The sequence below is a fragment of the Cupressus sempervirens genome, chromosome 11 (genome assembly GCF_028749045.1).
Source record: "Cupressus sempervirens isolate cs-2001-9-10 chromosome 11, ASM2874904v1, whole genome shotgun sequence".
Classification (NCBI taxonomy): Eukaryota; Viridiplantae; Streptophyta; class Pinopsida; order Cupressales; family Cupressaceae; genus Cupressus; species Cupressus sempervirens.
The window spans coordinates 516,434,880-516,579,058 of record NC_143128.1 but is presented as its reverse complement, the minus strand read 5'-3'; the positions used below and the strand labels follow the sequence as shown (position 1 = coordinate 516,579,058).

At 35.3% G+C, this 144,179-nt stretch overlaps 1 protein-coding gene across 1 annotated transcript; it reads right to left on the bottom strand.

Moving 5' to 3' along the window:
• Positions 1–30,053: 30,053 nt before the first annotated feature.
• LOC149530622 (uncharacterized) lies at positions 30,054–132,937 on the bottom strand. The gene is made up of 5 exons (XM_089811620.1): positions 132,629–132,937; positions 83,309–83,609; positions 36,794–36,952; positions 30,793–31,091; positions 30,054–30,606 (listed from the first exon to the last, which is right to left on the bottom strand). Exons 1-5 carry the CDS (start codon positions 132,818–132,820, stop codon positions 30,400–30,402), a joined length of 1,158 nt encoding a protein of 385 aa, XP_089667746.1. The 5' UTR covers positions 132,821–132,937; the 3' UTR covers positions 30,054–30,399.
• Between the last annotated feature and the right edge of the window lie 11,242 nt (positions 132,938–144,179).

The following is a 144,179-nucleotide window of genomic DNA, read 5'->3' as shown; positions in this document are numbered from 1 at the left end:
TGTGTGTGTGTGTGTGTGTGTGTGTGTGAGAGAGAGAGAGAGAGAGATTCTATAAAAGAAGATTGCATAGTGGAGGCAAGAAGACTAAAAAGGTGTGTATTGAAGTCTCACAATTTGTTCACAAAAATCAATTTCCTTAGATATGTTTTATCTTCTGTTCTATTCTAATACATTCAATCATTAAACATGTAAATTTCTATTGAAAATCATACATATCCTATCTTTTTAGTCAAAAGATATAGATTTTTTGCTATTAAATCACACATTGGGATGTAAGATGAATACAAGATCTAATATCACTATAAAGAAAAACAATTTTGGCAAAGATAGGTCACTATCCCTAGTTAAACAAAATAAAATAAATCCTATGTTCTAAGAAAAATATTGCAAGTGCAGAAATAAGCTTTCAAGGAAAACTGAGACTGAAGGAAATTTATGACCAGAATGGTGATTATCCATACAAGTCTGTTACCCTTATCTTTGGTCCCAACTTGATTATAGACATAAGTGCAATGATCAACTTATAAGTGGCATAAGTGTGTGTGAAATTGGCTGACATCCCATACCAAATCCCATTTGTCATTGATCCCCAGATTGTCATTCCAAATTTCTTGATACATTATCACACAAACTGGATCAAATCCTCAACTTCTAAACTCATATTTCATTTGACATGTCCACGCACAGGTTTAGAGCCACACATGCATTTCTAACACCTAAACATAATTTTGCAACAAGTAACATAGCTAAGTACTCTTGTAATTAATACATTTATTTTCCTGCATTTAATTGAGCAGAGAATTTTAATATTTTGAATTTTTGGTCCCTGCTAGTTAATCTAAGTTTATTTCTATTTGGATGCATTTCTTTAATTATCCTTGGATTTAATGAACAATTATAAAAAACATCTAAGTTCCTATTAGATATCTAGAGTAATGAACTAAATTATCAAATTAGTATCAACTAGAGGTCACTGGTAGAAAATAAATTCAATGAAGAAGGCATCTCTCAAACATATAAACATATATTCACACATATCATAGTATAAAGTATGTGTGTGTATAATTTAATTAGTAAATGTTGACATAAAATGTCAAGATTGCAATATACCTGTTTTGTACCAAGTGTCCTTGAAGTATGAGTTGTGCCATGTGCTTTATGAATGATTCTCTGTAAAATTTGAAATTCATATATTGCAAGAATTATTATGATATCAATAGATCTTTGTTATGAATCCACAATTAAAAACTTTACTTCATTCTGAAAGTAAATTAAACTAGAACATGTTGAGCAATTCAACAAACTGCTAGAGTACTTTAACATGTAGAGAAGAATGTAGTAAAGAGGCTCTAGGAAAAATGAACTAATCAATCTTTTCCCTTATGAATTTCTGACTTTAATCTTATCATGCCCTCAAAGAACAAGTTCAAATACTTATTTCTAAAAAAAAAATTAAAAAAATACTTGTGTTGTAGTAACTAAGAGTCAAAACAAAACATGATAAAAATGAGAATAAGCAGCTCCTAGAAAATTGCACAAAAGAATCAAACAAGTAGTCACCATTAAAATGGAGGAAATAATTGTTAGATTTAGTAAGATATTCACTCACAATCTTATGTATAATGGTCTTGTCTCTTGTCTTGTCCCTTTCCTTAGAGTAGACTTTTTGGTGGCGCATTTAGCCTATTATACATCCCAATATGCTAATTTTTGTTCAAAAGGGATGTTGGGTGGTAACACTATGTGTGTTAATGTTTGGAAAAAATATATTAATTTATTCTTGGAAAGTTACTTAATGCCAAGTTCCTAATGTTTTTTATACAAGGTTGTAGCCTCTATATTTAACAAGTCCACTTTATTTCATAACATGGGGCATCTTTTTCTTGTTGCCACCCACCAGTACCCATTTCTAATTCAGCTTATATTCTTGCATTCATAGTGGTTTCAAAAGGCATTGCTTATGAAAGGATATCATTTTGGAAAAATTCTCTGGGAACATGCTCTTATTACATTCCCTATGATTGAATGTTCCTTAAAAGACGCAAACCTTGAAGGGGAAGATATGGCGTAGCTTCAATCTCTTGGTGTGAGTCTGCTTATGGGTTCATCATTGAGCTCACTAGTTGTTAAGAGAATTTGGGATGAATGAAATGGAAAAATTCTAGGTGTTCAAATGTGAGGTTGTGTTTGCAATCTTAGTGACTATTTCTTTTCAAATATATGATCACTTTTTCTTGCCAAGGAACATTTTCTGGGTGAAAGGTTATGTATCTTCTGTGAGCTTAGCCATGTTTTTTTTGGTGAGTTTGAGATTCTTTGAACACTTGCTTCCATTAGGCATCAACTCCTTCACCTTAGCATTGAGTTGGTTCTAATGTATAGTTGGGCCCAAGTTGCATTCATGCACGAGATACTTGCTATGGTAAATCAATGTTGTTGTAGTTGTATCAAAAAAAGGAGATGAAAGCTCTAACTTTAATACTACGGTGTAGCCTAGATGTTGGAGTAAAATATTTTCTTTTAGATTACAATTGCAGTTGGAACCATCAGTTACCTAGCTCCCCAGTGTGTGATGATAGGAAGAACAAGCCCTGAATCAGATGTTTATAGTTGATAAATATAGCTTAGCAACTTTAATAATAATTGTAGAGTTGATATTAATGAAAGATATTGATCCAATACTAGCAATATGCAAATGTGATAACAAGGAAGATACTACCACATACTTTTAATATACAAAGAATAATAGTAGAATGATTGAAGTTAAGATTATTAAACTTATATGACTATTAGAAAAATAATGAAATTCAAAATATTAATATAATATTAAATATAGAATAATTAATAATTATTAAAAAGAAAGATTAATTAAATTACTCTACTATAATAATAATATTTTTAATATTATTAAATTACTAATAGTATTCTAGAAAATGTCATTGTTTGAGATAATATAATCATGAATCGTTATTATCATAAGTAAAAAAATGAATAAGAACCTTGAGAAGCATTAAGAAAATCAAACCTACTATGCTAATAGATATAACAAGAGAAACAGTTTTAAGAATTTGACTATCCTCCCATGAAGTCAAATTCCACTCTAAGAAGAAGATTGTTTTTCGTCTCATCGTTGTGATCTCCACCAACTATCCAAACCCAAAATTGAAATGCAATCTAATAATATCCAAACTTCAAATAATGATATAAAAGATAATAAAACTAAGATAAAACAAAACAAAACAAGATTGTTATTATGAATGTGGCCTGAAACCTGCTCAACATTGAAATGCCTGTAGGAACTCCTAAAATGAAAAATCATATGAGATCCGGCATAAGAAACAAAACAGATAAGAGGCACTAATCTGTAGGTATGAGCTGGTAAATCTGCAGGGTTTTAGTTTTTTTCCCTCAAGCTCTCTTTCTTTTCATTTAATGGCTACAAAGGTTTGGCTCTAGTTCAAAATGAAGGTTTTATGCATTCACTTTCTTTCTACCATTCACTTGAGGGTTTGGCATTCATTTTCTTTCTACATCCTGTAACTTATAACCTCCTTTTGCATTTAATTTCTTTCTACCATTACTAAAAACAAAAATGAGCTCGATTTCTTTGTGATTAGATCACTTGTGTTCAAAATACTGCCTGCTTTTGCACTCACTTGCATTCAAAATGGCATGGGGTCGATGACTTACCAGAGAAATTGGTGATGCACTTGTAGCTCGATCCTTCCTCTCGCACCCACGAGTGAATAGATGTAGTGAAAATCCCTCCTCCCATGCACTTTTCTCTTTTCTTTTTTTGGTTTATAATCCATGTTGGTCGAAATTTCGACCAAACAAACTCATGTTGGTTGAATTTTTTACCAACTCGGGAGCTTAGAAAAAAAAAAGTTAAAATCAAATAGAAAATGACATAAGATCGAAAATTAACACCAAATCTACTAGTGATTTATGTGTAAAATCTATGGTGTATCAAGATTAGGATTACACTTGAACGGTGAGCGACAGGAGAGCTCGGAGGAGACGTTGGCGGTGGGCGTCTGCAGTTGTTTGCAGAGCTAGAGCAGTCGTGCCCTAACTTCTCTCTGCTGGCTCTGGAACGGTGGGAAGGTCGGCGTACGTGCGGGCATTCTTTTTGCTGGTGTGCAGGATGTCTGCTCCTCTCGCCCGCGGGTTTGGGCTTTGTGTTAGGCTTGACTCTCTCCTGTTGTGTGGTGAGTACGAGCTCAAGGCAGTGGGGGATTGAGGGGCATTCGCCCCTTCTTTTGCTTGGCTGGAGTGCTAGGCCCAGGCTCGGGTGAATGGGGGATCTAGGGGTTGCCTTTCCTTAGCCTTCGGGTGTAGATCTGGTGATGGGAGAACTTGGTCCAAGGATGCATGATAGTAGCAAAGATAAGAAGGGTAAATCCAAATTGAACGATGGAGAGTCCTCCTCTAATGGAATGCTTCGACTTCAAAAAATTAATGGGTGTCTACAGAAAGCCGAGGTTCGTCCTATTCTTGTAATTCAACCTGAACAGGTTGCGGAGGATGTTGAGTACTGGAATAATCATGCTCTCATATGCAAATTTTTGGGCCTCCGCCTTTCATTGCCGGTGCTAGATTCTTGGGCCCGTCGAGTGTGGAGTCCAGAAGGAGACATGGAGATCCTGTTAGTAGCTAATAACTACTTTATGGTTATATTCTCTTGCATGTCGGATAGGAATAGGGTATTCGAAGGGGGCCCTTATTTTTTTAATCAGGTGGGGCTATTTATCAAGCCATGGCACTTGGGCTTTAATTCTGCAGAGGAGATCCCTCTCGGGTGCTAGTCTGGGTTCGCCTACCAAGATTTCCATTGAATTCTGGAGGGAGGATATTCTTCACTCAATTTTGATCCTTCTCAAAAAACCTATTGGATCTTCTACACAGACGCAAGATCAAAAGGTAATCTCTTTAATCTCTTTTGCTTGTATTTGTGTTGAAGTTGATTTGAATAATCCATTGCCAGATTCTATAGAGATTTGTATGGGCGCTGTTTCTTGGATCCAACAGTTGGATTACGAAACCCTCCCATTCAGATGCAGAATCTACCATGAGTATGGACACCTACTACGCCGATGCCCCAGATATAAGAATCCTTCCCTGGATGCTCCTGTCCCTCCTAGGGAGGACAAAGGAAAGGCTAAAGCTTCTAATGGACCTGTTGACAGTGAGGGATTTACTCAGGTTAAATCTCGCAACAAGGGAAAAGGAAAGAGGAGAACCTAGACAGAAAGGCGGATCGATGACACTTTTAATAAGTTTGATGCTCTTGAGAACATGGACCAAGAGGAAGGTATCCTAGTTGAGCTCTCCCAGGAAGTCTTTATTCAGCAGGAGAATCTTGAGGGAGATATGCAGAGAGAGGATCAACCTCTTGGTACAGGGGATCTACAAGCTGAGCAGTTAGTTACTGATGGATCTCCTCTTGTTCAGAATATTGGGGATCTTTGTGGAAATCAGGGTCCACAGGGACCAATAGGGGTATCCAATGTACCTCATAAGCCTAAAGGGACATCTGATCTAGCTAAGAAGGCTTCTCTTGATTTAGGAATTCAACAAAAGCCCTTCAAAAAGGGGCCTTTATATAAACCAATAAAAAGTGGTAGGAAGACTCATCAGGAGAAAGTGAAGATAATGGGTGAAAATTTGGTGGAGTCTGGGTCGGTACGTCCCATTGATGCTCATTTCTCCCAGCCCCATAAATGATTTTGTTATCTTGGAATGTAAGGGGGTTGAACAGCATCCCCAGACAAAAGGTTGTTCGCAGATTAATTGAGTCTCAGTCTCTTGATATGGTTTTCATTTAGGAAACTAAGCTTTCTTTGGATGCTTTGGCTAAGTGTGCTGCGTATATTTGGCCCTGTGGCTCTTGGCAGGGGGTGGGTGCCTTGAATAGTTCTGGAGGGGTGGCTTGCTTTTGGGACCCTAGGAAAGTTTCCCCTCTTTGGTGGTTCTCCAGTAGGTCATCCATTTCGTTGATAGCCACTAGTTGTGAGAACGGTGAAAGATGCTCCATATCCAACATTTATGTTCTTACAGACTTTGTAGGTAAAGTTCAGGTATGGGCCCATATTAGATTCATCCGGTCCTTGGAACCCTTTCTTCCATGGATAATAGCAGGAGACTTCAATGCTATCTTTTGCCTGGAGGAAAAAAGGGGTGGGTTAGCAAAGCTGGATCAATCATCTAATCTGCTCAGAGATATTATTAGCTTATTACATCTCATTGATGTGAAGCCAAATAATGGAGTTTTTACTTGGAATAATCAGAGATACGGTGGCAAGGCTATCTCGGAAAGGCTTGATAGATTTCTGGTTTTAGGTTACTAGATGGACAACAGGTGGGTTACCAGTTCTGAAATTCTAGATTGGAGGGGATCGGATCACTGGCCTGTTAAGCTTTCCATCACTTCACACAGGATCATCAGGAATCCCTCTTTCAAATTCCAATTGATGTGGTTACGTGACTCATCTTTACCTGATCTAATGGCCACTTGGTGGTATGAGGGTATGCCTGATCATGGTACGACTATGTATACTTTTAGTAAGAGGCTTTAGCATGTGAAGTTTAGGCTTAAGAGATGGAATAAACATTGCTTCGGCTACCTACAGGATCAAAAGACTGCTGCTCAAACCAAGCTTGATAATATTACCCAATAGATTCGAGACCATGGGTTGAGCTCTGAGCTGAGTGGAGCTGAGACTGTAGCCCTTAAGGAGCTGGAAGAATGGGAGCTTCGGGAGGAGATTTTTTGGAAACAGAAATCTCGCATCAATTGGCTTCAGGAAGGGGATAGGAACATTGCTTTCTTCCACAACTCTGTCAAGGCACGACGTCATGGGAATTCTCTTTCCTCTCTTGTTTTACCAGATGGAACTCAGATCTATTCTTGTGAAGCTATCTCTAGGGAAGCAGTTAATTATTTCTCTGATCTCTTTTCTAGAGAGGACTCTGGAGTTGGGCATGAGGAGTGTGACATTTTGGATTGCATCCCTCATCTTGTCTCTACAGAAATGAATGAAGCCCTATTAGACCCTATCTCGCTTCTAGAACTGGAGAAGATTGTGTTTAATATGAAGAAGGGTCAGGCCCCTGGTCTAGATGGGTTCCCAATTGAATTTTTCCAAGAATTCTGGGAGATAATAAAGTTTGATCTTCTAGATGTGATCTGAGAATCACACAGTATTAAATAGATGTTGAAGTCTTTGAACTCAACCTTCTTGGCCCTCATACCTAAGAAGGAAGGGGCTGACAAGTTGGATCAATTCAGGCCCATAGCCTTGTGTAATGTGGTCTTTAAGATCATCACCAAGCTGATTGCAGAGAGGCTCAAACCTTTCCTTAGTTCTTTAATCTCTACGGAACAGGGTGGCTTTGTGGAGGGAAGACAAATTTTGGATGGAGTTGTGATAGCATCTGAGGCTATCCACTCTATGGCCAACTCTAAGGAGAAAGCTATGTTTATAAAACTCGACATGGCCAAGGCCTATGATCGGGTGAGTTGGGATTTCCTTCATAAAATTCTTTTGAAGTTTTGATTTGTTGTGGAATGGGTTGATTGGGTTCTTAGCTGTGTGTCCTCAACCTCCTTCTCTGTTCTCATTAATGGAGAAACTTCTGAGCTCTTTGGTGCCTCTCGAGGACTCCAACAAGGCGACCCTTTATCTCCTTATTTATTATCATGGCAGAAGGACTTGGAAAATTTTTAAAAGTTTAGGTTCGATAGGGGTTTATCCAAGGGTGGAGTTGGAGTAATAACCTTCCTTCTTATTCCCACGTTCAATTTGTGGATGATACTGGATTGTTGGGCAGGGCTAGAATCAGCGAGGCAGTTAATATCAAGAAAGCTCTGGATATCTATTTGAAAGCCTTAGGTCAGAAAATTAATGATAATAAGTCTTCTATCTATTTCTTCAACACTCCTAGGCTCATCTAGAACAAGATTGCTGGAATTCTGAGGTTCCAGATTGGCTCTCTCCCCTTAATGTATCTTGGGGTTCCTCTGTCCTTGGGTGCTCAATGGAGAGATTATTGGCAGGGGATTTTGGATAAATTCAGAAGTAAGGTTAGTCATTGGACTTATAGCTGGTTATCTTCTGCTGGGAGAGTGGTTTTTCTTAAATCCGTGGTGCAGTCTCTTCCCATCTATAGGTGTGGTGTCCAGATTCCCCCTTCTAGTTTTGTTAATGATTTTGATGCTTTATATCGTCAATTCCTTTGGTCCGGAAATCTGCTTTCCTCGAAGTGGAGTCTTGTTAAGTGGGAGACTGTGTAGGCCAAAGCATGCAGGCGGCCTCGAGCTTCGGTCAATGGACCTTGTTGTCACTGCACTGGCTGCCAAATTATACTAGCATTGGTGTAAGAGTCAAGATCAAGAGTGGGCCAAGATTATCACCCACAAGTACTTTCCTAGTGCAGATTGCTCTAAGGTACCTCGTCTTCCTTTGGTGGGTAAAGGCTCCTATATTTGGAATACTCTCAAGAGGGGAGCAAAAATTATAAAGGAGGGGCTCTTCTGGATTTGTAACAAAGGCTCGGAAACTCTTTTTTGGCAGGACTCATGGGATGGCAATCCTCCTATTCTTTCTAGTTATACCCAACTTATCCCCCTCTCCCAATCCTTTTCTAATGCTGGTTGGATTAAGGTGGAGCACTTTAAGATGGTTAAGAGCTTGGGACAGGTTGAGATTACCTGCTGGAAGGATCCCCAGGAGTGGCCGATGGATGGATCTGTTGAAGATCGGGCTCTCCTCTCTAGTGTTCTGGAGGGAAGAGTGTGTAGCTCTCTCAATGGGAGGGACATTTTAGCTTGGGGTCCAAGTCCAAAAGGTAAATTCACAGTGGCTCAAGGCTTTGCGATTCTTGATAGGAACCTTCACGGGCGGGTGGAAGTGCGCTGGTGGAAGAAAGCTTGGAATAGCTTTTCGTGGCCCAAGTGTAACTTCTTTAAATGGGTGTTGGCTCAGAAGAAATGCCTTACTTGGGAGAATCTCTGCAAAAGAGGTTTTCAAGGTCCCTCGATCTGTGTTCTTTGTCAGTATAATGAGAAGTGTGTCTCACACTTGTTTTTTCTCTACCCTTTCTCAAGAGAGATATGGCATAGATGGTGGGAGGCTTGGGGTCATGGTTGCTTTCATGCCAATTCTCTTATCGAATTTTGGGAAAGCTTGGGCAAATCTCCTGTGAGGACCTCTTTCTTACAGGTTGCATGGTTGGTTGGCCCAGTCTTCATTCTCTAGAACCTTTGGCTGGAACACAATCGCAGGATTTTTTGTGATACCAAATCTAGCAGTACCCGTTTGTGGAAGTTGATTCTTGACAGGATTCAGGAGACGTTATATGCTAAGTGTGATATGTCTACTAATATTGATCCTGGGGGTCAACTTATTGTGAAGAATTTGAACCTGCAGGATAGCAAGTAGGGAGGTAGCCCCAGCAACAGACCGAGTCAGCAGAAGCGGTGGGTGTGTAGAGATGGGAGGTGGTCCCCTCCTCCGACTAGGTTCCTGAAGATCAATACGGATGGGTCTTCTCAGGGGAATCCTGGGCATGCTGGTATTGGAGCTATTGGTAGAAGCAATGATGGAGATGTAGTTTTTCTTCTCTCTGTTTACAAGGGTGAGCATTCTAATAACCTGATGGAGGCCCTTGCCATTAAGGTTGCTATTGAGCGTGGATGCTCGTTAGGGTGGTAGAATTTCATCTGTGAGTCTGACTCACAAATTGTGGTGGATATGTTGAACAATCAGAGGCTGGATAATGTTAGTTGGCAACTTGCAATTATATTTATATTATTAATTAATAAAAAGGGCTCTAGTCAAGCTCAAGTACCTATCTTGTGAAGTGGTGAAACTAACAAGAGAAAGGTAAGTATGAAGAGCGGGAAATGTGGATTGAACAAAATATACTATTTACAAGAAAGAAAGCACAAGACTATGCAACAAATTGTTAACATTGAATTAGAGGCATAAACATGAAATCATTAGCATGTTTCATATTATATTCCATCATATTCTATATGCATAAGCACTATTGATTAACAATTGTAGAACAAAAAAAATATGTCAGATAATACATAAAGCTAAACGTTAAGTTGCAAGAAAAGTTTTAAAGTTTCAACTTCAATACTGTAAGAGAGAGAAATGTCACAATCTTAAAAAGATTATGTATGATATTTCTTCTACTACTTTGGGAGGGAATTCTTTATATTAATTTATAGAAAATAGGTATCTAGACCGTCCATAGTCCACTCTATGCAGAATATCATATTTCAAAAATTTTCAATTTGTAAGCTAGACGTAGAGACCAAATTAATTAAATGAATATTCTAATTAGTTAAATAAATTTGATTATTTACATATTGAGATGTAATTTTTTTTTTAACTTATATATTTATATATTCAATTGATGAATAGATTGACTAATTTATTTTATTTTACTAATGTTTTAAGCAACTTCTCAAAATTATATTATTTATGATTATTTATTATTATTAAATCTTAATTTAAATTGGGGATCTCACACTGGGCAAATTGATTGAATTGTTCCCAAGTACAAGATAAGCTCATTGGCTTGTTCCACCCAATTTGGTCCAAAATTAAACCTCGATTCTAGAATGCCAATAAGAAACTATAATTAATATAGAAATAGTTTATGATGTTGGGATTGATGATAAGAGGCCTCTTATGTTTAAAATAAGGGCTAAGTGAGCATTAAGAAATTAATGAAGGGATATTCATCGATCCTAGATTATAACAGGTTAGCCTATTATATCTTTCATTGGCATTCACACTTATGCCCTGTTCTGTTCATTCTGAACAACTTGTCACCTTAGATCTTTTAATCTATCTCATCTTGTTTATCTCTTACTAGTTCATTGTAACTCATCCTTGTTGGCTCAGATTTGGCCATTAAGATGATGGGGTTATGTTTGTTGCCTTCCCTTTGTTGCTTTAATCTTAGTTCTTATCTATTCTCAATCGAATTTGGAGCATTTGAACTGTAGCTTTCTCCTTTTAATTTCATTTTAGCTTAGAACTAATCACATGGGTACTATTTAATAGTCAAGAATCTATTTGATTATGTTCACTCCAATATCTAATAATTCAAAAATAAGATTTTAATGTATAGTGGATTTTGAGAACTAACCTCCAAAGATGAGTTTGATATGGTTTTGGACTACACAAAATCAGAAAGGTATATCTCTCCAAGTTTTTCAAATAAATGTGGGAAGCTTTGGAATGAACACTTTATCTAAGACCCCAATTGCATCGAAGCTCCAAGCATTTGATCACACACAAAAAAGAGGAAAGCATAGAAAAAATGATATGTAGAATTAGAATGAAAAAACTAATAAGTTGAAATTGGGGTATGCCCCTTTTTACATGTGTATTGTATATAGGACCTTGGTCCCAGGCAAGACTAGAGGTTTTATTTCTCTTTTCTTTCCTAAAAGTGCACGTTTGGATGGAGATGTTTGTAATTTTCAATTCCTTTTATTAATAAAATACATAAGGCTCTAGTTGTTTACTGATAAAAAAAATTTGATGAAGGGATGAAATAGTTAAAGGGAACACCTATAATTAAGGGCCCATAAAGAGATTTATTTAATAGGGGACCCATAATATTTATTTAAATAAATAAAGCTCATAAAATGAATAGAAAAATGAGACATGCTAGAAATGAGTGCTAAGCAAGCATGGAATCAAACACATTATTAAGGGTGTACAATTTATGACACTACATCATGTACATGTTCAAGAATGATTTTTTGTATTTTAACTAGAAGATTAAAAAAAAGTAATGAATTCATTAGTATAGTAAAGACGTAACAATCAAACAAGAAATAAACCATAAAATAGAATAAAAATAAGAAGTAAATAAAATGAAAATTCAAGTGATCTTGAGCAAAACTTGTATTTGATAGCTTCATCGTCATATTTATGTAATATAGTAAATAATAACTAGAAACAATTTCATATTAAGTAGAAATTAAGATAGACTATTAAGTGGATCTTCTGAAGTAACTCATACCTTAACATTTGAAGATCAACATCAAATAGATAATTGGCACCCACAATCTGTTTAAAATGAAAGATTAACTATCAATTTAGCCTTTGACATTTTGTTTGGCAAAATTGTTTATTTGAAAAAGTAGAATAAGAAAAAAAATTGCTAATATAAGTGAGATTCTTCAATATCAGATAGGGGTTTGGTTCAAAATTATTTAGTCACATTTCATGAGCAACGAGAACATATATCTAATGAGAATGAATGGTCCACTTAGCACTCATTGCATATGTTCGTAGAGATGAACTTATGAAACTTTCTTAAAGATCACCATTCTATACAAGTTTTCATTAAGAAAAAGTAAAATAATCAATATTTTATTGTTCATATTAATTAAAATAATTAAATCATAAACTTGAAATTTAAAATTAATAATAACTAAAAGATATGCAAAAAAAAATTAATAATAGATCTATTATGAAAGTTAACGATAATATTTTATAATATATTTTAAAATTATATATTTTTAAATCTTAGCATAAAACGTTTTATAACTCTAACTATTTATCAAGAACCAATACCTAACAAATTTTATATATTCATTACAAAACATTGAAGCTAAGCTCTATATCATCCAAATGCACTTATAACCCCTTTAGTAGATGTTATTTTACACTTGGTCATGGTTGACTTACATTAGAATATTATGAATCTTTTTGCAACACATAATGTTGTAAAATTGAAATACGCTATCTAAACAAGAAAAAAATGTACATTGAAGCATTAAACTAGTTTAAAACCAATGCCAAAGTAGATGTTTAGAAATGTTTTTGAATTAAAAAGCAGCCAAAGCAAGGGGGTTGGCCCATAAAACAGAGAAGTTGTGAACCACCGGCAAATTACCTCTAACCAAAATTACCCCTTACCACTTTTAACACAAAAACATTGTTCGGAAGCACTATGAGAAAAGTATCAACAAGCATAACACAACTATTGCCTATACTAGAACTACTAAAACTAAGAAAGCATAAAAACAAAGGCACTACTGCCTTAAACCCAACAAAGTTCAACAACTAGCCAAAAAAAAGTCATATAGAGAATCAGGAGGAAAGGGCCCTGCGGCTTCTTGGCACCCTTCACCCAAAAGGATTTTGGCCCAATCTTCTTCAAAGAAGTAGATGTTTAGAAATGTTATGATAGAAAGATAAAATAAAATTTGACATTATAAAATTTATCCATACTAAAAATTAAACCGGAATCCTAGTTCGTCCCATCAACCCTAAAAACTTAATGTATACCATCCTCACCAAATAAATTTAACAAATTAAAAGACGACCTCAAGTCATGATATATTAAATCAATCAATGAAATTTGAAAATACGTTTTTATAAGTTACAAATTTGTAATTGTCAATGAATTAAATCAATGAATAAAAAATACGTTTTTATAAGTTAAAAAATTGTAATTGACAATGAATATCTTTAGAGATTAATATAATGATAGAGGTTATGTACGGTTCGTTGAAAAAATAAAAGTAAAATATAACGAACGCTGACAGAATCAGATATTTGGATAATACGAGTTGGCGGGGCGGCGCTGCCGAAAACTGGAGGGATTTCCGCGCTTCAAAAAATTTGATTTTGCGGCTCTGTTTCTTCTTTTGGCATTTTAAGTGGTGGCGCAATTTTACAGGAATAAATCCATTTTTATAAAGTTGGATGTCCCATCCTCCACGTCCCAAAGCGTATTCAAAATTATGACTTTTAATAGAATATAGAGAGAGTTCAATGCATCAAAGACTAATCTATCCCATTGTGCATAGCTTGGTGTGGGTTTCAAAGGGCCTAATGATAGGGAGAGCTCTAGGCTACTAATCACAAATTATTAATGGATTCTTCTTGAAACAAGAGATGCGATGCGTCATAGTTCTTGTCTAACACATGATGGTTGTAGAAGTGTAGATGAGAGAATCTAAATTAACATTGTGAATGCATTAATTTTTGCCTAGAAATGCACTTGTGATCTGATAGGATTGCTCATATTTTGTTGTTAAATTCTCATCTTAGAAATGCGCTTGTGATTTAATAGGATGGCTCATATGTTGTTGTTAAGTTCTCGTGCTATATTATTATATCTTTGGGCATTTAAGCCCAAGAATAAGAGGCCAAAGTCCCCAATATAACACTTAAGTACTTAATATCATACTACGATCAATACATATGCTTTAGACAAATTTGCACCTTCTACATTGACAACTTAAATTATGTGCAATGAGGAAAGATATCCATAACAATATTTGAATTATAGAACTTGAATAAGTGATGAAGCATTTGGAGTATCACATTATATGTTTAAGCATACCATGTGTGCTACTAGAGAACCATAAGTAGTTGGAATAACTCCCCCAACTATGTATTATTATCATCTTGATTATCAAATGGAACTCACACTATTTTTAATCATTAGCACTAGACAAAAACTAGGATAGAGATATAGACAGAGATAAATAGTAGTATACAACAATAACAACATAAACATATATGCAGAGGAAAAAAAAGGATATATAATATAAAGGAGGAAGAGAAAGAGAGATAAAATAGTAAGATAGAGTGATAACAACATAAGTTGTGTGTGTGTGTGAGAGAGAATTAAATATAATTATTTTTCTTAATAAAACAAATAGTCAAAATAAAATCATGGTTATAATAAAAAATTAAAATATATTATATTTTAATTAATGAAACTAAGAATTTAATTTTTACATTAAAACTCACATTTCTATAAGAAAAAATGAAATGTATTGAAATATAAAAATATTTTATAAGTAAAACTAATTGTTTAATTTTACACAATTAAAGAAGGTTTACTATTTAATGTTTTGTATTTCCAAAATTTTCATAAAATTAAGTAATTCTTAATTATGAAATAATATCTAAATGTGTACATTTGTAAATAATAAATAGATGTAATAAATATAAATTTGATGTTGATGAATAAATATGATGTAATAAATAAGAAATAAAATATAACTATTTAATTTTAATACATAGTTTATAAAAACATAATAATAATTTATATATCTTTTAGAATTGAATTATTTCTTTTTTGTGATTATTTCTTTACTATATTTTTTTGATATAAAATATAATTATTAATTTAATATTAAAATATATATTTAAGTTTTAAATGTATTTAAACTAAATGATAAATTGTTTAAATAAAAAATATTAATAATAATAAATGATATAATTTATAAATTGTAACACTTCAATTATACATATTACAAACACTATTATAAAATATAATTAAAAAATAATGTTGTTTAATTTATTTTTATAAAAGTAAAATAATAGTAATAATTTAATTACTTTTATTAATAAAAACAAAATTTAAAAAAAAATTAGAAATTCGAATACAAAGATATAACATATTGAAATTATATTTAAAAAAAATATTTACTAGTTATATATATATGATGAAGTTTTAGAAACAAGTTATATCAAATAGTCAAAAATAAACATCAATGTAAAACTAATAATAAATATATTTAAAATAAGAAATTAAAAATATTTAATAGATTGTGATAATTAATATTGATTAGACATGTTGTGTGAGGTGGAAGATAAAATGATTGAAAAAATAAAATCTTATCAATTTGTCACAAATGTGGAAAAGGTAAAGTTGTAATCAATACATTCATTAATGCAAGATGAAGTTGTTAGAAACTATTTGTATTTTTTGTTGAAGAAAATTAATTTTCTCCCCCACCAAAAATAGTATTAACCAATAGAATGGATGAAAAATGTGATTTATAAAATAATGAAAAATTAGAAAAAGATATAAACATTTGAAATCCCATATAATCTTTTAAATTATTTGATTTGATTAGTTAGTATTAATGTCATATTTGCATTGACATGAATGCATAAATATTCCTTGGCAGGAACTAATAAATCTTTTATAGTCAATTTGTCATACATGGTTTATAATGTATCTTTGCCTTACAATATATGGGATATATTATATTCTATTGAAGAGGCACTTAGTTATGCTATAAATAAGGTGTACATATCTTATTCTTTTGAATTTATGATCTTAGTTCATGTAGATACATGATAATGCTTTGGGGACAATTATGATGGAGTATTGGTCGTGGATGACATTAGTTTTGAGGTATTTATATTAGACTTGTTACATAAGATAGATGGTGTCTTACACTCATATCTCGATAACTTCATATTGATATTGTTAAGTTGTCTATATTAGTTCATAGAACTTGGATGAATTTACAAACATGACAAATTAGTAATATATCTTTTCAAATATACATAAAGAGATGTCAAAGGAGCATAAAGGTAAAGAAATATTAAAAAAGAAAATTAGCTCAAATTAAATTCTAAGTTAAAATTTTTTAAAGTTATATTGTACTAGGTCGATAAATATAGCTTAGCAACTTTAATAATAATTGTAGAGTTGATATTAATGAAAGATATTGATCCAATACTAGCAATATGCAAATGTGATAATAACAAGGAAGATAATACCACATACTTTTAATATACAAAGAATAATAGTAGAATGATTGAAGTTAAGATTATTAAACTTATATGACTATTAGAAAAATAATGAAATTTAAAATATTAATATAATATTAAATATAGAATAATTAATAATTATTAAAAAGAAAGATTAATTAAATTACTCTACTATTATAACAATATTTTTAATATTATTAAATTGTACTAATAGTATTCTAGAAAATGTCATTATTTGAGATAATATAATCATGAATTGTTATTATCATAAGTAAAAAAAGGAATAAGAACCTTGAGAAGCATTAAGAAAATCAAACCTACTATGCTAATAGATATAACAAGAGAAACAATTTTAAGAATTTGACTATCCTCCCATGAAGTCAAATTCCACTCTAAGGAGAAGATTGTTTTTCGTCTCATTGTTGTGATCTCCACCAACTATCTTAAAAGTGAAAGAAATAAGTTTTTGAAGGGCAAAGTTGGCATGTACAAGTTGGCTCAAGGTGGTGGAGTGAAAATAATTAAATAAAGTGCAATCTCATTGGCCAAATAATTCCAAGTCAACCTTGCATAATTGGTTGCACTTTTTCAGTTGTAATACCATCTATATAGGGGCAAATCAATTCATTTTAAAATCAAACAAATTGTTACCCTTACTCTCCAAAATAGTCATCAAATTCATTAGGATTAGCAATGAGCTTCATTCTCATATCTATCTTGAACATTGGAAGTGATGAGAATGATTGTTTGAATGTTATAATTCCCAAATGAGTGAATTCTTTCAGATTTTGACTCTTTGTGGTTGTAATTGGAATTTCATTTTTTCAAGGCAAGATGTCAAACTTCAAGTGTGAGAAAGTTAAAAACTATAATCTTTGATTGGATCAAAATAAATTGATCAAAATTAGATGAATCAAACTTAATATTTGGAAGGCAATTAAAATAAAATTAAGCTTAATTCATGAGGAACTTTATTAAAATGAATTAAAAATTTAATTTGGAAGCTCCTTTGATTATAATAATTTGTAATTAAATAAAAAGGAAGACCAATCCAAATAAATGGTATTTCATGAAATTTTTAAGCTTTTTTTTTTTTTTTGTCTCATTTCATCATTTTGTGATCTTGATTCGTCTTCCTCTCTTTGTTTTGTAAGGTTGGTTTCACGAAATGAAGGAGACTTAATGACAGTGGCTTAAATTCAACACTTCAAGATCCCAAGTGCAAACTACATGAGGAAAGTCAAGTTCATGTTCAAATTCAAGAGGCTTTGAATGGGAAGATAGATTCAAATCAAGATATTAAATCTAAAATCAAAGTTGAGATCAAGGCAGGGTCCAAATTTGCCTCGATGGAGTTCAACCACATGAATATATCATCAAATTCATCAGTACAACCAAATTGCATCAAGCTCACAAATTCAAGTACAAATGGAAATTAAAGTCAAACCATAGAGATGTTTCTAAATGGAGCTAGAGAAAACTCGAAAGATGAAGTTGTATGTGTCATTGCCTCCATCTTCATTAAGATTGAGTTAATCAAAGTTACAAATGTTGACTATCAAGGGACATATTCTCTTCATCAAAGGATTAAATAAAAAGATACGGACGATGAGGTGACGTTGAACTATATTCTCCAATCATAAAATTCAAAATTCTAGCTCAAGCAATCAAATCATATCAAGTGTCCAATTTTCTCATTAGTTGGAAAAATATTGTAATTTTCTTATTATCCACAATACAATGTCGTATAATTAATTGTAAATTTAGAAACTCTAAATAGGGTTTGTGAGAAGAAACATTGGTCCTTGATCTTGAATCAATCTTGGCCCTTCATTGTAACTAAACACCTACAAAGGCCAAGGCCCTCTCATTTGCAATTCATCGGCTTAGGAGATTAGAGGAAGTAGAAAGATAGAATATTAGAGTAGAATGGCTAAGGGAGATAGTGTTGGCATTTGGCATAAAATTGTTGGAATTAGACAAAAACAAAAAAAAGATTGATTGGCTAAGAGGTGAAGCCAAATAGACAAGTTTTCAGAGATGGCAACACAATAATAAAAGGAACCATTTTTAACGATAAAGCTATGGTGAATGGTGAAAAGTGAAGTCAAGGTACTTAACCAATGACACTTGGTCATGACATGTTTATAAAGGAAACATGGCATATTTAAATGTAACCTATGATAGGGCAAAATAGATGATTGGTATGATTATTATGGTCAAAAATAAAGAAATAATGATGAATTTCCATGAAAATTTTAATCTAACTAAAACAATTAAAAGATGCAAGCAAGATAGGTAAGAAGATTCAAGATGGAGATAGCACGAGTCAAATATGTTTTGACTAATCTGGGGAATTACACAACACATAATGATGATCAATTAAGTGATTGTAAACATGTTAAGGACATAGAGAAATGTAAAGTGAACAAGGTGAGAACGCGGTAAGATTGTAATTTGAATGAAGTGATGAGATTAAGCGGCAAAAAGAATGAGTACAGGTAAAAGAAGTTTAAAGGTGAACATAGAGATTTATATAGAGAAGGAAAGCGGTGAGAATGGAGAAACATGGTGTAGATGAGTGGTCAACACAAAGACACAAGCAAAGATAGAGACAAATTTATTGAGATGTGATTACAATGAGCAGAGAAAAAGAGATATGAAAGGCAAGGATTACTATAGATAGATCATTAAACTTATTGCTACCTAATAGTTTCAATGAGGGAAGTCCCTTCAATAGGTGGCCCTTAACTAGTCTCTCTATCACAAATCCTTTAACAAGGTGGACTCTCAGAAGGAGTTCTAAAATCCCTTAAGGTAGATTCTAACATATCTTCTTGTATTCCTACTGGTGTACAAAACATTCCTAATAGGGTGGACCCCCAAAAAGACTATTGGTAAGCTCCTAGCAGGGAAACCTTTTAACTACAGTGAAAGGCTTGTGGGTATCATCCCCAACGCAATTTGTAACCTTCTAACACAATTTTTTTGTGTTACCAAAATATTGGTGTTATGAGTTATGTGTTTTGATCAATGAGTGTTCTAAGGTTATTTGTTACAACAGGTATTTGGTTAATTTTTTGATATATTTATAATATACATGTATAACTATAAGATTTTAATTATGTTAATGAACAGACATGTTCCATGAAAGGACATTTCTATTCTCTAACTCTCTTATAAATATAAGAAGTGGTTGTAGTTGGAAAGTACATACCAAAACATTATAGCAATGCTATTACATTTACAATGGTCCTCAGAAAAAACATGATATCAGAGTCAAGTTGCAGATGTAAAAAAGTTTTGGAGATATATTCTTCATAAATCAATCTCAACATTTGTCCAAATTAGAATGAGTCAACATAGAAGGAGGCTGTGGGTGAGTACTACAAAGTCACTCCAGACGAGTTAGTTTATTCTGGGGATTGCTTCCAAGTTTGGTTATTGGATGTCTACACTTCTAGAACAATTAATCGCTCGACTAATATGATCATATCGAATCAACACTGGAATGTCATGCTTGAAAGTTATCATGCTTGGGCGACGACCGTTGAAATGAAAGGGTCTGATTAGAGTTGTGTGATGTCATTAAGATCCTATTGTCTTCTTGGCACACCTATGTAAAGCTTGCTGAGAATTTTGTGATTGAACCAAATCAAATAAAAAATGGACGAGCTTGGATCATGCAGCAATCATTGTATGACGATATCGATCGGAGAAAATGTGCATTTGGGAGCAAGCTTAATGGTCTAGTTATGCAAACAAAGACATATAATCACCCAAAGGACACAGAAATTTATAAAGGTAATTTGCAAGAAATATGGAAACACAGATAGAAAAGAAGTCCAACCAGCATATGATGGGTGTCACGTGCTTTGCATGAGTATGAGTCATGTCTAGTGAGTTGATTAGCAGATGTCACACTACCTTTGAAAGAAATAGACTTGTTCGCATTAATGAACCATAAAAAAAACTTAATGACAATTGTTGGATATTATCAACACCGTCTCTGTTGGGCTTGATATCTTTGACATCTGAACTGCACGCTATTATAATTACTGATAGCGGAGATTGAGTCAAAAACAACGGTTCAATACAGGGGCTTTCATATCAAGTTTTCAATTACACCAAAGGAGTGGCGATAAATTTTTAGATGTTTACAACCAAGTTGGAAAACAACTGACAAAAGGATAAGTCGATGAGACCTTGTGATATCCTACGGATGGACATTTGTTTGGTTGCAATTTTGTGGTGATTAGTTAGATGCAATTCTTAGGGTTCATTTGGTTGCAAGAATTATCAAATGTGACATTCATCTATGTTGGAATAAGCTTTCTTCTGGTATTCACACATTCTTAAAATAAGTTATGGGACATCATTTGGACTTGTTTGGTTGACCTAGAAGAGGAGTCGAAAGATGTATATTCTATTTTTGGTTGCAACAATTCAAATGAGAATTGGAATAAGTTATTATTTAATTTTAGTAATTTAAATTTTTTTAGTTTGATAATATTTTAAATAAACAAAAAATCTTATTTACAAAATTAAACTTTTTTAATAATTTTTTAAAAGACAAATTATTTTAAGAAGCCTTTATTCTATTTTTAAATTTACTTTATCAATGAAAGATATACCACAATCTTTGAAATCCTTTAAAATTCAAAAGACGCATTATATTGTAATTATACTTTTAATTCTTAATCAAATCAAAAAAATCATATTCAAAATTGTTGATAACTACTTAAATTCTAAGTGAGATTTTTAAATATTTATGTTTATTATCTTTTTAAAAATGAAAAGTTAATATTTTAAATTATAAATATTTGATAGCATTTTCTAAAAATTTAAATATTAAATATAAGTATAAATTTGAGTATAAGACCAAAATTAAAATTATTTAACTTTTAAATATATTTTAAAAAATTAAAAATACAAATAAGTTGAGGTAATTAATATGATATTTAAATGATCTTTCAACATAGTTTTAATTATAAGACTAAACACAAGATTTATTTGTAAAGATAATTTTATGAAAGTTCATAAAAGATACCAAATTTGATATTAGTCCTTTTTGTCATTCGAAAAAAAATCTCATGTTAAACTTTATATAATATTGACCTACTTTTTATCTTATGATGAATGAAGGAAATAGTCAAAAATGTATTCGAACAACAAAATGCAATTGAGCAACAAAGTCACAAACCCTATAACCCATCAATTTGGGTTTATTAAAATTTGGAATAAGAATAAGCTATTCTTATTCCACCTTTTTTAAGGAATACTACTATGCTCAGTTTGGGGTCAAATTAGGATAGACAAATTCTAATTCTAATTTTGTATTTTGCAAACAAACGTCAGGTTGGCAAATGCAGGTATTTAGAAATTTTCCTATTCTTGCAACCAAAAAAGGCCTTAGGTGTTTGTAGTAAGGCTTACATAGACAACTCAAGTAGTTTATTTCTCAAAATTGTCTTGAATCATATTCCATGTTTTTGAACATTAGAGAGCACTCGGGCCTTGACTACGTGACATAGACCTTGACTACCAAACATTTTCAAACTAACAAAGTAATCTATTGCAATAAAAACTAAGTTAATGGGCAATGGGGTCCGATAAGGTATGAATTTTTTTTTTTTCACTTTATATATGTTTATAGGAGCAATAATGTAATAATCAATTATGTTGGATTACAATAGAAAAAAGAATGAAACTCAAAAACTATTAGATATATGAGTATGAATTACAATTCTTAGTAATTATTAAAAGTGTGATGATATTATACTTTTTGGGGAGGCTTCAGTAAGAGAAGTACAGGTCATCAGGAAGGTGTTGGATAGTTATGAATTGGTTTTAGGACAATGCATGAATAGATCGAAGTCAAAGGTTTTTTTTCCTCAATTCCAACAGGAGATTGCAAACTAATGTACTATAGGTTTTGGATTTTGTTGCTGGGGACTTCACCATTCTATACTTGGGAGTTCCTCTATTTGCCAAGATGTTTGACCCCATGATTTGGGAGGACATCGTAAACAGATGTCAGCAGAAGGTCCTTGGTTGGAAGAATCATTGGCTTTCTCAAGCTAGTAGAATACAAATGATCAAATTGTATTCCCAGCCATCCCTATCTATTATATGTCAATTACCAAATGTCAAATAAAGCTACTGCTTCTATTGATGGACTATTTTTTTAAAAATTGTGGGAGGTTCTAAGGTGGTGAAAAAATCCCACTTATCGGCTGGGATGTGGCTTGTAAAACAAAGAATGATGGCAATATTGGGCTAAGAAAAATGGCCCTGCATAATCGAGCTTTAGGAGCTAAATCTGCCTAGAAAATGTACAAATTTCCAGAGAAACCTTGGTACAAAGTTATGGCAACCAAATATTTGGATTCTGTTGAGCTCGACAGAATTCTCATTGTGGCCAGTGCAAACAAAGATCCTATTATGTGGCGCTTCCGCTGGAACAGTTGTTCTCTCATTACTAGGCATCTCTCTTGGAGGATTGGGAATGGGCATAGAGCAAAATTCTAGTGTGATTCTTGGCATGGTGACCCTCTGTTATCCAATGATAATAATTGGGTGGTAGTCATAGAAGCAGTTATGGGGGATAAAGTGGTTGACTATTTTTGTTCTTTTGAAAATTCATCTGTGGTTGAATGGAAATCAATGGAATTTGGTCATTTGGACTATAAGAGGAAATTATCTCATCTCCTCTCTTCTAGGATTGTGATTCCTTCAGATTGTGATGATCAATTAATATGGAGTGCCTCAAAATTAGGGGATTATAAAGTCAACCTTGGCTATAAGTTACAAATATTCAGAACCAGAGATATTGATTGGCCTTCGATTCTTTGTTCGAGAAAGTGGTTATTCCCAAAAGCTAGTGCTTTCCTTTGGATTGTTATCCATGGTAGGATTCTCACTAGAAACCATCTAAGGAGCACTTGTATTGAGGGCCCAAGTTGGTGCGTTCTATGTAAAAATGAAGAGGAGATGGTAGATCGCCTCCTTTGATGTCCATTTGCTCAACAATGTTGGGAGTGGTTGTTTGGTATGTTGAATTGGAATGTGGTTAGAAATGAATTCTTTAGAGATTTTCTATTTTCTTGGCCTTCAGAAAGGAGGTATTTTGAATGGGGTATTCTATGGATTGTGAGTCCATCCATGCTTGCTTGGCACATTTGGAAGTAGAGAAACCACGGGATTTTTGAAGAAAAAGAGTTGTCGATTGTTGTTTTAAAAAGGAAGATCAAAGGGGCCATCGAAGTAGTCAACAACAAAATACAAGGGATGAAGTTCAATTTCCAATCCAAAAGGGATCTGGATATGGAAGTCGTTTGGTGCCGCATTCCCAGAGGAGACCACCTCTTGAGAAATAAGAAAGTGGACAAAAATTTGGTATCTTGGAAACCTCTACAATAGGGATGGTTGAAATTAAACTTCAACGAGGCTTGCAGAGGTAATCTAGGAAGGAGTAGGATTGGTTTTATTATTAGAAATGAGGAAGGGCATTTGGTAAAAGCATTTGCTAGTCTTATTGGTTTCTCTTCCAACAACGTTGTTGAGATCTTTGCATTGGAAGATGGGCTAAGATGGTGTGTCTCAAATCAAGTCCCCAAATTGGTTATTGAGGGAGATTCCCAAATCATCATCAATAGAGTGGTAAAGAGGAGTTTCAGTTGTAGAAATTGAGTGATTGGCTCCCGAGTATCTCGAATCACCTTTGGTCTTTTGACAATTTCTAGCTCCAGCATATTTTTCAAGAGGGTAAGAGGGTTGTTGACTTCCTAGAAAATGTGGGGATTGATTCAAATGATGAGACGGATTTGATGATTGGAGATCGCATTCCATAAATTTTGCTAGATATTCTTTTAGAAGGTATGCGAGTGTTTGTCAATAAAGGCATTGTTTAAAATATGAAAGAATCCCCTTGTATATGGTCAATGGTGTACTCGTGAATTTTTGGTGTTATTGTTGTCGTCCTTAGATTTGAATAATATTTCTCTCAAATATTTTATAGTATTATGTCAGTGTTACTCAGACTGACAGCACATTGTCACTGATTTTTTCTAGACTGAGTATACTTCCTCCTTCTGTTGTGTCCTGAATGTAGTTGGCACACTCCTTTTCTATTTATTTGGGCCTCTATTTTTTTTCTCTCAAACCAAATGGTGTTCTTGGGAATTTAGTGTAGGTATGCATAGGTTACGGTGGTGGAAGAGGCACTAGAAGCTCAAGTGGCTAGGATCTTCAAGCAAGCCAATGAGCAGGAGAAGGATGTGATCATTATGCCGTTGGGAGTAGATTATTAGTCTGATGGTTAAGTTCACGATGGCAGGGTGGTCCTTGACTTATTCCAACCTATAATTCAAATTGTGGGCCATCATATTTTTGCATATGGTGTGGCTAGGAGGATGATTGCTAAAAATCTCTATTTGGAAGTGATGAATGCACTAGATCTGATAGATACTAACTTGGCTGGAAGGGGCCTTTTGAGTGTTTCCTTTCTTGAAGTTGAGGGAAAGAAGAAAAAGATGAAGAAAGCTTGGGCACTTTTCAAATCTGGGGTTGCAAAAGAATATGATTTGAGTAAGTTTGAAACATTTTGCTAAGAAAATGATGATCTTTTCCTAGCTATAGTCTCTATCAAGTTGATTTCAGTCGGCAATGGGATTGGATACCTAGTTCATTAATTCGACACGTTTGGTTAGTTGGGATGATATGTAATGGAGTGTTAATCCCTTGATATTAGACATTTTCTTTCTTAGTAATTCAAAGAGTACTGCCCCTAGGCAGAGCTTACCAAAAAAGAAGTGTGAATTGATAATTAAAAGGGAATAAACTCATATGTCATTTATTTATGACTAATAAATAATTAAATTAGAGAGATAGATTAATAAGTAATCATTATAACAACTAATTGATAGTAAAAAATATTATGATGAGATTCATAATGAAGCAAGACAAGTGTCTAGAACTATAAGAATTATTTGCCTTGATCTTTTCTGAGAATGTTCTTATAGGAAAAGGAGGATTGATATCCAATTCAGAGGGAGTTTGACACTTATTTAAAAGTAAACAGGCTCAAAAGATTGATGTTCAGAGGGAGTCTAACACATCCATCTAAAGAAGCGGATATAGGACATGTTTCATTTGAATCTTTGAAGATCTTGATCATATCATAATAAGAGAGATTTTTGAATTCATGCAACCTTTTTGTGTCATGTGTGTGATTGCATGATTTAATGGGCATACCCCTATGTACATCATGAGGAAGTGACAACTTCCAAATGATCATCACCTGTATTTGCAAAAATTATTGAAAGGTGATGATCTTACAATAACATAATTTTCTATTATGATGGATGTCTCATGATGTCTATGTAGATCATGATAGATTATACCTTGCATAGTGGATGTTTATATGGTACACATTAGGAGAATGTGCGTGCACATACCTTATAAATATTTTTTAGTACTTGGTGAATATCTTGTGTCAATGTTTTAGAAGACCACTACTCATGATATCATATATGATATCAAACCTTTTTGAGTACTTAAAGAATATCATGTGTTGATATTGTGAAAGACCAATACTCATAATATCAAATGTGATATCAAACTTTATTCGAGTACTTGGTGACTATGATGTGTTGATATTCTGCAAGACCAATACTCATGATATCAAATGTTGGAGATCTTGTGATCAAAGATGTCCTTAAAATTTGACATTCTAAATATTAATCCCAATTATTTAATATGTCTTGTGTTTATCTTCCCTAGCTAAGTGGAAAAATAGTATATATAACATGGGACATGTCTATTATCTCACTCTCTTATAAATATGAGAGGTGGTTGCAATTGGAAAATACATACCAAAACATTATGGCATTGCTATTATACTTGTAGCAATCATCACAAAAACAACATTCCATGAGGATGGAATCTTTGAATTTCGCAAAGTTTGGACTCATTGGTTTTGCCTATTCGTCTTGGCCTTTCCTTTGGACTCTTAATCTTGGCCCCTGTTCTTTTGTCTCTTAATCTTTGATCATCCTCTCATTTCTAAAATTCTATAAAAGGAGGCCCTCTCCTCATTTGAAAACACGTCGCTCTTTTGTGCTTGCATCTCCCTTTTGTGCTTTCAATCCAGCATTAGCTTGTTCTTATTTCTCTTTTTTAGGTTTTTATTAGCCGATAGGCTATTTATTGTTGGATTCACGTTGGAGAATTGTAATGTCTCACTCTGATAGTTGGTTTGAGTGACAAGAGTTGTTATTTTTTAGCTTACTTCCCAATGTTCGGAATGAATTTTTTGCAATAGTTAAGAACACATTCATGAGAGTAGCAATATGTTAGAGATGGGCGCTTGTCTTCTTAATCTCACATTGTAGAGACATCACCAACATAGTAAACTTTGGTTTCTCTATGGCACTTAGTAATTATATTATAGATAACCCAAGAAAGTAGTATAATTCTCAAAGTAACATAGAGTTTTTGTCTCAAAACCTATAGGTCTAGGAAAACTCATTATATATATATATATATATATATATATATATATATATATATATATATATATATATATATATATATATATATATATATATCATTCAAATCCCCATTATTATATGAGTATACCATTTGCCCAATGCAAATCTCAACACCAACTTGTAATTAAACCAATATATATTGATAAATTAATAAATTTATACTTCATTAGGGGAGGGACTATCAACAGTTGTTTTCATAGATAATAGTGCTTTGGGTTCTCTATGGACCCACTCCTAATATACATAAGAATGGTTGGTAAGAGAATCAACAAAATGATAAAGAGTTATACAAAATGATATTGATTACAACATGCAAAATTAAAGAATGTACAAAAAGACAATTTTATAAATTAGTAAACAAAGACAAGGACTATTGCTACCCCTTGTCTTATCATTAGACCCACTTCTACAATTTCTATTTGAAATACTTGTTCAATAGCCTCTTTAGAAACAGAGGGAATGTACAAGGTTGAGATCTCAAGATCAGTATAAAGCAAACGCTTGTCAAATCATTTGAGTTGCTGCCCTCTACATGATGCATTAATAAAAATGGTTAAAGAGTGTTGAGAATTCACCAACCTAACCATAATCTCATATTTAAAAATTTCAAAAAATTGTACCTTGGTTTCTTAATACCCTAGAATTTCATATTAAAATTTTTCAAAAATTGTAGCTTTGTTTCTTAATACCCTAGAACTTTATAACGTATTATTTCTCAAAATATCCTTTACAATTACTCAATCTCTTACATTATATTCCCTTCAAGACATCAAAATGAAAGAAATCCCTTTTTTCTTGACCTTGGCGTTGTTTTGCTTCCTCATAAGAAGCTAATAACATATAGAATGCAAATTTCATTGTTTCAAAACACAGAATTAGCAATTATTAGTGGATGATGCCCTCTTTCTCTTGCGATTGGGAATTGACAAAACTAGCCATTCTTCTTGTAAATCTTTTATTTCCCACACAACTATATACATCGTCACTCACACAAATTTAAGTAAACTATTGCTACTACTTTTAAAATTCAATCTTCAATTTATGAAAAGTTTTAGAGGTATGAAGGTTGATTCTCCCCCTCAAATCAAGCCACCTACAATGAGTTTAAAGAAAGGGAGAGGGCATAGAGAACTCTCTAAAGCTGCACGAGAACAATTTTTTCACTTCAATGCATGATTACCCGTTCCACTATCATCAATAGCAATATAATTTGCTTTGACCGTTACTATGATTATCACTCTTATCAATGGTAAAATGAAACATTAAAATGTTTTCTCAAATTGACACACTCATAGTTGATAATGGTGAAGCACTACACAGAATTGTGATAAAGAAGTAAACTTAGTAAGAGGATCTTATCTGTAATGTATTTTTGGTAAGATATAAATTACTATTAGAGTGATAGACTTTAAGGTTCAATTAAAATTAGGGCATGAGTTATTATTATGATTTGAGTTAATATGTCTTATATTAGGGTTTGATTTTAATTAAAAAAATTGTCGCATTTACAATTCTATGGGTTTTATGAGGATAATCTAATTGTTCTAAGTTGTCAAGACCTTTGCATTTGAAGTATCACATCTCATTTTTTCTACTACTTATCATTTACTATATATAACTATCGATGTAACTATTCCACCTCCTTTTGATAAAAGTGTTATTTTAGCATTAGTGTATTCTCTCTCTTGTGTCTAGCTTAGCTAATCTACCTTAATTAGTATGGAATAGTACCCTACCATCCATTTTAGCTTAGAGCTACCTTAATTAGTATAGAATAGTAATCTATTATCCATGTTAGATTAGTTTTTTGCATTCTTGCATTTTTTAACTTGGTCTACTTTCTCATGCACGCATTTACGGAGATCTCTTGATGTTTGCAAACTCATTGCTTGTCATCCGTTTGAATATTTCATTCCATAGTGCACCTTGCAAGGTATATCTAAGAGCCCTATCACCATCTATTTGGTTCTTACAAGCATTGACTAGGAAGCTATAAGTCACCATTAGGGTATTCAAATACACTTGATTTCTCAAATATAAAGGTTTATAGAAGTGTCCAATATTTTGGTACACACTTTCCATAGCAAGTTTCCCTATTGTACAATAGAACATCATATTCCATATTGGAATAGATCGGATATCGATCATCTTAGGGATTAAGTGAGTTCATATTTGATAAATGGACCTGTATGACTAACCGTGTAGGAATTGTACCTTGAATTTAAATATTGAACATTGATTTTCCACTTGTGATGTGCATATATGATGTTAAAACATTTCTTTTAAACTAAAACAAAAATCTGTTAGTCTATGTTTGATCACTATGTCCAAGGATTTTGCATTACAAGGTCTTGATGAATTATAAAAACAAAAAAATGTGCATCTCAAAAGGCTCAAAGTGATTCAGCGTCATCTCGAAAGGCATTTTATATTTGTTTGGATTAAAGTTAATGATATTGTTAAGACTTAGTTAACTATTTTTCAACTGATTTTTTACTTTCAATATGTTTTATTCTGGTGTGCAAAAAAGTTAATTTAAAATACAAAACAACACAACAAAACCAAGATTTGGATCTCTTTGCTATTTTGGCCTGTTGTTCTTTGTAGTTTGATATGATTAGGGACTGATCGTCTATTTCTTTTGTAACCATGGGGTTTTGGGTGCTTGTTCACAACCTGTTTTGGTGGTTGATGAGCACTATGTTATCTGTGATGCCACCCTGGTCACCTTGTTTTGGTTGGTGACCTATTTCACCTTTGGGCTGTAATATTTTTTAGTTTGGGCTTCATTTAAAATTTTTCGATTTGTATAGGGTTTCAAGCACCCTTCAAAACCTGTTTTCCTTAATAAAAAACACAACAAAACCAAGATAATAAAATATCTATATTGATTTGCTTTGTGAGATTTGTGATATATAAGGAACAAACGAAACAATTTCAACAAAATAATTATTTAGCAGCTTCATATAGAAATCACTGCAAAAGTGATATTAACAAAGAATTTATAATATGTTAAATAGAAGGCAGGCAAAATTTAGTGAGAAATTATAATATTAAGTGATAGTAACCTAAACTGTTACATACTAAATGATGAATCATACACCAAAATTTGCATCGCAAAAAGCCTAGAAGGCAGCAAAGTGCACGGGAAACAAGTAGCTACTCAATATGATTGCATCAAAATATATCTTTGTTTCAGGAGGTCTATGTGAGAAAATGTGTGATGCGTTTGAATTTTGTCACACTTCCCGCAAACACTGAGGCCTTCAGCTTCATTTCCATCAAGGCCTTTGAGTTCTTCTGGCACCAAATAGGGAAATAAATTTCAGGAAATCAGCTAAAGTAACCTCTGATTGGTCAGATGATGCCCCTGACTGACCCTGTGAATCAGTTTGTCTTCTACTTGAATACTCAGTAGAAGCAAGCTTGGATGTCTTTGAAACCGACAAGACCCTCTCCAAGTCTGACTGCTTTAAGGGTCTCGGAATCTGGAGCCAAAATAAAAGATCATTTCTAATTAACTCATTGTAAAAAAAATAAAAACGATAACTACCACCAAGGCTGTCTTCAAAATCCCTCTTATAGTAAATACTAAATATATACAAGTAAAGCAACTTACATTCACAGATATTTACAAGACAGCTTTACATCTAATATAAGTTTGAAGCACTAACCTGAGAAGTTATCTGGCCAGTCTTTTCCTGCTCTAACATCTCTCTAATTGGGGCATATGCTGCTTGCTTACATAGTTCTGTCAAATCAGAGCCGCTGTATCCTTCACATAAGCCAGCTATATGATCAAAGTCAATGGCATCCTCCACATTTTCGCCCTTCAAAATTACTTTTAGGATTTTTGCCCTCTCCTTAAGGTCTGGCATGCCCACTTCAAATGCTTGGGGAAGGCGACGCAAGATTGCATCATCAAGCTCCCAAGGTCTATTTGTTGCAGCAAGCACCATAACTCGAGCATTCTCTTCACATGTAAATCAATAGTATAAAAACACTTTATTTTGAATCTGCTCTCTGAATTCCATAATGAAGTTATTCTGATGCAAAGAAAGCCACTAAAAAAATACTACATTCAAAACTGAAAAAAGAAAATGCATTAGCAGCTCAAACTGGTTGCAGCAATAATTTTCACTCCAAGATTTTCATAATCAAAATCTGTCATTTAATTGCATCCAAAATAAAAATAATAAGACTTACATTGCCTTACATTTCAAATAATGTGGGTAACCGAATACAGAAAGACTTATGGCTGGATAACTTGTCTTCTGGTTGTACGTAACTCACATCTACATAAGAAAGAATTGACAATTATATTTAACAGGTCATCAAGATTAACACCTCGGATTTAATAGTTTGTCTGCAACTAAAAGGAATAAGTTAAACTCTGGCTTGTATGTGATTCGAAAAGGGGTGAGTTATACCTATCACATAGTTAACAGGTAATCTAATCAACAAGCGAATATTCAGTAGATCCATCAACTATGCTACTTGACATGGGAACATAAAAGAATATTGTGACTTCCAATCCCCAGTTTCCTATCAGAGTAGTGGCCATCATTAAAACCTTTTTCTAGGATACTAAAGAATGACTCCCCGCAGATGTTCCACATGAAGAAAAGCAGCATATTCCTAAGAGATATTCCTAAAGTTCACAATTTGTGTTTATGCCCGTAACAGTGGAACTACACAATGCAAACCAAAAATGAAAAATCTGTGAATGGGACTGGCAAACACACGATTTGCAAATATTCCAAGGAAGTGTCTGCAGAATCTTACGAGCTAAGTACAAAGAAAAGAAAATCAAACATACTCATTTCAAAAGCAAAGCCCAAATGAAAAGAAGCAGAAACATACATATTCCCTCCATTTACAATTTTACATACAAAGAAAATCAAACATACTTATTTTACAAGCAAAGCCCAAATGAAAAGAAGCAGAAATATACGTATTCCCTGCATTTACAATTTTACAGCCATCAAGATGCAAGTGTCCCTAAGAGAAAACCTGTATCAACCAAAAATATTCTAAATTCTTTTCTAGTTTTCCTTTATTTTGTAGGTTTCTTCGAGTATATTTGGAGTTCTAGTTTCCAGTTGTCCTGAAATGTCTGAAGATTCTGAAATGGTTCCCCAATAATGATTAATGTAACATTGTAAAGGGGTTTTGAATGTGGCTTCCTTGCACACTTTGTACTGTTCCCTTTATGAGATAGGATTTAATTATAAATAATAAGAAAATTAAAAATATAAAACTAAATAAATGGATAAATATTTGTATAATATAATATAATTACAAGTCAATTAAGATAACAAAAGGGTAAGATACACATAATGAAGAGTGACTCCCCTAACATGATATAAAAGGGAGGAGAATTCATCTGAAAGGGGTAGGGAGGATAGAAGAAAGAGGAGAGCATATGAATTTAAAAATGCCTTGCCAAGGGTTGTGACTCTTCAAAAGGGTTGTAACTCTTCAAAAGGGTTGTAACTCTTTCAAAGAGGGACAATTACAAAGGGCTGTGAGTCTTGTGACTCTTGCAAAGGGTACAAATGTCTAAGGTTGTGACTCTTTCTAAAGGCAAAAATCATGAAAGGTTGTGACAATTGCAAAGGAGAACACATGATGAAGACGTGTGACGTTTCCCCAAATTGAAAGATATAAAGGAAAGAAGGTTTCGTTTGAGGACACCCAAGTGAGATCACTTTGGGGAATGACATATTATTTTTGAAGGCAACAATAAAGAGTACTCAAATCCTTATGAAAGATGATGACCCACTTAAGTATAAAGGAGGGTTCATTCCAAGCATTGAAAGAGATGCATTGCACTGTGAATCAAGGGATGAATAACGAGTACTCGATCAGCAAGCTGTACTTCATTAAAGGGCAGATCAGAGTATAAGGCATGAACTGATTTTCCAAAATTACAACATTCAGCAGTCCCTTGCATCAACAAATATAATCATAAAAAATTATCTAAGCAATAGGCATAACAAGCACATGAAATGACAAAGATCAATGATCAGCATTTACATCCATGAAATTAACTTCAGATTGGCAGGCTGGTATTATAGCAGATCAGCCATCTTCGCCATCCTTCTTTTTCACAAGTAATTGAGGTATAATTATATCTGTGTATATGAATAATGCATGATGCTTAAATGAAAGTTCGCAGTAGAATATTGGATGCACTTGATTGTCTGTAACCTATCTTGTAGAAAGGGCCCGAAGCAGAAGAAAAGGTTGGCGAGGGGCTAGGAAGAGGACTGTCCTAGTATGACCTTTGCAGCCTAGGACTAAGAGGGCACTTAGTCAAGTAACCCCTTACAAACTTAGCCGGAGTTCACAAGTTGGCAACAGAGAGTAGCTATGTGTACTGTCTGAAACCCACCTTATGAGAGAGAGGGCTTGACATATAAGAAAAGGGGGGAAAGTGGCTCAAAAGAAAGTCATTCTGGTAGGTCTGTTGTGGCCTAGGACAAAGAGGGCACTTACAGAGTCAAGTAACCTCTTACAACCTCTGCCTGACTCCACAAGATGGCAACTGTCTGTTGGTAAACGAAACATGGTTGGGGAAATAAGAAATACACTCTTAGGCTTAGTGTAGAAATGGCTTCACCAAAACCATCATGTCTCTTCACCTAATGCTTGTATCTAAGTCACTAGATCCTTTAGTTTAGCCCCAGATCCTAATTCCAGTGTAAACTCTAATCCTAATTCTGCCCAGATTCCAGCAAGGTTCTAGCCAGGCATCCAGATTCCCTGTGGGTATCCGATTGCCCGACCGGAGCCCAAGGCAGAATCCACGGGCATCCAAGGCTGTCGATATCCAAAAACAGGCCGCACATACTATTCTTTTATTATTATTATTTTCAGAAACATGCTGCAGATCTGCAGTAAGCTGCAGCAGGTGTTATGATTGCACTTTAAATGGCATTGGGCCTCTTAAGGAGTTGTTACTGATTATGTGCTGGTCGTTTTAGCAATTATTTTCAGTTGGACTCATTATTGGAGCAATACTGTAGTCTGTGAGTGCCAAAAGGAATGGATAGCAAATATGTAAACGGAAAACAGCTTTATAGGCATCTTGGCAGTGTTCTAGAAGATCATGATGGCATGTGAGGTGAAAAGCAACGGCTGGAAGTTGTCAAGGAAAATGATTATGAAAATTGTAGTTTGAAATTTTTAAAAACAGTTGTTTAATGACTTTGACATTTTTTGGCCACATTTATTTTTCTCAATCTTGACTTTCTCATGACATACAAAAGTGAGGTGAGACAGACGAGGTCGCAGGGTTAATGTACAGCTCCATTAAGTCGAATGTGGCAAATCTCCAGGTATGCCACTGACTGGCGAATGGGATATGGGTAGCATCCCCAGCTTCGAGTTATTAACCCATTTAAACATTCTCTAGATGAAAATCTCTATTGTGTGTTTTGTCCATTGTCACCCATTATTATATGTACGAAGTTTTGAACCAATAATGAATAAACATTGAATATGTTACATATATGATTTATGAATATGCATACATATATACATTTTTTATTTTTTTAAATGTCTACAAATATACCTGTGGTACAAGAACCTGTCCAAAAAAATTGCCGAATCCAAGAATCAAAATCAGAACTGAGTCTGAATCAGAACCAGGATCAGCATCTTGGGTTTTTATACTCTATGAATACAATGCAGCTTGACTAACCTAATGGAATATAAATGTATATATGTATATTTGTATATATTGTTTATGATTGCAGGATCCAAGTCCAGGATCATATTTTTTGGAAAGATGTAATTGTTAAGATGTAAAACTAGACCTAGTTTGTCACAATTGTGATTTTAGGGCAAATTAGGAAGGGAAGATCATACACTTCACATAAATGTTTAATTAAGTTGGTAGTTATGTGAAGTAGTTACAAAGGGTAGTTGGGTGGTTATGCTAAGTGGTTATGGGTTAGCTATTCAAGGAGACTATATAAATGCAAGGTATTTGTAATGTAAAAGGGGTGGAATTCTTATTTAAGGGAAATGCTAGAGAAACTTGCAATATTTTCAGAGGATAGTCAAGAATGCTTTCATTCGTAAGTCTCGAATGTGCTTGTGAATTATCATTACTAACTTCTCATATGTTGAGTTAGTAATCACTTTATGGTTGGCAAAAACCCAGTTCTTCCTAATTTATGCGATTGATGGCACAAAATGCACTCATTTCTTGGTATCTTGATTTGAATACATTATAGAGTGGTATATCCTTTTGTATATCAGGATCTGTTATCCTTCTTTGCCCATCATTTCATTTTGCACTTGAATCCCTTTTGTAATCAGCTACCCATTGTGAAATCCTATTTGGTATTCATATGTCTATTAGCTTTATGTTTTCTCCTTTATGTACTTTCAGGTTAGAAGTACATAAACATTAAAATAACCCAATCATACAAGGAAGCTGCTCCTCTAAAACAGAGGACGATTGCATTCTGATAGTGATCAATTCCAATCTCCCCAACTGTTGGCTCGGTTGTCACTGCTCAAAGGGTGAACAGGGTCAGTTACAGAGATAATATGACAATAACAAATACTTTTACCAACACTACTACTAAAAACAAAAGGCACTACAAAATATTATCATGTCATTTGTCATGATTAAATAACAGGAAACAAGATGTGCTTAGAATGAAGCCAAAAAGTGCAAGGCAATAAATTGCATGTTTTGGCAGTACAAATTCAAAGAAAAATTATCACATAAGTGAGGAAAGATGAGAACCTCAGTTTTCATATGATTTGATGTTTATGAGAGTTTATTATTTTTCAATATTGAAATTCGCATCTATATCCACATCCTTGGACCCATGTTTATTGCCCGTCTCCGATTGACTATGTTCTTGACTGTTTTAAGGGACTGTGAGCATCAGGCATGAGGTCATTCCTGTTTTACAGAAGCCCCACTCAGAAATCCAGGTGCATGGAAATGCAACTAATAGTAGCAGTATTTTAATGCTCACTGGAGAAACAGTTTTTCAGGCCCAAATGCACACTGGTGCAATGTAATCACTATACATTTCACCAATCACCAGTAGTTGATAAAACCCTGAATGAATCCCCTGCTTTTAAGGCATAAAGCATGTGTATAATTAGCAAGAGAAAGTGGACACTATAATATTCAAGCATAAAACAAGTGGTTGTGGAATAGTTAGCCATTAATAACATAATATTGTAATCGAAGTGGACTCTATTGTATCCAAGCACAAAACAAGTACTTGAGTAATTTACCTTTGATTACACGTTTTGAATAATTTTATAACCTTGGGAAGAGATTGCTAGATGTTTCCGATACAGACACCAGAATTCACTGTTGATTTCAATTTCAAAGTTTATAAAGCCTTTTACCTATTTACCATTGAAATGTTGTTATCTCGAATATCTCCTCCCAAACCATAGATCGTAAAATACCATTTCATATTTTTGAATAAAACGTCCCACCAGTAGGGTCTAGGTAAGAGTAAAAGCATACTCCCTAAATATTAGAGTTATTGTGCTTATGACCATCCAGGTAGAAACAAATAGACTTCAAATGCAGTTCATGAATGCATCCCAATGCCCACTAAATGTGGAGCTTGTTTATCAAGATATAAATTATAGCAATTATGCAATAATATTGAAAGAGAAACTTACGATCTGTGGTAAAGCCATCCCACAAAGCCATAAACTCCGTCTTCATATTTGTAAGAACTTCGTGCTCAGTTGATCGCCGTTGACCCAAAAAACTGTCAACCTCATCAATAAAGATGACGGCAGGCTGAAGCTTGTAAGCCAGGGTGAATAGTGCAGTCACTGCATGTTCCATAACAGCGTGAAATAGTTACATAAATATTAAAAAAGAAATTAGCGCATTGAAAAGTATTAAAAGAATGATATGCAATCTCAAAGTTTAGAAAGCAGTTACTTCTTTCTCATAAGAGAAATAAATCATCACTGAACACTTTGGCAAGTAGATCTGTGAGCTAATGCTTCAAGGACATAGATTTCTTGCACTAGAATATTTGGAAATAGCCACTGTGAGAGCATGACCAGATAGTAATCTATTACTAAAATAATAGGAGTCTTGCAAGAATAAGTTAATGCAATCAGATTCCCACAATCCATTAGAAGTACAAAACAGTTTTTTGGAGTTCGATTGCGTACATATTTTTATCATCAATGTTTCAGAGTGCTAGAGAGTAGAAAAATAATAAGTTGTCAATGACCACTATCAGATTGACCAATTTTTTCTACATAGAAGACATTTACTATGAAGATTCATTGCTTCAGAAGGTGTGAACTAACAGCCTTTCATTCCATCAATACGCAAGGATTTTCACATGACATCTTCAAAAAGCCATATCAACATAATCAACAGATTCATTTCAATAAATAATGAATATCCAAACCTGCTACTAGTTTGTTTTCTGTGTAGCTTGATAATTGTTCTCAATAATTTTCTTCAAGGATAACCCAGTATAGGAAGACAATATACAAAACAAACAAAACAATAGGCATACTTTCAAGAAGATTGTACTTGTAAAAATTAGAATTTTGTATCTACGAAAAATAATACCAAGAGAGTAGCTAATTCAAGCTAACCAATCTCATTCACAGGAGGAAGGTAAAACGCAGATAAGCTCCCTGATGTCCAGCTTAACTGAATGGTAAACATGATATAGATTCAAACCATAAACAAAACCCAACATTTGAAAAAAATTAACATTTATATGATCCAAATCAGAATACTTAAAATCAATCCATGCACAAAACATTCAGAAAATCAGATTTCAAATTGAACGTGGGGAAAACTCAGTGTATGTGCATGAAATGAAAGAGAAAAAGTCACTTGGGCCTACTTCAGTGACATTTTAGTCTTTAATTATGTCTTTTTGTGTTTTAAGTGTGATTTTAATGCACTTCTTTTTATTTAGTCCATCAGACTTACCAAGCCTAATATCAGACTCATAAGTAGCATTGCCACATCTGATGACTCAGCAAGTGCTGACTTGAAACTAGCAACTACTGCTTTGCCTTGTGAGTCAGTGCACACTTCAGACTCACAATTCCCACTTAAAGTTGACAATCGGATGAGTCTTGGCTGCGAACTCACAGGTAATGCTTCACCTCATGACTCATCTCACACTTGCCACATTATAATGGTATGATTCATGCCATGTAGGAAAAGCACAAGGTCTCGGCCCACTGAGTACAGATTCTTATTTCATAGTGTAATTAAAAAATAATCCTCTGATTCAAATACGCGCTACTCAATCTGAATACAACTATTTTCATACCATATCCAACACAATTTTGCCATCTCTACTATCACACTGAAATTTCCTTCTGCATCAGTCCAATTCATCTGGATATTGATTGAGAGTCGAGAAAATAAACCTCACTTACACTTCTCAGATTACATGTAAATAATGCACTCACATCAATGTTTCACACCTACATCACCTGAATGGCAAAGAAGACAAAATCTCCAAAACAGCAGCTCGCTTGCACTGTTTTCAAAATTTTGTAGTCATGAAACATTTATGCTAGAAAGACATATATTACTTATTAGTTATATATCAAGAAAAAATCACATAATTACTAAAAGTAAAAGGTAAAAACCAACTACTCACAATAACTAACACACTGAGTTAGAAACTCAAATTTGATCTGGTAGCCAATAATTGCAAGCTACCATTGCAAACCTGTACAAGATACACATGTAAAAAATGCAATCAACCAGTTGGTTGTGCTGTTGGATGAGCAGCTGACGGACACAGGTTCGAACCTCATACGGTACCCAAGCCCGTATTCCCTGCTGCGCATATTGTGGGTCGCAAGCTGGTTCACTGGGATTAGTCTCCCCTCACTTGCCCCTTCCTAACCACAACTTGGCAGATCGTAAGACCAAGGTAAGGCAGGTTGGGCATTGGTTTGGGCAACAAGAATACCCACTGGGATAACAAAAAACAAAAAATGAAATCAGAGAAAATACAAGTTGACCAGCTAATTAGCATTACAAAGCCTGAAGATCATTCTCAGTGTCTCTCATCGTTTTATTTGCAAGCTGCCATAGAAAGCCTGTTTGAAGACCCAAATCTAAGTTACTGCATACCAGCATATTCAATGGTGCACCTGCACCGGGTGTAAGCCCAGGTGTGCCCAATGTATGCCCCCAAGCCCAAGGTACACCCGAAGTGCGCCCACAGCAACTAGGGCATGTATACCTTGGGCACACTCAAGCCCGTCCAGGGCAAACCCATGTGTAAAAACCCAGGTCACTTTAAAAAGTGACCAAAAAATTAAAAAGACAATTTTTGACCTTTCATTTTCTGCTAAAACCTTAATCAAACCTTGAAAGCATCATTTTATACCCATAGGAAAAGCTCGTTTTCTCTATCCTCTCTTTTTCTCATTTTGGCATTTTTTAGGGCATCTAGTTTTTTTTTAAGGGGATCAATTGTGAAGTGCCAGAGGAAGGAAGATAGTTTGCACAAATGAGATTATGAATCTAACCTATATGGCTTATGACAAGACATTGAAATTCTAAATTATCAATTGGCATTTGGCATTGATCAACAATCAAGTATAATGCTATCAAACATATTTAGTTTTACAATTTTGTGTAGCAAAATGGTTATAACACAACAGTTTTAACAGTTCAATGGTTCTCTCTATTGAAGATTGTAGCTGCCATAGAGATCTTTATCTCTAGAAATATGGACATTATTATTGTTATGGTCACCTTCAGCTGAAGAGGACACTTATCATTAAATCGTAATATTAAATATAAAGATGTGTCATACTACACGCGTTGAGGCATGGAAACTCAAGAAACCTTCGGTTGTAATGTGAAGTCTCTCCTATTGTTATATATATATATATATATATATATCACATCAAGCAAAGGATTTTGTACACTTTAACTTTTAAGAACAATAAAATGATATTTTGTTGTGTGGTTGGGTTTTCCCTTCATTTTAGAAGGGTTTTCCCAGAATAATCTTTGCGTCTCGCGTATCTCTTGCCTCTTCCTTATTGTTGTTTATCATTGATTTGTGGGCTAAAATCCAACATGGTATCAGAGCCTAGTTAGTTAACAGCAAATAATGGAGTCCTTGTGTTCTTTCAGCTCAGAAAGTACTTTAGCAGTGTTGCATCTTTTGTTATTAGTTTGAGTGTTGAAATCTGGTGTTCAGGCCTTATTTCTACTTTATGCTATCCTGTCTTTAAAGCATTTTCAATTGTAATTTCTGTCATAACATCCTTCATGATGCTCCACTTCTTTCGAATATGAGCAGAGAGGATGCAGGAAAAGGTTGTGGGATTCTGTTTTCACACCCTTGGACATTAATCTCAAATGGGGTTCCTGGTTGTTGTTCATTCATTGAGATGATTTTTCAGCACCCTGTTTGGGCAGACCGTCAAGGATTTCACATCATTTCAGACCACTTCTCTGTGATTCTGCTTTATTTCTCATATTTATCAGAGATTCCCCTGTTTTATATTTTGTTTTGTCAAAGATTTGGCCTGGGCAGGCAGAATACTGGCCGAGTGAATTATGTGCGACCCTGGATATGGGCGGAACTGTTTTAAATTTCTTGCTCTCTCGAGGAAAGTCTATGTAATCTCATCACTTGATTAATGTCGTTCCAGCTTGAAGACCTGTGTACATGCTAGGTTGATCTCCTTTGGCGTCTTTAATATCTTAGGTGGTTTGATTCTCTTACTCTGTGTCTTCCCATCTTGGAAGTCTCAGCGTTTTTGTTGCATTTTGTTTGTTATATGGATGCCTGGTTTCTATAGAATGTTGTCACCTTATGAGAAGCCATTACTTAGAGGTGTTGACAGTCCATGATAACCATCGATGCTTGGTCTTTTATGCAACCTCCTCGACTTTTAATGTTTTTCTATGGAGATTTAAATATTTCATGCTTGCATTTTCTTGTTTTACTCTCTAGTTGGTTTAATAGCTGTCCAGTTTTTATTCTGTGTGCTCATGGTATCGTAATTTTAAAAAATTTATTCAAGTCTCTTTCAAATGACAGTTCATGTTAATGGTCTGTTGTTGAAACATTGTAATTTGCCAAGGTTACCGGGAGACGGGGACACTTTGAGGTCTCCGGTACTGGTACTGGTACCGGTACGGCAATTTTTCAAATAGGAGATGGGGGTACTTGCAGACGGTAATTTTTTTTTAATAGTTTAAAGAGTCTAATACTAAAAGTAAATACAAAATTTGAAAATAGTAATACTGTAAGACCAAAGTAAATAATAATAGTAATGTCACATTAAAAATTAAAATAGACTCATAGAGTCAAAGATTTCAAAACTCACATGATCACAATATTGTATCTCATAGACATATTTGTTTTTCGAATATTGCATATGATCACCATCATATCAGATTGATAATCGCTGAGATTATCATTACATATTCAAATTTTAAATTCAAAAAAGTATAGTTTGATGCTGAATTGCCGATATGCAAACAAAAATGAACACTTTGTACAATAAACAAAAAACAGAAATATATCTAGTATTAGTATGTCGATGGTACTATCATCTACTCCACAAGGTTGTGATCATTCATCTCAAGGTCTTCAGCTATCATGCTCTCCAAAAAATCATCTCTCCAAAAATATTTTAAATGATTTAATCATTTAAATTGTTGAATAAAAATAATTTTTAAAAAGTGTTTCTAATGTTTTTTAAGTTATTAATTTATTGAATAAAATATTTTAAATTATTTAATCATTTAACTTGTCGGTGGTCTTAATTTTTGTATTAAAAAAATTAAAATGAGGGCTAAAATATATAAAATTATTTAATATTATATTTTACCAGGGGACTTCAAGGAGACCACTTTTTGGATTAGGAGACGAGGAGACTTCAAGAGACTTTGTCTTGAAGTCTCCAACCTTTTTTGAGGTCTCCGGAGACACGAAAAGTCTCCAAGACGCGTCTCGGTCTCCGAGACGCGACTTTTAGGGGGGAGACGGGTCTCCCGGTAACCATGTAATTTGCACATCATGAAGTAAAAGGCAGCTCAACCAAAACCTCGATCACCACGCATGTGGCGTGGACTTTCTTCTGCTCCTCAGCGTACAAGGAGGTTTTTGATTTTGGTGGAACCATTTTATCATTTTCTCTGACCGCATTTTGATATTAAGTTACTTTCATGATGGTTATCAGCATTAAGAAGCGGCATATATGAAAAACATTTTTTCCTGAGCACTGAAATTATCTTCTAGCACGAGTTGCAGCAGCGAAGAGGAAGAGTTTTAGGATAATAAATTAATAATATATAAAAAGTGGAAATTGTGAGCGAGCGGGTGTACCAACAAGATCTGCCAAAGGAACTTTAAGGCATTTCATATTCCACATCTCTGGCACGGAGAAGGAAGAGTTGCATGAAGCTTATCAGGGAGAGAATTCTGTATCTACAGGATCTAGACCAGAAAAAAACTAAGTTACCAATTCGGATGCGGATTCCGGAAGCGGATACAGGATGCGGGGATTTTTTTTTTTTTTGGATGCGGATGCAGGAGGAAACGTATATATATATATATATATTAATATATGCAACGAAATGCAAGAAAGATACAAAAACAAATCATTTGATAAAGCATAATATGACTATGAATCTATGATACTTAACAGTTAATTGAACCCTTAAACAAAATTCAAGATATTTCAAAATTCATATGATATTCATATATCAATATCAATATGTGCTTGTCCAACATTAGCGTTTAGTCTTGACTCTTAAACAATAAGTTCAAATAAGTCATGTTCAAGATTCCAACAAAATAAAATTTAAAAACATGGTAAATGATTGAAGTCTAAAGATTCAATCAATCAGAGTCTGGCTCTGAATCATAGGGATTTGCAAGAAAATCCACATTCTCATTATCATCTCCAACTGCTGAAAGATCATTTGAACCAAGCATGGTTCCACTTATGCTAGATGCACCACGTGCCACACTAACATCATCACCGTCTCCAACTGTAACAAGATCATGAAGTGTTGCATCCAAATCTGCACACTCAGGGGCTACAACCCAAAGCTTTGTTGCCCCTTCCTTGTAATGATCATTCTTACGTGACAAAAGACGCAAGTTCGTGTGGACAAAGACCAAGTCCTCAGCTTTCTTGGAGCCTAACCGGTTGCGCTTCACTGAATGGATAAAGGAGTATGTACTCCAATTCCTTTCAGCAGCAGAAGAACTAGCAACCTATATAGTTGTCACAAAACATACAAATGAAAAGCAAATTAATTTTATAGAATGTGTGAAACACTAAATTCTACAATGCAAGTGTAAACATAAAAATTTAAAACAAATTTACAAAACAAAATGAAAAACTTACTTGTGATAGGACTTTGATTGCAAGAGGTTGAAGATGCTTGAAAGGATACATGTACCACCATGTGATAGCTCCCATTCTATTTTGGTCCTTTAGTGCAAATGGAGAATGCTTTAACCCCGAAGCAAACAACCCAAATTCTTCCCTCACTTTTTCATGCATTTCTTCCAGTGGGAAGAGTCTTGAAAGGGCTTTGTGGCACCCCTCAGCAACCTCCTCATCCGCAAATGGTGCAACTCTATCCGGCATACCAGCTATCTCCTCACTATAGTAACTAGGAGATAAGGCATATGCAAGGAGGTGCAATGGGGTAGTCATCTTATTCCAGCGATGGTTGATAATTGCTTGCACTTGTTTGCATAAGGCTTCACATTGTGTGGGGTCACTCTCATGTGCTTGTATAGAATGTTTTACCTTCTCAACCATGGTGTCCATGCCATCATACACATCCCCTAAGCAAGGTGTATCTGTATCAGCAAAACGGAGCATAGTCATGATGGGCTCGGTGAAATCCAATACATATGCCACACGAGCCCACCAACTCTCATTCAAGATCAAATTCCTGATCCTTTGTGCTCTTTCTGAATTTGAGATCTTCCATACACCCCATTGATGACCGATGACCATTTGACTTAATGCATCTTTTACCTTGAGGAGTCGTCTCATAACGATTGTATGAGATGCAAAACGGGTCTCAGCAACCTAAGCAAGTTAACAATATGTCAATTGACAATATAATTATAAATTTTAATTTTTAACTAAATTACAAAACCATGAAACTTAGTAATTTAAAAAAATTAATTTACCTTCAGCAACTCCAATTTGGAGTATGTTCTAAAAATGGATTGTGACATGTGGTGGTTGGTCACAAACATCTGTATGTCCTCCCCCTCTTCATATATTTTCTTCACCCAATCTACTTCAGTGCCAATCCTCTGCATGATCAAGTTAAGGGAGTGGACAATGCACGGAGTCCAAAAAATATGGTCATACCGACTCTCAACTAAAGCACCCGCACCCCTGCAATTTTTGGCATTGTCAGTGACCACCTGTACCACATTCTCACTACCCACCATCTCAATGGCCTCAATGAGAATTCTAGAAATGAATTCTGAATCCTTCACTTGCCCTTCACAATCAATGGCCTTCAAAAACATTGCCCCTTTGGGGGAAATTGCAATCACATTAATCAGTGGTCGGTTTCTTGTATCCTTCCAACCATCTGACACAATAGTTAGACCCGAAGTTTTCCAAGATTTTTTTATTGGTTGAAGGTCTCTCTCTATATGTGCCCTCTCTTGTTGCAATAAAGTTGTACGCACCTTTTCATAGCCCGGGCTTGTGTAGTCAGCTGGTGATTCTTTGATTGCTACCACCATTTCCTTCCAATATGGTGATCTCACCAAGTTGAAAGAAAGCCCATTCGCATAGAGGCAACGTGCAATAGCTTCATCAGCGCGGTCTCTTGCCCCCATTTTAAATGCGGTGTCCAATGGGCCTCTTTTATGGGTTGAAATTTCCACTTCTTCCTCATCCTCTTCAGGCACAGGTACCTACAAGAATGGGTGTTGGGAGGATGCCATTGGTTCAGTGGGTGTCTTTGGCTTGCTCTTTGAGGAAGGACCTTGATAGTAGCTTTTTTTTGATCTATTGATCAATGCATCAGCAGCTTCTTGTTCTCTTACAAATGAAAGTATTTCCGCACTAGTCATCCTAGTACCATTTTTGCCTTTGCACATTCCAAATCCTTTGCCAGCAGGGCCCATAAAATGAAGCTTCACTCGAGAATATGAGCTATTGAAAGGTTTGCCTTTGTTACTTTGACAATAATTGCACTTCCAATAGTATGAGCCACCTCCTGAAACCTGTGATATCCGTGTTGTATGTCTCCACAAAGGAGAACCTACATCAATTTTAAAATTATCAGTCCCTTCCCCTCCTTGGCCCCCCACTGAACTTTGACTAGCACTACCACCGGTATCCATTCTTGTCTAGTTTTTTGCAACCTATTTTATAAGAAAATAAATAAATTTTAATTAGTTCCTAACAACGATGAACATCAATGATCATGCATACAAGTGGAAAGAAGTGAGAAAAACTACTAAAATAGATACCCAAAGTTGCTTCTACATATCTTTCAAAAAAAAAATTTGAAAAAAAACTTTAAAAAAATCTTCAAGAACTTTAAAAAATCATCAAAAACTCAAAAAAATTCATCTAAATACTCAAGAAAAGGATTGATCACTTACCTTGAATGGTTTAAACTTCTTTGAGAAAGCTATCTCTCCCTCTTCGATCGATCCTCTTCGAAAATGCTAAACTTAGCTTCACAATGAAGGAGTGGCTGTAGGTGCAAACAAAACTCTAAAATGACTCTTGTGAATGCTTCTATGTTGTCTTCTAGGGTCGTTTTAGGGTTTTATTGTGAAAAAATGCTTTAAAAAATGCTTTTAGTCACATGTTTCATATTTTAAGTTAAAATATACTTTATTTTATTAATTTTCCGCCTAACTCCTGCGGATGCGTCCGGATGCTCCCGGATTCCCTGCGGATGCTGCCCGGAAGCCACCCGTAGGCATCCGGAGGCTTCCGGATGCCTGCGGGTGGCTTCCGGGCAGCACCCGCAGCGCATCCAGAGGCTTCCCGCATCCGTCTGCATCGGATGCGGAAGCCAGGCCCTACTGGCACGAATCAGTATCCGAGGAAAAAAATACTGATGACTCCCAGGCAACATCAAACGTTATGATGTCTGGGAAGAAGAGAAAGCTATATGTAGCCATGCAGCCATTGTGTGAGTTCTGTGCAGCTTGTGCATGAGTGAGAGTTATATACTAATATGCAGTAAGCAGGGAAGAAATGAAGCTGTCTGCTTCTCAGAATGAAGAATGATAGACGTGCATGCAGAACATGCTATGTTGTCTGTGTCATGTGACTTTTCTTCTTTTTTGGAAGTTTGTGGGTGGAATGCTGTATGCTCAAATGGAAATTGCTTCCGAGGGGAACAGTGAAGTCAATATGATTATAACTGCAGGAAAGGAACAAGACTCGTATATGGAGCTGGCATGCAATCCAGCAGTGAAAACCTTGGCTCATGTACTTGAAATGGGACCCAAAGTTTCTTGGTTACAGTCCTCTTGCACAGAAAGGAAAAGCTTTGATCTAAAAAGGCAAACATGAGATAAGTTTTTTATATTCTTGAATATTGGTTATATGATATATCACTAGAAATAGTGTATGCTCCTAAACATTGATCTCTGCTTGATGAGTTATTAATATCTTGGTTGCAGGAAAAGGAAGCAACTAATTATGAGATGGGGATGTTGCCTTGATGTTACATATCTAGGGGGAGATGCTCAACCTCAGAGGGAGGTTGCATCCTCTTACTTATTGTTGTGATCAAAAATAATTCTTGATTAAAAGGAAGTCTTTATGGTATCCCTGCCTTTACTATACATGCTACTAATATTTGTGGTTTTGACACTTGTTGAAAAAGAGTTTTCAGCTGTGATTTCTTTTCTTGCTGATTATGAGTTCTTATTATGTGAAATTATAAAGTTGTAAGGACAACCTGATAACTATTTCACTTATAAGAAATTCATAGTGAACATCATGTAGAGAGAGTCCATGACGTCATCACATTGAGAGATTCCATGATGGGAGTTGGAAGTCATTTTGAAAGAGTCCATGACTGTATCACGTTGAGAGAGTCCATGATAAAATGTTAGTTGTAAACCTTACTAACTTGTCATGTTGAGAGATTCCATGACAGCATCACATTGACTGAGTCCGTGATGAAGTTTGATTGTGATTTTTTAAGGTCTATCATATTGAGTGATTCCATGATTATGAGTAATTGTTACAAGTCTATCATGTTGAGAGATTCCATGATTGTTAACAATGAGTAAATTGTTCTCTTAGCCTCATGTTGACAGATCCCATGACAACATCATGATGAAAGCTGGTTGTGTTTCTTGTGGGGTTTTCATGTTGAGTGGTTCCATGAATTTTATAGGATCTATGTGATTAGACTTTATCATTGACATTTTGGTTGCAGCATTGTGTGACTGCTCAGCTAAAGATCTCTCTCTAGCTAAGAGGGAGTGTTGAAGGTTGTAGCTGCGATAGAGATATTTATCTCTACAAATATGGACGTTATTATCGTTATGGTCATCTTCAGCTGAAGAGGACACTTATGATTAAATTGTACTATTAAATATAAAGACATGTGTCATACTAATGTGTTGAGGCATGGAATCTCAAGAGCGCTTTGGTTGTAATGTAAAGAGTCTCTCCTATTGTTATTATATATATCGCATCAAGTGAAGGATATTGTACACTTGAACTTTTATGATCAATAAAATGATATTTTGTTGTGCTGTTGGGTTTTTCCCTTCATTTTAGAAGGGTTTTCCTAGGATAATTTGTGTCTCTCTTATCTTTTGCCTCTTCCTTATTGTTGTTTATCATTGATTTCTGGGCTAAAATCCAACACTCTCAAACCCACATTTTCTAATTGTGATTGCTTGGAAAATAGTTTAAAAAGTCACTCTCCAAGTTCTAGAAGTATGAGGTCTATCAATGGCAAAATTTATGAATTTTTGTTTGTTACTTTTCCCCCTTCTAGCATAAGTTGAAATATATTATTTTGAGCTTACGATATTTGTGCATGTTCGCAGACAACCCCATTTCCTCACCTGGACATGGCTGCAATTGCACCAACAACACAATCATTAAGATACTCGCGAGTATGATTTTAATGTTTGCATGCAAATTTCAACTGGATCACTCAAGATTGGCCTCCCAACTCAGGTCCAGTCTAGCCCAAATATGTATACAAACCTGATCCACTCGTGGGACAATCAAAGGCCCCTCCAAAGACCATGGGACTGTACAGATAAACTTGAGCATGCAGAAAATTCGGTGGGATGTGACAACCAAGAGGCAAATGTTGGTGATTTTTATATTTCTTTATCTTCTTTGACTTCTAAGGTTGACTAAAAAGTCAAAAATTTCCTCAAACTTTAAAATGTTGATTCCAATACATCTTAAAGACAAAAAACAAATTAGTTCTCATATTGTGAATGCAAAACAAAAATATTATTTATTGTCTCTGCACTTACAGTCTTGCTAGCCATTGCACAAATAGAGTTGAAGACTAAATCCACAAATACTCCAAAGCATAGTTTTTAGACTCGGACTCAGAGAGTACTTGGCAGGCCCAAAATTTTCAACTTGGCAAAAACTTGGAGAAAACTTAACAAAAACTCGGGGAAAACTCGGCAACTTAGAAAGAACAAAAAAGAAATTATCTTAAAGAAACATTTTTTTTTTTGCAGAATTCAATAACAAAATGTATTAAATTAAGAATTGACATCTTGAAATAGAAAATGCATGGTTTTATAGAAAAAATAGTATGTGAAAAACATACTTCAACCATTGTTTTACCTGCTTTGACATTTCTACCCATGATTTTTTGTGTCTATAAAAACGCGAGAGTTAAACTTGAGAGTACTCGCCCAACAAAAAAAAATGAGAGTACTCAGCAACTCGGGAGTACTCGGAGAGTTTGCAAACTATGCTCCAAAGTGATTGGTTTGCTATTCTTACACATTTGCAAGAGTTAATCCTACAAATTTGCAAGAGTTAATATTTTTGTCAATGAGATTGTAGAGAAAGATACAAAAGAGGTGGTTGTTTTTCAAGTACCTAGTTTCTTTTCTACATTTTATTTTATATAGATGAAATCTGTTGTTTTGTTTTGAAATTATTGTTTCTCTTTCATTCTTATATGAATCCATAACACATGCTTAATTTTTATAAATGAATTAAGTTGTGTATGTGTGTGTTTTTATTTGTTTTGGTTTTTTAAATGGTTGTCCATTGAGCAGATTTTGATGGGAGGTACTACAACGACACCCCGTTCTAGCTCCACAGGCCAACCACACTCCAAAACTGATGTAGAGGAAGGATTGAACTTGATTACTTACCAAAGACTATTCACTGATCTAATCACCTCATTAGAAGTACACGCTGATTTTACAACTCTAGGTGCATTGCCCTTAAGCGTAATGGGTGCACAATCATGCTAACTTGATCAAACTAATGCAAATGCTGACTTGCCCAGCCCCCTCTCACTTCCTTTGCAAGTCTATATAGCCATTCATGCCTTCCTTTGACTCTAAACAATGCACTTTTTACATCAGCCCACATTGACAAAGGTTTTTGCCAGTCAATCTGCAACTTGAAACACAGACCTATATAACTCACTCAAATGAAGAGATCTTGAGTCCTCCTTTTGTAGGAGTGTGGACAACAATAGGATTGACCTTTCTACAAGGATTTATTAATTTTCAACAGTGGAAACGCTGATTGTAAATAAAATTTGCTCAGTGGAAATCCTAGTTCTGTTACAGGGCAGCCTAGAGTGTTTTCACCATAACTCTTCACAGAACTCAACAAAATTGCATGCAACCAACTGCAATTGAAAATAGAAACATATCACTATCCTGCAACTGTTCTATAAAAACTCATACAAGGCTATTTTTTCAGACTCTTGCTTCAGTAAAACCTATCAAATAGGGCCTAGTATTTTTGCTACAACTTGAGCAAAACACCACAAAATTTAATGAAACCAAATGCAAATGAAAGGTAAGACACTTTCCCTTACATGTGCAGGGCAGTTCTATGCAAGTGCAGATCATACAAATCATGTTTTCAAAATCCTACCAGAAAAACCAGTGAATTCCACTCTAATAATGCTTCAAAAATAAGTTATTTGCATTTCTCAACTTCTTTTCTCTGTCCTTGGCACAGATACAGTCTTCTCAATCAACTTACATCATTTATAATCCTTCTCAAACTGATTACAACTGGTTTTCTTAAAAAGATGCCCTCTTTGTATGGCAGCATTGGACCTTTCTAATGACAATTTTGCAAATGTTTGACAACTTGTACAACTTGTTGGTAAACAGATTGTTCTTTTATTCAGCTCTTTGAATGCCCAATATTCGTGAACAATAACTGGTTACAACAGTTGAAAAATCGTAACTAAGTGATTGACTTCCCTTTGAATTTGTAGGTACAGCTTGTAAGAATGTGGTATAGCTCCGATACCATGTAAGATTTTGCCTTAGGGCAAAATTCACCCAAGACCAAGGAACTCAAACACAAGCACAATAGTAGACCAAAGAGAGTATGATTAGAATGACAATATATTCATTCAATAATTGATTGATATGAATTGATGTGAAAGTACACTAGGAGTGCCTGTATATAAAGGCCTCTGGAATGCTTCTAGAATGCATAGGAATCAGCAACATGATAAGTCATACAACCAGGCACATGTCCACCAAATATGGGTTATCCTCCATTAAGCACAGGAGTAAGTGCAATGATGAGAGGATAAACTTACAAAGGTGTAGCACACAAAATTATGTTGTCGACACCATGTGCTAAATTAGGAGTACGAATAACTATGTTGTCTACATGACAACTCAGTTAATTATGCAAACTCCAGTGTTGTAGACACCATGTGCTAAATTAGAGTTGCTTACTCCAATGTTGTCAACATGCTTACTCCAGTGTTGTCAACATGACAACTCATAAGAGTACGCAATCTCCTAAGTGTCTCACCAAATAAATAATAAAATAATGCATTAACCTAAGTAAACTTAAGTAAAGTGTAATAAGTAAATACTTATTTACACCAACATAGCTCCCTTGAGTTTGCGATTTGCAATGAATTTTTGTTCGTTCCTAATTCTAAATGGGGTTTATTCTTGACCAGAGAACAGAAGAGGTAAACCAAGTTAGGCCTAAACAGGAAATAACTCACGAAAAGATTCAAATGTTAATGCTAATCATATCTGTGAACTCACACATCTTATGAACCTGCAGAGTTTGACGATACAGTAATGAATTCTATCTACAAATTAACAATTTAACAGTATGCTTCTAACTCTAATATGCAAGGGACTAACTTGAAGAATGATGCAAGACAGAATCTCTTTTAACTTTCAATAACACTATTATTATCCTCAATTCGTTGCATTGAATAGGGGAACAAAGCTCTATTTATTCCTTAACTCAATTCAACTAAAAGAGATATCTTAACTATCACAAACAATAGAACAGTAAATAATTGACATAAAACACATTCAACTTGTCTCTGCAACATGAAGTATTTGACACCAAAAATTAGCCGACCTTTCATTAATTTTTCAATTAGGTACATATAGGATTCTAAGATGACCATTACAAAAAGGAACTAAACCAGTTCATCTCCTCAAAAATGACAAATGGCAAGGAGCCAATTATTAGTTACAATTGCTCATCAAAATGCGAAAGGGCAAGAGGGATGTCACTTCGCCTTCTTTCTCTTTTCCAATTTCGCCTTATAGGCCTTGGCGGCGACAGTGATAGGAATAAGATCTTCATGTCAGTGAATATGAACGTTGGTGTATCTCAAGAGCCACTTCGAGTGCTCTCAGGCTAGGTCTTTGATAGCATTCAACCTTTCTTGTATTTCCTCCATTGTCACATGTATACACCTGCTGAGCCGTTGGAGATCTGACACTCGATTCTAATGATTAGAAGATTTCTCCATTAGATTATCTAGATAACTAGAGAAATTATTCTGCATGACACCAACTCCTATTATTCCTTTCCCTTGTCCACTGGTTTGGGAGTCAATGTGTAGGCCTTTTAGCAATTCGTAGTTGTTGTCTTGTTCCTCTTTGACTTTGCTCTTTGTTTCTTTCAATCAACCTGCCACTAAAATCATTTCAGCTTTGAATTGCATACTCTAAAGCCATTCAAATAAGGGTGCATCCCCCTTAAGCAAAATCTTTGTCTCCACTACTTCCTTAGTGTTCATTTGTATAACCATTTTCAATAAGGAGATGCAATCCTCACTCTTGGCCTTTTCTATTGACAGGGTAGCCCAGTTAGCTGAGATGTTATCTATCTCCATTTTGAGCCTCGGTTAGCCGAGATGTTAGCTTTCTCCATTTCCAGCCTCGGTACTACATTACCGAGTCACTCTATCATTTCAAGTCCTTCAGACTTGAGTTTTGTGCTCCACTCCCTACCAATTTGCCCAAAATGCTTCTCTTCTTGTAGTTGGGAGATGATATAACCTAAATCTCTGTAGCTATAGGGTCACTGATGGGTGACACTCCTGAAATACTTGCTAGCGGGGTGATTAGCTACCTAATGAAGTAGTTAAGTTCGTGGATCTTTGCCTTCATTCTGACTTAGGCCAGTTTGAGACCTTCGAGTTGTCCCTCTATCACTTCATTTGTTGATTTCCACAGACCCACTTTGGTATCATGTCTAACTTCTACAAGGTCCAGAGACTGCAATGTGAAGTCATCTGTAGTTAAGTCTTCAATTCTCCCCTCCTTGGTGGGCTTAGCAATCTCCATGGTTAAGTGTCCTATATCAAGGTCTTGACCGAGAATTGACAGGGTCTTCTGCTTCTTAACTTTACTCAATGTCAATCTAGAACGGATAGCTAGAGATAAAGTTTCTTTGTTGGGGACTCCTTTCCTCTTCCTCTTTCTGTCCAAGGTATTCTCGAGCCATGACTCAGTGCCAATTACCTTGGACGCAATCCCTAGTGTATCTACACTAAACATTTTCCTCCTAACGGGAGTCAATGTCTTTGAAGCTAAAGAGAAAGGATTCTTTGGAGTCAGGGGAATGAGGTTTGGAGCTTGAGACGCTTTCTCCGTTTCAAATGCTTTTTCTGCTCCAGATGCTTCCTCTGCTACTTCATCTAACTCTGTAGATTCACTTTCACTACTTCCTCCATCTCCAAGGTCAACCACTTGTATTTGGGGGCTACTTGGTAGTAGTAATGCGACGCTTATGGATGGAATTGGACTGCTGTGGGGTGAGAGAGCCACCGTGACTGCACTGTCCTTCAATTCTTCTACCTTCTTCTCGGACTCTGTGTCTATTCCGATCACTAGCAATGAACCATCCTGACAAGTTTTATCAAGTGGTATGTTCTTGTCAAGAGGTTGATCACCTCCTCCGACTGGCTGAGTGGGTCCTTGAGTGAGAGGTAGGATTGTGCCTAAAGCACCACTTTGAGAAGATGAAGGTGTTGCCACATTTGGGAAGGAGTAGGCAGACGTGCTTTTGCTCCTACTTCGCCATGCCGTTGTCCACTCGACCCACTTTCCAGTTCTCTTGTAGATTCTGGCCGTCATCATATCTAGATCCTCCACAACATCTTCAAAAGGCTCTAAACTTATGGGAGTGTTCCTTAGTTTGGTCAAATAAGTATTGCTATACATATTTTGACCATCGTCTTCAACTCCATCTACATCAATGTTCACCTTATACATCTTCACTTGGTCGACTATTAACCTTGCAAAGGCTTGATCGCGATTCTCGAACTCATCCTTGCAATTGGCCCAATAATCCTCAATGATAGTGATGTGTTTTATCACGCTCCCACTCTGCAGGACATCTCTGGCATGCCCATTTGCGTTGAACATTGGCCTCAAGACTTATACATGTCAAGCTTATATTTCCTTTAAAACACCTTCATCATGTTCTTGGCATCGGACCAGGTGTCATAGCTGAAGGCTCCAACTTTCACAGGGAATTCATATTCTTTCTTCTTCAAGCTTCCGCTCAGTATGTCACTTGCAGAGCTTGTTGTATCATCTCGATCAACATGATCATGTCACTTGGATACCTTGGTAATTTCAAGGGAAATCAATCAAATGCTGCAAGACGCAAAAAAGGAAATGATGCGAATTGAACAAAGTAACATCCAAACTAACTAATGGTAGCATGGCTTTTGGGCTTAATCTCCTTTCCGGGCATCCCTGTAATTCCCTACAAATCCTCATGGTAAACGCATCATTCACCTTAACATAATCTGCATAACTATTTTGTAACTGGAGGCATGGATAAAACTCATTAGACTTAACATCATCAGGGAAATTATTTAATCTTGGAAGGCCGGGCCATAATTGCAATGAGGCCAACATGTAGATCAAGAAGGAAGACATGTAGAACGTATTGTAAAACTTGGCCATTTGGAGAGCATTGGGCAAAATTTCGCTTACCTTTTGTGCCCAATCAATGTACTAGGTATTTGAGCATGTGACTTGAACCAGAAAGAAATATTGCTCAATGAAATTTAAAGCTTCTGCCTCACCTTTCAACCTATGCAGAAGAACCAAAATATCAATGATTTCTGGCTTAAAGTTGGTTCCAAAGAAAGCTTTGGGACCTTTGCTCTTATCACTTTGTGGCTTCTGGAACCATGTCCTCATGATTTCCTTCCTCCAAATCATCTTCTTTGCTGAGAATTTCAAGAAAGCTCCACCAAAGCTTAAGTCGGAGAACTCCCACTCTAGCACACGATGGCAGTTCACCACTATTTGCCTTGAAATTAACACCGTATCATCAGGTAGAACAATTTGCCTGGTTTCTAGGTTGTAGTGATGCATTCATAAATCAACTCCAAGGCTTGGACTGCAACCGGAAAACCAGCGACCTTGACTAAACCGCATCCTCGAAGTTTCTCAGTAATGGGGTGAATCCATTCAAAATTCACTCTCCTTTGGAAATTTTCCATGTCATAGAAGTGGAGAGATGTGTGTGTGATATTCTGCAATTGGGACTTAATCCCAGTCGAACCATCGAAACACGCGAACTTGGTTGCCATGAGTTTGTGAATAAGATTTTGAATTGAGAGATTGAATGAGACAACAAATGCAACAGTTACAGACTTTTCAAAAGCTATGCGTATTGACAAAATGAGAAATCAAAGAACAGATGTAATTTATTCAACTACTAGTGCATCTTCATATGAGAATCTCAATTAATCCGTTATTCTTCAATATTCGCACCACATGGATGAAATTAAGGAAATACTCGTTGGATAGTAAATGTAAAAGCTCAACGGACATTGAGAGGTCTTTTCACTGTTCCGTTGAGCTCAACGGTAACTTTCGGTAGTCCCATTACTTACTTTTCCATTTTCCTTTAAGTTTCGGAAAGTTACCATTGGGGTACCCCATTGAGGAAAATCCACCAAGTGAGATTCTGATTATATCTTCTTTACAAAATGGTTCAATCCTCTCTAACATCATTCTCGCATACTCTAAGTCTAGTATAGGGGCCAAACTCAATCATTAGCTTGATCTTTCTTGAATAATCAGAAAACTGTCTTCATGGGTTGGAAACCCGCTGAGGAGAAGACAATATCCCTTTTTCCACTAATACTTATAGGTTGAATCTTTGACAATTGCCTCTCTAATAGTTGGGGATGCCTGATTAAGATGCATGGACTTCTTTGAGAACCATTTAACATCTTTCTTTTCACCTCAAACTGCTTTGCGGATAACTGTCTTCATGGGTTGAAAACCCGTCGAAGAGAAGACAATTTGTAATGTTCCTGTTATAAAATAAATTTTAATTAAGCTATTGTAATTGGGTCGGTTGATTTAGTATATCCCGGACCCATTTTTATTTTGTTTTCGTAGTTTGTGTTGTCGTCAACTATCTTTGTACACGCTTGAACAGTTTTCCCCAACAGGTATTTAAGCACGGCTTGCAGGTAGTCTTTAGGTATACAATTTACATTATTTTCTCTGTACTACAAATTCTTGTTGGGACTCTTTGTTGTTCGCCATTTCGGAAGTAAAAGATCTTCCCTATTTGGTCTTTTCGGTTTCGATAAAAATATTAATTGGAGGATTTATATATGTTCAATCTTCATTCTTGTTTGGGTTTATGAATTCGGATCTATAAGTGTTTCTATTGCAGGATGTAGCATTCCCTCTCTATTTGCACACCATCTGTCACCGTGGTTTAGTAACATCACCGTACACTTGCCCATCACCACTCCGTACGGCCATCTGAGCCTACCATATGGCCATCCCCTTGTCTCCCTTGTACGATGGTCTGCCTGCTATAGCCACCGTACGGCCCTCTCCACACTCCGTACGGCCATCTAGTGTGCCTACTACCTAACACCATACGAACTTCCTGTGCCTGCATATTGTACGATCATTGTCTTTGCTGCCCACTATACATTTCTCCATTCCACCGTACAGCCTCTCCCTTGTCGTGCCTCCTCGTTTGGCATCCGTACCACATCTCACCTAGCCGTATAGCTCCAATATATCGTACGGCCTCCATAGTAGCTCCACCTAAGCGAGATTTTCAGTATCTGACGGGGAAAGATCATTTCCAAAGAAGTCGTAGGGAACTGGATCATCACAGTCATATCAAAGCTTTAATCATGCTAGCCTATGAACAGTGAATGAAAGTTTATAGCTAGAAGAAAAGGAGAACCCATTTGGTTGATAGAATGGAAGCAAAACCGAAACCCACAGTGGCCGAACTCATGTCAGTGCTAAGAGAACTTGCGAGGAATCAGGCACAGATCAATGATACTCAGCGACTCATGCAAGAAACTATCAAGAAATTGGCACACAATAAAGTATCCGATGAACAGAATAGTCACAGCGTGGACTTTGCATCGGGTAAAGCAAACCCTCATCCTGCACGTTCACAACCTTCCATGTCATTTTTTTCCCCACGGACAAAGGCACCACAGGGATGGAAGCAACCAACTTTTGAGGAGGTTCAAGTGCAATTGAGAGAGGACTAAAAGAATGTGAATTTTGAGGAAGATATATCTTACAAAGACTACGCAAATATAAGAATGAGATATTCCGGAGGTGGAAATCGAGGATATTTTACTGATGATCTCAGAAGGAAGTTGAGTAAAATAAATTTGTCTCCATTTGACGGATCCAAATCCATATCTGCGCAAGCGTGGGTAATGAAGGCCAATACTTCTAGCTGAATCCTATGCCAGAAGAAGAAGCAATTAAATTTGCAGCATTACACTTGAAAGGAGTTGCGCATGAATGGTGGCATCACACCACCATCACACTAGGGCATGATCAAATAAATAACTATGCGGAATTCACTAAGAGATTGATAGATCGATTTGATGGTAAAGATTCGGAACTCAATTTCAAAGATTTGGCACAACCAAGGCAAACTGAATCAGTTGACCAATACATTGCAAAATTTTAGAAACTCTCTGTTTTGATCATGAACATTTCTGAAAGAAGACAGATAGTGCTCTTCATGGACAGGCTGACAGAACCACTGAAGGGTTGGACAAAGGGGCTCAATCATGCCCCCTCTCGGAGGCCATTAAGAAGCACGGAGTATGGCATCATCATCGGCATCATCCTCTCGGGGTTACTCACATTCTAGACCGCCGATGTTTTCGAGGGACGAAGATAATAAAACTCCACTGAGGAAGCCATCATTGGATGAAGCTACCAGACAAGAGCTCCAAAGGAAGAAACTATGTTTCAATTGCAAAGGACCATGGGAACCTCGACACAAATGCCTCGGGAAGGGAAAGATCCACTATATTGAGGTCATGTCCAATGATGAGGACGAACAGGAAGATATACCCACCAAAGACAGCCAACCACACAAGGACACAAAAATGGTTAGTTTGAATTGTACAGAAAGAATCGCAACATTGGTACGATGCAGAGGAACTATTGCCCTAGCCGATAGCACAAGGTGCACAGTGTTCCATGTATGGGGAACCCTTCAAGGACAAAGGGTTATGGTGATGCTCAATAGCGGAGCTACTCTAAACTTCATAAACTTCTCTCTAGTGAAACGAAGAGATCTACCTACGGAAACACACATAGGATTTCAAGTCAAGGTTACCGAAAGAACTCTCTTGCCCTGCACACACCTTGTTCCACAACTAAGTATCACAATGGCGAATCACACGGTGACCGAGGATTTCTTCTTACTAGACTTTGATAATATCGAGGTTATTCTAGGCATACAGTGGATGGAGACACTTGATGAATACACTCAGAGCTTCAAACGGATGGACGCCACTTTTGTTGTCCATGAAAAGAAGGTTGTTCTCCACAGAATGGAAAATGAAGGTCCAAAAGAAGTTTTTGCAAATCGGATGGAAGCAATTTTTCAGCGAGATGAAGTTGTTTGGGCTGCACATTGTTTTGTCTCAGCAGAACCTATAAAAGGGCAATGGACACCTCCCCAAGATGATGATCACAATATTTTGAGTGAACATGATGAAGTTTTTATTGGCATTCCTCCTAGTATACCACTTCATCGAGGGTTTGAACATACTATCGAGTTGGAAGCTGGAGCCAAGCCAGTCATAACCACACCCTACCGCCATCCCAAGAAATTCAAAGATGAGATCAAAAAGACTATTCAAGAACTATTGGAGAAAGGATGGATCAGTCCCAATTTTAGCCCCTTTGCGTCATTAGTGGTATTCGTCAAAAAGAAGGACGAGACGATGCGCATGTGTGTGGACTACCGTGCGTTGAATAAAAAAACAATAAAGAATAGATATCCCATTCCAAGGATAGATAAGTTGTTGGATGAATTACATGGCACAGTCTATTTTTTGAAAATAGATCTCCATTCGGGATCCATCAAATCCGCATGAATGAGGAAGACGTGAAAAAAATGGTCTTTTGTTGTCACTACAAGCATTATGAGTTCCTAATCATGTCGTTCAAATTAACAAATGCACGGCTACATTCCAATCATGCATGAATCGCATCTTCAACAAACAATTGCATAAGTACTTACTAGTATTTTTTGATGATATTCTTATTTATAGCAGTACATGGGAAGAGCATCTGAAGCATCTAGACGAAGTCCTATGGATCATGAAGGATCAATCCTTGTTCGCCAAGTGATCTAAGTGTGAATTCAGTATGACAGAAATATTGTAAATATGGAGTTCAAGTTCATCAAGAGAAGATTCAAACTATCCTTGATTAGCCTCCCCTGAAATCACTCACAGAGTTGCGAGGATTTTTTGGACTGTGCAGTTATTACCGGAGGTTTGTAAAAGGATTCTCTCAGCTCGGTTCCCCATTAATAGATCTAACAAGAAAGGGTTCCTTCCAATGGAATAAAAAAACACAACTCACTTTTGATAAGTTGAAAGAAGCAATGAGCACTTGTCCTGTACTTGCATTGCCTAATTTTGCTCGACCTTTCATTCTGGAGTGCGACGCATCCGGAGAAGGCATTGGCGTGGTACTGATGCAAGATAGACACCCCATAGCCTATGAGAGCAAGAAGCTTACGCAAACAGAATGCTTATATTCCATTTATGACAAAGAGATGTTGGCCATCGTACATGCACTAACCAAGTTCTGACAGTATCTGGTGGGTGCCAAGTTTGTTGTTTGTACGGATCACAATAGTCTGAGATTTTTTCTGGAGCAATGGGACTTGAATGAGAAGCAACAAAAATGGATAAGCAAGGTTTAGGCTTTTGATTTTGACATTGAATATGTGAAAGGAAAGAACAATGTCATTGCAGATGTTTTGTCCAGAAAACCCGCTCTCTGCTTACTGACCCAGATTTTAGCTGACTGGAAAGCACATTTGCTGGTAGAATATTCCAAAAACACATTTGTCTATGAGCTAATGGATGGCAACGCCAAGGATGATCAATACAAAGTGATGGATGACACCATTTACTATAAGAATTGGATATTTTTAGTGCCGGAATCCAAATTAAAGCAAAAAATCTTGAAGGTAGTCCACGACTCACCCTTGGCAAGACACCTGGGTTTCCTCAAAACTTACAGACATCTCAAGGAGAGGTTTTCATGGAAGGGTCTTAAAGGAGACTTATTGCAGTATATAAAAGTGTGCGGTCTGCCAGCAGAACAAATCCGAACATACTCTACCCGTCGGGTTACTGCAACCTCTACCAATTCCAGAACAGAAGTGGGAAAGTATCTCGATGGATTTCATTACTAAACTTCCCAAAGTGAACAAAAAGGATTGTATTTACATGGTGCTTGACAGACTAACGAAGTCTGCACATCTCTTTGCCATCTCTTCAAACTTTCAAGCCACACAAGTAGCTGATCTATTTTTTAGATAAGTTTTTCGTTTGTACGGGTTACCCCGAAACATTGTCAGTAATCGGGATAGACAATTTATCAATATCTTCCAGAGAAAACTATTTCGATTGGCAGGAACAGAATTGTCGCCAAGCACTAGCTATCACCCTCAAACAAACGGACAGACAGAGATCGTGAACAAGTGGCTTGAAAGTTACCTTCGGAATTACGTTTTGGCACAGCAAAGAGCATGGGTCAAATGGATGCACTTAGGGGAATGTTGTTACAATACCACTTACCACATGTCCATCAGGATGGCATTGTTCAAAGCACTATACGAGTATGAACCCCTTTCCTTTATCGACACAGTTCTGGGTGACAGTAGCGGACCAAGGGCGAGGGACTAGCTTCAAGAGGGGCAGGACATACTGAGATGCTTTAAGGAAAACTTACAATAGGCACACAATCAATAGAAAATCTATGCCGACAAACATCGAATCGAGTGAACTTTCGAAGTGGGAGACTTGGTCTATCTCAAACTTCAACCATACCGGCAATCCTCACTAAAGAAAAAGGGGAAAGAAAAATTGAAGCCACAATTTTATGGGGCTTATTGGGTAGCTTGCCGCATCGGTGAAGTTGCCTATGAGTTGGAACTTCCAAAGGGGAGTTGTATTCATAACGTTTTTCATGTCTCCTGCCTTAAGAAAGTTGTGGCACAGAACGTCATGGTAGCGGGAGACCTTCCACCACTCAATGAAGAAGGAAAGCTCGTATTGGAACCAGTCAAGATCATCGAAGTACGTGAGAAGACCCTGTGGAACCGCACAGTGAAGGAATAATTGGTACATTGGAAACACTTACCGTTGGATGACGCGACGAAGGAGGGCAGGCACATTCTACAACATCCGGCATTGCATTTGCTTAAGGACAAGCAAAATTTGGGATGGGAGGACTGTAATGTTCTCGTTATAAAATAAATTTTAATTAAGCTATTGTGATTGGGCCAGTTGATTTAATATATCTTGGACCCATTTTTATTTTGTTTCCGTAGTTTGTGTTGCCGTCGGCTATCTTTGTACACCCTCAGACAGTTTTCCTCAACAGGTATTTAAACATGGCTAGTAGGTAGTCTATTTTCTCTATACTGCAAATTCCTATTGCGATTCTTTGTTGTTCTCCAATTCAGAAGTGAAAGATCTTCCCTATTTGAACTTTTTGGTTTCGGTGGGATTCAACCCTCAACCTATTCTATCGCCTTTAATACTTCACTCAGATCTAGCAAATCAGAGCACCATCTTTTGGCAAATATTAATTGGAGGATTTATATGTGTTCAATCTTCATTCTTGTTTGGATTTATGAATTTGGATCTATAAGGGTTTCTGTTATAGGACGTAGCATTCCCTTTCTGCACACCATCCATCGCCGTGGTTTAGTAACATCATTGTACACTTGTCCATCACCACTTCATACGGCCATCTGAGCCTACCATACGATCATCCCCTTGTCTCCCCTGTACAATGGTCTTCCTGCTACAGCCATCGCACAACCCTTTCCACACTCCGTACAACCATCTAGTGTGCCTACTACTTGACACTGTACGGACTTCCTGTGCCTGCATACCATGCGGTCATCGTCTTTGCTACCCACCGCACATTTCTCCATTCCATTGTATGGCCTACTCAACACCCTTTCGTACGACATAATGCTCATCCTCTCACCATACAACCTATACCATACGATCCCCCCTTGTCGTGCCTCCTCATTTGGCATTCATACCACATCTCCACCTAGTCGTATTGTTCCAGTATATCATACGGCCTCCACAGTAGCTCCATCTGAGTGACATTTTCAATATCTGACGGAGAAAGATCATTTCCGGAGAAGTCGTAGGGAATAGGATCATCGCACAATTTTAGGTTTTCTACCAAGACTAAATATTTGAGTAATAATGAATCTGAATGATGTTTAGGAGTTTCATCTTGGATTCAAAAATCAACTTCTTTGAAATCCTGCACCTTATGGAACTTTTTGAGTTATATACGCCTCGAAATAATCTTTCGCGAGAAATTACCTTCATGGGTTGGAAACCCGCCGAGGAGAAGACAACTTCTGAATTTCTGCAAACGCCCGTTTTATCAAGAGGTGATATGCCACAAGCAAATAGAGCACATATCTGATCTGCAATGAGTAAATTTGATCTCTATCGGACTAGGTACTAACTTACCCGACCAATCACAAGCTAAAACAAACACCCATTCAGCTAGAGAGAAAGAGAAGGTGAAATGGGAAAATCTAATAAAGATCACCTAGCCTTTAGGGACCTAGACCTAGACTCAAACAAAGATGAGGACTAGACTCACTTCATCTATTCCACAAAACTAACTTTTGCCGATAGTTTAGAAAACAAAAAGTGGGGCAACACAACTCAAGGTAAATTTGCCTAAATGGTCTATAAAAACACAAAATAACTCAAAACACAAGTTTCGAGAAAAAATTCCAACCTTCCACAACCCAAAATTGTACTCTAAAGTTCATATTGGGTTTTGGTGGGAAACTCCAATTTTAATTTCTAGACCTTAAAACCTATATTTTAAATCATTGAAATGGTGAAAGGGACCACAAAAAATCCCCTTAATGCCTATACCAACCTGAAACAAAACTAGGAAGAACAAAATGGATACAAAATGCAATAACTCCAAGATGCTCTTGTATCAAAAACATACCCAAAGTCTCTCCATAGCCAATATGTTGAAATGATAGGGTAGCTTCCAACTAGTTGGATTTATGTTTAGATTTGTATTGGATGTGATGTTAGGCACACAAGCTCGTGCAATCGAGTTAAAGGTCATCTTTGCAACATTCCTAGACTAAGCATCAGAGCTTGCCCATTCTAGGAGCACAAGTCATGTCATATATTAATGAGCAAAGAAAAAACAAATCTAGCAAAAAATCGCAAATCTCCTTTGTTAAAGAAGGTATTTCAAGGAATGAAGCCCCCTCCATCTCTAACCTACAGAGAACTATTTTTGTCCATAGTTGAAGAGTAACTTGTGGCCTTTAGACATAAGAAGTCAAAAATAATTAGAAATAGCATTTCAAAATATGTATAAGTATATATAGTACTATAGGTCAGCCTAAAAGACAAACATAGAGATTATACAATACGTATATACACCTTTTTGAGAAATCGATAAACTAAACAATTCCTTGTAATATCAATATTTGCAAAAAAGGACAAACAGAAGTGATTTTATACAAGCTATTACAACTTTTAGTTGGACATGTTAGGGAAAAATTAAATAAGATCATAAGAGGACATTACAATAGAATTGTCAATTTTATTAATTGCTCTATCAAAACCCTTCTTACAATTTATATCATTGGAGAATAGGCCCCCCAAGTGTTTAAAATAATTTAAATATAATCAAGCAAATTGTGTACCAAATTAAAAGAAAGTAGTCCTTTACATGGGGACATTACAAAGCATGATGGAGAAATGCCCATAGTGCAAAAGTAAACACTAGATCTCTATTTGAGATAATCCTGTGAGGTATCCCATGCAACCGAACTATATCCTCCATGAACATGTGTTACCAAAGCAACAATAAAAGAAACTCTCATGGGTGTAAAATGAGCCACCTTGGACAACCTAAGTTGCCATGGTTCTTCCATGGACCCCCTGAACCTGCAGAAGTTCAAACTAGTTCGAAGTTCGGATCCAGTTCGCAATCCAGTTTGGGTAGGGTTCCAATTTATGCCTATTGGTTCGATTTGGGGACTTGCAAAAGTTCAAACTAATTTGATGTCAGGGTCCGGTTCACAGTCTGGTTCGGGCAAGGTTCCAATTTGTGCCTGCTGGTTCAGGCCAAGAAAATCGAGCCAAGTTCCAACCTAGTTTGAACCATGTGCTTTATTGCTCCTAAAAATGGCAATAAAGTGTTTTTTCTGCAAAATTTAATAAGTTTTTGGCGTCCACAACCTTAAAAGGTTGTAATATATGTTTTTGGTGGCCTCTCATTGTCATTTTTTTTGGCCTCTCATTGTCATTGCCATTTTTTTGAAGAATTTGATGCCAATATCATTGTTGTTGTTGTTGATCCCATTAGCCTTAGCTCTATTGCTGAGTCAACTAATGTTGGAGAAGAAGAAGATTAAGAAGTAGAAGATGAAGAAGATGAATATGAAGAAGATTGAAGAACTTAAAATATTAATAGATTTTTATTCCATTAGTTAAACAATGAATGTGAAACAATGATACTTGAACTTGGTGCTATGATTTACTTTTAATGTTTTGAATCTTCGAAGTTGAACTATCTAATGGTATGATTACAAGTTTATGGTGTTTTTTTTGTTTAAATGTGTTTATGCTACTATGCTACATTGTAATTTTAACTCATATATATATATATATATAATTTTTTATGTTTTTGTAATAACAAACCTAAACCCCTTTCCAAAATTTTGACAAACCTGTGAACCAGATCTCAAACTTTGAACTTGAAACCAAACCCAAAATGATAACTATTAAAAATTTGTTTAGCACTCCCCTCGGGATTCATGACAAGGGCTTAACCACCTCCTGTGTACTATAAGTTGAGTGGTTGTATAGGGCATTGACAGATCGATCTTTTGGTGCAATGACAACCCCACTCTAACAAGTGGTATCAGAGTTTAGTCACAAGTTCGAATCCTCAGACCCTCGAGTAATGTTGAGAGGGAGATTGTTAGAAATTTGCTCATCGCTCCCCTCAGGATTCGTGACAAGGGCTTAACCGCCTCCATGTACTATAAGTTGAGTGGTTGTATTGGGCATTGTCAAATCGATCTTTTGGTGCAACGGCAACCCCACTCTAACAATAACTTAGTGGACAACTTGTCCATTATAAGAATAATACCATCATGACGATGCAATGGCGTAGGCAACCAATAATGAAAACAATAAAAATAGTGTCTGACTTCCATAATGTCACTACAAAAGATTTGTTGAATGTAGATGCTTTGCCTTTGCTCTCTAGCACTCAAGACATCTAGCTACAAAATTGACATCACACCTCAACTTTGCCCAAAAGTACAACTATCTAAGGTCGGTATGCATCTTGATGCTAGGATGTACGAAATACGATGCAAGATGTGACTTGTACAACACCAACAAACTAAGATCACCTAATACCAGCACATAAATGCACTCATAATGTCACACAAGTCCATTTGACTCCAAAGAGGACCTAAAAAATGCCTTGCAAGGGTAAGTACAGACTCAATCTCTACACCAAACTCTTGATACCATGCATCACTAGGCAAAACCTCAACCATATGACCACACAAATCCATTCCAAGTGACAAATCAATGACCTTGTGCCTTCTACTCAAGGCATTTGTAACAGCATTCTCCTTCCCTTTGATGTAATAAACATCAAAATCATACTTATACCAAAACTCCATCCAACAACATTGTCATGCATTCAAGTTTGGCTAAGAAAAGATATAGTGCAAACTACAATGATCACTACACAACTCAAACCTCTGACCCAAAAGAAAATGTCTCCATCAGACTAAACGCAAGCACAACCATCGCTAGCTCCAAATCATGGGTGGGGTAGTCTAGCTCATAATCCACGAGCTTTCCTGACTCATGCAATCGCTCACCCCTTCTACATAAGAAATACCCCACACCCTCCAACAATGCATCACTGCACACCATTAACTCACCTATAAGATCTAGTACTGGCAAGAGAGGTTCATTGGTCAAACGCTTCTTAAGAGCCTGCAAAGTTGACTCACAATATGCAAATCGAACAAACTACTTCCCTTTCCTTTGAAAAGAAGTGATAGGATGAGCCAATCGAGAAAAATCCTTCAAAAATCTACAACAGCCATTCGCTAAACCCATGAAACTGCAAACCTTAGGAACACTACGCGTGTTGGCTTGTTCATAATAGCCTGGATCTTACAGAAATACCCTCTCCTAAGATGATAAGGCTCAAATACTTCACCTCAATCTAGGACTCACATTTGGCTAGGTTCCCAAACAATTGATAGTCATGTAGACATTGTAATACCTGACGCAAATGGCCCTCATACTCCTCCATAGTCCTCAAATGCACTAGAATATGTAATGACCACTAATAGTGTTTGTCTTAAACTGTCCCAAAATTCCCTTTTTAGGGTTTGGTTCATACTTAGGAATGGTAATTTGCAACATTTCAAGATAAGAGAATGTTAGTTCTCACTAATTACCATATGTCATCATATTTAGAAACAATACATAAGCTTCAATTCCTTAATCCTCTCTTAATTACTAACCTTAAGGAGGATGGTAGAATTACTGATGCTTAAAGTACATAAATGATCAGCTTTAGGATCCCTCATGATTTTCATCCATATTGGGACTCTTTCCCCAACGTAATCAAATTATTCATTCCCCTACGTAAAATCGTTATCCCCATGGTTGTATTAATGAGTGATTAAAGAATGAACTTAGAATATATTATTACAAATATATGTTATATGTAATGCTTTCAACTAAGCATCCAAAATCATAATGCATTTAGCAATTAACATGTTTTAGCCTCGATTCCTTATTTATCTCCTAGACTCAAACCTAGGGAAAGTATCTATTTACTTGTCATAGGGCGCTTGACACCAATAAGCTCTTTAAATTCACTATGCCTCTCTCTATACAAAACCAACTATCAACTCCCAGGAATATAGAAAGAGAACAATGAATAGGATATACATAACCAATACTTCTAGTATATGTTTATATAATATATAACATATATACGGTTATTGTTTCATATATATATAACACATCTTAGTACTATATATATCCCTTATTGAATGAACACATCTTACTATAGACGTAAGTCACCTTGATAGGAATTGGCCCTCTTTCAAAAAGTCACCACACTCCACAATCACAGTTCTTTTGAAAAGTCACAACCTTTCATGATCACAATCGTTTTGAAAAGTCACAACCCTTCATAATTACAACCCTTTCAAAAGGTCACATCCCTTCATAATCATAATCCATTCACAAAGTCACAACCCTTCATAATTACAATCCATTTGAAAAGTCTCTATCCTTCGTAATTACAGTTCATTTGAAAAGTCGCAACACTTCATATTTACAACCCTTTCAAAAAGTCACAATCTTCCATAATTACAACTCACATGAAAAGTCACAACTCTTTATAGTCACAATCCCTTCAAAAAGTCACAACCCTTCATAATCATAATCCTTTTAAAAAGTCGAATTAAAACATTTTCGAAGAGTCACAACCATTCATAATAATAACCCTTGTGAAGAGTCACACCTCTTCAATATCATTGATACCTTTTGAGAAAGTCACTTCATTATTTCTTCACATTACTTTCATCTTCAATTATTCCATTTTTTTACTCCTATTTTTTCCTCCTCTTCTTTCTTTCTATATGAACTCTTTTTTCTTTTATCTCTTATTTTGAAGGAGTTGTGTCTCTTTATTACATATCTCTTGACATTTTATTAGAGTTGGTTAGCTTATATTATTTCTTTACTTGTTTTGTGCTCATTATCATTAATTATTAAATCCTACTTAGAAACTACAATATTGTCTCTTGTAGTCAACTTTATTTATTTATTTATATATTTAGTTTATATTATAATAATGATATTTTATTATTATTTGTTATTTTTATATTTCAATATTAATTACAATATATGATATGATTTTATTATTATTATTTATTTAAAAATTATTAAAATTCTATCTTAAAATGGGGACAAGACAATCCAACCTTTCCAAATTTGTTGCTTACCCTCAAGCAAATTGAATGTTCATGAAGTCTAGTACATGATCCTCCTTGTAAGGGCATTAGAATTAATTTTGATCTTTGATCAACTTTGCCTATAAAGAGTACACCAAAGTTATAAATTAATAAAAATGAATATAAGAAGATATAAAACATACACAAAGTATATGCATAGACACATGAAGACAAAAATTGTACACGAAGCGTACACATAATACACATATAGTTAGATTCATCTTTATTTCATTAGAATGTTTCCTTGTTTAATCTTACTACAGGATGGCAAGATCATGCTCTGATACCACTTGTAATGCCCTCTAATAGGGTCTGTCTTAATTTGTCCCAAAATCCCCATGTTTGGGTTTGGTTCATACTTAGAATGGTAACTTATAACATTTTGAGATAAGATAATGTTAGTTCTCACTAATTACCAGATGTCATCATATTTAAAAACAATACATACTTAAGCTTCAATTCCTTAATCCTCTCCTAGTCACCAACACTAAGGTGGATAGTAGAATTATTACTGCTCAAGTATAGAAATGATCAACTTGAGGCACCTCATGAATTTCATCTATATATTGGGACTCTTTAGCCCCAACATAATCGAATTATTCTTTCCCCCATGCAAGCTTCCTATCCCCCCGCTTTTATTAATGAGTGATTAATGAATGAACTTAGTATATATTATTACAGATATATGTTAGATGTAATGCTTTTGACTGAGCATCCAAATTCATAATGCATTTAGCAATTAACATATTTCAGCCTCTATTCCTAATTTCTCCTAAACTCAACCCTAGGAAAAGCATGGAATTACTTGTCATTGGGCACTTGACACTAGTACACTCTTTGGATTTACTTTGCCTCTCTCTATACTACACCAACTATCAACTCCCAAGAATGTAGAAAGAGAATAATGAATATAATATACATATACCACTACCTCTTGTATATGTTCATATAATATATATACCATATATATGATTATTATTTCACCATTACTAAAATGTTTATATATATATAATCATTATTGAATGTATGCATCTTAGTCAACACGTAATTCACCTTAATAGGAATTGGCCCTCTTTCAAAAAAAATCACCACACTTCATAATCATGGTCCTTTTGAAAAGTCACAACCTTTCATTATCACAATCATTTCAAAAAATCACAACCCTTTCAAAAGGTCACACTATTATGGTAAAATAATGAATGTGTTATTAAACAAAAAAATCATAAATGATCTATATATACAAGTATAATGATCTATATATACAAGTATATACAAGAATGTTTCTACAACAACAAAGAGAGAGAAATAGAAACATTTTGAAGAGCAAAAGAAAAAGTTTCCATTTTAAACAAAGAGAGAATATGGAAACATAGAAGAGAAGTAATCATTAGAAATAGAAGTAAATCCACGTTAGAGAGAGAAACAAAGATAGAGAGATTTAACTCTAATACCCTCCATTAATGGTCAATCTAACTTCAACAACAAAAAAATTGCAAGAGAATCCTCAAAAGGCATAAAAGACAAACTCAAGTTGAGTGAGCTCTATATGTTCTATAATATTGGCCTATGGTTGAGACCATCCCTGCTTTCATTGTTCAGAAGCAATGCAAGTGCTACATTCAAGAATCAAATGACCAAATTTTTGGCAATAGTTGCACCAGAGTTGCTTCTTCTAGGAGCTATTCTGAGACTAAGTGGATGACTGAGATGGACCTTTTATCCTTGCGAAAGGATTGGGTAGAAAATGCTAGTTCAAAGAAGGATCCAAACTATTGTGTCCAGCAATCTTGCTGCAAAAGTTTGGTGCACAAATCTAGAAATTTAAGGTCAACATTAGTTACAATAATGAGGAGTGTCTCAACAAAGTGCTCATAGGATAGCGGTAGACTTTTCAAAGTAATGACCACCATATCCTCTTCATTGTACAACCAACGGTCTCAAGCTAATCTCTAATGTTTGTCATCTTTAGAAGATGTTCGTGTAAGGACGTGCTTATCCATAATAATAGAGAATAGTTGATTCTTCAAAAAGAAAGCTCCGCTTTTGGCTAATGTCTTGTGGAGATCCTTCAATGTTTTCCAAATCTTTTTAGTTGTCTAACAAAACAGACACTTGAGGCAATTGATCATCGATAATTGAAATCTTAATAAGCATAACCGCTTCATGATTACGCTCATCAAACTTCTCTTAGCATGGACTGTGGCAGGATGAGTCTCAGTACCCAAAACAAGCACCTCAAGGCGATGGTACTCGAAGATCGTCATCATTCTCCGCTTCCATGTGTTGCAGTTCTTTCCATTGAATCATTGACTACCTTCTAAGAGAAGATTGGCAAGAGATGCCATGACACATTTTTTATGCAAAAAAAGGTGAGACAAAATGACGAAAGACCAAAAAAACTGAAAGGCTGCCCAAAAGAGAGCTCAAAAAACTCAGAAACAATCTGAAATAAGATTTTGAATCTGCCTCAAAAATTGAAGCACAAAAAACGATGCACCCAAAAAAACAAAGACCAACCCAATTGAGCTTTGCAAAAGCCAAAAACCCACCAAAAATCTGCCAATAGTTTTTCACAACGACAAATAATCTAAGAGTTTTGCAGGAAACCCAGGTCATTTTTGGAAAATTCAACACACAAGAAAGTGCAGGTTTGATTGTAAAAATGGTGGAAAACAAACCCTATTGAACCAAAATTAGAGATAGAGGGTTTAAGACACCCTAGATGCCACCCTTTGCAAAAGATGTGCTAAAAGAACAAGTCAAAAATGCCAAAAAAGGTTACAAAATTGCAATAAAACAAGCTCACAGTAAAACAAATCAAATGCAGGCCCAAAAAGGCCAAAAACCCAGTCGTTTTTCAGAGGAAGTTGGTTGCGTGGGCAAGGTAAAGGCAGACACACGAGTTGCATGAGAAAAGCTGCCCAGAAAAAATAGGGCTGCAAAAAGGAAAAATGTGATTTGCAAAGGTAAAAAAACTTTTGAGAAACCCTGGTCAAGTTCTTTTGAAAAGATTCACAACCTTGCAAAAAGAAATGGAACACATCCGAGCAAAAGTTTTTGAAAATCTAGAGTAGAAATTTTATGAAAAAATTAGAGATTTTCAAAATCTAATTTGAAAAATAACTCAAAATAATTCAATAATGAATTTTTTTTTTTTTTTTTAAAAAGCTCTGATACCATATTATGGTAAAATAATGAATGTGTTATTAAACATTGACTACAAATGATCTATTTATACAAGTATACACAAGAATGTTTCTATAACAAACAAAGAGAGAAATAGAAACAATTTGACGAGAGAAAGAGAAAGTTTCCACATTGAACAAAGAGAGAATATGGAAACAAAGAAAAGGATTGACCATTAGAATTAGAAGCAAATCGACAGTAAAAGAGAGAGAAACAAAACTAGAGAGATTTAATTTAATACACAGCCCTTCATAATCATAATCCATTCAAAAAGTCACAACCCTTCATTATTACAATCCATTTGAAAAGTCACAACCCTTCATAATTACAATCCTTTGAAGAAGTCAAACCCTTCAAAATCATAGTCCGTTTGAAGTCACAACCCTTCATAATCATAATCTATTTAAAATATCATAACCCTTCATAATTACAACCCACATGAAAAGTCACAACTCTTCATAGTGACAATCCCTTCAAAAAGCCACGACCCTTCATGATCATAATCCTTTGAAAAAGTCACAATACATTATAATTACAACGTTTTTGAAGAATCACAACTATTCATTATTATGACCCTTTTGAAGAGTCGCATCCCTTCAATATCATTAATACCTTTTGAAAAAGTCACTTCTTAATTTTATCCACATTACTTTCCTTTTCCATTGTTCCTTTTTTTTTTAACTCCTATGTTTTCCTCTTCTTTCTTTCTTTTTGAAAGGAACTCTTCTCTTTTATATCTTATTTTTAGGAGTTGCATCTCTTTCTTATATGTCTCTTGACTTTCTATTAGAGTTGATTAGCTTATATTATTTTATATTATATTATTTCTTTAATTACTTATTTTATGTTTATTATCATTCATTATTAAATCTTACTTAGAAAGGCAACATACTTTCTACAATATTGTCTCTAGTAGTTAATGTTATCTATTTATTGATTTTATATTTCATTTTAATTACAACAATAATATTTTATTATTCTTTCTCATTTTTTATATTTCAATATTAATTGTAATATATGATTTTATTATCATTATTTATTTAAAAAGTTCTTAAAATAAGGACATGACTGAATATCATTCAAAATTACAAGGACAAAGCGGTTAAGAAAGGTGTAGAACACACTATACATCAAACTCATGAAAACTAAAGGTCCATTGATCAACCCAAAAAGGTAAACACATAAACTCATAATACCCATATGAGTGCAAAAAGTTGTACGATGAATGCCAACCTCAAAAATTTGAAGTTGATGGTATCCCAACTTAAGATCTATCTTCAAGAACACTAATGCTCCCTTCATCTAATCAAACAGATCATTTATCCTCAACAAGGGATATTGGTTCTTCACCATCACCTTATTCAACTATCAATATCAATGCACAAACACAAAGATCTACCCTTCTTTTGTGAAGACGGCAACTACACCCCATGGGGATGCAGTAGGACGAATATGGCCCTTGGCCAACAACTCCTCTAACTACAAACAGAGCCCATTCAACTCTTGGGAAGTCATGATAAGGTGCTTCGGAAATAGGCTCAGCTCCAAGAATGAGATCAATATGGATATTTTAGTAGCGTTCAGGAAGCATGCCTAAAATCTTATACAAAACATGTCCGCAAACTCATAAATGTTTGTAAACTCAAGGAGAAGTGGATGATCATCAAGAGACTGTTGTAAATGATTGAAAAAATCATGAATGAAAAGTAATGGAACTGGTAAAGAATGTTTTCAATCATTGTTTTGTCATTGATGTCAAACTTGCTACTTGCAGGAATGACAATTGCTTTAGTGATCCAAATACTATCAATTGGTTGATTGACAAGGAGGAGGCAATCAATAAGATGTAACTAGAGCACCTAGAGAAAGGTTTAAGTTATGATGTTATAATGAAGTATAAAGATCAGCTAAGCCATTGATGAAATGGTGTATTGATGTCATACTCTAAGACACAGAGAATGGACACACTAAAACACATCAAAGATGTAAGGTTTAGCTAAGTTATTTGTAAAGCCTAACTAAGTTCATTAGAGAGAGCCGAGCAAGCTAGTTAGTGCCGACAAGTTCTCAGTTGAAGCCGAGCAAAGTTTAACTTTAGGAAGTGCCTAGTCATCTTTAAGTGCCAAGCGATCTTCAGGTGTCGAGTGAAGATCAGGTGCCGAGCATGATACAAGTGTCGAGTAACACAAAAGAAGCCGAGCATCAGTAAACCAATGATGTCGAGTTGCTGTATTATTTTGAAAATCAAAGATTCGCCAGATCTTAGCCGACGTGGTAGTTATCTAGAATTTTGTGAATCAGATAGAAGATAAGAATGATGAGCTGGTGGCACAAAACACTATGTAAAACGTTTTTGGCGAATACAATTGGATTCTAGACGAAGTTTCTAGATAAGAGCAAGATATGGGATAGATACATTGTATCCTACCTAATCTATTGAAACCCTAAAGTTGGAGAGGGAGAATTGAGCAGGAAAGGTATTCCATATTTCTATTTAAGGAGTCATAAGGTCACGAAGCAAACAATATGGTCAAGCATGAAAGAATGAAGTGTTGAAGAAGGTGCTAAGGAGAAAGAGAGCATAGATACTTTGTTTCGTTAGATGACCATAGATATGATTGCATTGGCATGATGAGCAAGAAGACTCAAGGTGACGAAACTTGAGATGACAAGCTGACAGAGCTGAAGTGATTAAAGCCAAGCAAAGGATTGAACTGAAGTGTGATCTGTAATCTGCAAGATATGTTGTAAGTTGTATCCGATCAAAAGCCATTATTGTACTCTCTAGCAATTGTAACAGTTAGTATAAATCCTATGGACTTAGGTTGGTTTAATAGCCATGTTGTAAATCCTTTAACAAGGTGACATTCCAAGTGAACATTTCAAAGTCCTTTGACTAAGCCCATTAACAGTATGATGAAATCCTCTAACAAGGTCACATTTAACAGTGTGTTGTAAGCCTTTAACAGGGCAGGCCTTTTAACAGGGTGAGAATTGAGTAGCATGTTACTGGTGGTTTTTCCCAAATTGGGTTTCCACGTAAATCACTGTGTCATGTGTTGATCTTGCATGTTTTATTCTTGCATGTTGATTTGTTGTAACTTGCTAAGATGGTTGATTTAAGCTTGGATGGATGAATAGTTTAATGGGCTCACCATAATTGGTGAAAAAGTATTATTAAGGCATTTAGACCTTGAATAACTAATTCAGCCCCCCCCCCCCCGCCTCCCAGTTATTCTAAAGAATTCTTACAATTGGTATCAAAGCATTGCTGCTGACTTAGTTTAAAGGGATTAGAAGCAGAAAAGATCAAAATGCCTAAGAGAGAAGTTCTCAAGCTCAACAAAGACAACTTTGTTGCATGGCAAAGTTTGATGAAGCTACATCTTGGATCCATAGGAGATTATGCTCAAAATTCAATTGTTACTGAACATGTTGATCCAACTGGTACTCTTACTGCAGAAGATTTGAAAAACAAACAAGAAGACAATCAGACAATGCAAGAAATTGCTTCTACACTCAACTACGCTAAATTCGATGATATCAAAGGATGTGACACTGCATTCAAGATGTGGAAAGCCCTATTAGACATTTATGGAGGAGATCTGAATGTCCAAAGAGCAAAAAAAGAAAGCCCCAGAGGAAAGTTTGATGATATGAAAATGGAGGAAAGTGAGAATGTTGCTCAATATGCCTCTAGAATAAAGGAAGTGGTAAGTGCAATAAGATGTTTGAGTGGTCAATTAGATGATGATACTATTAATAGTAAGTTCTTAAGAACCTTGCTCTCTATCTATGCTATTAGAGTATCAACTATACAAGAGCTAAGATGTGTGCCAGGAAACAATCTAAGTTTTGAAGGTATAGTGGGTAGACTCACTACATTTGAGTTATCTAACTTTGATAATTACAGACCTGAGAATGTTGAATCTGCTTTCAAAGCCAAGCTATCACTGAAAGATGTTGAACAGGTGAAATCAAAGAGGGAAGAAAGATGAAATATGTATCAAGTGATAGTAGCACTGATGAGGAAGATGTGGAACGATTGGAAGCATTACTAGCTAGAATATTTCATAGAGGCAAAGGAAAATTCAAAGGTAAGTTGCCTATCATCTGTTTCAATTGCAATGAAGTAGGACATATTGCTACAAGGTGTACACAGAAAAAGGAATACAAGGAAGGCAACAAGTACAAATATAGAAGAGAAGATGATAAGAGAGATTACAAAGACAAAGGCAAGAAGTGCTATATTGCTGAAGAGGATTCCGATGATAATGATGATGAAGTTGTTTATGTGGCCATGAAGGATCAGTCTGATGAAGAAGAGCCTACAGCACTGGTAACATGTATGAACAAGAATGACAGATGGATCATAGACAGTGGACGCTCACATCACATTACAGGAGAGAAAAGTAAGTTTGTTAACTTTATTCAGTATGATGGAAATAGTGTTAGATTTGGTAATGATGCTCCATGTCAAATCAAAGGAAAAGGCTCCATTAAGCTTACAGAGCAAATTTCATGTGATAATGCATACTATGTTGAAGGACTAAATTACAATTTGCTAAGTGTCTCACAGTTAGGCAATGTAGGGTGCAAAGTAGAATTTGGAAACAAAACTGCAAAAATCTATGGTACTGATGGTAAATTGATAGAAAAAGGAGATCAAACAAGAAGTAATATGTTTTATCTTGATATGGAAAATGCTTCTTGTCTTGTTGCAAAATTTGGTGATGTGTGGTTATGGCATAGAAGGCTATGTCATGTCAACTTTGATAATCTAGTCAATATCAGTAAAATGAAGAAACTCAGAGGTTTACCTAAACTGAAGAAGCCTGACAACATCATGTGCAAACAATGTCAGCTAGGAAAGATCACTAAGTCAAGTTTCAAGAGTAAAAACTATACATCTAAAGAAGTACTTGAGTTAGTCCATACTGACTTATGTGGTCCAATAGAAGTACTAAGCTACAAAGGAGATGAATATATAATGTTGTTTGTTGATGACTATTCCAAGATGATGATTGTTATGTTCTTAAAGCAAAAATCTTATGCTTTTCAAATGTTTAAGTGGTATGTGGCTAGAGTTCAAAGGAAACAGGAAAGAGTTTGAAATGCCTGAGATCAGACAAAGGTGGTGAATTCACATCAAATGAATTTGAGACATTTTGCAATGACAAAGGAATCAAGAGACAAACATCAGCTCCTAGAACTCCCCCACAGAATGGAATTGCTAAGAGAAGAAATGGATCTGTGATTGACTGTGCCAGAACATTAATGATGGAAAAGACTGTTGCTCTAAAATATTGGAGAGAAGCTATAAGTGTGGTTGTTCATACAAGTCAAGAAAGGTACAAGTGCAACACCTTTTGAATTATGGTATGGTCACTCACCCAATGTATAAGTATTTCAAAATATTTGGTAGCAAATGCTTTATTCTTAAAGATGCTAGAAATGGAAAATTTGATGCAAAAAGTGATGAAAGCATATTCCTTGGTTACTCCACTAGAAGTAAAGCATACAAGTGTTTAAATACTAACACTGACAAAATTGCAAAAAGTGCAAATGTAAACTTTGATAAGCATACAGATGTCCAAGTTGAAAAACCAAAGAGAATGGATGAATACAGAACCTTTGTGTATTCTTATGAAGGAATGCCTATTGACGAGGATACTATCAATCAAATTGAGATTCAAAAGCAAGTTTCAGTTTCAGCCGAGTCACAACTAGTGAATGTCGAGTTGCATTCAGAAGCCGAGTTGCAAAATGAAGAGAATGCACATTCTGGCTCTGAAGTCAGTACACATGAAAGAGATGTAGAACTACCTGACAACGAAGTGCATAGTGACCCTGAATCTGAAAGATCAAACATGGAAACAAGGACAGAACCAAGATTATCCAAATATTTAAAGAAACATCACCTTGCTAAACAGATAATTGGGGACAAAGATGCAAGACCAATAATAAGGAATAGACTAAGAAATGAATCATGTCTGTTAAGCAAATTTGAACCTAAAACAATGTATGATGCATTACAAGATGGTGACTGGTATAAAGCTATGGAAGAATAGATTGATCAAATAAAGAAGAACAAAACCTGGAGTTTGGTTCCCAGACCAGTTAACAAGAATGTGATTGGCACCAAGTGGGTATTCAGAAACAAGCTAGATGAGAATGGTGAGATTACAAGAAACAAAGCCAGACTAGTATGTAAGGGTTATGCTCAAGAAGAAAGATTAGACTATGGGGAAACATTTGCCCTTGTTGCTAGAATGGAGTAAGAACTTTACTTGCATATGCTGCATATAAAGGTTTTAAAGTCTATCAGATGGATGTAAAGTCTGCTTTTCTGAATGGTATATTGGAAGAGGAAGTCTATATTGAACAACCAGAGGGATTTGTTGATGAGAACAACAGGGATATGGTTTGTAAACTGCATAAAGCACTCTATGGTCTAAAACAAGCACCTAAAGCATGGTATGAGAGACTTCACAAGTATCTAGTGCAAATAGGATTTGAAAGAATTGATGATAACAACAAGTACATCAAATCAGAAGAAGGTGAAGATATTATTGTGTTTGAAATCTTTGTGGATGACATAGTTTTTGGAGGAAAGGAAGTGATTTGCAAAAGCTTTGCTGACAAAATGAAACATGAGTTTGAAATGTCCATGTTTGGAGAAATCAAATTTTTTGTTGGATTGCAAGTACATCAACTAAAACATGGTATATTTATGACACAATCAAAGTATATCAAAGAGATACTTAAAACGTTTGGATTGGAAGACTCTAAACTAGTCAGCACACCAATGGCAACAGGACATAAGTTATCTAAAAATGATGAATCAGCTGAAGTCAATCAAACAATGTACAGATCCATGATTGGAAAACTACAATATGTTGTACATAGCAGACCAGACATAGCATTAGCAGTTGGAATAGTGGCTAGATTCACTGCTAATCCTAAAGAAAATCATCTCATAGCAGTAAAAAGAATAATGAGGTATCTCAAAGGAACTGATGATTTTGGCCTATATTATAAAAAGAATGAAAAGTTTGAGCTCAATGCATACACAGATGCAAATTGGGGAGGCAACATTGATGACAAGAAAAGCATAAGTGGAGGAGCATTATTTTTAGGTAAAAGACTAGTTATTTGGACTAGAAAGAAACAAACATGTACATCTCAGTCCCCTGCAGAATCAGAATATGTGGCAGCAGCAGTCAATTGCACAAACATTGTGTGGCTCACACATCTATTGAAAGGAATGAAAAAAGAGGTAACCAAACCTGTGATATTGTATTGTGATAATACAAGTGCTATAAACATATCCAAGAATCCACTAATGCATGCAAAAACCAAGCATATTGCAATCAAGTATCACTATGTCAGAGAATTGGTAGAAGACAAACAAGTGAAGATGGAGTACATTCACACAAAGGAACAAACTGCAGATATCTTTACCAAACCATTGCCCAAGGATGCTTATGAATATCTTAGAGGCAAGTTGGGGTTAATGCCCCTAACTCAAACAGTTTAAAGCAACAAAGAACCTGCCCTGCATCAACAGGAACTAATCACTGAAATATCCGAAGAATGATGCAGAGGATGAAAATAGGAGCAGAAACTCCAAATCAGTCACAAGCATGGTGGCAAAGGGAGAAAACATTAGATGCAAAGCTTATGTCAAAGAGGGAGATATATGCAGAAAACTGATCAATACAAAACAAGAGGGAGATATATATGAAAGAGGGAGATTTATGAGAAATTGAAAGGTAAAGATATGGAGATATATGCGATCAATAGTAAGGATGCAGCAGTCAAAAAGGAAGCAGAAAGTAGCAAAAAACGTATATAATTTTGATAGGTAACGAAGTTGATCAATTGATCAATTTGGTTTGCCATCAATGCCAAAGAGAGAGATTGTTGGAAATGATTGAAAAGATCATGAATGAAAAGTAATGGAACTGGTAAAGAATGTTTTCAATCATTGTTTTGTCATTGATGTCAAACTTGCTACTTGCAGGAATGACAATTGCTTTAGTGATCCAAATACTATCAATTGGTTGATTGACAAGGAGGAGGCAATCAATAAGATGTAACTAGAGCACCTAGAGAAAGGTTGAAATTATGATGTTATAATGAAGTATAAGGATCAGCTAAGCCATTGATGAAATGGTGTATTGATGTCATACTCTAAGACACAGAGAATGGACACACTAAAACACATCAAAGATGTAAAGTTTCGCTAAGTCATTTGTAAAGCCTAACTAAGTTCATTAGAGAGAGCCGAGCAAGCTAGTTAGTGCCAAACAGATTCTCAGTTGAAGCCGAGCAAAGTTTAACTTAAGTAAGTGTCGAGTGATCTTCAAGTGCCGAGCAGCCTTCAGGTGCCAAGTGAAGATCAGGTGCCGAGCATGATACAAGTGCCGAGTAACACAGAAGAAGCTTAGCATCAGTAAACCAATGATGCCGAGTTGCTACATTATTTTGAAAATCAAAGATTCGCCAAATCTGAGCCGACATGGTAGTTATCTAGAATTTTGTGAATTAGATAGAAAATAAGAATGATGAGCTGGTGGCACAAAACACTATGTAAAACGTTTTTGGCAAATACAATTGGATTCTAGACAAAGTTTCTAGATAAGAGCAAGATATGGGATAGATACATTATATCCTACCTAATCTATTGAAACCCTAAAGTTGGAGAGGGAGAATCGAGCAGGAAAGGTATTCCAGATTTCTATTTAAGGAGTCATAAGGTCACGAAGCAAACAGTATGGTCAAGCATGAAAGAATGAAGTGTTGAAGAAGGTGCTAAGGAGAAAGAGAGCATAGATACTCTGTTTCGTTAGATGACCATAGATATGATTGCATTGGTATGATGAGCAAGAAGACTCAAGGTGATGAAGCTTGAGATGACAAGCTGACAGAGCTGAAGTGATTAAAGCCAAGCAAAGGGTTGAACTGAAGTGTGATCTGTAATCTGCAAGATATGTTGTAAGTTGTATCAGATCAAATGCCATTATTGTTACTCTCTAGCAATTGTAACAGTTAGTATAAATCCTATGGACTTAAGTTGGTTTAATAGCCATGCTGTAAATCCTTTAACAAGATGACATTCCAAGTGAATGTTCCAAAGTCCTTTGACCAGGCCCATTCCTAACAATATGGTGAAATCCTCTAACAAGGTCACATTTAACAGTGCGTTGTAAGCCTTTAACAGGGCAGGCCTTTAACAGAGCATCACTTTAGAAGAGTGAGAATTGAGTAGCATATTACTGGTGGTTTTTCCCAAATTGGGTTTCCACGTAAATCACTGTGTCATGTGTTGATCTTGCATGTTTTATTCCTGCATGTTGATTTGCTGTAACTTGCTAAGATGGTTGATTTAAGCTTGGATGGATGAATAGTTTAATGGGCTCACTATAATTGGTGAAAAAGTATTATTAGGGCATTTAGACCTTGAATAACTGATTCACACCCCCCCCCCCCTCCCAATTATTCTAAAGAATTCTAACAGAGACACCTCTCCACTCGCAATCCCATCAAGGTCAGTAACAGAGACTGTAAACAACTGGCAACCTTGTCGTATACTCTGCTTCAAGTGCTTGGGTGAGATCAAACAAAGTGTCATCCACACAGTGCACCCACTTACGTCAACAATCAATTCTCGCTTGGTGAGAAGCTAACCAATCCACATCCAAATTAATGCCATACGAGCACAAAGCTAGGATACGAAGATCTATGTTGGTGGTGAAGGTGTCCAAATCCAACACACAACCACAAATAAGGGAGTCCACGACCACTCCAAAACTTTTGGCTAACTTAACCCGCCATTATCAACTTTTCATTTTGGCATTATCAACTTTTCATGTTGTCATTAGCCCACATCACTCAACAAGATAGAGGAAATAAAAGAATTTGAAGCATTGGAACCAAAGAGTAAATGTAGCAGTGCCATGCAATACATTTGTAGTCTCATAAATGGTGCCCAAGTGCTCAACTTAACTATTATCAACCACTACAAAAACCCTATGAGGTTTACTACATCCCCAACAATACGCTCAAAAGTAGCCTGCATCTAACTAGCCCCCAAAACAACTCTTTGTGGATACATCGCTACTATGTGATAATGTTGACCACAAGCAAAACATGCCCCTAGACTAAAATCACCACCTGCAAAAGGAGCACTAGACTAATTAACATTGTCCCTACTAGCACTCTTTAAGACACTTTGAGATAACTGACTAAACTGAGATCACCTATCACAATGCTATTACTAATTATGGCCTCTCAGAGCCAAGGTAAATGAACCACAACCACTCTGTTGACCCAATGAATGATGTTGGCTACAATGTTGTTGGTGACCTACCCTCGGAATTGTTGAAATGCTCATTACCGCCCTATTTGTAATCCCTTTAGTAATCCTTCTCAGGGTAGTATTGCTTCCTCCATTTCCGTCTTTTTTTGACCTTTGGCTAAATCATCCACCTCATTTTCTAACAAATTGCTCCTCTCCTCGAAATTATTTAATAGTCCACCATTTTGTTCCCTTCATTGTCTTCATATTCTTGCAAAACATCCTCTTCTTCCAACGAAATCTACATATCCTCGTTTTTGTGATCCCTATTTATAGGGATCCCTTCTTTGTAGACTTCGACCTCTTGTTGCTCTTCTTATTCATATACTTCCTCTTTCCAATACAGGGTCATCTTTTTCCTGGAAGTAATGTTTTCATCATCCTCAAAAATTATCTTTTTAACTTTATTTTGTGGGACCGAGGCAACATTGGCTAGTCCAACAGATCCCCAACCCTCAATGGTGACCCTACTTTATCTTTTTCTGGGTCTTTCCCTTTAGGTTGGTTTTCCTCCTCATCTTCAATAATGGTAATTGTCAACCTCGTCTTATGAGATGCTTTCTTGGTTTCCTTTTTCGAAGACTCAGGTAAATCAACAAGGGTTCTTTGTTTCTTAGGGGTAACAATAAGTAACTCATTACTTTGAGGCAAAGGATATCAAACATTCTTGGCTTTAGGCTCATTCCTAACAATCTTGGATTTAGCCTCTTTTTTTCTCAAAATAAATACCTTTCTCCATTCTTCTACAAGCACTCTCAATAGACTTCATTATGGGAGGGGAAAGGGGTTGATTTTGCTGGTCAAAATACAAAGTTGTCATGCAGATTACGAAGTCATTATTAAGCCTCGGTGAAGCGGAGGAGAGGCTTTGATTTCAATGCTTTGTTACAGTGAGGAAAACACAAAGGGCACATTAATCTTTTCCCTGTGCCTAACATGGTTGAGCAGGGGAAGTGGTAACCATGTACCGTCATGTATCTAGAGTAAAGTATCTCATTATATGCAAAGCATAAGAGGGAGGTTCAATGCTCAATACAATTCAATTAATGGGAATATCAATTTGAAAACAAATTGTTAAGTACTTGTATTTATTTTGTTATTCCATTCAACTTATATCTAATTCACATGAACAATTTATGGGTCTAATTATAATGATTTAAATAAATAGCCTATCTTTTTACATCATATACAGAATATATATAAAGCAGTGAAATAAGTTTAGCTTTACAACATAACATATAATGGTGGAGAAGAATGATAGAAAGGACTTAACAGAGTGCTGCATTGGCAATTAATGATGATTGAGAAACAGAGAAAAATATCATACAAATTGTACAGACTACAGACAGACCACAGTTAATGTGCCATTTTGCAACGTATATACAAACAGTATTTACACATAAAAACAGACCTTTGTGCATTACCATGTGATTTAAAAGTTAAAACACTAAAAGATTTTGTATAGGAAACACAAGGGGGTATTTCACTTTGCAATGTCCATCTGTACATACCAAGCTTTTGGGCATCACCAAACCATTTGCTCATGAGATTAGCAATCCGAACATTGATAAAAACTGCTCCAGATTCTTTTGCTATTGCTTTCGCAAGCAATGTTTTCCCAGTTCCAGGAGGGCCATATAATAATACACCTTTCTGAGGCCCTAAGAGCTTTCCATGTGCAAATAGATTAGGCCTTTGTAATGGGAGAATAACTAGTTCATGCAGTGCTTGTTTAACTCCATCAAGACCCCCAATTGAGTCAAAGGAAACATCAATATCATCTGGATTGATGACATCACAAGCAATTACATCCTGCATTACCAAGGAAAGAAACATCAAATGGATGACTGAACTATATGGTAATCCAAAAAAACTCCCTCCAATATTGAAAAAGAAACCAAACAAGATGCTTAAATAGAGGACATAAGTAAAAATTACATTGTTAAAATTATCACATTTCAATCACTATTTGGCTGAAAGAAAAGCATGTTACATTCCATAATTAGTCGATATCCTGCACTTGTAAGTTAGTTAGATTATTTATAAATACCCAATAGAACCTTTATAAATACATTATATATATGTGTGTGCGTGTAGCACTTGAACATAAATAGCACTTTGTATTTTATATATTAACTCTGTCAATTTTGTTGCAGAGTGCAGATTGAACTATGTTGGAGGGTGGCAGTTTTACTACGTAGAAGACTGGTGGAAAGTTATGTATTCAATGGTGGTCTTAACTGCAAATTTTACCCTACATAAGTAGGGTGTCGTAGAGTCACGTCCCATTGGGTCGTGACTCACAACAACGTGGTTAAACTTATAAACAGCGACCAAGCAAATTTGTCTGCCAAACATAATAGTCAGTCAAACATGTTAGTCGATAATGCATATTATCATCAATATGAACAGTCAATGAAATAAGTCAGTCGCCTATGTTATTATGCAGTCAATTTAAATACGATTTGAAATAAGGATTTACTATATATATACATATACATACATATACATACATATATATAATTGCATAATAACAACATTTGCATATATATGTATATATTTTCAATGGAATTTTATCCGACTGAACTATAACATTGACACTCCCTCTTAGTTTGGAAGGATAAATATAGGAATATATATTACCTCAAAGTAACATTAGGAATGGCAAATTTTAAGAATATCTTTGATCAGAAGATATCCACCATTTCGATATTATTTATGACTATGTCAGAAGGTTCCAGTTCGAGTTCCAGTTCCAGTTTGACAACAATAAAATTCGGATGAAGTTAGACAAGGAGAAAAAATTTGGAAAAAGTTAGGCATTAAGTTTGCCTTATATATATTTGAGTTTTCAAAAAAATAAAATAATAAGCCCATTAAAATGTTAAAATAATTTATCAATACTAAATTTGAAATTATATTATATAATAAAATTAAATATTTAAATTTATTTATTAAAATAAAATAAAAGTATCTTAATCAATAATTAATATAAATATAAATATTTTCATTTATTAAATTAAAATTATTAAAACTAAACCTATATTATTAAATTTGAATACATAATAATAAACATTAATACATTTATATTTTTATTTTTATTTTTATATGTTAATGTATAAATAATACGATAAAGTTCATAAGAAAGAGACCTCGAATATTATACAGCAGTTCCGTCATATGGTAAAATAGGTACGACGGAAATTTTTGTTGTGCGCAAGGAAAAAAATTGAGTCAAAGGAAATGTTTTTGAGCGGGCAATGTAATTTTTTTTGGAGGATTTCATTTCAACCAGGCTTCTCTCTACTGCCCGAAACCTACTAAAGTACGTTTTGGTGAAAAGTTTTCTTAAATGATACCCTATTTTTCCCGTCACTGTTTCTAGCTCCTGAATCTTCGAATTTTCCTTCCACCTCTATTTCCTATCTTGGATACTTCATTAAAGCAACATGCAATGCATTTTTTATGACTTCCGAGGAGAAAAACAAATAAACTTTATTCCATACGAATTTATAGACGAATCTGAATGATTTTTTAAAACTTTCTTAGAATTCACCAAACTTTGAGTTTCATACATAATGTTCAACGAATCCTGTGACTAAGATTTATGATATCATGAGTAATGGCCTCCTAAATATCAACACATGATATTCACCAAGTACTAAGTAATGGCCTTTTGAATATCAAGTCATATGATTTTCACCAAGTACTCCATTGGTTATAAGGTAATAGCCTCCTCACGTTACATGATATTCACCAAGTACCTTTGACATGTCTGTACAAACAACTCATAGATCGTCAATGTAAGGACATCTATCACTTAGTTATTGATTGAGGGTATATAATCTATCATAGTCTACTTGAAAAAACAAATGTCTAATCCACCCTGCAAGCTATCATCTATTATGATCTACTTAAACATCATAAGATGTCCATCATAATAGACGATTAAGTTATTGAAAGATTGTTACCTTCCAATAACTTCCACAAATACAGGTGATAATCATTTGACAGTCGTCACTTCCTCATAATGTACACAAGGGCCAAATAGTCATGAAAATAGCATAAATATTTTCATTAGTACAATAAACAAATAAGCTAAGACTCTTTCTCAATAATTACAATTATATCAAGTTTACCTTAAAAGTGTTTCATCTTTAATTTGCAAGAGGTTTGGTGAGGATGGTAAAGAACACTGAACTCCCTCTTAATCCAATATTTCACAAATTCTATGGATATTTTGAAGTTCTTTAGAACAAAAATTTCTTTGAATCCAAGTTTGAATTACTGACTTCAGCAAAGGAATCTTGATGTTTAAGTCTATCGGGACAGTTTGTTACAGTGTGCCCATAGTTGTTGCATCTATAACATTGTACTTTAGAGTAGTCTCTTTGTTTCTTGAACGATTGTTTACTATTTGAGTACTTGCTCTTTTTCCTTTACAAATTAGTGGTGAGAATCTAAATATCTTCATTTGTGGATCCCATATTGATTCCTCTGCCTATTAAATTAGACTCTTCTTGAATGCAGTCATCTTTTAGTCAATCAAATTTGGGGAGCTTGGAGCGAGCACTTATTCCTTGTCTAAAGTTTTCCCATGAAATAGGTAGTCCATGTAATGTTCCCATAGTTAATTCTTTACTATCATAAATGTGACCAATGGTTGAAAATTGATTTCTTAATTCTGATATTCTCATAAAGTATGAGTTGATGGTCTCTCCTTTATTCATTTTAATATTAGAGAGATGATTTTTAAGAGCAAGAATCCTGCTAGTGTTGTTGATTTCAAACATGTCATCCAAGGCTTATAACATATCATATGCAGAGTCTAACTTTGTGATAAAGTAGTAGATGATCTTTTACTCCATCTACTGATTATTCCATTGCTCTGGTGTTGTATTTTTCCCATTGACTCTTTTCGTCACATTTTTTTCCATGATTCTTTGTAACTCAATTATTTCTTAGTATTAACATCGTTCATAATTTCCAGGCTTCAAAATTTGAAGCACCTTCAAGTCTGTCTTCAAGTCTGATTTCATTCACAATTTTGAGAGATATAACATTTCAAAATTTAGGTGTACGTTCATTTGCCAATAAATCTGATCTTTGATCGTCTCTTTAAAAACCAGTTCTGATACCATGTTAAGATTTTGATCAGATATGAATTTACAGCTCAAGTCCAGTTCACTTTATAACTCAAGTACAGTTCACTGTATTATTAGATAGATTAATAACAAAGGTTGTGTGTGTGTGTGGGGCACTTGGAACATGAAATAACACTTTGTATTTTATATATTATTTCTGTCAACTTTGTTGCAGAGTGTACATCGTACAATGTTAGAGGGTGGCAGTTTTACTATGAATAAGACTGGTGGAAAATTATGTATTCGATGGTGGTCTTAACTGCAGGTTTTACACAAGTAGGGTGTCGTAGACTCACGACCCTGATGGGAGTGACTCCAACGTGGGATGTGACTCATGACACCGTGATTAAACTTAAAAACAGCGATCAAGCAAATTTGTCCACCAAACATAATAGTCAGTCAAAAATGTTAGTCAATGATGCATATTATCATCAATATGAACGGTCAATAAAATAAGTCAGTCAACTACATTGTTTTTTTTTATTGGTAATGGGTTGAAGCCTAGATTAGTTATTTCATTTGTTGTAATTAATTATTTTTATGTGTTAATCTCAAGTAGACTCGAACCCAAGATCTCCTACATGAGAGGCTCACAAGTTAACATTGTGTAGAGGCTCTTGCCTAAGTCAATCAACTATGTTATTATGCAGTCAATTTAATTATTATTTGCATTATGGATTATGTATATATTTTGCATAGTAACAACATTTGCATATATACATATATGTTTTCAATGGAATTTTATCCGACTTAACTATGTATATATCTTCAATGGAATTTAAGAAATCTTGAATTAGATCAAATCGCTCAGAAATGGATCTCTCTTGATTATGATGGGAATGTTGAAGGTTCTAAAGTTTTGGAATCCTCTAACCCTCAAAATAATATTTTATAGAGCTCTAATTTTAGAGGAGTTTGGAGCTTATTCAAGTGAAAAACAACCAAAAAAAAAAAGAACAAGAATGATGCACTAGAAGATGCACATGTGGTTGAGAAAATAAATGGATCAATGGATTTAGATAAGATAAGATAATGAAATTAATGTCCAACAAAAGACCAAAAAGAGGTCTATGGGACTGAAAGATTACAACAAAGTAGGGCTGAAGCCAGCAGGAGCACACAAAGGTGTCCAAAGAAAAGCAACAACAACAAACAAAAACAAGCAACAGAAAGCACTAGGAGTCTTTCTTGGGTGAGAAGAAATCAGTCACAGAATGATACACGTGTCGATGCGTAGAGGTACTACACTATCTCCGACCTGTCCTAGAAGAGTGTCGCTAGTGCCTATAAGCAGAACGGGATCCGACGCATCTAGAAAGATCACTAGGCCGAAAAGAGCTAGAGGGCCTTTTCACACCACGCAAGGGGGATAAAGGTGTAAAAAAGGCAGTAATGACCTGAGTAGATGAGTGTCGGTGTGGAAGTAGAGTCTGAATCATGTTATCCCGGAGCATAGTGGCCTCACGCAGATACAATGCAAGGCATCTCTGATCATAATAGCTAAAGAAATCATAGAGAGAGAAGCACTCTCTAAACAAACAAAAGAACCTCCCTCTGATCTCATAATAAATATGGCATCGAAAAAGAAAGTGAGCCTCATCCTCCACCTCCCCTAAAGAACAGAACAAACAAGTCCGCTCCTCCCTATCAATATGATGATCCAACTGAGCCCGAAGACGATGGGAACCAACTCTGAAAGAACCTAAAGAGATCCGCAGGGCATGAAACCAACGCCGCGAAAGATAGCTAGGTCGAGCAATAATCCCATCTAAGATCTCCAAAAAGTGTGTCGCATAAAACGACATTCGTGGGCATAATCCACCAAGAGGGTTAACCCAGATAGCAGTAATGTAACGTCTATAAATATCAAGACGAACATGCTCTTTCAACTCCTGCCGAGAAGGGAGAAGATGAGCAGGGGCATCCAAAGAAAATTGAAAAGGGGGGAGACGATCAATATCAATCCCAATCGAACTTAGCAAAGAAGAGACTTGTGCATACCAACACCGTGCCTGAGCACCAGACTCAGCAACGGCCATGGAAACCGAAGAGCAATAAGCTAAATAGGAGTAACGATCACGGTCTCCAACCATATCAGCAAACCCACAAAGGCGATGAAGAAACCAAACTAAGTCAAAAATGGCTGCAAGTCTGAAAGGATGAGCCCCAAACTCAGCAAGAATGATATCATAAGGAGTAGATCTATGACATCTGATAATGCGCTGCAAGAACAAAGTTTGGACCTGCTCAATCGAAGCCCAATCAAAGCTAAAGAGAGAAGGACCCCAAACTATAGAACCATAAAGAAGAGTCAGTCGAACAAGAGCATCTAGGAGAGATAGCTCAGACGAGGTATCCTGAAAGTGATGTCTAAAGCACTGTTTCTCAAGCAAAGCAAGAGAACCCATGCCCTTATTCACTCTGGGTTGAATAGCAGGTCTCATGCTAAAACGTGGTCCGGAAAACATAACACCTAGATACAAATAGGATGAAGTAATCTCAATCTCCTGAGCCCGAAATGTGAAGTGAAGATGAGAGGTCTTTAAACAATTAAAGACCATGATCCGAGTCTTACCCAAGTTAACCACCAACTGTCTCTGATCACAAAATAAAGCCAATCTATCAAGAAGTCTCTGTAACCTGTCAAGAGAGGAAGCAAGGAGAACAATATCATCCGCAAAGAGAAGGATCGAGATCAGAACCTGATAAAGATAACAACCATCACCCGGGAGCAAAGGCTCCAAGAGGAAGTCCTCCAACTCATCAATATATAACCCAAATAAAGTAGGAGAGAGAGGACAACCCTGCTTAACCCCAATAGTACAATGGATCGGGTCTGAGAAGCCAACAGGAGTCCGAAATCTGCCGACCACAATCTCATATAATCTCACAATAGCAATAGGTAGAATCTCGGAAATACCGATCTCCCTAAGTCTCTCAAACAGAGCCACCCTAGGAACAGAATCAAAAGCTTTGTGAAAATCAACAAAGCAACAGTATACCTTTTCTGATCTATGTCTGGCCTCCTCAATAATAGCCCGTAGCGTGAAGATGTGGTCCATAGTCTGATAATCCGTCTGAAAGCCCGCCTGTCCTCTAGCCCTACAACCAATCCTATCGAGCTCCGCTGATAGCATAGTATTAAGAGCAGTAGCATACAGTTTGGCAAAAGTGTGCCCAATCATGATGGTTTTGTAGTTCCCCAGATCAGAGACAGGCCCAGTCTTGTGAATGGGATGAATCAAGTGCCTAGACCAGGAAGCCGGAAACCTAGTGTGAATCACTCTATTAAAAAGAATAGAGAGATAGGGACCCAGAACTGAGGCACCGAACTTGAAAAGCTCAGCCTGAAAACCTTCCTCATCAGCAGCTCTACTACATTTCATGGATCTGATAGCCTCATAAATGTGGGAAGGGGTGAAAAGGCGGACGAAAGGAGGCGAGGGGGGGTGAATGGAAGGCTGCCCAGGAATATCATAAAGAGCCATGGTATGCAACGCAAGGGAGTGAAAGTCAAGGGTGGAAGGCGGAGGGAGATGACGAGGGAAAAGAGTACGCCAAAAGAGCTAGGGATTGCTAACCAGTGTGGAACAAAGTGACATACACTTTGAGGCAATGAAGTTACGATTCTTACTCCGAAGCAAGTGGAGATAAGACGAGCGAATACTGGCCAAGTCAGTGGAGTGAGCCTCAAAAGCAAAGCGCATAGCACAATGAAAGGATTTGCAGTCTGAATCAAACCATTGGTTCATGGGGCAAGCATTACGATGCTCGCTGCGAAGGAGCAAGGGAGGGCGGTGAGGGATGGAAAGGGTGGTAGACTTAAGAATAGCTGATGCGAGTAAGTCAAACATGGAGGTGGCCTCAAACGAGTCAGAGAACCCCAAAGGGTTGAGGAGTTTGGAAAGATGAGCGAAGAAGAGCTCACAGTCCCCATCAATGAAATGGAAGCGAATAGGCAAGTGAGCAGTAATAGAAGAATGATGAGGTGACATGAGTGAGGGCGCAAAAAAAGTGGAGAGGCTACAATGAATGCTGAGGAGAGAGTGATCTGCAAGAGGAAGGCGCAAGATGGTGAAACTGCGAAAACATGGGATGAAGGAGGGATAGGCAAGAACATAATCCACGACACTAGCACCACCACCATGAGGCCAACAAGTGAAGATCTCAAAACCAAGGAAGCAAGAGAGGCCATTCATGATCACCAAACCAGAAGACTCACAAAACCGCAACAAATGTCTACCATACACGGATAACGGCCCAACAGCATCCTCAAAAAGTCTATGAAGCCCAAAAGAAGTAGGATCAATCTCGGTGGAGCACATGGGGTCAGAGAGATGATCATAAAGTGGAGTCTGTAGTGCTTTGGTTCTCACATTGAAATCCCCAAGAATAATAATGTCCCCTAAAGCAGTAAACTGAAAGATAGTCTCGCAAAGATCAATAAAAGGATCACCGTCATCGGTACCATGAATAGCATAGTGAGATACAGCCGGTGGAAAGTAGCACGCAGCCAAGTAGATATCCCTCTGATGATAACACTTACGATCAATATGGACCCACATAAATCTAGCAAACAAATCTGAGTGTACGATAGAAGTGCTACTGAAAATATCATCCTTAATCAAACAGGCCACACCCCCTGAACCCCGCACACCACCCGAAACGCGAACCTCCTCCCTAAAAAGGGATAACCACTGGAAACCTGTGATGCCTAGCAAAAGATGCACAGGACTCTCGCGAGTCTTTGGTATGACAAGAATATCGGCGAAACCCACAGCATCAAGAAGAAGACCAAGTAAGGACCATAAAGATCCATTACCATTCCAGTAGTTAACAAGAAAGGAGCAAGTGGGGGCTTCCCTCTTGTCCGACTGCTGGTGGGACTGTCATTTGGCCTTGGGGGCCTGCCTCTTTTCCCAACCACTTGGGGGGGAAATCTCTAATAACAGCTCTCAGATTTCTGATAACAGCCCATTTACCATCTTGCCTAGCTTTAGCAACAATACCACGAGCATGTTTGAGCTCTGCAACCTAGGACTTCGTGAGATCTTCATCCAAGAAGTTCTTCGAAGGAAGGGAAAACAATTTCCTCTTAGCACGAAGAGCCTGAAGCCTGTCTGCAAGTGAAAAGAATCTGATAAAAAGGACATCCCCCTGTCCAAACCAGCACCTATCCAACGTAATCTCGGTAAGACCAAGTTGATCACAGAGGAAAGAGCGTCCCGCTACGAGAGGATCATGGGTAGAGGGGAGTCCACGAACCTGTAGATTGAGCTCACGGACCTGCCTCACACGCTCATCCTCAATCTTACCTTGCACCATTTTATCAATATTGGCCAGAGGTTGAGAATCTGTGTTACTACAAAGAGAGGCCCATGTCTTGACTTTCTGTTCTGTATTAGAAATAAGAGTGTTTAGCTGCTATGATGGATTGTTGTTCTTTAATGGCATCAAGACCCTCCAATTGTGTGATGATAGAACTGATATTAACTTGCAAACCCGCTGTCTCCTTAGCAAAAGTATCTAAGAAACACTGAAAACGGGCCGTATTAGAGGTGGTGGCACCCTTAAGTTCAGAAATGGTAATACTAAGGGAGGAAATCTGTTCTCTCAACTGAATATTGTCGGATTCAAGTTTCACAATTCTATCACACAACCTCCTCTGGTAAGTGTTGATCTGCTGGCTCTGAGTTCAGTCTGATTCCATACAACCTGCCATAACAGACAAGGCGCAGAATCACAGCCAAAATAACAGAGATCACCATATGAGAGAAATGTACTGCCTGCCTATACAAAATAGTCGCGGCCCTTACTGGAGATGTGTTGAACAATGCGTGAGTGTTTATGAACCCTGCGGTTGTAAAAATTTGCCTAACACTGCCATTAGCAATAAACGACCAGGCAGCAAAATCAAGTTGTGAACACGTTGGAAAGATTTAACCCGTAAAGAAAGACCTATCAAAACAGCCGAGGCCCTTACTGGAGATGTATTGAACAATGCGTGAGTGTTTATGAACCCTACGGTTTTTAAAATTTGCCTAACACTGTCGTTAGCAGTAAACGACCAAGCGGCAGATTCAGGTTGTGAACACGTTGGGAAGATTTAACACTGCTACCACTGCCCGACAGAGAGGAAATGCATGAAGAAAACCCGCAGATGCGTCAGCACACAAGTATGAAAACCCGAGCACAAACAGCACCAGTCGCGTGATCACAAATGCAAGAGACTCGAACACAGATGGAAAGCACACCAAGATGAGCGCAAACCCGACGCGGAAGCCCTAACCCGTGAAAAATACAATACAACAGCTCGTCGAACAGACACCAGTCTGAGCCATGATGAGTGCAAACCAAGATGAGCACAAACTCGATGCTGAAGCCGTAGATGAGGCACAATCACGGCGCGGGAGGCACAGTCGCGGCGCGGGAGGCACAGGTGCGGGAGGCACAGACACGAGAGCAGTCACAATCGTGGCGCGAGAATGCAAGGACGAGACTAGTCACGGCACGGGAGCAAATTTGATAGTATATTAGCAACAATTCTCAACATTAGAAGAAAAAGGGAGCTTAGATGGTGTTGTTTAAAGAGCGTATAAAAGGATAGGTAGAGCAAATGACTCCCTCATGTTGTGAGGTTTTATACCATTGTCTCATTGCAAATGGGGACCCACTCTTTTGCTCGCAATTGTTAGGTTAGGTAGATTTTGGCATTGCATTTGGCAATTCGGAGATAAGGACTAAGACGTGATAGAAAAATCAAGTGGCCAAGTTGTGATTTTGAAGAGGAAACGGTAAAATTGAACTTTGTTGTGGATGTTACAGTGGACTGAACGTAAAATCCTAAGTGTACTTAAATTTTGGCAAGTCAATTAGTTTGAAATTCCATATAAAGGCATATTCCATGCACAAGGACCTTAAAATTATTATTAAAATTGATTTCCCACACTTCAAATTGCCAATGTCCTAAGGAAAATCATTTTTTTCTTTATAAAAATACACAAAATCTAGACTCACTATCAATTTCCCTTCATATTTTAATCAAAATTCAAACACTAAGAATTTCCCTTCGTATTTTAATCAACATCTAGACTTTGCATGAATTTCCCTACTTTAATTGGCCTTTTCCTTAAAAAAATCCCAAGAGTTGGGTAGAAAATACAAGCATACTATGAATTTCCACCACTTTAGATGATGTTTGCTTAAAAAAATTCTCTAAGTGTTCGAAAAATCCAAACAAGGATCGATTTCCCCCAAGGGTCAACATGAATTTTTTTCCAACTCTAGAAGTTATCCAAACTAGTGTCATTTTGCCATTGGGCTAAGTTAGGAAACTAGAATTTCAAAGTGTCAAATTTATCCAAGCATAATTCATTTTCCCCCTAGCATGCAATAGTAAATGATGATTTTCCAAAGAGTTGGAGGTGCCTGAACATGACTTTTTTCCCCTCGAGGGAAGTATGGAGAGTGAAAAATTTTGAAGAACAAGAATTATCCATACTAGCGTCAATATTCCATTGTGTGAACAAGGTGATCAAGTTTTTTCTAAGGGCGAAAGGAGTTCTATCAATACCTTGCTCAAGTTTCCCTGTTCCCAAACCACAGATTGCAAATCCAAGAGCTTGTCAATTCTCCGATGGGATTTCTCAATCAGTTCTGGCCAGCGAACGGGAATAACTTTGATTCCCCTTCACTTCAGGCTTCGCTACACCTAGGTGGGTAAACTCTCACCTCAAAAGCTGACTGCTTGGTTCAAGGCTTTTCTGTTGTGAATTTAAGCTTTGTCAGTTCTTCGGTTGGCAAGGTCTTCAAACTCGATCAAAATGAAATTGAATGTTGAATGTTTGAATTGAATTAATGTTTTGTATATGGTTCTGAACAATGGGTTTGATGCTTGTAAGAAGGAAGATATAGTTTTTCTAACTTCAATAATAAAAAGACCAATGCCTCTGCTCATCCGAGCAACAGAGTCAACTACAATGAAGATTATCATGGACAACTTTATAAAGTTCTATGCACTTGAACTATAAACAAATTAATAATCAAGACGTGACAAATCAAGTATAAATGCAATCTTAAATTAGTCCAGATTGAACCTTAACTCCTATGGTAGGGAGACAAACTAGACACAGATACGGAAACAATTTGATATTTCACTATATCTATGATGATCACATTTAAGATGCTACATGACCATGCCCACTTATCTGGCGTTTAAATTGTTTATGGAATTTTAAAATGATTATAAAGGACGAATCAATTGCAATTTAAATCTCCATGCCTCACATACAAAAGAAAAGGCTTTTTATTTATCATTAAAATATTATATTTGAATTTTATATTAAAAAGCCATATTTTTCTCCTTATTCCTCTTCACAAATAAATATTTTTTTTAAAATCTCGTGCTTCTAAATGTGTCTTGTTATGTGTTGACATTGTTTTGCATCCTATATTTATATGTTAATGAAAAGTCATATCTTTAAATAATAAGCCTCTTCACCATAATTAACATAAGTTTATTTTTAAACAACATGCCTTACACTATACAACCGTTAAACATTGGAATGACAATATTTTCCACTGAATCAAATCATCATTGCTGTCATTTATTCAACTTCATGCACCTTCGTTTTTTTAAAGTACATTCATGTGATGGGTACAATGATCTCTAAATCACTATATATTCATGTTCCCACATCATCTTAGTAAATCATTCAATCAAGTGACATGGATTGCAGCGGCTCCTCTCCATATACTTTGAATTCTTATCACAACTCCTCATTTTATTGTTGTTCAGAATCCAACATAGGTATGCCATAATTGGTCTACTCCTCTCTATTATTCTATCATGATCGGGACGCCATTCCTTACGCACTCAAAACTTATGTTCCTAATGGATTTTTTAAATCATACCGCATCCAATATTGGAGCCATCACCATATAACTCCATCATGATTTCTCAAAGGAGCTCTCTTCAAAACTAACGAAGCTAGTAGCCACCTCCTAATATGTCTATCTTCATCATCTCTGTTAAAGATTCATCATTCAATTGACTATATCTCTTTATTATTGGACAATAAGTTGATGACACTCATTTGCTAGCTTTTTCACTTCAATATATTTCCGGATAACGAACGATCTCTTAAATAAAATTCATGAATGTTTGAAGAACAGGATAGGTGCGACTTCAAAGACTTCTCGATTATATTTTGACGAACAACCAAAACTATATCCATGGTAATTTGCGATCTTTGAACATGTGCTTACAGCTTTGCGCTCACAGGGTTCATGACTCCAGAGTTATAAATGCTTAGTAATGATTAGTAAGGTGGTCAAAGATAGACTACCACACCTATGTGTTGAGATGAACAATTTTGATAGTGTCCAAATGACATAGAAACATATATATAGGTATTGTCTTTGTATCCTAGTGATTTCATGAGATTTGAGAGGCTCCTTCACATTGAATTTTATTGCTTACAATCATTGTTTTAATTTCTTTCAATCTTTCGATATTGAAGGCCATCTATATTGCTCGGTCGGTACCTCTTAATTACAAATACTTGTTATGTAGGTTCATGACTAGCATTTAGGAATTTCTCGACTGCTGCGGAGTTAATAAGAGACTACATGGGGATTGGCTTGCTAGTCTTTCTTTGATGTCACTGTTAAATATGGTTGCTATATCGTGCTTAAGATTTTACTTCAATAAAGTTTATGAACCATTCAAACATCTTTAGTGATGCATACATTGCTCCTATTGCACAAGCAATATATTGAGAGACTCCTCCATGTGATGCAAAACTTGTTAGGTCCAAACTCTATGCACTATCTTAGGACTCCCTCTTCACCCATGTTCCTTGCCTATCTCTATGATAGCATCTCACATAACTTTCAATTTATCTTCTAGAAAATAAGCAACCCGTCATTTATTATGTTTATCAACCTCCTCTCTTGAGCGCATTCAATACCCACTCTCTTTGCTTCCTTACTTTCTAATGTCTAAATAGCCTCTTGGGGATATCATTTTGTTGCATACAATAGAACTTGCGAATAACTGTTGATGGTGAAGAAAATGTTATTTGTCTCCTAAACTCCATCTGTATTTACAAGTATCGTATTAATGTCAAATCTTTGAATTCCCTGAAGATCGTTATCTAGCGAAAACAGATTCTGAATTGGCATATAGCTTTGACACATCATGACCCAAAATATTGGGAATGAAGGAAGATTTATCCACATGTGATAATTTGAACTCTCTAACAACAATATTTTGTTGTTCTAGCTTTGCTTGAGATCTAATATTAGACATATCATTTGGAAACCTTTTAACATTAGGCTAGATACTAACCAAAGAATATGCATGTTATTTTTATTATCTTTTTTTAGATTCTCTTTTGTGTTCCTTATGCTTTCTTCCTTCATGTTGGATCTCAAGAACATCCTCTGAATTCCATTCAATCTTGCAAACAGGACAACACCCCAGTCCTTTGAGCAAGCATTTTTTTGACTCATGAATACTTATTCGCACATCCAATTGCCCACTTCCAGTTATCATGATGAAAGGCTTTGTCTTGTTTCATTTCCAGCAAGTGAGAATTTAGGCTCTTGCTTTAATCTACTCATGCACAAATATATTATCAATTATGACATAAAAAGGTTAGAAAAGGTTGTGAAATAGAAGCCCTAGTTTGCAAAAATTAGGGCTCCATCAGTGGCTCTTGTTGGGGACATATGTCCCTTGTGGGCATAATGAGACTACAACTATCTCTGGAGAAGCAGACCGAGCATTCATGCATAAAATGATGCAAGGTGAAATTGGGTGGCCCCAGGCCCCCAAAAAATGAACATTAATTCTTTCCTCTACCAAACACATAATTTTGATCATGTAACACTTTGGATTTCTTGAATAGTGTGCCACCATTCCTACAAACAATACTTATTGCTTGCACTTGATTAATGCAGTATTTGATATCCATCTTATGTTTAGCATTTGAGAGATTAACAAGTGCACTGTAGTCCTTAGTGAATGGAGGATCCGGAGAATCACAATTCTAATCAATTAGAAGAGCATTAGAATGAGTTTTCTTTGCTTGATTGTCTTCTTGCATACAATCTATTTCATCTACATATTCCAGGTGTTGTTTCTCCTCACAAAAATGCTTTGGGAATAGCTCACATTTAGGATATATTACTTTAGTCATATCAAGAATCTAGTTAAATAGTATATTTGGAAAACTTTCAACACATTCTCCCCACTATGTCCGGTTGGTTCCATCTCATCTTCACATATTTGATGTACTTCCGACTCATATGATGAACTAAAAAATGTCTCACCTTCTCATGAGTTTCATCAACTTCAAAACTATCATTGGACCTGCTACTATGATGCTGATGGATTTGATAGAATATAAGATCCTCTTCAAACAAAGGAACATAGAGAACTCAGGTATATCTTCTTCTACTTCCTCTTCAAACAATGGATTTAGGAACATGGAGAATTCAGGCATGCCTTCATTAGAGCTTTCATTTGGATCAATTACGAGTTGAATGTTGAATGTTGAATATTTGAATTGATTGAATGTTTTGTATATGGTTCATAACAATGGGTTTAATGCTTGTAAGAAGCAAGATATATATTTTCTGACTTCAAATATAAACCCAATAATAATACTCCAATGATTCAAAAGACCAGTCCCTTTGCTTATTTGGGCAATAGAGTCAACTACAATGAAGATTTTCACGTACAACTTTATAAAATTCTATGCACTTAAGAGTGTCAACAACTTAATAATCAAGATATGACAGATCAAATATGTATGCAATCTTAAATTAGTCCAGATTGAACTTTAACTCCTATGGTAGGGAGACAAATAGAACACGGATACAAAAACAATTTGATATTTCACTTTATCTATGATGATCACATTTAAGACGCTAAATGACCATGTCCACTTATTTGACATTTAAATTGCTTATGGAATATAATGATGATTATAAGGGATGAATCAACTGCAATTTAAATATCCATGCCTTAAATACAAACAAAAGGCTTTTTATTTATCATTAAAATATTATATTTGAATTTTGTATTACAAAGCCATATTTTCACTCCTTATTCCTCTGTACAAATGAATATGAATGCTTTTCTTCTTCTTGAATGTCGAATATGTTCCTTGACCTCTCTTGTTGTTTTTGCCTTTATGTGCCTTTTATTGGGTGTAGATATCTCAAAGGACATATTTCTTCATTAAAAGATCGTGACTTTTCAAAACAACAAATAATTAATTTATAATCCAAATTGATGCACTTTCCTTTTATACTTATTGGATTACTATCAATAATATTATCAAAGACATTTATTGGTTCCGAATACTTAACAAGTCTTTGTACATCCTTGTGAATGACGGCATTCATTAATATCTATGCATCTTGAAGCCTTTTATTTATTGGGGCAAATTAAGCATCTTCAATTTCTAAACCCAATTCGTAGTCCTATATATATTGGGCAAGTAAATTTCATGGTTAACGTTTTGACTGAAATTGTTGCTTAGTTACTTCGACTTTCAACAAGCTCTGTGAATGTGTATGCACGATGTGTTTTTCTTTCTCAAATATGATTTGACCCTCTTATTTTCAATATCAATGAGTCACGATATGGGTTTTCTTAGTATGTTTATCTAGCATCCATATACTTTATTGATATTCCATCGATAGTTTAGTTTCCTAATGTTTACATTAATGTAACACAGTTCCTTTTGGTGCTATTTTCATCAAAACCTTCTTTTTTTTTTCTGGATTGTTTCCATTTGCTCAACGCGGGCAAACTAATATGTGGATCACTTAACGCTATGAACAATCATCTGAATCAAGCCTTTGACCATGACGATGGAGCTTTCTTCTGGTCAGTCTTCCAATTTTCCTCAGTCTGAATGCAGTTAATCAATAACTAAGTGTCTTAATGTTCCACAACATCACAATATCTCCTGTGTATCAGGAGGCATGTATTTGTCTTTTCATTGAACAGGATTTCTCTATTCACGCTGTAGAATGCATAATTGTTGTCTTTGTCTTCAATTTGAGGCTTTGTATTGTCTTTGTATTTGAAATGGTTCACCATATCCAATTTCAAACATGCCATCAGTTTCCAGGGAGTACTGCTGCTTTATATTATTCTGTAAAATGATATGATTCACATCTTTCACACAAGTGTTTGGTAATTATCTCTGCCGTTTTTTAATCCTGGGAACTGCTATCTTGAAGAAAGACTAAAACACGCTTTTGCTCTGTATGGTAGTGGTTCTTTTCTGTGCTTTCTTGACCCCAGGTAATGCCTCCTGTATGTGTTCAAGTTCTGATTATTCTGTGCAATTGTGAATAGGTCTATATTCCTCTGGAAGTGCAGCATGATCTTCATCCTCAGTACTTTCATTTTCTGTTATGCAAAGTATGCACCATAATAGGTTCCATCCTCATAGCTCCTCGGTCGATATCCTTATGCTCATGAACCTAAATTCCTGAATGCTGAAAGTCGATATGAGAATCACCAAATATGGGATGCCGGTAAAATTTTATTTAGTATAACAGCTTGTGATATGGTTAAGAAATCATTGAACATTGCTGACATGCAACAGAAGAGAGCTTCCCATCATGATCAATTGATTTATTCACAAAAGGTTTATTCTTTTGACGACAAGGGGGTCATGTCAGCACCAGTGGAGCCTCAAAATTTTGGGCTCCACATTGCATGGGTGGAATCAAAGTGTGACTGCTTGCTTGGATTGATGAATGGAGACTTAGCAATTTTTGAAAGATCCATACATGGATTAATTTTCCCTATTGGAGCATCATTTTAATAATTAATTAAAATGTGGAGAAAATTTATTATGTTTGGAAGCTCCTAGGTCATTGATCTTTTATCCCACATTGCTTGTGGGTGGTAAATCAACAAGCCAAACTCCTTTAAAAGGCCATCAACTAACAAGAGAAACCAAGAGGATTTATAAAGACAATTGCCAAGTGGTTGAAAATCTGACGCAAGAAGGCTAAGTGGTTAAATTCACTCGGGATAAGGTAAGTTACGAACATGTATTCAAAAAATCAGAATTGTGACAAAGGGTTTTATACAGGTTAAATTCATTCATGTCTTCAATAAACTCAAAAGTGCTAACTGAGTCTTGTTCTTTGGACGAATGTTTGGATGATTTTCAGATCTATCCATGGATTATCTCAAAAAAATCAGAGCTTTGCTAAGGCCTCACTTTATTATTATTTTAGATGATGGATCATTGTTCTAACACTTAACATGTTTGTCCTTAGAAAACCAGAATTTTAAAGGAGACTATTTCATCATTTTTCAAAGAAGTGTTGATAAAAGTTTGTGTTGGGATTCTTATCCAAATGCTTATTCTAGTTATTACTTTCATTGGATAGAAGTACTAAGTTTGAGCACAAAGTTCATGGATTAATATAGAGATGATAAGCCTCAAATTTACCATTTTGTTCAAATCCATAAGGACCATACAGACTTTGAGCTTTCTACCAAGAATAATGTTGAAATTCATGGCAGGGACAGTCATAAGGAAATAAGAAAAGGAAGGTGGAAGGCAAGTTCAAGCTCAAGGCCATGGATATCAATGAAAGAAGACCAATCTAAAGCAGTCAAGATGAAAGGACTACAACACTTCAAGATTATGCAGTTCAAAGTTGGGACAAAGGAAAGAAAATTCAAGGATCAAGCTTAAGGAATTATCTCAAGATCAAGCCTTCATCAAGCAAGAACATGTGGATAAGTTTGGATTTACAACAAGGAGTCCATGGACAAGTTCAGTTTGAGGATTCAATTTGTGGACATTCATGTGTCCTTATAATACATGTCAGCCTTACACTTGATTAAATGCTTGAAGAAGAAAGATTATCTTATAGGGAGATCAACTTATCACTATTCACATCAATTTTCCATAAGGATCAAAATAGGATTCAATTCAAGGACAAAAGAGGGACATTTTATAAGGACTGGATTCTATCCATATCCCTATCAGCTTTTGGTGCAGAAGCACCCTAGGAAGAACTAAGTCCTAGTAAAATTTTGGCTGTGGACTCATTAATGATTCAGCTATGCAATAAGGACTAGATAAGTAGCCAAAATGTGTGTCTTCAAGTTTTCTAGGTGTGTGCAAGGTCAAGTTAGGAAATAAGGCAAGATGAGCCCAAAAGTTGTCATGTATGGACAAGAATGCACCAAGTTGGCTAAGATTAGTCAATAAAGTAAAAACACTGGTCAAAGGCCTCAAATGGCTTAAAATGGGTCTAAGGAGTCTTAGAATACCATTAGGAATCATTTTCCACCAAGTCAAGGCAAGGAAGCCATAGTTTGTATGAAGCTGTCAAAAGTTGCAAAAGTTGTCATGTTGACAACTTTGCATTTTGAGCAACTCTATACGCAACTCTTGCATACTTGTGAAGAACATGACAAATTAGTTACGCCTGACCTGGACTTGGTTGAAACAGGTAGAACTAACATATTTAAGTCTATTCCAAGGCCATTGTACAGTTAGATGGTGGAATTTTGCAAAGTGAATTAACAAACATCTTTGTTTTTTTACTGCAGATAGCTTTACATCTACAACGTCTGTGTAAATATGGATTGAATCGTGGTTCTTTGTGTGCTTTAGTTAGATCATATTGTCTTCTAACTCTGTACATAGTTTCAAGTTCTTGTGTTAAGTTTTGATAGGGTAAATCAAATAAGTTTACTCACCGCCAAATCCTGACTGTAACTGGACGGTAGGAAGCAAAATGAGGTCTAAATCTGTTTGCCACAATTGAAATTGTATGGGTTTTTGGGCAATGGAAGTAGACACCTTGTATTATAGTTCCTCAAAGATTTGGAGTCAGATGCATTAGTTTGCTATTTTTTACTGCAAGCCCTCGGCGAGTTGCTGTATAACCCAGCTAGGTAATAGAGGTAATCAGTTAATGAGCACTTGCAGGTGTGGAAACCAAAGTGCAAAATTCCTACTGGACATGAAAGAGGGATGTCTTGAGATGCTCCCATTACAAGATCAACTTTGTGCCAATCCATTTTGTTAGGTTTTGAAGTTAAAGTTTGCAGACAGTGTTCTTAGCCACTAAACCCTTACAAACCCTCATTTCTGGATTTGGTACTGTACAGAGGTGGTCAGAATAGGAGACCTCAAAAAACTTGCATGCCATCCAAAAGGGTATTTGGATTGGGAGTTAGTATGGGAGGTCCTTAAGAGGTTTTCGGAGAAAAGGCCTAAAAACTAAGATAGCAGGCCTAATTGTGACCTAGAAAGGTTACTAGGAGTTACACACAACCCTAGGAGATTGGTAAGAATGAATTGAGTAGAAATTGTTCTAAGACCCTATCCAAGCCAAATTGCAACCAAAATGAAAGCCTCCACACCCCTGCAGGTTAGTCCAAGAAGTTAGGGAGGCACAGTACCTTGAGTCCTTAAGGAGCAAGGGTATTTGTGAGTGAGACCAAACAAAGATAGGAAGCCTTGTTTAAGGTGAATACTTGGCAAACTTGAGCCAAGCCTAGACAAGCCATCTGAGGGCTTAGAAGACATGTTGAGAACCCTAAGAGGGTAGGAAGATTTGAAGGTAAAATCAAGGCATTTCCTATCAAACTGGTGTCAGAACAAGTGAAGACTTGGGCAAAAGATACGAGTGCATGTCAGACCTAGAGTCCATAGGAGAATCCATGATGGTTACTAATGCAAGTTTAGCCAAGAAGGTGCAGGATCAGGAAGACGAGAAACAAAAGTTGAAGGATAAACTTGCAGCATTGGAGGCCAAGCTTGGGGAAGTAGCCCTCAAGAAAGAAGTGACAAGCAAAGTCACTACGAAAGAAGAACAAGAGAAGCTCAAGGAGGTATCTGTGGAAGATGAGGTACCAGCACCTGATCCAGTATTGCATGAGGAACCTTTCCTCAAGACCTTAAGTGGAAATCCCTTGCAGGTGTACCCCTATTTAGTGGGAAGATGGATGCTGAGCAAGTCATGGAGTGGATTGAAGGTATAGAGAACCATTTTGAGTGTGAGAATGTGACAGAAGCTCAAAAGGTCAAAGTTGCCAACGCAAGAATGAGAGGACCAGCACTAACCTGGTGGATGTTTGTCCAAACTGAGAGAGAGGAGGGTAAAGGCCTTGTAGCTAGTTGGAAGGGAAAGGTAGCCAAAATAAGAGAGACCTACCTTCCTGAGGATTTTGAGATTCGGTTGCATAGAAGGAGACAGAATCTGAAACAAAAAGATGCAGATGTAACATCATATACAGAGGAATTTCAAAGACTTTGTTTAAGGTCTCATGTGCAAGAGGAAGAGAGTATTAAAGTGACTAGATACATAAATGGCCTAAGATGGAACATTCAGGAGGAGATCAACTTATGGAGTCCAAACACTGTTCAAAAGTGTTATCAGTAGCTCTGAAGATAGAAGAGAAGCTCAAGAGGAAACATGATTCAAATTCAAGAGGAAGAGGCAGAGGTAGATATGGAAGAGGCCACAAAGGCACTTTTGGAGATAGAAATGTGGAAGCAAGAACACAAGGAGAGGCTAAACTCACTAAGCAAAGTGGGGAAACCAATCAAAGAGGTGGTTATAACAAAGGTAGAGGATCAAATCACAGTTTTAGGGGCAGATCAAGCAGCCAAGGAAAAAGTTTTGTACACTTTGCAACAATGAAGTGTTATACCTGCAATCAATATGGGCACCTGGCCTATAAATGTCCAAAGAAGGGGTCAGCAACTCAAGGAGAAAAGAGGGTCACTTATGCTCAAGAATAGGCATCTAGTAGCAAACAAGGTAAGGTACCATTAGATTCAGAGACAGGAGAAAACTTAATGTTTAGAAGAAGTCTAATCAAGGAACCTGTCAAGGAGGAATCAAATGCAAGATACTCGATAAAGTATGTAAAGTATTCATAGACTCTGGTTCCACTGACAATATAGTGTCGGATGAGGCAATAACTAAGTTGAATTTGCAAAGAATACCTCACAATAACCCTTATAAGATGACTTGGTTAAACAAAGGTCAACATGTAGTTGTCAATGAGCAAGCTTGGGTGGATTTCAGTTTTGGCAAGTACAAGGATAGAGTACTATGTGATGTATTGCCCATGGATGCATGTCATCTTCTCCTAGGAAGACCATGGCAATTTAAAAGAGGCCCTCCATGATGGTAAGAAGAATGCTTACACCTTTAAGAAGGATGGTGTCACTTATAAGATTCAGTCTTTACTAGATGAAGGGAAGAGCCAAGCAGCAGGTCCTGATGTATTGCTATTGGGTGAAAAGGAGTTTATTAACACCTTACAAGAAGGAGGAGGAGTAGGCTATGCCATTATAGTTAAGCCTATACGGAAGAAGACAAAAAAGGAAACCAGCTACTTAAACACCTAAGAGGTCTATTAGTCATCAAATAGACTTTGTTCCTGGAGCAGCACTACCTAATAAGGCAGCTTACAAGACGACCCCACAGCAGAATGAAGAGATTGCCAAACAAGTGCAGGAACTACTTGACCATGGCTTCATTAGGAAGAGTATAAGTCCTTGTACAGTCCCAACTGCTTTAGCCCCAAAGAAAGGAGATACATGGAAGTTATGTACTGACTCAAGAGCCATTAACAAGATCACTATAAGGTATAGATTGCCTATACCAAGAATAGAAGACCCCATGAACTGCCTAGGGAGAGCAAGGTACTTCACAAAGATTGATCTAAAAAGTGGGTACCATCAAAGCAGAATTAAGGAGGGAGATGAATGGAAGACAACCTTCAAGACAACTGAAAGGTTGTATGAATTGCTTGTAATGTCATTTGGGTTGACCAATGCACCCTCAGCATTCATCTAGGTAGAGCAAGGTACTTCACAAAGATTGATCTAAAAAGTGGGTACCATCAAATCAGAATTAAGGAGGGAGATGAATGGAAGACAACCTTCAAGACAACTGAAGGGCTGCATGAATTGCTTGTAATGCCATTTGGGTTGACAAATACACCCTCAACCTTCATGAGGCTGATGAATGAAGTATTGCATTACTTCATAGGTAAATTTGCTGTGGTTTATGTTGATGATATTCGAATTTTCAGTAAAACAAAGGAAAAGCATCTTAAACATTTGAATTTGGTTTTCCAAAGATTGCATGATGAAAAGCTAACCATCAACCTTGAGAAGTCTGACTTCATAAAGCAGGAGTTGATATACTTGAGGTCTGTTATCTCACATCACAGCGTAACTTAAGATGGACCCTAGCATGGTAGAAGAAATTGTAACCTGGCCAACTCCCAAATCTGCCACTGAGGTAAGGAGTTTTCATGGCCTACCCAGCTTTATAGAAAGTTTATAAGGCAATTTAGTGAAATCTGTGCACCACTATTGGATACCATCAAAGGTGGGATAAAGGCCAAGTTTAAGTAATAGAGGGTTTGAAACCTTGAAGGAAAAGATAGCCACTCAACCCGTACTTGTGTTACCAAGTTTTGAAAAGTTGTTTACTGTTAAATGTGATGCTAGCCAAGTAGCAATAGGTGCAGTCCTTAGCCAAGAGGATAGGCCAGTAGCTTTCCATAGTGAGAAGCTTAATGAGGCAAAGAAGAAGTACTCCTCTTATGACCTAGAGTTGCATGCATTAGTCCAAGCCTTAAGAAAATGGAGGCATTATCTTTTGCAAAGGAATTTGTGGTACACACTGACAACCAAGCTCTAAGTTTCCTTACTTCACAAGATAAACTTAGCCACAAGCACATGAAATGGGTTGAATACATACAAGCCTAAACTTTTACCATAAAACACAAGAAGGGGCAGAATAATAAGGTAGCTGATGTCTTAAGCAGAAGGTTGCTAACAGTACAAGAAATCCAGTTAAAAAGCATTGGGATAGATGGCTTCAAAGATTTGCATGCTGAAGATGAAGACTTTGCTGCACCCTACAAGGTATGTTTAGAGTTTCAAAATCACTTTCATCATGAATATTCTGATTACACATTGCAGGACCGTCTACTGTTTAAAGGTGGACAGCTTTGTGTTCCTAGAGGATCTATGAGAGAGAGCCTAATACAAGAAAGGCACAATGGATCATTAAGTGGTCATTTTGGCATTCATAAGACACTAGATCTAGTTCAGAGGCTCTACTATTGGCCCACAATGAGCAGGGATGTAAAGATGTATGTAGATTCACGTATTATTTCTCATAAGGCGAAGGGGACTTCATCCAATGGAGGGCTATACCAACCACTTCCTATTCCAAATAGACCTTGGGAATGTCTCATTATGGATTTTGTAGTTGGACTACCCAAGACTAAACAAGGATTTGATAGTGTGTATGTGATTATAGACAGATTTAGCAAGATGGCCCACTTTGTGCCATGTAAAACCACTCATGATGCTTGTCACATAGCCAACCTTTTCTTCAAGGAGGTGGGAAGGATTCATGGCTTTCCAATTAGCATTGTTTCAGACAGGGACTCAAAATTATGAGTCATTTTTGGAAGACACTTTGGCACAAGTTAGGTACAAATCTTTCCTTTAGGTCTGCTTATACCCACAAACAGATGGGCAGACTGAAGTAGTCAATGGGAGCCGTGGGAATTCGCTTAGGTGTCTCACAAAGGAATATGGACAAACATAGGATCATATTACTCCTCAAGCTGAGTATGCATATAATGATACTCAAAACAGAGCAACTAGCAAAAGTCCATTTGAGATAGTATATGGTGTGCACCCAAGGGGCATATGTGAACTCAGAGATTCGGGAAAGACTGCGGACAAGAGTGGATATTCGAGGATTTTGCCTTATCCGTGAAAGAGATACATGTTACAATAAAGCAGACTTTGACTGAAAATACCTCTAAGATGAAATAGAGAGCTGATGAGAAAAGGAGAGGTGTGCAACTTGAAGGAGGAGACCTTGTCATGGTGCATCTTAATAAAGCTAGACTACAAAAAGGAGAACCTCATTAACTACAAATGAAAAGGATTGGTCCATCTAGAATCTTGGCCAAGTATGGCACTAATGCCTATAAGATTGATTTGCCCCCACATCTAGGTCTATCCCCTGCATTCAATATTGCAGACCTCAAGGCTTATAATGGTCCAGTTCCAGCCAATGCACAAGAAGCTGTTGATCTTACTGAGATCACAGAGAAATTGCCAAAAACTGAGAGTTCATTTCCTGAAGCAGAGAAGATTCTCAGTTCCAAAGTGGGTAAGAAGACAATATCCAAGACATACGTGGATTACCTTGTCAAATGGAAGGCCAAACAGTGAAGCCACATGGGTCCCTGAGATGGAGTTTAAGAAGAAAGTTATTGATCCAAAATTAATATCTCAAGTTGTTCCATAATGAGTTCTTCCTTTTCGGGGAGAATGGTGCAGCAGCACCCTAGGATGAACAAAGTCCTAGTACAATTTTGGTGTGGACTCATGAATGAGTTGAGCTATGCAAGAGTCAAGCTATGCAATAACTTAAGGGCTAGATAAGTAGCCAAAATGTGTGTCTTTAAGTTTTCTAGGTGTGTGCAAGGTCAAGTTAGGAAATGAGGCAAGATGAGCCCAAAAGTTGTCATGCATGGACAAGAATGCACCAAGTTGGCTAAGATTAGTCAAAAAAGTCAAAACACTGGTCAAAGGAATCAAATGGTGTAAAATGGGTCTAAGGAGTCTTAGAATACCATCAGGCATCATTTTCCACCAAGTCAAGGCAAGGAAGCCATAGTTTGTATGAAGTTGTCAAAAGTTGCAAGCAAAAGTTGTCATGTTGACAACTTTGCAATTTGAGCAACTTTTTATGCAACTCTTGCATAGTTGTGAAGAACATGACAAATTAGTTATGCCCGGCCTGGAATTGGTTGAAATGGGTAGAACTAACATATTTAAGCCTGTTCCAAGGCCATTGTACAGTTAGATAGTGGAATTTCACAAAGTGAACATACAAACTTTTATGTTTTTAACTGCAGATAGCTTTGCATCTACAACATGTGTGTAAATATGGACTGAATTGTGGCTCTTTCTGTGTGTTTTAGTTTAATCATATTGTCTTGCAACTCTGTACATAGTTTCAAGTTCTTGTGTTAAGTTTTGATAGGGTAAATCAAATAAATTTTCTCACTGCAAGTTCCTAGCCATAACTGGACAATAGGAAGCAAAATGAGGCCTAACTCAATTTGCCACCATTGAAATTGTACGGCTCTTTGGGCAATGGAAGTAGACACCTTGTATTATAGTTCCTCAAAGATTTGGAGTTAGATGCATCAGTCTGCTATTTTTAACTGCAAGCCCTAGGCAAGTTGCTGTATAACACAACTAGGTAACAAACCTAATCAGTTAATGAGAACTTGCAGGGCTGGAGACCAAAGTACAAAAATCCTATTGGGCATGAAAGAGGGATGTCTTGAGATGCTCACATTACAAGATCAACTTTGTGCTAATCCATTTTGTTAAGTTTTGAAGTTAAAGTTTGCAGACAGTGTTCTTAGCCACTAAACCCTTATGAACCCTCATTTTTGAGTTTGGTACTGTACGGAGGTTGTCAGAATAGGAGACCTCAAAAATCTTGCCTGCCATCCAAAAGGGTATCTAGATTGGAAATTAGTTTGCGAGGTCCTTAGAAGGTTTTTGGAGCAAAGGCCTAAAAACTAAGATAGGAGGCCTAACATTGACCTAGAAAGGCAACTAGGAGTTACAAGCAAAACTAGGAGATCGGTAAGAAAGAATTGAATAGGAATTGGTCTAAGACCCTATCCTAGTCAAATTATTCTTATCCTAGTCAAATTACAACGAAAATGAAAGCCTCCACACCCTTGCAAGTTAGTCCAAGAAGTTAGGAAGGCAGGGCACCTTGAGTCCTTAGGGTGCAAGGGTATTTGTGAGTGCAAGAAAACAAAGATAGGAAACCTTCTCTGAGGTGGATGCATGGCAAACTTGAGCCAAGCCTAGACAAGCCGTGTGAGGGCTTAGTAGACTTGTTGGGAACCCTAAGGAGGTTGGAAGAATTGAAGGTAAAATCAGGGCATTTCCAATCAGCTTTCCACCAAGAGGATGGGCAAGAATCAAGGCAAGGATTAAACAAAGAGCATGAAATCAATCAATCTCAATGACAAACCAATTTCTGTTGTAGGTGATTTATATGGATGAGTTTAGCGAAGCTTTTGTCAAGTTCATTTATTTTGCTAGAGGGTAGTGATCCTCATGTTGATCGAGTCATGCAAGGGAATTGATTGAGAAGGATTTTATATGCCAAGGAAGATGGTAATGTGTTCAAGGGATTGCCCACAAGGATGAAGTTCCAAGATGAAAGAGACAAAGCAGAACTCCAAAGAATGAAGGTGGAAATATGAAGGATTCAAGTACTACAAAGTCAAGACACCCAAGGGAAAGAAGACCAAGAATGATGAAGAATTCCTAAGGAGAAGTAAGTGAATTTATTACAATAATAGATAGTTTCTATTTCTATTTAATGGTTATCTATTGTGATCTATTGTAAATATTAGAATCTTTCTAATTCTTGGTTGCTAGCTAGAATAGAATGTTTCTATTCTTGGCGATCATTTCCTAAGGAAACATCATATATATATATATATATATATATATATATATATATATATATATATATATATATATATATATATATATATATATATATATATATATATATATATATATATATATATATATATATATATATATATATATATATATTACCAATTCCTTCCCATAATATAATATCAAAGCAAATACTTCAAAAGAAAACATTTTTCGAGTCCTTTGGAAAACATTTTTTCTGTGCATCATTTTTGGGTTGTGATTTATTTAAAACCCGAATAGGGTTTTTTGTACAGGGCGTCAGTTAGCATTTGCTTCATGTGTCCTACAGGCTACTCATACAACCAAATCCTCCATTTTCGTGGCTTTTTTCTGCAAATCCAAATCGCGACCATGTATTCTGCAAGTCACACCTATATTGACATCTTTCTTGGGCCACGATCTGAAGAAGATTCAACGCATAGCCACAACCAACAGTATCTTAAGCCGTTTTTTCAAAATCATGGCTATTTTAATTTTATAGAGACTTTTGACCCTAATCATGGTCATTTTCTGCATTATTGGAGGCATCTAGGGTTTGAACAAACCTTTGTCTTTGAATCACAACTAGAAGTTTGGGTTTTTCCAAAAAAACATCACAGTGAAACCTGCAATTTTTGGGGGTTTTTCCAGCCGAATAAGGTTCTATTCAAATCTCTTAGATGTTTTGCTGGATGTGGAATCTAATTATGAATTCTTGAATAGCTTCTCTTGGTACAAAAAAGGCCATGGGCCTCTCATTTTGTACTTAATTGTATTTATTTTTCCTATGAATGCATTTGGAATGTCTAATGTCAAATGGGAGAATGTTAAGATAAAGATGCACTTTACCTTGCAATCCTATGTATATTTTATGTATCTCTAACAGTCTTGGAAAGTGACCAAGGATGCCTAGGGCAAAATTAGGGAAAACAAATCCTAAATAATCGTAGAATTAGCTGCCATTTGCATTCAACAAGCAATGGTGGCAATTATAATTGACTTTGGACTCATTGAACTCACTTTCCTAATTCTAAGCCTTGGAATCAAGGAATGAAGAATCTTGTAAGACAAATGGTACCCTAGATAAGTGTCCACTCCCAAAAGGAGCACTATACTTTCAGATGTGAACTGTTAAGCTATGAGAGCAAAGATGTCTTTGCAAGTATAGAGGCCAACTGATTGGACACCTGTGATGTCCAAGTGTGTATTTTATCAATTTATCATTCTCAAAAACCGCTCACAAAAAAATGTATGTGGGTTTTTGGGATGATATCATGGATATCAGCTTCCCTATAGTAGTTTCATTAGATTGTTATTCAAGTACAAAAGTGTTATTGGAGCATTATCAAAGTGAAGAGAATCTTAATGACTTGGAGTTGAAGATTAATACAGAATATATCCTATTTCTCCTATGGAGTTCCTCCATAATAGATTCTCCATCTAAATCCTTTGAAGATGCAGTTTGTTGATTTTATTCTTATTGTTCACTTTATGCAACACCTCAAAATCATATGGTAATTCTTGGATAAAGAAATTTATTTCAAATATGAATACAATTATAAGATATGTATTGCACTAATTTCACTTTGTCTCTCAAGGATGTTGTCATCAAATCTTATCTACAAAACTTTCCTAGAGCTGTTAGTAACCATCTATTTTCCAAAACCTAAACATGAGACAAAATGCAATTAAGACCATAAAGAAACCCCCTGGCCTCTGAGTATCAATAGTGTTTTCATATCTTTCATTCATTCTTTTGACATGCCTCACATTAAACTATCATCAATTTTTAGGTCCTCTAGTTCCTCCCATTAAAAGGACCATTTCATTCAATGAGGTCTTAAGGAACATTTTGTGACTATTGCAGGGGCATGAAATACCTCCCAGAGGAATTGTTCCCTTGAGAAAAGGTATTAGCACTTAGAAAAACCTAATACTAAGATTTATAAACCTTCTTGTGAAAATTCCCCAAGTTCCTCATGTTCCTTTATTGATTGTGTATATGTTATTGACGACCCGTGTAGTGCCACTAGTGTTTGCACTCTGTACCTTGTTATGTTTTGATTCGAGAGATACTTGATACTCTTGCTGTTTTGTACTTTGAGATGACCTAAGGGTTGGATGTTATACTTTGATTTCAGTACCATACATGCTTTATTGCTATGTTGTTCAATTTATCATATTTGCATGTTGATGCCATTTTGAGATGACAATAGGCCTATAATGATATCTAATTATCTGGTATTTGGACATATTTTCTGATTATGTTATGTGATGGATTTTATGCTATGGTTATTTACTTCATTCTTGTCTCTTTATGTTTGATGCGAATGTGAGTGATGTAAATGGATTATTTAGGTATAATTGAATAAATGGTTAAATTAGTTATTTAATGCGTTTATTGCTTCAGCTATGTTATTATATGCAATTGCACTTGATTGTGTGTTTTAGTGTGCAGGATTTATATCCCCAGCAGTGGCACATGGAGTAGTGATTCAGCTATTCATATCTTACCAATGTCGTCCCTGTATGGTCGATGTATCCTTATTTAATTGTTTAATTAAACCTTTCAATGATTATTAAATCCAAACTCATTTGCATTATGTGATTAAACTAGTGAGCGTGTTTGTGCATTTAGTAGTTCGCATTGTCGCGAAAGTTGTTAAGGAGATTTCTGTGATTTTGAGTTTTAAGGCTTTAAATTTTATTGAATTCAATTTCTGGCAGCTTTGCCTTAGATGAATTCTTATTATGAGGGATAACCTGTTTTCATTTGGGTCGATTCGAAGTTTAGCTAGTCTAACTAGCTATTTGCCCTAATCGATTATTCACTCAAAAAGTGAATAAGTATTGGAAAAGGTTATTGTTTTCCTCACTTCTCACTTTTGCAAAACACAAATTTGAGAGCATTTTCGAGAATCCTCTTCAAGAGGATCACGTTTATGTTTGTTGTGAGTGTGGGATCTTTGCGAGGTCAGTCTCGTTGGATCCGGCTTAGGCAGACCTTTTCCAACAGTTTCAGCAGGCAATTTATTTTATTGTGTTGTTTTCAGTTGCAGCCCCTTTTTCTATCAAGTAGGGCTTTCTCGTTTCCTTGTTTCTGCTTTGTTTCAACTTTTGTTTCTGGTAGCAATTTGTTAGGAGGCTGAGAACTAGTGCTCCCCTCCATTTCTGTTTGCTGGTTCTGCCTAGTTGATTGGGTATGAACATTTTCCCTATTTTCAGGATGGGAGTTTACGGTTTCGCACCATTAAGTTGGTCGTTTTTGCGTACGGTGTCTAAACCCAAATTTTATTGGATTTTCTAAGTGTTTATGCCCAAAGACCAATTGGGTTTTCCAGTTTTGGGAGTTTTTACCTCGTTTTGTGTGCCGCCCTATTTTCTCGAGTTTTCTTGGCATGAATTTGATCGTGGGCCTGGATCATCCATTTGGATGTCAATCAGACCTTTGTTGCACTTTTATGTTGCATTGGGATACGTGTTGCATCGGTCCTCCCGAGTCCGTTTCGGTTGAGTGATTTTCTGCATTTGTTCTCATCCAGTCCTTGTGTTATGATCTTCGTGATGGTGGTGCGCCACACACAAGTACATGCACATACATTTGTCGAGTGACTTACAAGGCCCAATCTTTCGTGGTACTTCCGAGAGTTATGATCATTAGGGTTGGGTTGGGAATATGCATGCCTACGAGCACTCATTGTTGGATGAGCATGGGTAGGATAGGGTAGCATATGGAGGGGGCTTCTTTTCCACAACTCGGTGCCTATTTCCCAAGGGTTAGCGCGCAAAAGTTTTAATTAAGTGATAACTAAAGAAAACACTCGATGGTAATAAAACTTAAGACAATAAACATATGTGCGAGGCCCTTCCTTTGAGGAGTTGAACCGCACAATCTGAGACTGAGCTTGCCGATGCCAAGTGGCTCTCCATGATGTCAGCCCCTACTTAGTAGCCCATTGAGTGTCTAACCAGGTCATTTAGTTTATGCATTTTCAATCTTGGTTTCAGTCATCATATTGTTTGGCGTGAGAGTTAGCCATGGACGTTTGCTCTACGTGTGTTTGTGGTTGGATCATTATCTCAATCAGCACGGTGGGAATGGACCTACAGGTTCCACGTGGTTGGGAGGCGTAGCTACCTATACCACTGCTGGGGACTAGCGTACAAAGATTGTAGTTGGAACATTATCTCCATCAGCACAGCAAGCGTAGACCTACAGGTTCCACGTGGTTGGGAGGCGTAGCTACCTATATCACTGCTGGGGGCTGGTGTACAAAGACGATCTACTATCCCAATGCGACCGTTGCTGGATGTTTTCACTTAGTACTTTGGGTTTCGGAGCATGCTTTCTTGTGATTTATGCTTTCATTAGAATTCTTGTATATCATGTTTAGATGATGTTAGTATTGACGCATTTCCTAATTATGATGTTTAGCACATCTTAGATGATGAGTTTGATTTGCAGAATTATCTTATGCTTTATTTCTAGCATGTTAGATTTCCTTATTCTTATCTTGCAGCACGTTTTAATAGTGATGTCCTCATAAGCTAGCACCGACGATCTAGTAGGTAGTTTGGGATGTTACGCGCGAGGAATGGCTAGGACCCACGATGGTCTTATGATGCTATTACAATTGGGAGGACCTACGTACTTGGTTGTTCAGTTCATTGCAATGCTATTTCTATACATTGCGATGTTGTTTTCAGTTCTTTCTTTCACTGCTATGTTAGATGGTTAGATGCAGTTTCGTCTTGTAGCTATTGTTTCAAGTGTCTGCCTCGACTGTGGATCTGATACTCCCCGATGTGGAGGTTTTTAGTGCTTATTTTATCCCTTGATTCATCCTTAGAGTTTTCCTTGTGTTCATGGGCGACCATGCATCAACATTGGGTGACACTTTAAAGTATCACACGCCCAAAAGAGATTTATCGTGCAACCCCTGATTGTATCGCACGTCTCTTAGAGTAATGTCGTGTGATACTGGAAAGTATCGCACGCCCATTGAAGAAAGGTCGTATGATACTGGTAATGCATCGCACACCTTCTTGAGAACTGTCACCCAAACCCTAATTGTATCGCACGCCTTCATTAGAAAGGTCGTACGATACTGGAAGTATCGTATTGTGCTGATTTAAAGTATCACCTAGGTTTTTGAAAAAAAATTGCTCGGGCAGACAATCGGCACTTTTCAATTTGTCCAAAAGTTTTTCAGGTGTTTTGGATACCCTTTACGGTGTTCTCGAATACCTTAGAGTTGCATTTCGAATTCGGTGTGTTTTCGGATTCATATGTATTTGCGTTCTTTCGTGGTTTGTCGTTTTGATCAGTAATGGGGTTTGGAGATCCGTTGGCATTTGGATGGTTGTTTAGTCTTTGGTTGCAATCTTTGTGATCCTCGTAAGTCATATGTCGTGTGCATCCTTGTTGAAAAAAATATATCTTGGCTTGTATTTCATCCTTGTTCCAAGGATCTCCGGGCGGGGCATTACAACCTGACCTTGTTGCACTTTAACTAGAGATAAGGACTTAACAAAATCAGATCTTCATGCTAGACAGTATAAACTTTCCAATGCTAGACTTGGCCTTCTTGAGCCTAGTGGATCATCTTCCAACGTAAGAGAAGATAGGCCTAAGCTTCCTGGTTTGCAAATGCTTATTTCGTTCATTACGCTTTGGTGAACGAGACGCCTTGCATTTAAATTCTAATTTGGATGTCATAGTTTTATTCGTATATGTTGCATTATTTATTTTCATGTTGCAAAAATAAAACATTGTGGCATTGTCTTGAATCCACCGTATCAATATCGAGATAAAATATCAACCTTTGATCAACTTTTCTTTGCATTATGTCATTCCTAATTGCACTAAAAAGAATACATTTGATGAATGTAATGTTGCTTTGGTTTCCCTTATATCACCATACACCTCTCCCAAATTTTCTCTTCCTAATGAGGACATATTAGTCTGAGATGTTTTTAACACTTCCCTCAATAATCCCTCTTTGGGAGGAATGGTTCAAGATTGATGTTAACTCTTCTCTTCATATGTGCCTTCCCCGAGATTACCTTGGTGAAAGATGATATTATGGTAGAAAAGATCGATATGGTTGACATAATTTTAGCTTCTTTCCATTTCAATGACCTTCCCTCTAGGATTCGAGCTTTAGCGAGTTATGATTGTCCCTCTTCTAAAGATTGCCCTACTCATATGCACAAGGACTTTTCTTCTCTCAATGATCTCCCTATTTGGGATGAACCATTATAGAATGATGTTGATTATTCTCTCCCCCATGAAAGAACTTTGATAAAAGAGGATGATATTGTGGTAGCAGAGATTATATGATTAACAAATCCCTTGATGATACTTTATCTACTATTCCTTTCAATGACATTCACTATAGAGAGGCAGCAAAGTTATTTATTTATACTTGTCCTTTTACATATTTTTTAATTATGAAAAAGATACGTAGGAGAAAGAGGATAATATATTTGATGCCCTTTCACAAATGAAACTTTTGAGAACAAAGACCCTATTCAAGTTAATACCGACCATGATTTGGTTAGTAAGAAGCCTAAGATTGTTGTCCGCCTTCATCAAGATGTGCCTAAAAACAAACTAGTGGTGAAAGGTGGTCAACAACTTGATTATCATACAGTATTTCACACACATAAAACTCCAAACAAGAAGCAAAAATTCAAAATTACCCCTTGACCCCACAAGGATTGCCACATTGTGACCCTATAAGCTCTAATTTAATTTTTCAAGTTAATTAAAACTTTGAGCTTACACAATGAGTCATTGTATACACTCTACCCATTAGCCTTTAATCATGAGCAAGTAAAAATAAATTTTACTCCAACAATTGGTATGCATTGCCATCTTTATTATTATTCCATGTATGTTATTTATTAGATATACTAGTAAGTAGTAAAGGTTCTTTGCAATGTTTAGATCATGGCTCTTGTATTCTCTAAATGCAAACTATTGTTTCCTTCTTTGTGTGTGCTCTTCGGAGTTTTTTGTCGAGTTTTGAGTGTTAGATATATTAAGATGTTGCTTGCATTGTTGTCATTGATGTCAAAACCTTTGGACTGAGATGTCAGCAATATCAATTAATTGTTGGCAATTCTAATTGTGTGCCTATTGCTTGTCAATTATGCATCAAAGGTTTCAACTATGCCTTGTCTACATCTTAAGTGCGACCTATTTGTGGGTCTTGTTGTAGTATGTTGTAAAGTTTTCTTAAGTGTATCCTATAGATTTAGGATTGATGGCAATGCATTTAATGCAATTGTAATATTCTTTTGATTTGCGACCTGTTTGTGGGTCTTGTTGTAGTATGTTGTAAAGTTTTCTTAAGTGTATCCTATAGATTTAGGATTGATGGCAATGCATTTAATGCAATTGTAATATTCTTTTGAATTGGAGCCACCACACACATTTGGTGTGGCCAACATATGTATAATCAAATACCCGTATAAAAAAGACCTTTTGTATTTGAAGCATGGTATGAGAGTGGAATATAATGGCATATGAATAGATTGATAGGGAAGCAGATATAGTGTGAATCTATCGGTAAATAAAGGTTTGTAAGGAAGATAAGTGTGAGATCCCAAAGGGCCTTATAGAATTGCAATGAATCAAACAGTGGTATGCTAAGAGAAAGTTGGCATTTGGATCTATTGTTGGTTGTGGTAACTAAGCTTAACTATTGAACTATTTCATGCATATTCATATGCAATCCTTTCAATTCATGTTTTGTTCATTTCTATTGTGATGTATCTACTGTATAAGGGTAAGTAGCCCAATCAGCAGTGAGCCAACAAGCTATAAGCCAACCAGTTGTAAGCCTAACAACATTGAGCAAACCAGCAGTGAGCCACTTGTAAAAATCACCTTAACCAATGTTCATTTTATGAGAATTAGCTTCTACACGGTTTTTCCCAGTTTGGATTTCCAAGTAAATTTTGGTGTTCCTTGTGTTGGTGTTCCAGTGCTTAATGTTTACATTTGTGATGAATGTTTGATGTAGCTACTGAGAGATCAAAAGATAATATAATTAATCAATTGCAAGGCTAATTAATCAATTGCAAGGCACATTGTCAGTCATTCAACCTATTCAACACCAAGTCTGAGTCGTATTTTGTGGTGTTGAGTTTGCGTCGAGTTTGAGTATTCCAACCATGCATATTACTCTTTTTTATTACTTTACCTACACCTATCCATGACATTCCCAATACTCTATATAATCTTCTTTTAGGGAGACCTCGATTACATATCATGCATGTCATCCTTTAACTCTTCATCGAAGTGTTAAGCTCATCTATAACAATAACATGTATATCATTAACGTCAAACATAAATTACAGAGTTTCTTACAACTATAACATTCTTATATCCCTTCGCCAATACAAGTCGATACACCATCGCCTACCCCTCAAGAGAAACTCAAAGGAGATGATTAGGAGTCATCAGAATTCAAACCATTTTTTATGAGAGAATATAAAGACTTAAAGTTCTTAAGCTTAACATTGGAGCTTCGAAAGGGTCTAGTATGTCATTTGTTCAACCATCTCCTATAGCATTTCAACTCCTAATCTTGTGCATGACTTAGGATTTGTGAAACAAAGCATGAAGACTCATAAGAAACTTGCATCACACTTGCCCATGGTAGAGTTAGGTTTAAAATCTGATTCTTTGCCAACATTGCCTCCCTCATCGTCTAATACTTGCGACCCAAACAAAAAAAGAAATATAGGCAAGGTCTTGTGAATCTTCCTTTGTTTATATATCACAAATATCATAACCACTCTACTAATGAATGTCAAGCTTTGCATTATACAATTCAGAAACTCATTGATTGTAATATTATTTACGTAAAGTGTGTCAATGATTTGTATGTCAATTATGATTGTTTTAAGTAACATTTAAGTTCTTATTATGTTGCTCCACATTATGATATTGTTAGCCTAATCTTTATGCACTCTCTTTACCATTCATGGTGATACAACTTCAGGTGCAATAACACTTTTCAAGCAACATAATAACATTTCTTATCCTTGTCTCTATGCTTGGGTGGCAAGAACAGTGTCTCAATCTCCTATCCCTCATACAGATCCACTTTCTCTAGGTTAAGTGGCATTTGTTTATTATGTGATATTCTTTCATGCATGAAATTGTTTGTTTTGAGTAGGGATTCTCTCTTTCGCAAGAAGTATTCTTAATCACATCCTCTTCCTTGCTTGATAGTGGATGTCTTATAAACAAATCCCTTACTTGGGAGCTAAAAATGTGTTATCCTTCATCAAGAATTTGTTTACCTAGGTGTGTATTTTTTCACCTTCCCCTCTTTTGGTCAATGATGTAACTTTTGTTCAAGATCTCATCTTGCAGGTAGATGTCTTCGAGCAAGGATTTCTTCCCCACCTCATGCATCTCACAAAAGGATCCCTTTACACTTCTTGTATGATATCTCCTTACAGTTGTCTATCTTGCTTCATAGGAGATGTCCTCTCTGACTTGGATTAAGTGTTTCTCCTTCGTGTTGAAGGTGTTTGTCTTTGTGCTAAGATGTCAACATAGTCCTATTTTTCCATCTTAGTGGGGGGCAATATATGCCCCCTTGTTGCAAATGTTTTGTTTACTTTTATTTCAAACATTTCAGCCTTTTCAGGTTGAGTACACTAGCATAATACAATTTACTAGGGCCAAATAATACTCCTTTGTACTACTTTGGCGGATTCTCTTCAGTACAACGTATTCCATGAGCAACCTATTTTTTGCACAAATATGACGGATTTCCTTGGATATAATGCTTTACTTGGACAATACTTTTTCTGAATTTCCTTGCACACAACAATTTACTTGGATTATCCTTGGATAAGTTGACTAGCATAACACAACTTACTAGACTATCACCTCTATCTTCATAAAAAGTTCTCTTTTAGGATAAGTTAACCAGCATAATACAACTTGCTCTTGACTCTTCCCTCTCTCTTCACATGGATCACAAAGCATAAAAACATTTGCTAGCCTATGTAATTCATAGTTCTTTCTCTCTCCATGATCTAATAGCATACCACGTCTTGCTAGTTGAATGAATCATGGGGTCTTGTCTGATCTTTGGTATGTGCCCTCGCTCTATGTGACAACTTGTGCTCTTGCAATAGCATTCCAAAAATGACATTAGTGGTTAAGACATTTTGATTATCGAGGTTTTGACTTGTTTGGCTAAGTAAGCTTTTGTCTTAAGTTATTTTGTTTTGTGTTCCCTTCTACATGGTTGTAGGGCTCGAGATCCTTGGTTTTGGAGCTTATCCTCTTGCACTTAGTCATGTCTTACTCTTTAAAGCCTTGTCCATGATCATCTCTTTCTTCTACTTTACCATATGTTTGTAGGCTCATATGATATAGCATCATAATTTGTACACACTTCTTAAAGTATTCAATTTTATGCTTGCTTACGACCCATTTTAGTATGTGTTCATTCGTTCATGCATCGTAGGACTTTGTTATGCATTTAAGTAATAAATTTTAAATATGAATGCTCTTCGTTTAATTTATATGAGGCCACTTAATTATCGGTGTACCCCTTTAATTATTTCATCTATTCAACCACTACATGCATACAGAGGCCCTACTTTATTATGGGTGGCCTTTTGTATTTAATAAGATATCAAAACTCGATGTCGCTCACATTTTGAGCACCCCCCATATCCAAATTGACCCCCAACTCTAGGGCACCCGAGAAGTTAAGGGGCAAGTAAACTCGTCTCATACCTTGGGAGATGCCCTATACACCACAACTTGGGCCTAAATTTGAATGGTACCACAGTCTTTTGATTTTAGAGAGATGTTGAAACCCATGTCAGCCTCTGAGTTTAGAGCCTCAAAATGTTAAGAGAGGTGTATAAGCAAGGCTACTTCCTCATTTTGGCAATCAAGGAATCAATCCATTTTATTCAATCATACATTCAAGATCTCAAGCACTCACAAAGCAAGGAGAAGCATTCAAGCATTCCAAGTATTTCAAGCATTCAAGAAATTTCACCCCACCAATCTAGCAAGCTTCAACAACCACTACGCAAGCATGTCTTTTGTGATGTCCATTTAGGTCTTCGTGGAGACATGCTATTGCATCAACACTTGTGATTTCATTTCAAAAACTATTCCTCTATCAAGGTATAAGACATCTTATTCTCAGATCTAGTATTTGTTTTATATCAGCACACTTTCATTTCGAATATACTTTTCAATTCAATTTCACACTTAATTCCAAAATAGGGATCTAATTTCGGAGGCTTTCTTCCTTGTTCTTTTTACCTCGGTGCCTACACTTTGAACAGGGCAAAAACATAATTGTAATATTTTAAAAATTAATAAATATCTAGGTAATAGCCTTTTACCGATAAAAAAGAAGGATCTAACTTAGGCGAACCCCTTTCTACCAATATTTAATTTGCTCTTTCATTGTAATGTTCCCTTTACTGGTCCATCATGATTGATGTCTTTTAAATCAATAATAATAGTAATAATAGTAATTTTTGTTATCAAATGATATTATTATTTGGATTTACATCCGAAGGTTGCCTAGACACAATCTGTGGACTCCCTCAAAGTTTACAGGTCCAAGCATGTTTCACGAACATTTGCAAGACGCTAACCCCAACCCTCTATTGGTACGATCCACTAGATTGGATTTATACAAGCTCCATGAAACACTCAGCCCGATATGTCAAATATTTGTCAGACTTTATATATCTTTTTCTTTTGCCAAACTTTAGAATAGGTAAGTTATTCCTAACGTTCAATATTAAATTTCAAACTATAGTGGTAGCGTTAAGTATTAGTCTCCTTTTTAACTTGGTCCAAAATATTATTTAAACAGCAAATAATAGGTTCGAACTACAATTTTTTCTTTATATTTTTGGAACCCACGAAGAATATTATGCTAAGCCCTTAAAGAGACGACTTGTAGGAATGAGATAAATTCCACCAAAATATATCTTTAAAGATCTTTGCCATAGTCTAGGTAGAATTATTTAAATTCTTGACATTTTAATCGATAATACTGGAGAAGTAAATAAGGACGATAGTTTAATTCTCCTTTTGTATTGGGCTCTGCTAAGTCGTGCTTCCACTTAGACAACACATCAAATAATAATTTGGGTTTGACAAAAAATATAAAAAATTCAAGTCCGCAATTATCTTATTTCTTCAAATTTGTTCATTATAAATAGTTTTGTAATTCATTTCTAAAGTTTAATTCTCCTTTTGTATTGGGCTCTGCTACGTCGTGCTTCCACTCAGACAACACATCAAATTATAATTTGGATCTGACAAAAAATATAAAAAAGTTTGCAATTATCTTATTTCTTCAAATTTGTTCTTCATAAACCCTTTTGTAATTCATTTCTAAATGAGCTTCATAGGTTGGTAGGACTTTTGGCTCTAATACCAATAGGATTTGCCTTTCAGACTTCTATGGATCAAGATTTTACTACGGTAACATAATGAATGTGTTATTAAATAGAGATCATAAATGATCTATATATACAAGTATGCACAAGAATGTTTGATAACAAACAAAGAGAGAGAAATAGATACATTCTAAAGAGAGAAAGAGAAAGTTTCCATATTGAACAGAGAGAAAATATGGAAACATAGAAGAGTGACCACTAGAAACGAAAGTAAATCTATGCAAGAGAGAGAAACAAAATTAGAGAGATTTAACTCTAATACCCTCCCTTAATGGTCAATATAACTTCAAAACAAAACAAAATTCCTCAAAAGGCGTAAAAAGCAAACTTGAGCTAATCAGTGAGCTCTGTCTGTTCTGCAATATTGGTCTGTGGTAGCATTGACTGTGGTAAGACGAATCTCGGTACCCAGAACAAGTGCCTCAAGGCAACGCTACTCAAAGATTGTCATCATTCTCTGCTTCAAGGTTTTGTAGTCCTTTCCATTGAATCTTTGACTGCCTTCCAAGAGAAGATTGGTGAGAGATGTCACGACACATCACAAACTTTGAGGCAAATTAATGGAAGACATAGAAAAAATGAAAGGACACCCAAAAGAAAGCACAGAAAACCCAAAAAGAATCTGAAATTAAAATAAAATTTCAGCTTGATCTGAAGGGTAGAAACCCTAGCCAAAAGTGTTGAGACCAAAGGCGGTCATCAAAGCTCACATATTTGCAGAAAAACAAGCTCACCGAAAAATGTCAATTACACACCCACCAGGCAGGGGAAAGGCAAATAATGCAAGCATTGCAGGAGGAAAGTTGCCCAAAGAAAAATACATTTATAAAAACCCTAGATAGATTTTTAAAAACATATCTACAAACAATTTTTTGAACACACCTAGGCAAAGGATGTTGAAAATCTTGAGTCTAAAATTTCATGAAGAAATTAAAGATTTTCAAAACCTATTTCGAAAAAATAACTCAGAAAATTTCAATAATATTATTATTATTTCACAAAAAAAAAGCTCTGATACCGTATTATGGTAAAATAATTAATGTGATATTAAACAAAATGATCTATATATACAAGTATGCACAAGAATGTTTTGATAATGAACAAAGAGAGAGAAATAGAAACACTTGTTTCCATATTGAACAGAGAGAAAATATGGAAACGAAGGATGTTGAAAATCTTGAGTATAAAATTTCATGAAAAAATTAAAGATTTTCAAAACCTATTTCAAAAAAAAAACTCAAAAAATTTAAATAATAATATTATTATTTCTCAAAAAAATAGCTCTAATACCATATTATGGTAAAATAATGAATGAACAAAGAGAGAAATAGAAACATTTTGAAGAGAGAAAGAGAAAGTTTCCATATTGAACAGAGAGAAAGTATGGAAACATAGAAGAAGAGTGACATTAGAAATAAAAGTAAATCTACAAAAGAGAGAGACAAAATCTAGATGTATATTTCTACCTAATTGATTGATTATTTCTTAAAGTTTCTTTATTCTATATATATATATATATATATATATATATATATATATATATATATATATATATATATATATATATATATATATATATATATATATATAGAATATAGAAACATATATATATATATATATATATATATATATATATATATATATATATATATATATATATATATATATAGAATATAGAAACTTTAAGAAATAATCAATCAATTATATATATAGAATAAAGAAACTTTAAGAAATAATCAATCAATTAGGTAGAAATATACATCTAGATTTTGTCTTATATATAATTCTTTCATTCTAAGAGTCGCGACTTTACATAAATAATAATTCTATTATGATAATTAAATTATATTTGAAAATATAATTATGTTAATAATTATTTATTAATAACATATATTACATTAGTAATATAGATTATATCAAATATATTAATATCAAAATTACTACTTATAATATATTTACTTTACATATTTAGATTATTAATCTAAATATTATATAATATTTAATTCTCATATTTCATATTAATATATTATGTAATGAATATACTGAATTTAACATTATTAATATTTCATTATTATTTTATATATTTTTTATCCTATTTTATATTTTTTTATTTATTAATAAATATTTATTTATTATTTATTATTTAATTACATGGATTTTGTTTTTACTATGGGCAGATCGTACAGAGGGCTACAAACTGCCAATATTTTCATCAAATTTTGCTAGGTACAAATTTGAAACATAGCATATCATTTTCTCTTCTTTTTTTCATTTTTGCCCTACATCCTCCAATTCTTTATTCATATTTGCAAAATCATCTTCTATAACAGCAAAAGATATTTGTAAAAACCGAGCACTTGAGCTTTCTCAAGTGTAGTGGATCATCTTCCTTCCAATGTAAGAGGAGATAGGCCTAGGCTTACTAGTTTGCACATGCATCCTAGTGAAAACTATTTCCTTTATTACAATTATGTGCCTTAGCACATGAAATCCTTAATAGCTATACACTTAACATAACATTTGTTTTAATGATTTTATTTTATTTATATGAAGTAGATATTGTTCACTTAAGTGCATAGTTATCAAATAAAATAGTAAGTTTACTTCTAGATATCTTGAATACATATTAATATGTAGTATAAGTATGTATATTTTATATACTTACAAATAAATCATTCAGTTAAAAAAATAAAAAATTATGTACCAATAAAAACAAAAGACATGAGAAAAATATACAATATTCAAATAGTAAGTGAAAAAATACATTACATGTAGCAAAATGATAATCACATCTAAAATAAAATTAATAATAATTTTGTTTTGTTTTAACTTTTTGAGAAACTATGCAAGATTTTTATGATTCATCACATTACTATAAAAAATAGAACAACATTTCAATAGAAGCTAAAGTAATCAAGAACAGGGAGGCATCTTTGTTCACTCTGGCACAATTGAACCTTTGCAAAGGCATAGCTTATTTCTGTAAAAATATGTCTCGAGATTCATAGGTAATGTTGTGTACATGAAGTTTCTATAGATGTCTAAGAGATGTTGGTCTATTCATGGTTTTTGGATGTAGTCAAGAACGAGTGACAGACTAGTTTTTGTTTTTTTTATTGTAAGCACGTCATGTATTTTCCACTTTGAATCATTAGAGGGCTCTACCACTATAATGGTAGAACTTACCCAAAAAAGTAAATCTAAAATATTTTAGTTCTAAATTATATGTTAAATAAATTATGTTTATATGTCTAGATATCTTAAATATACATGTTAAAATGTATTCAAAACATATCAAATTTTACTGACTTGTTTAATTAATAACTACGTACTTAAATGAGGAAATATCTACTTTTTGTATTTTTTTTATTAAATTTGGAATAGATTATTTCAAAAAAGTGCATAATTATTTATTCCAGACAAATATTTGAAAGGGGTGAAGAGCGCAGATGCATCTATAATGAGGTTCAAGAAAGGATCCATAATTCGCAATACTCTTATAACGGATACAAACTTGTAATTTCCCTTCTTGGGATGTACCTTATTCTGCCCAAAAGTAACAACTCCAAAAATACAACTTATTTACAAGAGTATTCTTTAACTAGATTATACTGTAGTAATTGAATTTAGGAAACAATTAACTTCTCACTAAACAAAATGACAATATAGATTCCTATTTTTAAAATGCATGCTACTCCAATCCCTTGGCCCACAAGCAACCAACTCAATGGTCGTCCACTTAATTGATAGGTCTGGTACTCTTGCACCTCCCTGTCATGTTTCCTTTCCAATTCCTAATGTAATTGTATTACAAAAATCAAATGAATAATTATTAATATTTGTTAGGATGCATGTTGAATGACTGATCGAATAAATGAATACCTTCAATTGTATGATATGAGGTATTGATGAATAATGATTAAATGATTGTTGATGAGATGATTGATGAGTGATGGTGTAACAAGTTATGGTTTTAAACAATGCTGAATAATGATTGAATGAATGCTGATTTTATAGAAAGACATTAGATTGCTGAACTGTTTGGTTTTTTATCCCGAGATGAAGGGATAATCAATATGGATTTGACAAAAGTTCGCTCAATTTCTTAATGAATTAATGGTTGATGGATGAAAGAAGGATTTGTCTTGATGGTATTCACATGTGATGATTGATAAGCATCCTTCAATGCTTGGAATGAATTCTAATTCATTGTGAAAGGGTCCTTATCCCATAAAAATTGAGTCACCGCATTCAATTGTTTCCATTAAGGATAATATATTATTACCCGAAATGGTCTCCCTTAGATGTCCTCCTCAAATGCAACCTCTCCCTTTTATATCCTCACATATGACGGAGAGACACATCATGTCTTCCCTTGGCAATGATTACAACCTTATACAATTACCAACCTTTGAAAGAGTCACAACCTTTATCATTTCTACCCTTCGGGGAGTCACAGTGTTTTATAAATGCCACCCTTTAAAAGAGTTACAACCCTTCATCAATTCTTCCCTTTGAAGAGTTGCTATTTATTTTTTCTATTCCTATTCCTACTTATTCCATTAATGATTCTTAATATGATCCGTAAGCTCCCTTCATTCTTCTTTCCTCCATACCCCCTTTCAAATAAAGTTCTCTTCTCGCTTTTATTATCTCACATCTGAGGGGGTTACAGCTTATCATTTCATGCCATTTGACCATTCGTAAAACTTAAATAAATTTTAATTTTATTATATTTTAATTTATTTCTTTTATATTTTTTATCTAATGTTAACTTTTATTCTTTTATATTTTAATTTTATTATTAAATCCTATTTCAAAAAGGACACACGTTACAAAACCAAATAAGCAGGACCTGTTTTGGGTCTACAATGGGGGCTTGATTAACAAGGACCTATTTTGAGTCTGCAATGCTATTTTTTTGGTTTGATTGCTGAGATGGTTAGCCCTTATTTTAGGCTGTGTATTTGCACCTACAAGACCTTATTCACTTAGCTTCTTGGAGGCTGGCTGATCCAGAGTGGAAGATATTAAAGTTGTTTAGGGTCCGTTTGGTTCTTGGAAGATGACAGGAATTGGCTTTTTCAAAATCCGGATTTGAAAATTTGTGTGTTTGTTTCAAAATTTGCAGAATGGAATTAGCACACGGGACTTCCAATTTTGACTGAAAACCAGGTTTTCCAACTTCCTAAAAAAAGTAGGAATTGAAAATCAAAACCTGGTTTTGTTTTTTAAAGAGTGTAAAAACAATAGATTGGACTACTTTTTGAAATTTGCCTTCAACTCCAAGCTTACGCATAAAAATGTGTCTTTACACGCATCTTCCAAGTGAAACAAACGGTTTCAGTAAAATCCCAAAAATCGGAATGAAGATATACAAAACCTTGATTTGGCTAAACCAAGATTTGTAGAAATCTGAATTTTTTTAATTCCACAAACCAAACGAACCCTTAAAGTTTGGGGAAGGTAGACATAGTTAGGTGGAAGGCCCTCTTTGATTGACTGCAGGGAAGTTTAGTAAGGATCATATTGAGTTATCGCGGATCTTAGCTAAAAGAATATGCAGCTTTGTGTGGGGTAAGGATATCCTACCTTCGAGCCCTAATCCAAGAGAGGAGTATTTCCTGCACTCTGGATATCATGAAATGGATCAGCAAAAAATATGGAGGAAATGAGGTACCGTGGTAGAAAAACATGGGATACAAATTTACTTGGCCTAAATGTAATTTCTTCCCATGGTTGGCTACTTGGAAAATGCCTCACTTGGGAGAATCTTCAAAACTAGAAGTTCCAAGGGCCATCAAGATGTTCCTTGTTCAAGGCTTTCTTGCATCTTCTAGCATATATTAATAGTTGTATAATTAAACAAAAATTGAAAAATAATGTAAAACTTATAGCTTATACATTTATTATATTAAAACTTTAATAAATATAAATATATGAGTTTTGAATTATAATTAATATATTCAATTGCATGATTTGCATTGATCTTCACCTAAAATAGTTGTCAAAACCAATAGCTTGCTAATCTTTTACTTGAACTAAACAAATGTTTTTTTTTGTTGAATTCCACTCCATCTAAAGGACTTACCAATTGCCATTTTGAAATATAAAGCATTGCAATTGTGGGAAATAATTTGATAAGTACCCCTACAAAACTCCTTGCTTCAATCACAATGGAAGTCTTGGAACACTTCAAAATGGTTTCTACTTTTAATTAATTCCACTTTTGATAAATTCCAAACTATAGGTAGATCGTTGTGTAATAAATTTTGGTATTAGTTACTTCATAGACTTAGCTGATATTTAATTTTAGACAACTACTTGGTGACTTCCGTCTTCAGAAATCTGATAGGTTTTGATTTCAATTACTGCATAGACTTGGCTGATACTTGATCTCAGACTTGGACAATTATTTGGCGGCTGTCCTCTTAAAATGTTAACTGAATATTTGTCTATGTAATCATCAATATGAACATAAACGGAAAAATCTATTTTCTATAATTCATTTTGATCTCAAATTTTTCATAGACTTGGCTAATATTTGATCTCGCACTTAGGCAATCACTTGTGAATGTAATTGGGGTGATTCTTAACACATACATTCCAAGAAATGTAACCATCTGACACAAAAACAGATGAATGACTTGGTGTTTGTTTACTAAATATTTGATCTCGCACTTAGGCAATCACTTGTGAATGTAATTGGAGTGATTCTTAACACATACATTCCAAGAAATGTAACCATCTGACACAAAAACAGATGAATGACTTGGTGTTTGTTTACTACAACCTCCACTTGAAGCTAAAAAGACCTCAAGGTAGGAATTTCAATAACTTCCACTCAACTGAAGTTGAGTACGTTGTGTTTTTCACTTGTAGGAAAAGACTAATTTCTACGTGGGCAAAAATAAGAAACATTGAGCTTGACGAGATTGATCCAAACTCTGAATGGATTGTTGGCTTGTTTATGGTGTTCTTGAGCCTGATGATTTGGAAATCATGTAAGAAGCCCCCTTCTGACTCATATTATTGCAGGAGATAGGGCAGGCGCACTTTCCAAGAAGAAGCATCAGCATACCTCATACCCCCTAGCATGTCATTGGCTACATTTGACTTTGTTCTCAGTTTATAGGTTGACTTTGTACAAAATCACAAACTATATTGTAATTGGCATTTTGACATCTGTCTCCATCTTTGCTATTGTGGTATGTTTTGTGCAATGTAATCAACAATATGAATGTGAAAAATGAAAAACTATTTTCTAGAAATAATGTTGGAATTCTATATTTTATTTACTCAATACATCTATGATGTGGAATGCCCTTAAATTTATTTATTATTATAAGTTTTTGACTGTTTTTCTTCAATTTTTTTTTTTGTTTTTGTAAATCTGTACTTTCCCAATTTTTCCAGAAAATCCTACTCCTCTGGTTTGCTGATTTATTCCCCAGCCAATTTATGCTTCCATAGGTGCGCATATCAATAATCTCATGGAGGCTTTTTCTATCCATGTCGCTTTGAAAAGGGGATTGTCATCTAGGATGGCGTAAGATCATCTGTAAGTCCAACAGTTAATTTGTTTAACATGCAGAACTCGAAACTGTTAATTGGCAGTTGGCTTCAGTGGTGTATCAGATTCTTCGACGATGCAGCTTTTTGGACTGTGTCTATTATCCACATCCTCTGGGAATAGAACTGAGTGGCAAACTGTTTGGCTGGCAAACTGTTTGGCTAAACGGGGTTCTTAGCATTTAGTAGATTGGCATATTTGTGATTGGAAGCAACTTTCTCTAGAGTGCTCCGAAAGATTAGAGAGGTTGATTGATGAGGATAGGCATGGAAAATAGGTGTCTTCTTCAGGCTCTAATGAAACTCCCAATTTTTATTTCCTAGCTGCTGTTGGTTGGTTGCATGTTATCCTAATCAGACAAGGCTCTGGCCCTTTCCTGTAATTGTTTCTTCTTTGGATTGAATAATTATTTACCCCTTTGATTATAAGTTCACAATTATTATTATTTTACCTAATAATTCAGATAATTATCTTGAATTAAGTATTTTGATCAATGTAATTTTAGTTTTAATCATTGTGATATAGTTTTTCTAAATATATGATAGCTGTGTTTTGGTTTTTATGTGCAATGTCACAACATTAAACTAAGTGTCTTGCTGCTAGTATCGAAGACCTATTATCAAGATTCAAGATTATGACAATTAGATGGTTGAAAAGTTTAAGTACCAAAAACTAAAGGCAATTTAAATATAATTATAATAATGTGATTATAATAATATGTTTTATTAGACAATTTAAATATAATTATAATAATGTGATTATAATAATATGTTTTATTAGACAGGTTGAGGAGCAATATTTTCCAACAATTACAAGGGAAAGGACCGAAAATGATGTGAAAACAATAGTGAACGGGGTGGGTTAGACAGCCAATGGAGGATCAATTCAAAAAGGCTTATGGATGGAGGAAAGGAAGACAAAGGGCAATAAAAGGAGAAAGGGTAACCAGAGGAAAGAGTGGAAGGATACCCCAGAAACCCATAAAAATGAACTGAGAAATAAGAACAAGAACGGAAGAATAATTGATTCTGAGGGAATTTAACTAGAATTGACAAGCCAAGCTCGGTTTTATTGATATTAACTCTCTATCTCTATCTCCCTCTCCCTTTTCCTCTCCCTCTCCAGTTGAAAATTGGAGCTTAGACGCAGACTATTTTAAAGATGATATTAACTCTCTCTCTCCCTCTCGGTTTTATTGATATTAACTCTCTCCCTCCCTCCCTCTCCCTCTCCCTCTCCAGTCTCCCTCTCCAGTTGAAAATTGGAGCTTAGACGCAGACCATTTTAAAGATGATTTTGGTTAAGTGCATTGCTTCCTTTACTATAATGGATAACCATAATCTTGGGAACCATTACCTCTCCTCCTTAGAGGAAAGAGTCAATTTAAAGTCACGTGCGTTGCTGCATTTATTTCCGTAAGAAAATCTAGAAGTGATAAGCTTAATCTTCGAAAACTATTTCTTCCTTTTTCAATAAGGAAAAATACATTTCCAATCGGTGATTCCTAATTTATTCTAAACCGCAGATGGAGAGGTGTTTAATTTTCACAGAGAAAATATCAAGGTAAATGGGGACCAAATCCCTTTGGGGAATAAATCAAAATAAGTGCATTGCTGCACTTATTCGCATAAACAAATTACAACAAATAAATATAATCTTGAGAAACTGCTTTCCGCTTTTCCATTACTAAACCTTCGTTTATAGTTGCGAAGTCAGATACTAACAGCAGGCAAATAGAGAGATTTCACCGTTATAACGATTATGTTCAAACAAGTGACGTCCCGATTGGATTTCGACTACCTTAGGCCATATTTCCCAAAACTAACGACACTACTCAATCCATTCTCGCAAACAATAAAAACCCTACTTTTCTGAACCTACCAAAATAGGACTGCAAATTTCCATTTCAATGTGCCAAGCGGAAGGGTATTTGTTGAGAAATTTCACCATTGAAAAATTTAATCCAAACCAAAACCAGCACAAACTGAGACTTCATTTGGGAAACACAGAAATCAAAACATAGAGGGAGTAAGAAGCTAAATCTACCTCATATGGGTTTGTCTTAACGAACGGGCGGCCTAGTTTCTTTGCGATTTCTCTCTTCCGATCGGCAGCCTTCTTTGCAGCGCCTTTGTTGGGATCAAGCTGTTTCAACCCTGCAAACAGAACTATGCAACTCACTGCAGCACTGATAGCATACAAAATTATTTCTTGTGTGAAAGTGGTTTGCTTGCCCATTATGCTGATGAAGCTTAGTTGCCGTGGAACAGAAGTATTAGCTACAGGGGGCAATAGGTGTTATGGTGGCACAGAAGAACATGCCCCCTCCGACACATTTAGACCTTCCAACTCAATATCGATATTTGCTTTTATTGGGTGGTATTATTATGAGCGGTTCGCTGCCAGATAGGAACTCAAAACAGAAATGTGTGAAACAGTTTTTGGACAGACCAACCCCCGCCATACACACAAAGATACGGTGAAATTTTTAAAAGCGAAGCAAAACTTTTTTATTACATAGCCCGTAAAATTGAAGCAAACTTCCAATTTCATATAGATCCCTATTATTTTTCTGTCTATACCTTCACAAATTTGAAGAGTGGCTAAATTTATAAAGTAGTCATGGTGTTCATATTCCAGTCAGTTTGTAACGAAGGCTTCTCTTCTATGCTGATGATTTTATTGCCACTTTTGAATATGTTAGTTGGTTTTCTTTCTTATTTTGCATTAGTTTGCATTTTTTACTTTGATAGGAAAGAAAGTTAATATTAACAGTTATGAAGAGCTTTAATCCCTTCTTACATAAAAGGATAGAATGCAAAGATTTTAAGATGAAATGGTTTCAAATTTAACAACTATATATTTAATTACATATGATAAGTTCTTAAAGTTAAATTACATATGATAAGTTCTTAAAGTTAAATTTCTATCTATCAATTATTAAATATAAATATATCAAATTATAATTAATACATAATTATATATATTTGTACTTTTACATATAATACTAATTAAAACATCAAAATATTATAAGTGTTATGAAGATTATACTAAATTTAGTAAAATATTATATACAAATATAATTATGATCATCCATACTATCATCAACAAATTTTTAGATTTTTATTAGAAGGAAATTCAAACAAATTTAATATTATTATAATATTTTTTTTAAATAATATAATAATTCTAAATTAATACAATTCAAATTAAAACGTCGTCAAATTCAAAATTCAAAATATTTTTTATATTTAATATACAAATTATTGTGTAATAAAAATATTATGTTATAATATAAATATTGAAAAATGATTAAAAATAAAAAATTATATTTTTTAATTAAAAATAACTACTTAATATTAATTTTATTTATTACTATTTTAATATTAATTTAAACCTCACTTCTAAAATTGTTTCTATAATATTATCTAATTAAAAATAACAAGGGAAAGGACGAGTGAATTGGGAGAGGCATTAGATCCTTCATGGAGTTCTGAAAATTAACCCTGATGGTTCTTCCCGAGGGAATCCAGACCTTGCTAGTATTGGGGGTGTGGCTCATTTCAGTTTTGGTGAATTTAATTTTTTTTTCTCAGTGCATAAACCATACTAACAATCTCATGGAGGTTCAGGCCATTTTATATGTTGTGGAATGGTATTGTTTGTGGGGATGGCGCAAGATCATCTGTGAGTCTGACTCCCACATGGTGGTGAACTTACTTTCCTCATAGGAGCTTGAGGATGTTAGTTGGCAGTTGGCCACTGTTGTTAATCAGACTATTCTCTTTTGTACCTCTCTTAAGTTCATTAGGTTTACTTACATTCCTTGTGAATGGAACAGAGCTGCTAATTGTTTGGCCAAATGGACTTATGATCATGCTCAAGGCTGGAATATTATGGATAGGGGGCAACTTGCCCTTGAGTTGTTACAAGAATTTGATGATCTTATTGCACAGGACAGAGCTCCTTATTGAGCTCTCCTTGTTGTAATCCTTTCTATTTTAATAAATTTTTAACCCTCTTTTTCAAAAGATGAACATTTCTTTAGTCTAAATGATATTAATAGATTTTGACGTGTTTGTACCTAATGTTGTACTTGACAAAGTCTTTATTGTATGTTATAAACATTAATGTTTTCCTCTCTCAGTTTTGATTCCCTAGCAAAAAAGTCTCTAACTTTTAAATAGATTTTTTTTTTAAAGCCTAGCAAAAATATGGATAACCAATGACAAAGAAGAAACATCTTTTAACCATGATATCACAAAAAAATAAAATTGAGACCTATAAACTTTAGAAACATTACGATTTCGATTTAATATTTTTGTGGGCAAAATTTTCAATGCTAATTAATTGGAAATTGATGAGAGTGAAAACATTAGTCTTGCGTATAGATAGGTGGGACTAATAATAAGATAAAAGTGATACTTGGTCTTGGTAGCTTTTAGATCATATTATATGATGGTAAAAAATTGGTAAATCTAGAAGTTATCAAGACTTATTATGAGAATTTTAATAGCTCTTTATAATAAGAGAATGTGTGTCTAATGTAAGTTTCACTTTGAAGGTAGTATTTTTGAAAGTGAGATTATAAGTATCTTGGAATTGACTTCAACAAATAATTATTTTGGGAAAGTTGTAGAAAGAAAGCAAATTTGGGAAGGTTGGAAGTGTTTAATATTTTTCAAAATAGATGTAGAGAGGCAAAGCTATTGGATTAGAAAATCGCTCAAAGTTTTCTTTGGTTTTTATAGTACTTTTGGTTGTAATCTATGATTGTGAATTGTGGGTTAGTAGTGCCTCTTACCTAAACTTTAAGAAAATAAAGAAAATTCAAAACTCCTTGAATACAAAAAAGTTTGAAATTGAAAGTTTACTCACTTATGATATCATGTTGAGTGAAGTTAGGACTTTTCTATTCAAGTGATTATTATAGTGTGAATCATAAAACATTTTAAAATAATTGAGCAATTAGAAGAGGGTAGATGACCTAAGATTGTCTTCAATGATACATTTTGTAGAAGAAAAAAAGTTGGATGTGATAAGATAGTAAATGGATTGACACCAGTAAATGGGTTTGACATCAATGACAACATAATAATTGTTCCAATTGTAGTTTCCAATTGCAAAATTGGTCATTGATGTTAAACTATTGTTATGTTGTCATTGATGTCAAACTATTGTTACGTAGTTTCCAATTGTTCCAACCTTGCCCATTGATGTCAAGTGCCCGTACTTAATTTCATGATACACTATTAGTAAATGTCTCTCCAATAGGTTTGACACTCTATTTTACCATTAGTTTTGACATGAACGACAACACAACAGTTGTTCCAATTGTAGTTTCCAATAGCAAAATGGGTCAATTTGAGAGAGTTTGAGTCCATGTGTCATACCAAGAGTATTGACACCAAAGAAGAATAGAGAATGGAGGATGTGTATAGATTCTTGAGATATCAACTAAATCACAATCAAGTACCAATTTTCATTGCTATAGATGGATGATATTATGGATTATTTGAGTGGAGATGTGTGTTTCACAAAGATAGATCTAAAGAGTGGGTACCATCATATTCACATTATAGAAGGAGACAAGTGAAATACTACCTTCAAGATAGGGGAAGGATTGTACAAGTGGTTAGTCCTACCTTTTGGGCTAACCAATGCACTAAGAACTTTCATGAGGCTCATGAATAACGTACTAAAAAGTTCCTAGGTAAGTTTGTAATTATTTACCTAGATGATATATTGATCTTTACTGAGACATTGGAGGATCATTTGGTGCACATTTGTAAGGTGTTTAATAAGATGAGGGAGGAAAAATTGCTAATAAATGTGAAGAAGAGCAATTTTGTAAAGAGTGAGATGGTGTACTTGGGATTTGTAGTATCAATAGAAGGTCTGAAAATGGACCCTAAGAAAGTAAAGGCTATCCTTGAATGACCTACTCCAACTAGTGCAGCTGAGGTGAGATATTTTCATGGAGTGGCTAGTTTTTATAGAAAGTTTATAAGTGGTTTTAGCAGTATTTGTGGACCTTTGACTGAAACCATGCGAGGACATGAAAGAATTTAAGTGGACTATAGGAGCAGATAATTGAGGTAATTTTTTAAAACTGAAAGCTATAAAGCAACCTATTTTAGCACTTCCAAATTTTAATAAGTTGTATCAAGTAGATTGTGATGCTAGTGGTATTGCAATAGGAGTTGTATTGAGCCAAGAAGTTAGACCTATTTCTTCTTTTAGTGAGAAATTGAATTTATACCAAAAGAATTTTTTTTTATGATCAAGAATTTTATGCTATAATTCAAGTATTGAAGAAGTTGATACACTATCTTCTTTCAAAGGAATTCATTTTGTATAATATCCATCAAACTTTGCAATATTTGAATAGTCAAGGAAAGTTGAACCAAAGGCATTTGAAGTAGGTTGAGTTTTTGCAGAGTTAAGTTTTTGCAGAGTTACATATTTATTTTGACACACAAGAGTGAGAAGTCTAATAGAGTAGCAGATGATCTTAGTAGAAAACAAATTTTGCTGACAAAGATGCAAATTGAGATGGTTGGGTTCAAGGAGCTCAAGAATTTGTGTCTAGAGGATCATGGTTTTGGGGAAGTTTGGAAAGCTTTTACAGAATTGGTTACACTTGATAGGATGAAGTGGTTGGATTTTATAATCTAGGATGGTATGTTGTTTAAAGGAATTCAAATGTGCATTCTCAAAAGTTATATGAGAGAGAATCTCATCGAGGAGAAGCGTAGTGTAGGGTTGGCTGGACACTTTGGTAGAGATAAAATGATTGCTTTGGTTCATGAGAATTATTACTATCCAAAATTGCAACAATATGTGAAGAAGTTTATTCAAAGTTGCAGAGTATGTCAGATGGAAAAAGGAGCGAAGCAAAATAATGAGTTGTATCATCCATTATGTGTACCAGACAAGTTGTGGGAGGATGTTAGCATGGATTTTTTTCATGGTTTACCGAGGATACAATGAGGGTATGATTCCATATTTGTAGTGGTTGAAAGATTTTTTTAAATGAAGCATTTCATTCCCTATAGGAAGATTAGTCATGTTGTTCATGTGGTGGAGTTGTTTTTTAGAGAAGTGGCCAAATTGTATTTTTTAAATTGAGATACTAAGTTTGTTGGGTATTTCTAGCATACATTGTGGAAGATGTTGAAGACATATTTGAAGTTCAGTTCATCACATCATCCAGAAATGGATGGACAAATAAAGGTGGTGAATAGGATTTTGGGGAATTTTCTGATATGTTTGATTGGAGATAAGCAAAGAGGATGAAATCAAATATTACCACAAACATAATTTTCATATAATAATTTTATGAATGGGAGTACTAGAAAATCAATGTTCTAGATTGTATATGGGAGCAGTCTCAAAAATTCTTCTGAATTGAGGAAATTGGACATTTGAATAACATCCATGAGGAGGTGAGGAAGCATGTTATTAAGATGAATACATAGTACAAGGCTAAGGAATATGTCAAAAGGAGGCATAATTTTTTTTGGATTGGAGATGAAGTTATGGTTCATTTGAGAAAGGAGCATTTTCTAGAGGGTACATATAATAAGATAAAAATGAAGAAGTTTGGACCATGCAAGATAGTGAAAATGCATGATTATGGAAATTCCTATGAAGTAGAGTTGCCTATTGAACAAAAAATTTCACCATTATTTAACATCTTAGATCTAATAGAGTATAATGAAGTAGGTGATGTAGCTGAAGTTGTAGAAGTGTAGTTAAGTATTACAATAGCTAGTTTGGCTACAAAGGAAATTGAGGAGATATTGGATAGTCATGTTGGTAAAAGTATAAGGAACATAACTTACGAAGGGTACCTAGTCAAATGGAAGGGGAGACCAATAGAAGATTCATCATGGATTAAAAAGGAGGAGGTTAACCATCTTGGTTTTCCTGTGAACACCTGACACATGATGGGGTCACTTCTCAATTTACCATAGGTGTTTGATACAGGAGCATCTTGCATGTAAGACCAATCTTGCATCACCCAAAATTATTTCCTTTTTGTTTCTTAAATAAGGGTTGTCTTAGTGTAGTATTTTTGTCTATGAATGATTTCTACTTAGTAAGTTAGTAATATGAGCTCAGAATGTCCTAATTTTAGAGGTGGGTATTCATCTTGGATATATTTGGCTACTAGTAGAGGCTCAGTGCCATATCATGAGTATTTGTGAAGTTATTGTAGATTTTTGGTGTGTAATTTTTGTTTAAAAAAATCAAGCTTAGTGTTGAAGTCCTTAGAGGCCCTAGATGAGCTCTAAAATGGGGTTGACTAGAGCTTACATGTGTCAAGCCCTATAGATTAGAAGTTGATGATTCCAAAAAGGGATTATAATAGCCAATCAAAGCAATAGTTCAAAATATATGGCCTTCCAAAGTTGGGCCAACCAAAATTTCCAAAATAAGTGTCAAAGTGTTTTGGGATGACTCTATATGTTATTTTAGGGTTAGTTACTCCCATGGGTTAGTTTTTCATGTCTAGAAACTTCTTGGGTGGTGTAAAAATGCCATTTACATTGTCTAGGATAGCTTTGGATAATATTTTACAACTCTATGTTGCAAATTATTGTAAGGAAGGTGCCCATGTGGGTTTGCGTATTATATTTCAAAATTATGTAATTCTTCATTTCTGACGATAATAAGAAGCCCATATTTTGTTCTTGCCAATTGTTGTTATTTGTTTATGTTATATTTTTTTGGTATTTGGGGGAGCAACCTTCATCATTATTACATTTCCAATAATCTATTCATCAAGATGGTTTTAAAAAAATAGATTAGTGTTCTTTGTTCTTCTCTAGGTTCATCAATTTGAACATAAGTTTCATTGTCAATTTCAAAGAATAGTTCTTGTTCTACATTTTGATTTTTTACTAGTCTTTGAATTTTTCCAACTTGATTTGTATCCTCCTCTAAACATACTAAAATGTTCTTTATTGCACATAAAATCTTTTGTCAATTCTTACATTTTCACTCTCAACAATATTCTTTAGCCTTAAGTTATAAAATCTATAAGCCTTGCATGTATATACAACAACCAAGAAATATGCCTTAATTACTTTTAGTATCAAAATTTCCTATTTCATCATCTCTCACAATATAACATTTTCTTCCAAATATTATAAATTATTTTACTATAGGTTTATGATCAAATCAAAGCTCATAAGGAATTTTACATGGTCCTTATCTTATCTGCACTTTTTTAAGGTGTATGTTGTAGTGTTTACTACTTCTATCCAATGTACATATGTTATATTACCTTCAAATAACATCATTCTTTCTATCTCACAAATTATTATATTTCTTCTTTATGCTACACCATTTTGATATCGTGTTTTAAGGGATTAAATCTTTCTATGAATTTCATGATCTTCACAATATGCATTGAAATTTTTAGATGTAAACTCTCCTTCTCTATTAAACCTCAAACATTTTATCTTGAATCTTGATTCATTCTCATCTTTTTATTTAAAGATGTTTAACTCATCAAAATTTTCATATTTATCTCTTAGAAAAGAAGCTCACACCATTATAGTATAATCACTGATGAAAAGAACATAACACTTCTTACTATAGAATGCCCTTGCCTTTATAGGTTCATAGAAGTATGTGCATGTACTAATTTCTATAATACTAAATACTTTCTTTGAAATGTGCTCCTTTTCTACTTTTCCATCACACATTCCTTACATATCATGTTAGAAGGTTTCACACTCTTAGGTAAATCTATGACCACACTTGAATAACTGACCTAAACACTATGTTAAAAAAATTATATGACAAAATATTATGCTCTATAACTGATTATCATCAACTCCAGTGATAAAACAACTTATGTTAGAAGGATTTAACTATAATACATTACTCTCTAGTCTTTGTACCAATTGTAATCTTATTCCTTGCTTTATCTTTGTTTGAACATTTACCATAAATGAATTGTAAGTGGCAACCCCTATCTAGAAGTTGTCTAATACTTAACAAGTTACATTTCATGATATTTACAAATAAAACATTGTCTATGTTAGGCTTACCATCGAGTGTTATTGAACCTTTTCCATTAATCATGAAAGGTGCACCAAATTTGATAATACCTTTAGCATACCTTCTTTTCCACCTATCATATGATGTGAGCATTCATTGCCTATAATGCACTATGAATCCTTTTTCCCAACGTGTGAAACTAGTGATTTTTCTTATTTAATAGAACTCGCATAGATTTAATTGCAACAAACCCTATCTCATCCTCATTATCACTATCTTCAAAGTCATTTTCCTTGATCTTAATTTTATCATTAGGAAATTTTAACTTGTAGGGTCTAGGCTTGAACTTAGATTCCCTTGTAGTACATCTTGATGAAAAGTGGCCAATTCTTACATGGATAAAATACAAAAGTTAACTTTCCTTTGAATATCCTTTTACCTTTATGTTCTCTCTTTGTGACCAAAGCTTTAAATTCATCCATCTTTCTTTCTTCTTCTCTAATCTCTACCTTATCCTTGGCATAATCTCTAAGATTTCTTCTACTAGTGCTTACACTCTTTATTAGTATCATTTTATCCTTATGCACACTAGATTTAAATGCAAGTTCAATTATAGGTAAAGAATCTCTCAATTTTGTAGTTCAAAATATTGTAACTTATCAATTAACATCTCCCTGATGAATCCTTTGATGAGAGGAACAAATTCCTCAATAGTCGTTCTCATAGAATAGTGTCAAAGATCTGATAATTTTTTTAACAACTTCACCTTTTGATATAACTCTTCTTGTTCTCTTTATTCCTATTATAATCTTTGTGATTCTTGATATGCATGCTCTTATTATTTTATCTTCCTACATTTTTGCACTTTCTAGTCTAGCTTTCCAATTTTGTAACTTATCCTTCTTTGTGTTATCACCACCTTTATATAACCTTTCTAAATTAGTCTAAATACCATGTGCTAAATCAAGTTCTTTTACCTCAGTAAATTTTGTTTCATATAGGGTGATAATAGATGCTTCTCTTGAAATCATGTTTTATTGGAATAACTTATTTTCATCATATGTTCTCGAAGATAGCTTTCTGTCATTTTTTCCAATAGTATCCTCCTCTGTGATCAACGAATAATCAATTCCCATACAAATTAAATATGTTCTCATCTCGTTCTTCCAAATTTCATAGCTATCACCATCAAATGTAAGACTCTCCTTGTAGGCCATTATAGATCTCAAGATGCTAAGATTTCTTCTCAAAGAGGACTTGATGCTCTAATAGTAAATGTTAAGAATTCACACACAAATAGGGGTGGGGGGGGAGGTGTGGGGGGCGGGTGAATCGATTGTGAGAAAACATAATTAAGTCCAAACCTATAAATTTTGTCACCAACAATTAGAACAATGATGGATAACAATTACAAACCATACACCATAACACAACGATTGTTTTGACTAGGGAAAACCTTGATCAAAGAGAATAGACTGGTGGGGATGGTACCCATGAGATAATGTACTAATATATAAATTACTTGTGGAAGGATGTAACATTGTCAAGAGTCAAATATAATTCATCTACTACAATAGTCCTTGTTAAAGGAAAGATCTATATAAGGAGATCTCAATCCCTTTCTAGTGTTAAAGATTTGATAAGAAAGAGTAGACTTGTTGTCTAAATACTATGGAAAAATTGTAAGATAAATATTTTAGGATAACATATCCAATAGGCATGAATTTATTGATCTAAAATTTAGTTTTCCAATATGTAATTACTTTAAAGTCCACTAATCATCCAAAAATCATATGTGCTATTCTTTAATAATAAAGGTTCACATATATACATCAATACATACAACTCATCCATCCCAAACAAGGAATTTACACCTTTTCTTTATACCCATTATCAATAATAAACTAGGTTATCTTATTAGAGATTCCAAATGTATAAGTAATTATATAGGACCATGTTAAGGCATACATGTCTTCATAAGCATCTATACAGTTATTACATAAAGTGTCCTATGTGTTACAATAAGAATATAACATTTGCCAATGATAATTCATACACTAAAATAACACAGTCACTGCTAGTAAAATGTATTATATGTTATACACCAATGATAAAATATGAACATTTATGTATAAACAAGTATTCTATGATCTTCCATGCTCGCCAACATCAATTTCTACCTACTATTAAGATATGGCAAAATATCTATAGTGGCATTTGTCATATTTTCCTACATGCCAGTCTAACACTGGTCTTCATAAAAATAATCTATAACTAATTTTGTATATCACATAAAGTATAACTAACATATACATGATATCTAGACACTTATTCTTCTACACAAATGTCATATGTCTAAATTTGTCAACCATTATTTGTGCTCAATTAATAAGAAGCCTACAATAGACAAAAACTAAGGCTATCATGAACCAAAGAACATATGTTGACATCAATGAATTTTTTCCCCACTAATGAAATATCTCTACAATAATCCCAAGTTCCAATAATGTTCCCAATCTCTAATAGAGTCTTCCCAAAATAATTATTTCCTATCATTCCTTATCTGCTATGATGAATGATTTGTAATGAAAAATTTCCAATCTAAGATAGAATTCCATATTGTAGATCCTCTTAGAGGATATTTGACCATAATAATTATATCCCTATCCAAGTTATTCAAATATTTGGCTTTCACAATATTGACCCATAGAAGATCTAGGACTTGAGAAAATGATCCAAACCTACATTGCACCCAAGGCCAAGTTCATCAAGTGTCAGTCCTTGATACTCATTCCACCTCCTCACTTACCCTTATAAATCTCCTTCAATGCTATCAATGATGACTTATTCTCATCATGTGGAAGATTCCAAAAATATTTCCTCATCCTTTCTTCAATAGTTTTGATCATCTTCCCAAGAATCTTCATGCACGTGATTATTAGAACATATTAGTATCAGAGACAACTGATTTTAATACAAGAATCCTACCAGACAAGGATAGCCATTTCTTCTTCCAACCATCCATCTTCTTGAAGCATCTATCCACTTTATCCTTCCATAATGAATCCTTTGAGGATCCCCTAAACAACAAGATCCCAAGATATTTACTCAGTAACACCTCAACCCTCATTCCAAGAATCTTGCATATGTTCCTTTGCACATTCTTATCTATATTTAAAAAAATAAAAATTTGATGTATTCGAGTTAATGTTGTTAGTCCTACAAGTAATTATATTATCAATTAGTATCAAAAGTGTGCATATCAGTTGAGATATCATATTTCCCAAGAAATGAAGGAGGAGATGAATGAGTCTTACTATTATACCAAAGCTCTAGTACTCACTAGGTGATTCTACATATACTGAGAAGATGGAGACTACCAAGCTACACAGAGGACACAGAGAGAAGAGTATATCAAGTGACAATATATAAGAACAATATATTTACTGAATGATACAAAGGCTACATAAAGGTTTGAATGGGCATACAATTTGATGCAACATGATCATATCAAATGGGAGAAATAATTTATACTGATCAAGGTAAAGATCTAAAATGGTTTTCTTGAAGAATGTGAATT

Excerpts from the sequence above, each read along its gene's own strand:
- LOC149530622 (XM_089811620.1), bottom strand. The coding sequence starts at position 132,820 with ATGGGCAAGCAAACCACTTTCACACAAGAAATAATTTTGTATGCTATC. Across the intron at positions 36,953-83,308 it reads TGGTGATGCCCAAAAGCTTG|TGACTGCACTATTCACCCTG; the intron begins GTATGTACAGAT and ends TGGAACATGCAG. Across the intron at positions 30,607-30,792 it reads CTGGCCAGATAACTTCTCAG|ATTCCGAGACCCTTAAAGCA; the intron begins GTTAGTGCTTCA and ends TTTTGGCTCCAG.